Consider the following 125,000-nt stretch of genomic DNA (forward strand, 5'->3'; position numbering starts at 1 on the left):
TAAATTTCGGAAGGAAATCAAGGAACAATAAAAATTGATTTAGTCATATAAATACTGGAAGTAATAAAGGCTTCATGAGATGTTTGACCTTCTGATAAACTGTGCTGCTAAATGATTTCTAGTTTCAGAGCAGTGATAGTGGCTTGGTAACTAAGAGATTGCTTCTATAATGTTTCCATGGGTAAAATTTTTCCCTGCTGTCCAAAGTCAAACTTTTGGGAAGGAGCCAATAGATTTAGAGGGATCAGTCCCAGAATGTTCTTTCAAGCCTGCATCTATCCAAAGGATGCAGTGATTCCTCTGATGTGACTCAAGTATACAAATTGATGAATCCAGTTGACTTTACTACTTTAAAATTTAACTTTAAATCCCTATAGCTACTAGATTTTTTACAGTACTCCTCTCTTATACATAGTGTTCAAGTATAGAGGTGCTTCAGTCTCTTGCTAGACCAGTTCTATTATTTATTACAGGCCCTGCATCATCTTAACAGCATCAGAAAGAAAAATGTTGGAATTTTCTTCAGAGGAGGAAGGGATAATTATAGGAAAAGGAGAATAAAACAGAAAGAAAAAGAAACACTATCAAATACAAGTAAAGAAGCAACAGGAAAGGAGAAACTGGGAGTTCTATAAGACCTGCCCAGAAGAAATAGAGCATAGGACTTAAGGGTTTCTTTTTTTCCTTCATATTTACAGGAGCAGTAGTCTGTCTTTTAGAGGAGGTCCAAAGCATTCCTTTCAAGTATAAAATAGCCCCTCCAAAACAGAATAGTTTTAGAACAAAATGCAGTCCTACTATTGACTATAGGAACTATACCATAGGAACACAATGTGTGACCTCTGAAATGAGCTGGACCCAAATTTGTTCTCCCATGCCCAAAATCCTTTCATAATCCTGCTGTAGAACACAACTACCATAATGTACGTACTGCAACCTCCAGTCAGGATGAATTTCTGGACAGAAAATCTCCCACTAGCCAGAAGAAGCAACATTGGAACCAAACTCCCTCCCTGTTCCCAAATTATTTTGTAATCTATCTATTTCAACATTTTCTGCATATAGCTCCTATGCCACCACGTTCTTCAAGAGAGGCAAACTCCAGTGGATTTCAACAAAGACTCTGAAAAGAAAATGCATTTATCCCAAATAGAACCAGCAGAAGTGTCCTTCAAAATATCCCTTAAAGATTTCAAAATATTTTATTCTCTTCTGTAGGTCAATAAAATAAAACCAGGGGCAATAGGGTCTTCAGCCTCTTGAAACTTCTTCTAGAGTTTAACCAGATCTGCCAGTTTAATACTTTATTTATTTGAGGGCTTGTTAAATACTTTGAAACACATCATTAGTGAAAGCTCTAGAGGATATGCAAAGAAGAAAATTAGTTAATAGAGGAAAAAAAATGAAACCTGCACAGATAACCTTCAATCAAACACTGAAAAAGCTCAGCTTCATGATGCAAATTGAGGGATTACAGCACTGACATGTGCACACATCAAATTTTACTCCCAAAGTTGAATGACTAGTATTGAATTCCACAAATGTTGTGAAGACAAAGTTGTGCTATGCTTTGATGTCTCTCTTTGTTATAATAAATTCCCTGAATTCATTTAGATGACCTTGATTTCTTTCATCATAAAAAAGGGGCAAAGTTGCAGCCTTCCCTTGTCTTTTAGCCCTGGCACATCCCAGTTTAACATGATGTCATTTCAGTTGAGAATTCTCAGAATACCAAAAAAAATCTCATTTACTAATTCAAGGGTGCCCTGACCAGTCACTTTTTTATAGTAGGATTCAATTAGGCAATGCTCCACAGGAAGACCAGCCTAAGAAATATTTTAAAGCAGAGTTTCCTTCCCTCTTCAAATTGTCTTTCCCATGTGGACCCACAATTTTGATAGCTGGCAGGAAGCATCTCCTTCCTTTTCCCTTCCCTTCAGGACAAAGTTGACTTGTCAAACTCTAATGAAGCCTTCAGCACAGTTCAGGTAATTAAGGATAAAGCAAGAGCCTGGCAAAGAGAGGAGGGGGAGCTCAGCACTGACATCCTCCCTGAGCACAGGAGCAGAAACCAGAGATGTTTGCCACAGTAGGAGAAACACACCCAGAGCTCCACCAGATCTCATGGGTATGAGCTTGGCCATGTGGAGCCAGTTGATTGTGAAGGAGCATCCCCTTGTGCACTTCTGCCCAAATGCAGAGTGAGGCAATGCTCCTTGATTGTCACTGAGCTTCAAATGCCACTCCCTCCCTTCCCTTTGCTCACAGGTGGATCCTCCAGAGCCACATGTCCATGCAGAACCTCACAGTGTCACTGTGAAACCCTAAATGAATTCAGAGGGTTTTTTTTGCTCATTTGAAGAAGATGTTCACACTGCAGATCCTGATCCTGGTAAGAAGTGAAACCCCACAAACTTCTTTAGGACATGCAAGTCTGAGTACTCTTTTCCACCATACCATGGTGTCTGACCACCCTCATACTTGAGATAAAAACCTTTCCCAGCACTCTGCTGGTTTTCTAGTCAGGCTGTTTACAGTTATTGGTGAAGCCTGAGGAGTATGAGAGTGAGAGCAGGCTGCTCATAGAAGGGTCTCCCTGCCATGTCTGGGGCTGGGACTGTGCCCAGCAGCAGGGCCTGTTCCACCCTGCTGCTCTCCCAGCTGCAGATGCTGCATTGCCTCTGTCTCAGCCAGGCCAAGTCTTACAGCCACTCACTAATTACAGAAATGACCAACAACCACTTAAAATGCAATGTCCAAACCAGCACCTGGCTCAAGATGTTTGAACACTGTCACTGTCTGTACCCAGATGGCAATCTGAAAACTCTGAGAGCTGCTCCCACCAGAGTTAATCCAGCCCCCAAGGCAATACTGCATCACAGCTACCAGGAGTTACAGCTAACTGCAGTTACTAAGGTGCTTTAAAAACGAGCCTTTGGTTTTTCACACTCATTCTTTAATGTTTGTGAATCATTCTGGAGTTGACTGCAGATATCTGACCTTAGCAAGGGCACTTCAGAGCATTTATGATGTGTTAAATAACACTGTACAGACCTGCCAAGCCATAGACTGTGCTGCACTGGCAGGAAACTCCACAGCAAACAGCAAAGCCCTAACACTATTTCTTCCTCATCCAGAATTTACCTGCCTGCATTTGGTATCAAGAGGTTTTTGGAACAGAAATCAACCACCACAAAAAGAGCAAAGCAGAAACTGCTGCCTTGCAGCATTTCAAGCACATTTTACTTGGATTTTATTGTTTCATTTTAAAACAAGTTCACACAAAAGCTGTTTGCTTTCAAAGAGAAAATAAATACACAGAAAGGCTGTTTGAAGGTCACAGGAAAATTCCCCACAGAAAACAACTGTGGGCTGTACATATTTACCCAAACAAGGCTGTAGCTATATAAGGCCTTTCAGCCTGGGATTTCAAAGTTCTGGTCCCCATGGTGAGCATTGCACTCTGCAGTGTTTCTTCAGGAGCATCCCCATTTGAGCTGCCCAGTTTATGCCATGAAATACCATAAATTTAAAATGTCTTAATAGATTTTTGAAACAGAAGCACACAAGTTGCATCTACTGCTGGAAGTAATAACACAACATTCCAGCACAGAGCCCTCTAAATTTTGACTTCCATTACAATCACTATGACAAATATTTTCCTCTGTATTGCAGCAAAATATTTAAAGATGGCCTGTCTTTAAAATCAGGATACATATAAAATAATTCTGCAGATAAAAATCAATCCCTCTATCCTATACTAGTTTTACACCAGAAAAAAATCCCATCTGACTTGAATTGTCTGCTGGGCTGAAATAAACTCCAGAAGCCCAAGAACAGGTCTAAATCACAAGATTTGGACTGGACATTAAACAGAGCCAAAGTTTAGGGTGTGCATTACAGGACACCAAACCACCACACACCAACCTGAATTTCAGAAAGAAAAAAAAAATTGTGGTTTGGGTGGCCAATTACTGAAAATTCAAAGATTTTTATAAAATATCTCAATTCCTCTATCCCCTTCACACAGGAACAGCCACAGCAATGTGTCATTTAGTTTCCCTTTCCTTTTTTTGCTGCTGTCAATAACAGAAACTTTTAGCACCTCTCCACTTTGCAGGGTACCCTGCTCTGCACCTTTGGCAAGCATGGCCAGTTTATTCCACCAGACATTTGTCACACATTGCCCCAGGGCTGCTTCCCCCCAGGACATTCCTCCCCAGTGAAATCCTGTCTTGTGCCTCCCAGCACAGACTGCAGAGCAGGGCAGGGCAGGATGCTGCCCCCTCAAACTGCAGCTGGTGCCTGGCCAGGAGCTGCTCCAGAGGCTGTGGCACAGGGAGGGGCTGCAGCAACCTGAGCCCTGTCAGCACCTCAGGAGGCTTTAAATTTGACCCTGACAGTCCATGAGGAATTTAATTATGGCTTTCCCTTCCCCTGATTGTGTATGTAGGCAGCTATATCTAAAGCTTAGTTTCACTTGCTGAGAAACAGTCAGACTTCCTTAATAGATTTGGCCATTTGAGGAATTAACCTTTTTTTTTCCCACACCCCATTTTTCCTTTCTGTTTAAAAAAAGTTACAAAAAAAAAAAAATCTCCAAGACATGTCAGGGCATGTCATGGCCACTTTAACTCCTCTGACATGCAGCCAGTAATAAAATTGCAGTATAATGCACCACAACAGAGTGATTTATGTGCAAATCTAAAGGGATTCACATGGAAAAAGCAAAAACTGCTAAGGTACCATGTAGATAATAGAAATTGCACAGACTATTAGGTAAAATATGAATAAACAACCATTAGTGGCTCAGCAACAGCAATAAAAGAAGATGCAAAAAAATCCCAGAGGTCGTGTCATGGGCTCTGATGTACTAAAAGTAGGTTAAGTTTCCCAAACTGGGAAAAAGCCACAATTAACCTTCTAAACCACATTTTTAGAAGTCTAAATATAGAAAAGTGCCATAGGAGAGTTGGTTGGGGAATTTCTTGCCTTTTTTTTTATGAAGAATGATTGGAAGCATTATTTCTCATGTGATTTCAGTGGACTTTTGATTAATAGCATCAGAAAAATAAAGCAGGAATACAGTACATTTATGTTTCCAAGCTTGCCAATTTTGTTTGAGGAATTGTACTCTATTTTTGATAGGCAAAAGGAACAATGTATGCCAGAGAACCTGCACTATTTATTAACTGAAAACAAATTTGTCCACCTAACAAATCTGTAAATTAAACACAGGAGAAAAAAAAATCCCCAGGAGTTACTGAGTTTCAGATGAAGAGATCTGTAACCCCTCTGTGCTGGGGCATGCCAGGTGTGCTCAGGTATAAAACAGAGGTGAATCACATAAGCTGCTTCTAGTTCCAGGTACACTTCCAGCCCTGAATGACCTTGGAGTGTGGGGTGGGGGATGACATGGTGACAATAACACACAACTGGAAAAAGTCACCAAACCAGCAATCTCCTGGCTGACTCCACAGCTACAAGACTGGATCTTTTATTGCCTCAAGATAACAGAATTTTATTTAGACACAGAAAACTGTTTGCAACTGTTTGTTAACTTTCAGACCCTGGAAAACTCCCACTCCTGAATTCTCTCCCTCTCCACCAACTGAGTTTCATAACTTCTGGACTCAGGCAAAACAATTTTAAATGAACAAGCAGCACATCACATTCTAATCCTCTTATTGTGAATTGCATCTACTACCAAACCACACAGAGAACACCCCTGAAGTCACTGACAGCCAGACTAAGCAGGCTGAGCAGAGATAAATACTCACTCACTGTAAATTGCAAATTTAATAGCAAAAATGATTTTCAATACTATTTTTAAGATAATTCCAGAAGTACTCTCAGGACCTTCTGGTTTTCCATCTGAGCTGGCACAAAATACTAATTTCAGCTCCACAGCTATAGATATCCTGTTACTGACAGCTGTTTAGGCAAAGTTGGCTTCACAAGTGAGCATGTCTTCCCTTACCCTTTCTGTGTACACAGAAAAGCTGAAAATAGAGGCAGAAATTCTCCTTGTTTTGCTTACCCAGCAATGTCCAGTCAGTCTGGGGAAGTTAGTCCTTTAAAATTATGGACAAACACACATTACATTTATGCTTCCCAAAATCCTGAAGTAATTTATTACTTTCTCTCAACAGAAATCTGAGTTTGTAAAGTCAAACTGGCTCATAAAGGGACAACAGGCTGAAGGCAGAGGAGTCTATGTTAGGGCTTGAAGCAGTTAGAAAAATAAATTTTAAAAGCTTTTTATCATAGTATTTTTTATATTTTCCACATAAGCAGCCTATCACAGATACTCTTCATAATTAGAAGCAACCCAAATAAACCACTTAGAGGAAATTAAAATCAAAACACGTGGGCTGCTTTGACTAAAGTCTCAACTTCTTTATATTGAGATTACATCAATCCCCATTACAAGATGCCATTCTTAAACAGGAACAAAATACTCGAGACATTATATTTTATTAGGAAACATTCCATCCCACACATTTGTTTTCTTTTCAAATGTTGGGAAAGCCAGATACACTGTCTGCAGTACCTCCAGGGTCTCCTGGCAGAACTACAATACCTAAGAATAATAATCAACCCAGGCTCAATTATAAGTGCAGTTAAAAAAAAAAAAAAAAAAGCCACAATCATGATTTATCCCTACCCAGACATACACACCTCAAAAGACTCAATTAACCTAATGAAAACGCTCTGCACATTTTCAAGTTGCCATGTCAGAAGTTTGGCTTTGTTTTCTGAAGTTTGTTTAAGGTCACCAAGTGGTCAGATCAGTTTATCACCAAGACATCCCAAAAGTACATAGGCCCAGAATTGCATAGTTAATCCTCTCTTCTCACATATTCCAGCTTTATCTATGGCATATAAGGTAAGGAAATGGTACAAAATACACACAAACCTGACCCATTTGCTGCTTTTTGAGAGACAGAAAATTGCTATCAAGTTCCTTTGAGTCTCAAACATGGTTTGTTATTCAATAGCCTGAAAGTATTAACTGTATTCTTGACCCATAAAACTTATCACAACCCATTTAATAAAAGATCTCTAGTTACTTAATTTCTCTGCTTCCTACACAAGCTTAAAACTTTTAACTAATATAAACTAATACAGGGCTTTTGATTTCAGTGACAGTATGTTAGGGAACTTCATTTTCATAACAGTATTCATTAAGGGATATTGACAATAATTATTCCCAAATATAAACAAACATTTATTCAATAAGCAACTGAACAGGCCTAACTATGTATTTAAAGCAGAAAATAAGAATATTTTTATTCAAAATTAAATTTGATATTGAGAGATTTGTAAGAGTGTTTTGTTCTTTAGTGGAAGAAAGTAAAGAGAGTAAAGCCCCTCTGAAAAATTCTACATTACTTACATACTCTTTGAAACACACAGGAAGATACCCATTATTGAGTAACTCCGTAGCAGATAATTCCTTAAGCAAAGATGCAGACATACTCAAGTACTCAGAAATATTAACTTCTCCTAAGTGAAAGCAACCTTCAGGGAGCCAGGGAAAAGAAACCTTTGATCCCTTTGAAATACAGATTATCACTTAGATTTTCAGCTGTTGCAAATCTAGGTGGCACAAGTGATTTCAATTCCCATTGACTTCAGGGAGTTCATTTGAATTACACCAGCTGCAGACATTCCCGTAGCTGTATTTAAGGAATTTATTTAGGGAACATGGGCCTGCCTGAGAGGACTGCACAGCTCTAAGTCAGAAGCCTCAGCCACCACAGGGAAGGCCAGGAACAGCAGCCATTAGTGCTGCTCAGCTCCTGGCCACCTTCGCTTTGCACATGTCTTGCTTGCTTAAAATCAATGCTTTGCTGCATTGTAAAAGAATTGTTCCATTTCTCCAGAGAACTACATGACAAAAGAAAGCATGGAAATTTTAAGTACGTCTCATCCCCCACACTGAAGGCTAAGGATGCATTGCAGACACCACAACAGAATGTTCTAGGAGATATAAAGCCCCTGTATTGCCTCTGGGAGGTTTCCTGGTCTGGTTTCATGCACCTTGCCAAAATTCATTGCTAGGAATGCAGCTGCCCTAGGCTTTCTGTGATAGAAGTGACTCTAAAAGTGTTTGGTTTACTCCATCAGAAGGCCCTGCTATCCCTTACTCTGATAATAATTTTCTTTTCTTAAGTGACTTCAGTGAAGCTCAAAACAACAAGATGGTTTTAATGCTTATATGAAGGCCTACAAATCAAACTAACACAAAAGATGCTTTGTTACATTTCAATAAACAAGACATCTGAGGCTGAGTGATCCATTCTGTCTGCAATTATCCTGATGTAAGTGGAGGAGTTGGGGTATTTGTATGACACGACTGAATGTTAGCCTTGATCTGATCAGATGTAACTGAAGACAGAATTTGGCCTACAGCTACAAAGTGTTCACATTTAAAACCCTAGCTTGATCCTCCCAGGCAGCCTGCACTGCACAAATGCACTAACATGTAGATTTGGCAAACAATGTACTGCTGGAGAGGGAAACGTCCCAGAGCAGCCCACAATAACAAATTGTCACTGTTCAGGCTAATAAGAACGAGCACTTAACAAAGTTGACATGCAGAACTAGACTGATCTTTACATGGGAGCAGGTGACAGCAGCGACAGAGACATTTATGGAATTTGGAACAGTACATGGAACAAGGGGACCGCTGCTCCTCCCACTGTGAGAGTGCCTTAGGCTGTACACAGAAGCATCAGGCTTTAATCTCCTACATATTGCTCAGAACTGAGACCATAATCAGTATTAGATGAAGAGATATTTTCATATATATTTATATCCTGGATGGCAGAGAAACACATGCCCTCATTTGAAACCTTAGAAATCAGATGTACTGAGGGTTTTGTGCATGTGTCACCAAGCATTAAAGAAAAGTACCTCTCACTAATTTGCTAAAAGCTAAGCTAGGCAGTTACGAAACAACTTTATAATCATCTGGTTTTGGTGACTGCTCTCTTTACTCTTTGATGCTGCATCCCAGATAGTACCTGACAGCACAATACCTAGTAGGATCATCATTCTGCTGCATACCTAGAGCTCATCTGCTTGCTTTTCTCTCACAAACAGCAAGCCAAGCCTTTATTTCACTCATTTCTTACCCATGTTATCCATTAATTTTGCTGTCTTTTTACAGCTTAATTACCACAGAAGACCTGAAAAGACCATCACTCCCTAATGTCTGAATGAGAAGTTGAAAAAGTCTAAGGATAAGAATGAGGGATGGGGGAGGAGTGTTTTGTTCATGGTTAAATAAGCACAAATGGAATGGTTAGAGGTTATAAATGTTTGCATTTTTTAACAGGGTGCTTAAAGGCATTTGAATATAAATACAGACATAAAACACATGCTTTGAGGAACTCAAAATCCAAACATTCAGTTTTGGACAACTCCACAGAACGACGTGGGACTGTCCTTTGCATTTCCCTAGAATAAAAAGATCCTTCTTAACAACTGCTAGTGTGTCCATAAATGAGGAGTTGATCTCTTGTGTTGCCCCTCTGACCTGAGCTAGTGAATGCAGCAGAGCTGGATACAGATGTTGTGCAACACAGAGACTGGAGCTCTCAGAGTGCCCTGGGAAGGGCTGGCCCTGCAAGCCAGCCTGAAGGGGCCTGCTATGTGCAGATGCTTCTCTTGCACCAATACAGTGGGGGATACCTGTCCTTTCAGGTCTGCTTCCAATTTACTGGTTCCTACAACAGCAAACAATCTATCTTAATCTAAAAAAATGAGTGTGGTGGGCTTCTGCTAATTCTGAGAAACCAAATCTCTCTCCAGAGTGGTGTCACTCCCAACTGCGTTCTCTGGGACACACATTAAAAAGTTCTTAAATTTATGCCAACAGGCATTTCCTGTTTCTCAACCCTAGAATTCTCATTTCTTTCATTTCTTTTTGGACCAGAAGTTAAGTGTAGAGGGTGCCTTTAGCTTAAGAGCATAAAAAAGTCATAACAGTTCAAAGAAAAGCCCCCATTGGGGCAGTCCCGGCGGGTCAGGAATGCACGTCTAGAGAAGAACATGAGGCAGTAAGCCCATAGCACGGCTTTTCCATGTGTAAATTTCACAAGCTTCCAAGAGTCAGGGGTTCAGGGGCCACCAGAGAGGAAGGACACCTTTAGACCACTTTAACAGCAATGGATTTACCTCAGAACACAGTAAGTTCAGTATGAACTCAACAGGCTTAGTACTAGAGTTAGGAACAGATCTGGCATTATTCACCATGACTGTATGCGTATTAATTAACATTTTCTACCTAATCTGTGGGCTGCAAACACCAACTGCAGAGGCTGTATTTCACTGCTTATTGCAAGTGAACAACAGTTAGTTACACAGCCCACCTTGACCTTGTTATTTTGAGGTTGCCCATAATCTCTCTTTCTCAAGAGTTCACAGATCTGTAGCAGAAGAGTTTTCATCACAATATGCCCTTAACCAGCAACTCAAGCACTTGAGAAAACAGAGCCTACTTGGCTCTTCTAAAAAGCCATGACTCTCAGATCTTCTCATGGCTCAATACCATGGTATTGACATACTCAGAGGAAGCACAGAGAGCCACCACAGCACCTGGGTCACAAGAGAGCTTGCAAAACTGAGGGATAGCACTAGCTGCCCTCTAGATGGGTTTCCTTCACTGTGTACAGCATCTGGATGGATTCCCATGAGTACTTTTGCTGTCAGTTTAAGGGAGTAAAGGCCATGTTCGCCTTGGATTAATTTTAAGTTTGGAACAAGGAGAACAAATCAGTTTCCTAATTTCACACTATTTCCCTGTCTCCCAATCCCATATACACTTACCAAGTCTAACAACACTTAGCATGTCTCCTTTCTCCTGACACTTCAGCAGGGGAACTTTCCAGAAAAAAGCCTGACACAGGAACCTCCAGAGTGGAAGCATTAATGCTGTTCACTTACACACTGTCCAGGTGATGTCCTCTGCACAAATGCCTGAAAGTCACTCACAGCTGGCTGTGGCAAACTTTGATAGATACTAGTGTCCCTTCAGCCATTTGGGATGCCCTCATGAGCACTTCCAGAGAGAAAACTGCCTGGCACTGTTACAGCTGAGACAGCCATGAGCTGCAGAGTACCATCACACCACTTCAGAAGGCTGTAAGCATCTGCCCTACTTGTCCTTTAGCCCAACCTTTTATACCCTCCTGTTGATGCACTGCACCTGTATCCCCTCACTGTTAATGCCCTGCACCTGTGTGCCCCTCATTGTTCATGCCCTGCCCCTGTGTGCCCCTCACTGTTAATGTCCTGCCCCTGTGTGCCCCTCATTGTTAATGCCCTGCACCTGTGTGCCCCTCATTGTTAATGCCTTGCACCTGTGTGCCCCTCATTGTTAATGCCTTGCACCTGTGTGCCCCTCATTGTTAATGCCTTGCACCTGTGGTGTGCCCCTCATTGTTAATGCATTGCACCTGTGTGCCCCTCACTGTTCATGCCCTGCACCTGTGTGCCCCTAATGGTTAATGCCCTGCACCTGTGTGCCCCTCATTATTAATGCCCTGCCCCTGTGTGCCCCTCACTGTTAATGCCCTGCACCTGTGGTGTGCCCTGCATTATTAATGCCCTGCACCTGCGGTGTTCCCCTCATGTTAATGCCTTGTACCTGTGTGCCCCTAATGGTTCATGGCCTGCACCTGTGGTGTTCCCCTAATGGTTTATGCCCTGCCCCTGTGTGCCCCTCACTGTTCATGCCCTGCCCCTGTGTGCCCTCTGCTCCCTTTGGTGTTGCTCAGTGCCCCTGGGCACTCCATGGCTCATTGCTGTCAGTGCTGCTCACAGCTGCAGCTCATTGGGGATGAGGCTGGGCCAGCCCCATCCCAATCACCACAAACTGTGCACCTACATGGCACTTTTTGATATAGAAGACCCAAATAGATGACAATGCCAAATCTTTAGAATGTCTCTACTTCTGCCATTAGTTTAGATGATCTCTGAGTAAATACAAGCCTGGAAAATATATATTAACTCTAACTTCAGCAACTTCTGTTGTAAGATAACAGAGATAACCTTTTTTGCTTGCCAACTTCACCCACATGTTGAAAGTATTTAGATGAATTTAACATTCTTGAATTACTTGGGCTCCTTATTCTTATAAATATTTATACTCAGCATGAATTCAAGAGAATGTCTCCATCTAAAAATAGCATTCTGATTTGTGGCTTTCCAAATATGAGATGGGAAGTCAGAGCATCACAAACTAAATACAGCAAGTGTGTGTAATTATCCTCATTAAAACACTTTGAGTGGAAAATTTTCATTACCCTGGGATATAAGAGAAAGCAGGGCAGACATCCCCTGGATCCCGGTTGCAAGACACTTATGAAGGCCATGTAATCCTGTATTTCTAGTAATTTGCTCAGACTTTCAGGGACTTGCTTCCAGCACTGAAGCTACAACCTGTCCATGCAGAGCTGAGGCAGATGCATGGCTGCTTCCTGAGTAAATCCCTGGAAAATTACTCCATACATTTCTAGGAGGCTAGTGGGGAAACTCTGGGCTGAACTTCCAAGTGTCGGAGTTGGTATTTGAAAAATCCTATGTTAAAGCTCTAAGCAGGACATTTAAAGTTCTGGTGTGCCACAACTCCATTGTTCTAAAAGCAATTTGCTTGACTACAAGGTGAGTATTTGATGCTTCCATTCAGTGGATCCTGCCTACAGGTGGGAAAGGGAAGCAGAAGTACTAATGAAAACATCACTACCCCATAATTGCAATCTGTCTGATATTTGTAGCTGCCTTCAGGAGAATGGACATTTTACTCTCATTCTCCTACCATCCAGTTCAGTTTCAAAGCCCAAATCCTCAGCACACATTTTCTCTCTTTGCCATTGAGGCTTTTTCCTTTTCCCCTCCAAACACCTTCCCAATGTTTCCCAGTGAACCCAGGATGTTTCTGCCATACTGAATGAGAGGGAGCACAATCCTTTCCACTTCTGCTCTGAATGAAAGCACAGCAGGAAGAGCTCCTCTGGTAATGTTTATGCAGCTGTGCAAGTCTGCTAGAGGGAGCAGCAGAATTGCTAACACCTGAGTCATTTTATCACCAAACCCATTCTGCAGAATCCATGTCCTCCACTACCAGAGCAGAGCTGAGCCTGCATTGTAAAAAAACTCCAAACTCATGCCCCCTTCTTTGAAGAATGTAAAATAAAATACAAATTTAAAAAATAAATAGAAGTTGTGCATCAATTCTTCTTCTTACTAGGCAAAAATTGCTTTTTTAAGCTTCTGATTATTGCCCTTCTTGCATGGAAATGTACTCAGTTTGTCTTTCCTCTTGATAAGGTGACTGCAGTGGGTGGAGACTCTGGAGTACAGGTACTTCAGGAATGACTCAGGATAATTAAGTGACTGCAATTTAACAGCTTTAATCCTCCAATACACTTCCCCTCTAAGTACTTAGTTATAAACCTAATCTTCTTGGAAAACTACTCTCTCTTCCATTTTCAGCATGTCAGACCAGTGTTTAACACTTTTATTCATTTCATTGGCACATACTTGTGTCCACTGGACACAAGGCACACACAGTGGGAGCAGTGATAGTCCCAGTACACATTCACTGTAATGCTTCTGCTCTACCACAGCTCTTTGGCTTTGGCTTGGAGCAGAAGTAGAGATAAAAATGGCAGATAAGGAATAAAGTTCACATGGCTCCACAATGCCCCTTGCCTAACATTTCCTCATGTTCTCACCCATTCTCCACACATACATGACAGTAATCCAAAGGAGGGTGCACCTACTACTGCTCGACCTTTGAAAGAGTTACTGGATTGCTAACACTGCAGTGGAACACATTTTAACGACCTATACATTAAATATTTTTTATTAATTTAGTGTTGGTGCAAATGCATAAAGTTTAGGTTATCTCTATTTATTTTTTTTTAGGTTGAATCTTCAGAATAAGAAACATCACCTCATTCTGCACTTGCTGATCCAATTGAGGCTCCAAATAGTTAAATTCTTACAGGGAAAAAAAAAAAGGCATTTTTTCCTTCTGGGCTTCCTCGCTATAGTTGAAACTGAAAACAGAAGGGCCAGAATACCACAATAAAGGCTGCTCTTACTGTATTTCTGAACTGACTAGGAGAGACAGGAAGATCAAGAAATCCTGTGAGAGATAATAAAAGACAAGCACTTGAAAACTGAATTGTGATGTGGCCACCAGAAATACCACTCTGAGAAACAAAAATACTTGCAAGCATGTCCCTAGAGGATGGACTGCCAAGCCCTGGCTCAGCAGCTCTGCTGGATTTTTTAAGAACAGATTATGCAAGAATCTTCTGTGAGCACAAGGAAGGGAAAAGCAGCAGTGGATTTTGTCAAGCTATCATGAAAATCTAGGAATTACCATATTAGATTAGGCTGTGCCTCCTATCAAATTCCTCTCAGCAGTCATTAGCCCCAGATGCTCCAGAGGAAGCTGAGACAGGTCTGGTATATCATATTGGCCAGGAGACCTGGCAGCCCTGTTTCTCATAGTGTGTGGATAAAGCACTGAAGCATCAGAGAAGGGCTGCCTCTCTGTGTGCTCCAAAGAGCTCCTCCAAAGAGGAAATGCATGTAACTTGGCCCCTAGCTGGCAGGTCTCTGGATGTTTTCAGAGTAATTCAGGGTAAGCTCTAGTCCAAAGAACATTTCATTCGTAAATGTTTTCAATAAAGCAGTGGAAGCCACCCACATCCTGCTGGGACAGTATGGGTTTGTGCTTCTGAGTTCTTGAACCATTTCAGGAAAAAAATGATACACACCAGAGCCCTTTTAAATGTCATATCAGGCAGTAAGTGATATTGGCACAGTGAACTAATTAATTTTTAAATAAAAAGGAGTTATCCAACTTTTTCTATGAACACACAACAGTAGCCCCAGCTCAAATGTTTGTGCAAGATGAGTACACAGCCCAATTTTTACCCCATTACCTTTTGAGAGGCAGCAAGGTGGCCTCAGGCAAACCTCTGTCTCCCTGGGAGCATCACTAGGGAGCTGTACCACTTCAGACTCCAATAGGAGAGCATTTCAAAACCAACCACACACTTTAATTACTGGCAATTAGAAATGCCTGGGTTTGTGTGTTTACAGCTGAAAAATGTTAATGTGTGCCAGTTGTGTCAGAAAGTTTGATTAAGCTATTTAAACTGAATTTGAAAAACTTAAAACACTCCAAAGACTCTGATCAGAGTATCTTGGGGGGCTTTCCAAATTGCCATGTAGAAGTCAGAACTGCTTTAATACTCTCCTCCCTGGTCCCAGTGGACCAGAGCTGGCCTTGCAAAGACACACACCCAACACAGCTGGCAGGAGAGATTTCTGTCTGGCAGTTTCACAAAGACGAAGCAGCATCTTAATCTTATCTAGGATCATTATCTGAATGGCAAACTGCAGTTACACCTGAGGTCCCAATGACTATCCCTGGTGCCAGTGGGGTCCATAGGAGCAGCTATGAAATGAGATAAAGGTGAGTAAAACACATACACACTCCACTCTACAGGTTAGCTGCTTTTTCAGCATACAGCAGAGCTGTGATTGTCATTTTCTTAGAAATTTGAAGACTGAAAGAAACAGCAACAATAAGAGAGTGATGTTAGACCAAGTTCATGGGCAAAACACAAAAAGAGCCAAAGGTACTTTTTCCTGGCCTAACAGAGATGATATTCCCATAGACATGCAAAGCTGATGATGAATGCTTGCTACAGAGCTCTCCATGTGTCATAAAATATGAGCAATAAAATAAAGTCAAAGAATTGAAAAGACAAATGACAAGCCTCTGTGCATCATTAATGAATGATGAGGGTAGAAAGGCAGAAGATAACCCTCCATGCATATAATAATGATGTCTTTGACTGGTGGTGCTTCTCTATGCCTGCACGTTTAATAAGATGTGTTAGAATTAAAAATTTAAAAATCAAGTCCATGTGCTCCATAAAATATGAGGAAAGAAGCAACTCTAGCCTAAGTTAAGATCTTAGCATTGTACATCCTATTAAAGAAGGAGATGTGTTGATTTATGCAAATACTCATAAATGAAGCATGACACTATTCCAATTCTGATAACAAACCAAGTCAGTAATCTCATGTCTCATCAAAGGAAGAATTTTGATACTTAGCAAAGAGTTGGAAGTCCACAGGAAACCATCTGTTATTGCATCAAGTGACCTTTCTTCAGCTGCTTTATACCCAAAGCTTCAGACCCCAGGCTGACTTGTGGGGTTCTGTGATTTTTCCTGGATAATGTGAATGAGTTCCCCAATAACATTGGCATTAGTGAGAAGACACTAAGGCTTCATGTTTTGTTTTTAACGCTGTCCATTGCAAAGGAGCTGAACACACTGATTAATGAGAGCAAGACTACATTCTCCAGACCTCTCAGTAGGACAAGTACTTCCTATTGGACAAAAGAAAGCTCTACATAACAACTTTTTTTTTTCCCCCACATCTTTAGAAAGTATCTTTATGCTGTGCTATTATACTGGAATATAACCTAATGCTATCCAATCAAACATTCCTTTACCTAGAGTCAAAGCTGTATATCAAACTTTTTCCAGGATTGTTGACATAACAGGATTAATAGCTGTTGAACTCAATACTTTTAAAGGTCTTTTCCAACACAAATGATCCCATGCTTCTGTGATCCATTATGTTCCCAAAGGCATCCTCAGCCAAGCATACAGCTGAACTTGATGGCTAAATGGGACAACTGTTTTTCATTACCAAGCACAAAAAGGCAAGCAAACAAACAAACAAAACCAAAAATCCACAAAATCCCCACATCTTCCAGCTCTAACTCTGTATATTGGAGCTGTACTGAACAGCAAAGAGACAGCAGATATTTCCTGCCATAGTCAGAATACGGGAATGGCTCCCATATTCTGACTCCCTCAAAGTTCATTTGATTATGTATTTTTAGACTTAGGTATTTTGCCAAGCCTGCAGCAGTGTCTGCTTCCCACAGGTTGGAGCCTCCAAGGAATGTGTGCATTTGAGAAAGATGAGAGATATCTTTGGAAGTGTCACACCTGGATGAAACAGTGACACGTCCTTTAGAAGCCTGGGATGTGGCTGGAGGGGCACAAAGAAGAGAGGATGTGTGCAGCCACATGATGGGGTGGAGCTGAAGCCTTGGAGAAGAGGCACATCATAAAACAGGCAACAGAGGAATCGTGTAACAGCTTTTAAAAAGAAAGACCCATCATGATATCTCCCTACCTTGATGCATTTTTTTCTACAAACACCATTAACAACTTTCTTTGCTCCCCACCAACTTTGTTTGAAGTTAAAAATAAGGAAAATGTGCTTTAATGAACCATTAGTGTCTCTCAATATCTTCCAGGCTAAGTCTACTTAATTTATGAGGCAAGGGATCTTCTTTTCTCCCTTTTTTTATCCTTTCTTTTTCCATGCAAATGCAACCTGGAATCAGAAGTCTGATGCTCAGAGCTCAAATATCATCACCAATAAAAAAAATCAGTAACAGAGATTTATCTGAGAGTGATGCTGTTAATGTCCCAGACAGAGCAGAAAACCAGCTCACTTTCCCACAACTATAGTGTCTCTTAATTGCTAGCAACATTAAAAGCTCAATTCTGTTAAGTAAGCAGATATGTCAGACATATGGGAGCAGGTCTAGGGGGCAAGTGCCATTGTTTTACAGTCATTTCTCTCACTGTAATGGCATTTAAGAAGTTATTTGCAGCATCTAAACTAGAAGGCATGCATGTGGGCATTGTGTGAGAGACAGATGGACTAAGAAAAGCATCTGGCTTCTATACAATAGAAATTTTAAACCTTAAAGCAATCAAAGGTCTTTAAAGTAAGGAACCCTATCTTGTTCCCCAGCAAAGTGAATGACCAACATTCCAAGGTCTACAAGAGGAAGAATCCACCCTCACAACTTGCAGGAGTAAAAGACCAGATATTTGGGGTTTACTGCACTTGAAAAGTTCTTGGTCAAAACACATAAGTTGTAAAGAACTCATAATTTTAAGATACTTACACAATTTTCCTTAGGATCTAGAAATTCCAGTTTGCAACATAATGAGAAGAACGTTACTTTTAGTGTTACATTCTATGCAAAATGACTGTAAATGATTCATTCTCATGATTCACAACTGGCAGAGACCCCCAGGGGCTGGGAGAGAGAGAAAAAGGTGGAGTTGTGTGACAAAAAGGCTCTGCCCATGCTTCAGCAGAGCACATTACACATCTTCTAAATATACACTGCTGCCCAGCTCTCACAATGAGAAGCAAATAACAAACTTCACATCTATGATATGCCTATAGGTGGGAAACAACTTTCCCACACAGCCCTGCCTGTTCTCACTTTTATTATAGCAGTGCTCTAACACTGAACAAGGTGACTTGGCCAAAACAAACTTTTTGTATGGTGGAAGTGAAAAGCAGAATGAATGCAGTAAATTTTAAATCCAAGGCTTGGTGTCATGGGAGACAAAAAGGCAAACTTCTAATAAAAGGATCTTGGAGAATGGCGAGAAAGAGCTGTACTGAAATCATATTTTTAAATTATTTTTATCCAGTTGAATGACAGAGCTTGTCCCTTCTATGTAGTATAAATGACTGAATAGTTCATATGAGCAATAATACCATGGCAGATTGAGGCAAGCCAAGATTTGATTCTTAGCTCTGCTACCAATTCATGCAGAAAAATCATTCAAAGTCTTTGTGCTTTGACTTTCCCATCTGAGAAAGGAGATATTCAGCTTAGTTCACAGAAGTGTTAAAGTGTTGATCATTTTTATGCACATAGCAATGTGAACTCATTGGGTAAAAGGTGCTTTGGAAGTATTAAATATTCTCCTTGCTAATATGCCTGCTTTCCTCTTTGTATTGTTTATGAGTAGCACTATTCTTTTGAATGAACTTCAGCCCATTAGAATGAGACAGTATGGAATTTACATTTTTTGCAATGATAAATGCCTTTAATTTTCTTCAACCAAATACATTCCAAACCAACATTTAAGCATAAGACTAATCTCTTTTGTTTCACATGACTATTGAGTAAAAACAAGTGCTTAAGTGTTCTGTCAAATTGAGGCCATAAGAGTTTTTGCAAGAATAAGCAGCAATTGGCAGTCAAAGTCTGTGATTTGAAAAAAGTTCCCCTCCAAGTCTTGAAGAAACTATCAACAGTTTGGTTGTTATCCCACCAAAATTGATGTGGTATCTCTACACACAGGTTAAAAAAACTCAAACATTTACGAAAAAAATATATTAATTTCCCATCTTATACTTGATACTTCTCTAGAACTTCAGTGTTCCCTGTTACACCTTGTTCTGACTTTGGAGGGGAAAGAAACACTAACTGCAAGTCCAAGTTTGAGGGAAGAGGAATATTCTTCCCTTCACCTTCATCAAAGGGACCAGGTTTTCTTCTGCTGTTTCCTCAGTTGTGGTGCATTTCCTACAAGAATTGAATATACCAACAGTCTATCACTATTTCTGCTGCCTTTCTGTTTTACTCATCAGTAGTAATTGTATTTCTTATATAATCAGATTGATCTGGAATTTAAAGAGGTTTGTGCAGCCTATGAGCTGCAGCTCCTGGATTCCTCTGGAGTACACAGAGTGTATCCATATTTCACCAATTCTGACCTGAATGTTCACCTTAATAACAAACAACTGCTATAAATCAGTTCTCGTGCTCTCTGCAATGAAACTGAAAAACATAAACTGAGCTCACTTAGACTGGTTTTCCTGAGGTGGTGCATTAGGTCAGAGACTCATTGTGAGAGGGCTGCAGTTTGTAGTCTGCAACATTACAGATTATTAGGATTTCATCTGACTTCAAAGGCAGAAGATTATCTTCTCTGCTGTGTATGGTATCAGGGAGGTTCCTAGAAAGATCTTGCTAGCTTTATTGTGAAGACAGACCTGATGAACTTCAATGAAACAAATGAAAATGGAATTTTCTATGCAAAGGAGCTGATGTACCTATGAAACAGCCTGGCACATATTCAGACTGAATTCATGACTAACATACTTGTAAATATTTCTTGAAATGGTGAATTCTGAGAGGCAAATCTAGGGCTTTTCTGTCTGGAGCAGAAAGCTGGAAGAGCTAATGAATAAGAATCTCCAGTGGACATGCAATGCAAAACCTAATAAATCTGAGACACCTGAAGAGCCCTCCTTCCCTGAAACTTATTTATTAAGTATTTATTAAGTATTATTAACTTAAGCAAAAATTAAATTCTGCCAAGATGAAAGGTGTTGGATCTGTTCTTGCAGGAATTTAGTTCAGATTAACTTGCAGTTGGCAGTAGCAAATGCTGAGTGTTACTATGCTCAGAAAGGTGTGCTGGAGAAGTAGGACTGCATCTTGGACCAAGAGTGTGGAAAGGCTTCTTAATTTATGAGATCTCTGAAATAAATAAATGATAAATCACATATTTCATTCCCCAAAGAAGGTTAAATGTCCTACCTCCCCCTTGGGAACTCAGAGGGCTGGGGGTTTTAAGCTTACAGATTTCTGTTCTGAGAATTACATGAGAAAGATTTGTAGACTGCAGGTAGAAGCATCAGAGGAGTGGACAAAAGCTCAGTAAAAGCAGCATCCAGAATGAAAACACTGTTCTGGGTAAAACATCATCTCAGTAACATGTGGACTGACATTCCCAAAGCTATTAAGGAGATCAAGCAGAAAAAACAGCTACAACTGTTGAGACTGTAAAGTTCCAAAAGCTCTCACTGTGAAGAGCTGAAAGCAAGACAACTCAATGTATTTTAAAGTCTCTCTCTTCCTGGAGTAGGAAGATGACTCCATCACAGATGGTAATGCTAAAAAAAAATACAATAAGGAAACTTAGTATTACTGTACAGGTGCTGCAGCTCCACAGAAGATGCCATGTTTTCAGTAAAGCCTCTTAATCCAGAATTTTACACGGAAGTTCCCCCTGCTTATCTTACTATCATCAGAAAAACATGTATTGATCTGCTTATGATCATAATTCCCAATTCAAATCTTTGTCTATTACATCACTGCAGACTGGGAAGGGAGGGAGCCTAGGAAGCACAGTGATAAAACCAAAATAAATCTTCATTTAAATTTCAGAATAAAACCTTAAGCACTTTATTCTTTGAAACAGAGGGAAAAAATGCATGATCCAGATTTTGTGTGCAGCAGCACTCCTATTTTTTTAATATCATCTTGAAATCAGGAGTGAAACCCAGTACAAACTTGTGCAAATGGCCCTAGACTCAGTCTTCCTGACAGGAAAATGTAGACCTGCTCTAAGGTCCATCAAGCTGCCTCTGGAAGTAGTTTAGCCTTTTATTTGCCCTGCATTAATAATGGTCAAGTAGGAAAAAAATTAACGGCTCATAAAAAGCATAGGAAAAGTAATAAAAACATTGAAAGACAGAAAGATGGAATTGAATCCCTTCAGAGAAACATTCTCCCTGCCCATTAAAGTGCTGCCTTTATTCAGTCATTCCCATTAACAAGGAGCTCAGCCTGCTGGGGGACAGGCAGGTGCTGCCACTCCTCTGCCTTCCCGGCTAATGGAAGTTTCCCTTTGAACTCGACACCACCTCAGAAGCTCTGTGGGCCTGTAGGATTTCCTCCCTGCTCCCCTGTGGGATTCCCATGGAGCCCTTAGATTTCTCTCCTTTTTGGCATCCTTGAGGTTGTGATTCTGTTCCTGGGGTCGCTGTGATGAAATGATGACCTGGTTAAAGGAAGAGAATCTGACCCCCAGTGCTGCCAGCAGGGAGGTCACGAGTCTGATTCCCTGCTCAGCCCTGCTCCAGCAGCTCCTGCCCCGTGAGCACTGCCAGGAGCAGGCTTGGTATGGCCCCTGGCATCCCTCTGCACACTGCAGATGGAAAATCAGTTTCTCCAGCGTGATGCCACAAAATACTGCTCAACCAGAGAGGAGCCTGCAGTTCTGTGACATTCACTCTGGTTTAGCACTCTGAAAGCTGAGCCTCCACTGCCCTAATGGTGGTCAGCCCAGTGATACTGAGACTCATATATAAATATATCTGAAAAATAACCTTAAATAATCCAATATGAGTACTAATTTGTTGTAGCAAATTGACATTAAAAACAAAAGAAAAAATACTTCAAATAAATATCCCCCATGATTGTTCCCAGGAATTCCATTTTAACAGTTCACAGATTGTAGTTTTAGCAGATGGTTGAAGTACTACATGAAAAGTTAGTAATATAAAACAAATTAACTTTTTGCAACATTACCAAGAGCAACCACTGAGGAAATCCTTTTCTCCTTTCCAGGAAAGTTCTTTTCTATTTATAAGATATATTCCTATTGTAATAACTAAGAAATTATTGCTACAGTAAAGGTAAAGATGGTAACTATCTTTAAATGGCTGAATGATGATCAATATTTGGCAAAGACATTTTTTAATCATATTTTGCTACTGTTAAACCATTTATATAGCTACTAAATAAGACATTTCTGATTTTTTTTACCAGCTTGCAGTGACTAATTTATTCAGATGCATTTTTTTCCATTATTCATCTCCTGCTCATGGCAATGTTTTTGAAATAGCTTGATGTGATTATTGACCAATTTCCCTTAGCTCTATTAAATTGTACATTTTGTTTAATTTATTAGCTTTTGTATATGTAGCAGATAGTTATTCTTGTTGGTTGGTTTTATTTGTGTGTTTGCTGGTTTCTGATGGTGAGATCATAGAGCTGTTTCCACAAAAAAAAAAAAAAAAAAAAAAAAAAAAAAAAAAAAAAAAGCAAGCCCATTCTGTTCTGAATCTGCTGTGATGAAATGGAAAAATGGAATTTGCATTCAGTATCCACCACCAGTGGTCAGAGGGAATCACTGTCTCCTTCAAAGATTGTGCTCTTTAAATCCTCTGCTAGTTCAACTACTATATATTTGATTTTAATTAAAGTTCTGTCATAAATTATAAAAGACCACATCTTCAAAGTCATTAATTAAGGTCCCTTGGTGTCTGAATACCAACCCTATAATGACAAGTGAGGTGTACAGTGAGTAGCAACAAGCAGCTGCCCAGCAGCAGCAGCAAAGCAAGCAGAACCATTATTCTGACATGTTCAGGACTGCACTTGCCCATTGTTACAGCAAAGAGATCTCCCATGAATGCAAACAGAACAGCAGTGGGGAATAGCCAGGCTTTGGTGTGGCACTGTTTGGGAGCAAAGTGCCTCTTTCTCAGGATTTGAGAAATGTGTCACTCAGTGCAGCATTCCTTAGGGTCTGCAGTCTGGAAAGCAGAAATGCCATAGCTCTGCACTGTGGCTGAGGAGCTGACCATGCAGTCACATCCACTTAGCTCTTGCTCTTACTGTGGGGACAGAGGTGGCTACCTGGTTAGCAAAGGGCTTGGTCCCATCATCTTTACTCACATTTTGCACTGCAACATTCCTCATGGAGCTCCACAGGCCCATTCACAGCACATGGCACAAGGCAACAACAGTGTGGACAGCAGGATTTGTTCCCAGTGCTCCTGAGGATCATGCTGAGTTTGCCAAGTTTGACCAAGTACAGCATCATCAGGACTTCTTCTGAACCACCAGTATGAGGAAGCACCAGTAGGGAGCCACCTGTATGTTTGAAGACAAATTAGTTCTGCACATTGTAGCCACAAAGTCCAGTTCATTATCAAATTTTAAAAAATTCATTTCTAATTTAGTAGCAAGCTAACAAATTATATCCATGTCAGCAGAACTTCACATCCTTAGGACCTAACTTATTAAAACAGAAAGGATGAGAGAAACAAAAGGCAAATATAATTTCTACCTTAAATGCTGAAAATCACATCTGGTACCAGTGGTTGACCCTTTGTACATTGTTCCACTCTCACCCCTCCATGCACACAAACACTCACACTGATTTCCAACAGGTTAAAGACTCCCTCATGTGGTGGTCAGGTATGGTGAATCAGATCACTGAGGCCTGAGCCAGCTGCTGAGCAGACAGAGAGCACATCCAGATCATAAATGATGGGGATGTTTAAAGCTTACCTTCTGTTAGGATCAACCCTTCAACATGCAGGGCTTGCATGAGCTCACCTGCCTGCAATATAAATGAGTTCTTGCTGAAGTTATTAATCCTTCTAAACTCAGTGGGGACTGCTGTGACTAACCATTGCTTCCTAGAGACAAATTTACTAAAACAGATAAACTGCTGATATCACATCTTCCTGTGCTCCTGCACATCTCCTCCAGCCCCTGCAGCAGGCACCCCCTGTTCCTGGTACAGGCACTGAAAGGCAGCTGCCTGGAGCTCACTTGACTTGCCAGTGTCAAACCCCAGAAAGAAAGCAGACCCTTGGTGTGTCCCTGCTGTTATTTGTGTAGATGGCCCACCTCCAGGAGAGGTGCCCCTGAGAAAGAGCAGTGAGCAGATGATTCCTGCACACCTCAGGCTCTGGGAGTCTCACTCTGGCACCAGGCTTGTGGCCTTGCTACTTCTACCACAGTGCCCTACAGGGTCAGACATGTGGTACAAGACATCAAAATCCCTTTTTCAGCATAGTCCAGTCCCAGGCTTTCTTCTGTAAGCTCTTTGCTTTCTTGGTACTTACAAGCTTTTCTTCCTCAGACGAGAAGAAAGGCTCTGGAATGCTGATCCAGGAGAAATTGCAAAATGGGATTTCTGAAAAGAGAATGAGTCACAAGGCAACCCTGGAAAACCAAAAAGTAGCCAAAGGTCTGGCTAAACTGGACCTTGGCATATTTTTATTGGCATCTTTCCTGAAGTTCAGGCAAACTTTTCCATCACCTGAGCTTTGGGTTTTCCAGTTCCTTATAAGTTCTGATTGCAAAACTCTGAGAACACTACAGATCTGGCAACTTTAATGAGTTATTTCTTTTCCACAAATCCTGCTAAAATCAATGCAAGTCCATCTACTTTAATAACTTGTTTTGCTTCCTAAACTAGAAGCTATAAACTGACAGCACATGACCTAGAGAACACACGAGAAGAGGTTACATACAAATACTGCAATAGTTGCAGACACACATCCCACTGCACCCAGTTAGAACCAGCTGAGTTGGTAATCAGAGGATCAGCTGTTTTCTTAAGACCTTAATTGTCCTGATGATTATTTATTTCTTCAGCCTAGCAACAGGTTTCAATTTAAAACATGAAACCCCACCAGGAACAAATTTACCATCCTCCCATGGCCTGTGCTCACGACACTCTGCCTAACATACTCTTCTGAAACCATGAGGAAATGATCAGCTTCTGAAAAAATTCTGGAATTAGTGACAGTAGGAATTGCTACAGTGTGTTTCTGGAGAGATGTCTACTCTGTAAGCAAATTATCTAGGACACCATCTGAAGTCTAATCTTGAAACTGCTGAGTGCTTCTGAATCATTTCAAAAATCATTTTCTGAAACAGAAAAATCCTTTGATAAAAACAGCATGTTAATGCATGCTCATGTTTCTTTTTCACAGTCAGATCTAGCTAGATATGTAGCTTACAACTCAAAAGACATCATGATTCCCTTTTTACTGTTATTATTGAAGTATATCCTCAAAAGAGGTATTTGCCTTCTCAGACTGTGTCTGCCGTACAGTAACTATTCATGTACAAAAGTAGACATTTAAAAAGTACATTTGGCATCTTACTCACAAAGCAGATGGTTTAAAATTTTAATATAGAGTGGTTCTAACTTGAAACAAACTCAGTAGCTATAGAGGACCCTTTTCTGACTCAGGAGAGATACTTCAATGTGTTTATGAGATAAATACCTAATATAGAAATTATATGCAACAGAGAAATTAATTTTTTCCAGAAATACATAAAGGCAGTAGTAGGAGATACAACTCTGTTCATTTTCTGTAGCTAATCCAGAGGTAGCATCTCTCTACATAGCCAAAATATCTTCCAGAGGATTAAGGTAAGAGAAAGGAGGTCTAGACTAGTGCTTCAGCTCTTCCAAAAAGTTGGTGGATGGCCTTAGGTTCTCTTCTCAGCAGGCCTTTTTCTTCTTCCCCTGTGTTTTGTATTTAATGTATTCTTTGTATTCTTTCTTTAATGTTTAACTTCTAGGAAGTCTACCCAGAAGCCACTAATTACTGTCAGAGGGAATCTCTTCAGAGAATGGAGGGCTGAGGAATGTCTTTGCAGCAAACACTAACAGCAGTTATCCTGTCAATCCATCAATGTCAGAACACATCCCCTCAGACCCTTCAGGGCCTGTCTCCCTGACTTTGGGCTTATCTAGTCTGAGATAAGAAACCACATCATACCATGTCTTCAAATTCAGCACGAGTGGTGGGGTGATGGGGTAGTTTGGGCTGTACAGAGCTCAGGAGTCTTTAGCCCAACCTCAGACTCAAAGCAGAGGCCAGGCACTGCAGAATGTCCCCACTTCAGGACTGAGCCCCACTGCACTCCCAGCCTGTCAAAGCAGCACCTCTGTAGCACACTAAGAACAGGATGATGGCATAGAGCTAAAAGACAAATAGAAGGAGATAAGAAGCATTTTACCCTGAATATAGTCTCAATACAATAGGACTTCTACTCTAACAAAGTGTCACCAGAATTTATTTTGCTTTGCCAATCTGAAAGAGGGCAGCTCAGCCAGTATCTCTGATGTCATGTGCTAATGAAAGAGAATGTTTTCACTCACTGCTCAGAAACTCAATCTGTTGGTTCACCCAAAACCCATAAATCAAATATTCTATTATGTATTATGTTTCCTAATTGAACATAACTTGCTTAACTGCTCACACACTGAAGTAGTACCAGCAAAGCAATTTACCAGCAAAAATGCAAACAAAGGTGAGAAACAATGCTTCACTGCAGGTCTATTCTGTTGCTTTCTGTTGCCAATTTCTTTTACAAAGTGTATTTAAAAGATGACCTCAACCTACCCTCCCTGCCAGCAAGGATAAGAAACAGAATACAGTGAGATTTTCAAACTGCACAGACATCACAGTCTATTCAAAGTTTCCTCATCCATTTCTGATCCAATATTCATTAGGACAGACAGAGAACAGAGCATTCATTAGTTTTCAATGAGGCTTATGAGTGCAACTGGAATGTTCCAGGACACATTTGGCTTTAAACAGCTTCACCACAGTACCCTTCTAAATGAAAGCTGCTAAGCTGTCATAAATTACATTAAAATTCTTATGAAAATGACGTGGTTCTCATGCCTTAAGATTTACATCAGTCTTTGACCTGACATGGAGCACAGAGATAACTGCAGAATTTGCAACACGATACATAATATTTGTACTTGCTTAATTAAGGAGACCCAGGAGTAACTTGGCACATGGACTGAAGGCTTCCTTGGCCTTTGTTCTCTTGCAGTGTCACATGTCCAGATACAAATATGAGCTGTCATCACAAACAAAGCAGAAGAGTCATTCCCCACAACCAAGTACAGGCTCTGGAAAAACAGCATCGTATTTTCAGAACTGCTGTGCTTATTAAGGCAACACTTTAAATGACCATGGATTTTTGCTGATGGGGAAAAGCTAAAAAAGCATGTGTCATTTCAAAGCTGAGCCATTAGGGGAAAGTTGTTCACTGTAACTCAAGTCAGGTCAGATTCATTCCTGAAAGGATGAGTGGGGATAAATACAAAGCCACTTGCTGACAAAGACAGCTCCATTCACACACAAGTTCCTGTAACTCCTCATTCTCTCCTGAGCCTCAAGTGTCCTTTCCCATAGCTGATTCACCCAGCAGCCCTGCATACAACTGCTCTGTTGGGCTCCAGGTGGAAGAGTATGGGAGCAAATCTCCTGCAAATGCTTCCTCCCTGAGCCCCTCAGCCCTCTCCTTGAAATCCTTGCCTTTATGAAAGGCTGTTCACATCATGGATGATGGGGTGCAGTTAGCAAAATAGCTTGATATTAGCATAAATCTAACAACTGCCAATATTAACTATTTACAACCAATTATCAAATATCAGTGAACATGAAACACCTGCATATTAGCAGCCCTATCTGATAATTCCAGGTCATACCTGGAAAACTTTCATTTAGCACTGATTGGAAAGCCTTGGCAATCTCTATGGTGACATATAGGTCAGAGGAATGTTCATAGCTGGACTTGTGTTCAGTAGAAACAGTAGACCCTTGGCTGCCCAGAACACAGTTTGCAATCATGCTGAATTGCCAGCCTCCCATCTTGAAAAATCGTGAGCCAAATCGCTAGATTGGGGAAATTCAGCTAACATAATATTCCACTCATAACAGCACCTCAAAGCCAGCAATATTATGAATGACACAATAAATTTCTTTCCATGATAATGGCCATATTTACACCAAAATTTCAGATTAAGGCAGTTGCACCAGGCGCTCAAACTCCCATTACAAGCAAACACTGAATTTTGTACAGATTCCCTGACATCCTTTATTTCTGTTCATTTCTGTTGCTGAATCTGCCTAATTATATTTTACCCTATAGGGGTAAGGTGATACCTGCTGGTGACAAAGCCCAAAGCTGGTTCTGGACCCAACCAGCCACAATGATCTTCCTGAGAGCCCTGCAGGTTGTGCAGAGAGCAGGCAGGGAGCGAGGCTCACAGGGAGCACGGTGAGCCCTGAGTACAGACCCACCCTCTGTGCAGCCTCAGCTGCACTGCCCTGTGCAGGGTCTGTCTCAAAATCCATCATCAAAATGTTTGCTGTAAAGTACTGTGTGGGAGCATAATCACACATGACTAAAATATATCATTATATCTATGCCAAAAAATAGGCTAAAAAATAGTAAAAAATGCTTAGCCAGGAAAATAATGCTTAGTAATTTATTTCTCTTTTCCTTTTTTTTAAATTTAAAATATATGTGAGATACCTTGTCTTCAAGATTAAGTCAGGTTTTGTTTTTTCCTCTTCTATGGCATAAATAAATACTTTCATATATGCAAATGAGGAGAAAATGTGGCCTCTTTTAGCAATAGGAACGATCTGCCTGTTGCTACCTTAAAATCACAGCAATCACATCTGGTAACTGCCCTTTTCTCATGTTTCCACTAGTTTTCAGACTTCCTCTTGTGGTAGCTTGAGACTGCGCATCTGGATGTTTTAAACATACAAAGGAACTGCTGGAGCAAGCAAAAGGGAGCACGGTGCTCAGAGTCAAGATGTGCAGATAAGCAACTGGTGCACTTTGCAGCTAAAGTAACGGAGGGACGGTGGGGAAAAGCTTTTTTCCAAAGAGGAGAGCACAAGTTTAGGCAGAATGAAGACTCACATTGGCCGTGGCTTCGTTTTTAAAGTACTATTCGTCCAAGTTTATCTTTTTAACAGAACTTTAGCCGCGCCGTCACCAATCATTAAGTTTCCTGGAGACAGCACTCCCAAAACAGACAAAGAGCTAGCAGTGGTAAGTTGTTGGTTTCATCTTTGCTTTGGATTTCTATTGTTGTTTCATAAGCAGATGTTTCTTTCTTGATTCAGCTGAGGCTAAGGAATGACTGTGGCATTCTTTCCCTGGAGTCTCTGGAAGTGCTAGCTGGCTAGCAAAGGTATCAGCTTTCAAAAGTTAAAACTGGAGCCAAGTAATGTTTCCTCTCTTAAAATTTTTTAAGCCAGCAAAGAAAGTCGGTTTTTTGTTGTTTTTTTTCCCTTAAGTCTCAAGGTACAAAATATATTCATGAAATCATCATGACTATAATCAAAATATTGCAATGGTAAGAGGGGAGAAGGGCAAATAAGAGACATCTAATTTTTTTACTTAAATCAAGTAGAAGTGGAGGCAGTCGAGACTCCCTTAATGTATATACAGCTTTCAGAAGTGTGTTTTCCAGAATGTTTACTGTGGGTTGCATAAACACTACTTTAAGGGACACTACAACTGAAAGCTGGCTCAAATTTCAGAAGCCATTGTGACTGGTTTTGACTTTGGAAAACAATCTCACCAAGGTTTAAAGAATTTTTTTTCCCAAATCCAATCTGGAACAAAAAAAGGAGTTTGTATTTCTGTATATTAGCAAATTATAGCTCTAACTCTACAGCATTTTATTCTAACATTTTTTTAGCCCTGTGGACATTCATAAAAGTGACATTATGGGGAAGTCCATTTAAAGTGAGATTGAGATGGATTATCCTTATTTTAGCATGTAAATTATAGATAAATTATAGACTAATTATTTCTCTTCTTCAGCAGTAAATCCATTTTAAGGAGGATTGAGATAAATTATTCTTATTTTGGGACATAGAGACTGGAAAGTTGGTCACTTTTCTTTAGGAGTTTGTGTGCATCTTGGGAGAGCTTGCCAGGTTAAGAAGGTCTGGGGGAAGGTACAGAGAGAATTTCCAGTTGGGAGCTGTGTCAGAAAGTTTAGGAAAAACAGACAAACTGACCCAAATAGGGCATTCTTCAGCAGTTAACAAAACAAATGCACCCAAGGTTTTGCCTTAGCAGCACAGTAGCCAAGAGCTGGGGGCAGGGGCAGTGCATTTGGGAGAGGAGAGTGGGGTCCCACGTGTCTAAGAGCAATTTAACCTCTCTAAGAGAATCTGTTTTCTTTGACACAGCCAGGCTTTTATTTGATAACTGCGATCCACATCTCCCCTCATCTCTGTTTCTTTCAAACAACCTATTTATTATGTGTACTCAGAGGAAAATTACAAGCTGCTTTAACACTGCAGTCCTTCTTTGTCTTTCTTGGGCAATGCTAACTGGCTGCCTTTCCTCACGCCCTCCATCAGGACAGCCCCAACACTCAGCATCAGAACACAAATTGCTATGTTGCAGCTGGACCCTGTTTCATTAATGGGCTGGATCAAAATTCCAGATCACCACAGCTCCCTGCTGACTCTGAGGAAACTGCATTTCACAGCCTAGGCCAAGATGTGGTTTGCATAGACATTACATTTTCTTTAGGATTCTCTCCTCATAGAACAGCTGATCTTGGTCATTTCTCATCTTCAATAAAATCTCCATTTTAGGAAAAACTAAAAGGGGTTGGTTAGCTTTTTATTTAGAATCCTATCAAGTAAAATTCTTCACCATGGCTCAGTTTAAAGTTTTGATTGTATAGCTTGCTCCCAAACCTAAAATGGCAAGAGCAGCAGCCTGGTTCCTCAGTCAGTCCTGACGTGCAGTCTGCATCACACCAGGTACATCATTGGGGGATGCAAGCAGAAGCATAAGAAAACCCATCAAACTACATGAAATGAAAATTGGGATAGGAACCAAACTGGCTTATTTGATTATGCTCTCAATGCATTTCACATAATTTCCACCAGGCCCCATTAACTATGTGTGGAGAGCAGCTCAGTGGAAGCAAAGATGAAGCCACTGTGTGTCCTTTATTTGCCAGTCCCCACTGAAGAAATAGCACATCAGAGGTTACAAAAATCACAAAAACTAGCCACAGTCTGTGCTCAGTCGTGATGGATGGAGGACCTTCTGAAGGAAATGGTGTAACATCTTGATTAAATCCTTTTCTGAGTAATCCCTGAACCGTTTCCTATGCTGGGCAGATGAGGTTGGCCTGGACTTTGAGGAGGGTGGTGAAAGCTAGGCTTGACCAACTGCAGTTACCAAATATCCTCTGCTTTATTTTGCCGGTGTTGTGGTTTTATTCCCAGTCTCCTGGGTGAACTTAAGCAATTAATTAGACACATGAAACAAGGTTTCTCTTGGGAATACTTGGTGGCAGAAGAACTTAAATGTGCAGTCATTTCATCAGGCTTCTTGTAATCCTGAGTTTGAAATAGTTCTCCCTGATATTCCTCGTCTATTTTTGGCAAATGTACCTTTACCTCATTCAGGTGTTTTCTTCCCTTGGACTCGTAGTTAATATCTGGGCTACAATACCTGAAGGGTGTTTTTCCTCAGCTGCAGACTGTTTTTACTGGGAAGATCAGTAACTTGCAACCTTCCAGTCTCACAGCACCATTGGCCAGGGCATCCCTCAGCTCTGTGCAGTGCCAAGCACCCATGTGGGTGCACTTTGGGAATACCTGCCTTTTCACATGGCCGTAGCTTCTCTTTCATAGAGGGGCATAAAACACTGTAAACCCATCCTTAAGAGAAGGGGAGAAGACTTTTGTGGGTGTTATTTTAAGAGATGAAATTAATGTGATTTGTGCCATCTTTTGGGTCCCTTATGACCACTCTTTTTTTAATGTGAAAGAATTTTGTGAACTGCCACCACAGCTGTATCAGAAGCATCAGTCTGGCCATAATGTACTGGAGCATTCAATGGAATTTTAAGTATGCAAATATTGATTGGCTGCAGTGTCCAAGAAACTGAGATGTTACCAAATACTTTCTTCCTCAGGTCTTTGCAATGTCTGAGTCAAAAGCAAATACATCCAACACTCAAACAACTCTGTTGGTTTGAGTAAAGAATGGGGTTTTTCTTTGCAATCAGTGTGGTCTCATTTGTGGGGTTGCTTTGATTTCTTGAGAAGTTTCTCAATAATGCAGAATCTTCCAAGAAAACATTGCACAAAGTCTAAAACTGTAAGCAGATTTATATATAATAAAGAAACAAAAAAAAAGACAAACCCATTTTTACTTTGCAGTTCTACATTACAGCTCTATGCTCTAATAAGTAAAAGCAATTCATTAAGTAAAGATGATAGCTAAGAATGGAAATGATTGTTTAATTTGCAACATCATGTGATCAAGGATGCTTTGTGTCAATTAAGATTCTGCTGATCCCTCACTTACTAGTAATTGTAATTTTTAAAAGAAAACTTGCAAATTACAGAAGGAAAGCTAACATGGAATTATAGTACTTATTTATAATGATTAACTATTTATTTTATGAATTTTAAAGTCTTTGTTCTGTGCTTTTTTTTCCCAAGCAATACCTGAATAAATACTATGGCTGCCCAAAAGACAGTTGCAATTTATTTGTCCTGAAAGATACCCTGAAGAAAATGCAGAAATTTTTTGGGCTGCCTGAAACAGGAGATCTGGATCAAAATACTATTGAGACAATGAAGAAACCCCGCTGTGGTAACCCTGATGTAGCCAATTACAACTTCTTTGCAAGAAAGCCAAAATGGGAAAAGAATCATATAACATACAGGTACAGACTGGTAATGGTGGGGTCTGTTCACACATACCCATAGCACTTCCAAGAAATAAAGAAGGCACTTAGAAATGCAGTAGCTGTTCAGGGGGCTAGACAAGAGTCCTTGAGTTAGAACCCCCTGGTGTTTGGATAACCACCAAATGCTCTAACAAATACCTCTGTTGTTTCAAATTGTAATATTAACATTCCGGTTCTGGTTGAAACTGAAGAGGTTTTGGGTTTACTCTTTGCTCTGCAGAGAGCATCCAAGGGAGCTGGAGCAGGAGCATCTCACCTGCCCATCTGCTCCAGGAGGACCAAATACTCATTGATTGCAGAGGCCAAACTCCTCTTCATTTTGCAGTCCTAAAAACGAGACGATTAAATAAATTTTAAAATCAAACAACTGTATTTCAGACACATACAAACATGAGTTACATCAAGTAACAAGTTCCAACTATTGCAATAAGTTTGCCATATTCTAATTTCATCTTCTTCTGATGAGTTAGGGACCAATACAGCCCTCATTGTGGTAAAAAACTCATTACCTTAGGTGGCCCATGGGCAAACATCTACCACCAATGAGAAAAACCAGCAGATTTGTTGCAGCTGCTTGACTTAGTCTGCTGTTCCCTCACAAGTTTGGATTCAAAGCATTCCTTGGGCTGCACCTAACCTAATAATGACTGAAAAAACCCGTGGTAGCTCTCACAGCCCCTGCTTGCGGATGTGTTTCCTCCGAATCTTCCTCATCCTCCTTAGGCACAAAGTAGTTTCTCTCACTATGCACATTGCCTGTGCTGCAAAGAATGGGAAACTTGTCTTTACATGGAATATAACAGGTTATAATATAAGGCACTAAGTCCAATTAAAACATACAAAGAAGAAGAAAGCAGCACACTTAAGAGTTTGTCCCTTTCTCAGGTCGGGCCTACAGCTTTGTCTTACATGCTTTTTCCTCCTATTTCCCCATGTATTTTATTGCCATGTACCCCACATACAGATAAAGGATTAGCATTCCACGGGGATTAAACAATATATGGATAGCAGCAAAGGTGAGGGAGAAGGGCTGCTTTTCTGTTCTGATTAAAGAGCAAAACAATTCACACTTGAAACTTTCAGAATGTTACTGAGCTCCTTTCCTGGTCTCAGTGCTGATGCAAAACCCAGAATGTTTTGTGCAAGGCCCACTGCCATCCAGGCTTTACAGCCTCTGGGTTTATAATTTTCTTCTTGCTGCTGAGTCAATTCCAAAAGAAAATAAACAGTAAGTGCCACATCTAAACTCATCTCGGAATCAAAGGGAGGTGTTTGGGTCTCAGTGTTACCTCTCAGCTGGTTTCACTGCTGAGCCTCCTCAGTGTGCTGAGCAGCAAACAGCTAACAGAGGGAGGATGTTTGTGTGTTACTTCACTGTTCCTTTTACCTCCAAGGATTATAGGCTACACCCCGGATTTGGACCCTGAGACAGTAGATGATGCCTTTGCTCGAGCCTTTCAAGTCTGGAGTGATGTCACACCGCTGAGATTTAACCGGATACACGATGGAGAAGCAGACATTATGATTAATTTTGGTCGATGGGGTATATTTTTCTATTTTTACTTATGTTTTTGGTTTTATTCCTGTCATTAATCCTCAGTTTAGAATGATCCACCCTCAATAAGTAGCACCCATGAGCTTTTCTGGCAGGCCTTGTCCTAGTTCACACTTGGCTCATATAAGCTAAGATCTAATTCCACTAAGACTTTTTCTTATACATTAGAAAGAGAGAAGTATTTATACAATATACTTACACTATATTTATCTTTCCAAAAGAGAATTGCTAGGGGCAACATTTTATTTTTAAATTTACAAATCAGAAATAGAACTGAGACATATTGGTATAGATCTTCAGATGGTGTGAGCTGGCTTCCTGCCACAGAAGAGAATGGAATGCCATCATACCATTTATTTATAGCTCTGTATATCTGTAGTTATAGTTCTGTATATCTGTTTTCCAGTGACAGTGGTGAGGGTTCTAACATATTAGAGCTTAAAAAATGGATTTTTGCATTCCAATTTTGACTCTATAGCTGGTTTCCATTCTCTTATCATGGCAGAATGTAAGCTTTCAATGCATTCTTTGATCTTGAAGAACTTAAAATACTATAAGCTGAACTATGGTTTGAGTACAGCTGATGATGGGTGACATGATTCATTTTCATTGTGCATGTCTTCTCAATTAATTTTGGTTTCCCTTGAAAAAATTTTTATGGCTTTTCAGTGTAAACATGGGACATTTAACTTCTTCTGGATAGTCACAGAATTTTTAATACTAATGAAGATACTTCTGCAGCCAATTTCTTGGGAGGTAGACTTTGGAAGTTAAGTGAACAGTTCAAAGAACAACTGAGCTCTTTGTAAAAGCTTTCATTTCAAGCTGGTTTTCTTTGCTTTAGCTACTGATGAGTTGACCTCAAAAGCTGCAGAGATTCTGTACACTCAGGACTTCAGATCCTCATCCAGACTGGCTTGGTTTGCAAAAAAAAAAAAAAAAAAAAAAAGTCTACAAAAGCAGAAGTGTTTCTGCTGGTTTTAGTACTTGGCTATAGCCAGCTAAGAAACTGTGGGCAAAGAGCTCCTTCCACATTCACTCATTGCTATCACTTTATTGCAGGTCAGATTCATAGGGGCTGAGACATCCATGAGGTTTCTTCATTTTTAACCCTTCTCTTAAGTAAAGGCTCTACTTTGAAATAAATGGGAGGTGCAGCACCTAATATAGGTCAAAATCCTGTACTTCACAAGAGACACACAGGTCTCCTGAAGGGAATTAACTGAGCTAGTATTAGGAGTGACACCAGCCTGAAATCAGTGTAACAGAGGAGAGAATCAGGCCTGTGTATTTAGGGCTTCTGTTAAATGCCAAGACATCAGACCAAAAGCCCAGAAATGATGCAAGTGGAGATGCTGGCAGCCAGCTTTGATGCACAGGTCAGTGTGGTGGGAGAGCTATGAATACCAGGGCTATGCCTGTGCCAGCCTCCTTTCCCACAAGTGGTGAACTTCCAAGAAAATCCTTCAGTGTAATATCAGCAGAGCTGCTTAACCTGCTGCTGCCCTGTGAGCTGCTGAGTCCTGGAGTGCTTGGAGTGAAGGAGGAGCAGGCTCCTTCAGGGCTCAGAGCAGCAGGAGCAAGCTGGTTTTACAGAGCCCACTGCTGAGACTGCCAGCTGTGCCTTCCTGCTGGGGCACTGAGTACCCTGCACAAAGGAGAGGGCACAGCAACCTCAGCTGCAGCAGAGAAGAGCAGCCTGCAAAGTGAAATCTGCCTTCACTTTCCAATCTCTGTGTTGGAGAGTGGCAGGAACTACCTGAAAATATCCCTCATACACAATTTTTAAGTTACAACTCCTTATCAGCTCCCACCAAGAAACAGCACTGTGTGTGCAGTCATACGTCTCAGGTACTACACTTCACTGTTCTTCACAATTTTTGATTTCTTTCCACCACACTTAGGAGATATAAAACACCATCCTGTGACAGCTGCAGTGCTGACACTTCATGTTCTTTGTAAGAACTGGCTGCTTCTCTTCTGGATCAGTCTTGCTAGCACAACCCAAACCAGTAAATTCACTCACTAAAGTATTCTGCTGCTGTCTTGGATGGGAAAGGACACATGAAAGGACACATCATTCATGTATGGACTCTGCCTGAGATCATTAGAAACTGCTCTTTTTTGTCTGCTCACTCCTGCAGAGCATGGTGATGGCTATCCCTTTGATGGCAAAGATGGGCTCCTGGCTCATGCCTTTGCACCAGGACCAGGAATTGGAGGAGACTCCCATTTTGATGATGATGAGCTGTGGACTCTTGGGGAGGGACAAGGTACCAGACTTTTTCATGTTTCAGAACATATGGCCTGCTGGCTGCTCTATTTTAATGCTGCATTAAATGCTTTCTTTGACTGTCAGTAAATATTAGGAGGTGAAAATTCATTTACATAATTTAAAAATTCTGCCATTAAAAAAATGCTATCCATAAGTAACTTATCTATGCATTAGTGCATATTCCAGCACCAATACTGTATTCATAAATCTCCATGTGACACACTGAAATAAACCCCAGGATCTGGGTGTGTCTGTGTTTCCACCCTGTCCCCTCTGCTACAGCAAATGTCATGCAAGCCCCATTGGAAATACCAAAGTGGTTTATGAGGCACAAGGCATGTTCAGCTCATGTTCAGCTGCTGCCTGGAACCTTTGAAACTATACTGAACATTTTAGACCATATTACTTAAGAAACTAAATTACTAAATATATTAACAGCACCTTTTTAACTTTGCCTTGCCATAGTAACAACACATATATTTTTCTGGGCTGATTCTAACACTTCACCATGAGTAATATCCATGGAATTATTTTAAAATTACCAGTTTATATTTCAGCTATGATCATCTTGCCAATAGAGAGACCAGCAGCATATTGAATTTCAAAGTGAAAATTCAGACTGCATTTCTATATCAGTACCTTCCAGGAAAAGAAGATGCCCAGAAACTGTATTTTTTGTATCAGTGGGTGGCTAATTTCACCACTGCATTTGTTCTCCTTATAGTGGTCAGAGTGAAGTATGGAAATGCAGATGGTGAATATTGCAAATTTCCCTTCTGGTTCAATGGCAAGGAGTACAACAGCTGCACAGATGCAGGACGCAGTGATGGATTCCTCTGGTGCTCCACAACCCAAGACTTCGATGCAGATGGGAAATATGGATTTTGTCCCCATGAGTGTGAGTAGACAATGATTCTACTGGTTTTTTCCTGGTAAACTGTTCCCTTTTTCTTTGCTCATCCACTTCTTCTTGTGCTTTTCCCACTTCTTTCCCTTTCAGATAAAGGAATGAATGTCTTTCAGAATGGTTTTTTTTCAGAATGTCTTTCTAATGTTTTAGAAGTTTTCATGGACTGTACTTCATTTCTACCTTTTTGGAATTTGAACAGAACTCTCTTTCACAAGAATTTTATTTCATATTTGGAAAGATTAATTTGCAGATTAGACAAAATGCATAATGTCATCATGTAGCCATAACTTTTTAAAATTTTTTAAGTATACAAGATTATCATTATCTTTCAAATGTATTTATGACAATATGTTTCCTGTTAAAACAACAGGAACACATATTTCTGTGTTTGAAAATCTTGATGAGTCTTTACAGCTTGAGGATATAGCATTTCAGACAATTTATTGGTATGAGTGTAAATTTCAGCTCCTGTACATCACACAGGAAACCTTTAGAGAAGCAATAAAGTATAATTGGCTGTAGCCCACTGAGATAATTTATCAGCAGTGAGAAGAGCAGAGATGGTAAGGTGCTTTCAGCCACTTGTTCCACCTCCTGTTTCCTAGCTCCTAGCACATATATAACAGCCATTCCCAGTACTGCAGTTTCCACATTCATTTTTTTCCCTTTGTACATAACCAACTATTAGCCCTAGGGAGGGTTTCATCAATCTTTACCTTTCATATCAAGCCCTGGGTCACTAAAACTCCTGCCTACTACCCCTGGGTCATAACAAATAGGAGAGTCTTGGAAGAGAACAAACCAGAAAGCAATGGTGCTTTTTTCCAGATTCGTGCTAATCCTGCTTGAAACAATAGTACTAAACTTACAATATTATGGCTACATGCAGTCAGTACAAGGAAAGAGAATGCAGATGGCTGAAAGAAAATTAGTGATGCCTTAAACTAACAACACATGTTCAGGGGTTTGCCAGCCCAAGAGTGCTCAGGTAGAGCCCAACATGTCCCAGCACACAAGTTCTGTCACACATGTACCTGTATTAATATGTATATGTCTGAAAAGAAATGCATTTTTCAAAAGTTTGCAGGTATGTGTACATAGAAAAAATTCAAAACAGGGTTCTCCGGAATCCTGTTGTAGTCAAACACTAAATGTGTTCCTGCTTGACAAATTTTTGGGCTTTTTCAAGCAGGACCATACAGTTTCAAATACAAGATTATGTATTTTCTGCATCAGGATGGTGGTGGTTTCCAAAGACAATCTGTTCTAGAACATATCATTCTTCTAGCCCTAATGTGATAAAAAGTTATTCTTTAATTTCAAAACCCCTAATTACCTGTTATAAGTCACATTTAGAGCAGGGATCTACCCTGGTGACAGCTATTTATACAGCTATAGAGGATGAACAAGCAGGAGTATGAACTTTATACAGACTGCAATTAATTTTTTTAAAAGTTATTTTTAGTGGTATGACTTTCAGGATATTTACTTCAGCACGCTATAAGTGTGCACATGCACATAACTGCACAATAATTTTTTTTTTTTTTTGTGAAACTTTCATCTCCTTCATTTCCCACCTTTCCCCAAACCTCCTCTTCCTCAGGTTAATTCTTTCAGCCAGAAAAGATAAAAATTTGGCTCATTTCTTTAAAATACTGCAAGCACTCAGATGCAGTCAGAAGGAAGCCCAGATTATAGGCAGCTGAAGAAATGGAAATCCACATAGCCTGACTCATACACCTTTGTAACATCCTAAAGTCATGCAAGGCTGAAAATGTGAGCAGTGAAGCCCTGTCAGAGAGGGCTGGTTCTGAAAGTGAAGTTCCTGGAAATGCCAGTGTCAAGGTTTCTGAAATGGAACAGAAGGGTTTCAGCCTTTTGTTTCTGATGTAATTGTTTTGCAAGACCCATGAACAGTTATGCACAGATGTTTCTTGTTAAATGCAGAGTGGCATTGTTCACTCATTATTCCAAGGCACCATTTGCTAAACCCCATCTAATACATTCAGATAGGGGAGGATTTACATCAGACACTCTGTGCTGGGGGCAGCATTCCTGGTGTTGGCCTTTGTTTCTCTCATGCTTAACTCACTGAAGTTAGTTTCAATTCTTCTCATTATAGAGCCACAGTGCATCTTCACTGCTATGGTGCTGCACCAGGCTTCTCTAAAGTCAATCCCAGATCTGTACCCCAAATTTGTAAACTGATTGAACTGTAGTTTGTCAAAGCAAAAGGTAAAGCAGAAAGTTATCTACCTACTACACAAATCTTATACAGGTGTGCTGAACTTCTTTGGGATCAAGGGATCTTGATATCTCTCATTTCCAAACTCCACTGACACTGCAGGCAGTTTAGGCTCCTAACTTTGGTCCTCCAAGACCTAACAATCTGCTCTCTGCCTCACACTCACCCCAGCTCCTACAGGCTGCTGCCTGTCAGCTCTCCCTGGCAGAGCCCTCCTGGAGCTGCAGCCACCTCCACCTTGGATCAGTGCCACGGGGGTTTTAGCACCTTTCCAGCCTGAGGTTTCCTGACATCACAACGGGTTGATTTTTCTAGGAAGAGCTAAAAGTGAAGTTCACATATCAGTAATGCCCAGTCTGAATCTGCTCTCATGTCAGTGTATCTTCACCAGTTTTTAAATTGCTGAGCTTACCATGAGCAGAACAAGGCCCTTTAAGATCCCCTTACAAGTAAATTGCCCCTTTGTTTTGGGGAAACTGCCCCAGTCTCCAACTTTCATTAACATTAAAGTAATTTTATAGTAAGTAGGGGGGATTGAAAACTTAATAAACCATTGTTGTTACCATCATGATGTAGCCTCAAGCAAAATGAAAAACTGCATTCTGACTGTGACTCAGAAAGGCTGCATGCAAACTGAGACTGGCTTTCCATATGGTTTTTGCAACTTAGCCACATGTAAACCAATATAAAAAAGGCCATTAAAATGCAGAGTTTGCCAGACCTAGAGCTGGAAGCAGCTCATGGTAAATGAGTCATCTAAACAACTCAGTTTAACTTTGCTCTCCAATTCTATCATTACTTTAAAGAAATATATAAAGTCCTTCTCCAATCACAATAGCCACAGTCCTACTTAATGCACCTTTCCTATCTTAGTACAGCACCTGAGACAAAAACCAACATTTGCAGGTTGCTTTTTTGGGGAGCACAGTGTGTGCTGCAGACAGGACCCCGTCCATGCCCAGGACAAAGAAGGATAGAATCACTCTTGAAGGCAGAGCAGAAGAGTGTGAGCCAGGCCTGCAAAGCTCCAATCCTCTCATTAGTGGGACTGGAACTTCTATAACTTACTGCTTCATGTCCCTCATGCTGTGGCCAATTACTGCTTTAAGTGCAAAAGGCAAAATGCACCATCTGTGTCACAATATCCCACTGTCAGAAGCCTTTCCCAATCACCCTTAGGCCAGAAGAGGTCTGAGGGGTTTATTTGGTGTTACTCTAAAGAAGCACACACATAAACAATGCCTCTTCCCACTTATGCATCAGACTAAGCAAAAGCAAAGCCCCTCAGACCCCTCAAACACTGAGGCTGCAATGGCTGTTGAGTCATCAAAAACAGCACCAAAGTTAGAATTAACCTGCCAAGCTTCCCACATACATATTTGGATTTAAACTGGATGAGAGACAGGGGAAAAGGTGCCCTTGGACACCTTAAAAAGGCTAAATCGTGTAGTGCCCTTCTTAAAACTCCAGGGGAATTGGCATATGAATGCATGAAAGACTTTTCATCTCTGTTCAGGGCAAGGCCTGGAGCAGTTTGTTGCTTTCACAGTCTCCTCTCACCAGCACATGGCACAGCACATTGTCCTACCACAGAGGAGTCCCACTGATAGAGCAGCCAGGAGAAGACACAGTCAGATTCACAAGATGTCTGACACTCCAAGCTGCCTGCATTTTCATAGAATTCAATTTGAACACGCTTTTTTTTTTTAAACATCAGCATGTGAGATTGTATTTGTCTTCCTCTAGATATTCCAGGAAGTTTAGTAAAATCCTAAATCCAGTCCCAGAACTCAAGTTATTTTAATCTGAACCATTTTAATCCCTCATCCATGAGAAAGGTTTCTGGTTCTCAGGGTTGAGCCATGGGGCCTTGTTTGTGCATATGGACTGACAATAAACACTCTTCATCCCCTCCCCCAGAAGACCAATACAAAACCTTCAGGAGCACTGACCAAGCAAAGGACAGGAGAAGCCTCCAGTGTTCAGCTTTCTTGGACCAGTCATACTTGTCCTCTCCAGGTTCCCTATTGAGTGGCTGAGCAGGGATTCTCAGAAATGAGAAGCAAATATAGAGAAAAACTGACAGGTTATTATTCAATTTTACTGTACACCAGCATTTTGAGCAACTCTTCCCAAATCTGCCATTCCAGCCAACATCTCTGACAGAAGGCAAATGAATCAGCACAGAGCTCAGGAACATGAGTGACTTGCTCAGAACCCAGTTTCTAAGTGCTATTTTAAGAAGGAGTATCAAGTTTGTGTTATGAGTTTGTGCTGAGATCAATCAGTCATTCCCTTCTGCACACTTGTGAGGCTGTAACAGCCCTGGTCTCTCTTGCCAAGGCATTTCAGTGCTGGTGTAAAACAGAGGTTCTGAGTGTGAAGCACATCACATCTGATGGGTGTCCACTGTCTGTCCAGACCTGGGCACATTCCCACAGGCACACTGGGATTCCTTGTTGATACTGAGCTTTGTGTATTCACATTTTCCCTTCTCTTCTCCCTGCAGCACTTTTTACAATGGGTGGCAATGGTGATGGGCAGCCATGCAAGTTTCCCTTCAAATTCCAAGGCCAGTCCTACGAGCAGTGCACGACAGAAGGCAGGACAGACGGGTACCGATGGTGCGGGACCACTGAAGACTACGACAGAGATAAGAAATACGGATTCTGCCCAGAGACTGGTATGAGGAGCATTGCTTGCTTGTTCATTGTTTTAACAAGTCTCCTTTGGCACACTTTCACCAGAGCACACAAAAGTTGATGAGTTAAACAAAATTTCAGCAGAGGTGGCCAAGGATGTAACTGGAACAGGAGCAATCTGCTGGTGTATCACAGCACAGGTTTGTCAGGAACACAAATGGCAATGAACCTACAAATGCCTGGCTACCACTGCAGGATAATTACAAGCAGATTACAATTTGTTAATGGCCCTGGAAGGGACCATTCTCTTCTTCTCATGAGACAGAAGAAAGTATGAATATTATTTTAGCTTAATACTTACAATGTACACTTGTAAAAAGGAATCCTGTTTAGTACGTTAAACTTGTGTTAATAGATCTTTTCAGCAATTCAAAAAAGCCAAGTGAAATGGTTTAGCCATGAAAAGAAAGTTCAGCTTTCTTCACACTTTTTCATACTTCCTAACTTGAGTGTTACTATATAAAGGAACAAAAATTAATTTATAGTGTTGAATAGCTTGGCAGGTATTCATTTTGTGACACTAGAGCCATAAGTATAGAGATGAAGTGAACCATGGCAGCTCTAAAATCTCTGTCTTTTAACAGAGCCACTGGGAAGCTACATTCAAACCTACATGCATCCTTCTTTTTGATTTTTTGGGGTTTCTTGAAAATGGCCTTAGAAATACTTGTACCTGCACATAAAAGTATTATTTCTTATATACTACTGCCATATACTACATAGATGAGAACACAGGAAAATTTCTCAAGTTTCTGCAAACATAATGGATTAAAAAAAGTTATCCCCATTTAATACATCCTTTTCTTTAGAAAATGTTTAAAATCACATTATTTTCAACAGTATTCTGCTGTTTATTATAGTATATTAAATATTATATTTATATTATAGATTATATATATTGAATATAATATAATATAATATAATATAATATAATATAATATAATATAATATAATATAATATAATATAATATAATATAATATAATATAATATAATATAATATAATATGATGATATATAAAGCTTTTTCTTCAGTGGGACACCCTCCAGCCAGGTGGATATTCAACAGCTCTTTAACCTTTCTGACACTAACCCTACCTTCCACCTAAACACTCTAAAACACTTTAAAATAACACCAGGAATGAGCATTAAAAGATACTTGCTGCACAATCACCTTTCAAAGAAGATAAAGCAGAAAGTTATCCCACAATTCAAGCTGTACCATCACAATAACATTTGCAGAAAGTGTGTGGGAGCTGAAACTTCAGTGCAAATGTATTAGCCAGTCTCCTAAAAAATAAAGTGAATTTAAGTATTTTTATGTAGCCACATCTTTAGCATTTGTTGTTTTCTCCACAGATAGTCTTAGTAAAATGCGTAAGTTCAACTGCTGCTTTCCCAGAGCAGTGAACATGAGTCCAGGGCTCCTTCTCACCCCCACCAAAACTATTGGCAAGTCTATTGCAATCGCAACGTGTAGAATTTTTCCTTTTTAATTCTGTCAGGCAACTTTCAAATATTCCTTTTAACCTTACTCTTTTTATTTTTAGAAGGACCGCACTAGTTCTGCTTCCTTCCTGCTTTAGTGCAGTAAAGGATGTGCAAAAGGGACCCCCTTCTCACAGTGTTTTCCTGTCATTTTGCACAGCCATGTCAACAGTTGGTGGGAACTCCGAGGGCGCTCCCTGTGTGTTCCCCTTCATCTTCCTGGGGAACAAGTACGAGTCGTGCACGAGCGCGGGGCGCAGCGACGGCAAGCTCTGGTGCGCCTCCACCAGCAGCTACGACGACGACCGCAAGTGGGGCTTCTGTCCCGACCAAGGTGACACCTCCTGTCACAACACAGGGCTCGCTGGGCAGTGCCCATGGCAGCACCTCTGCAATCATGTCACGCTCATCGCTCCAGCATTTTGCTGAAATCTCAGCAAAATCCCTGGACTGAAGCGTGAGATGACAGCTAGAGTCACACCCAGAGCTTGTCTGAAATATTGAGATTTTCTAAAGCTATAGTGATTCAGGATCCTTCCAAAATACAAAACCATGAAATAAATTAATGAATAAATAGATTTTTTTCTCCACCAGTTTTTTCTTCTGAGGCTAAAAGCCACAAGTGCTATAGTATTTCACTAGTATGCAATAAATTATACACTGATACAAATTAGGAGCAAACACTAAATGTAAAAAATTAATACATTCGTGAGTGATATTGGGAAGGATGAAAAACATGTTCAAAAAGTGAGACAGTATAAAGTTTATGTGGTTAGTATCATTATTTAAAATTATTTTGGTTAATATTTGTCATAATTTAACAAGGGCAAAAGGCTTTTTACATCTTTACAAATAAATGCTAGACTTGGGGGGTTATTCTAGGAAGAAAGAAATGCGACAAATTTCAGAGACTGTTTGGGCATAATTGATAAAATCTCATTCTATGATATAAGGTTATTTCTAACCTAACAATATTTGGTACACCAGTACTGATTCAAAGTCTATTCTCAGAGGCACATATTTACAGACCTGTTTATCACTTACAAGCCATTTCATGGTGAAAAGCAAGATTTGATATCTAGATTGCAAGTACAATTCTTCTGTACCTAAAAGAGATGTCCAAAGTTATTTGCTACACTTCCTTTTCTCACACAAGTATTAAGGCTGTGCTCAGAGTCACTTGCATGGGAGACAGCAGCCAAGATCACCCACAAAGGAAGGTTTTAGAATCTCTCCAGTGAAATGTCATTATTGGCAATAGGTGTGACGTTCCCCATGGGAGGCTGTAAATATTAAGCTTTATTATTTATTGTGAATAACCTGTGTGGTGCAATTCTATTTAAATGCAAGCAGCTAACACTGTCCTCCTGTGTCATTCAGGGTACAGTCTCTTCTTGGTTGCTGCCCATGAGTTTGGCCATGCCATGGGATTAGAGCACTCCGAGGACCCGGGAGCTCTCATGGCCCCCATCTACACCTACACCAAGAACTTCCGGCTCTCTCAGGATGACATTAAAGGGATCCAGGAGCTGTATGGTAAAGTCCTCCCCCATCAGCAGAACTCTTCAGAAAATCAGCCAGCACAGGTTGAAATCTGGGACTCAGGATTTGCAGTAAATTACAAACAGCCCAATCCCACCAATGCCAGAAATATCCTCTGCTCCTTTCCCCCTGCTTTCTTCATATTACCAGGCCTCCTACTTCAATCAAATATCACAACTTCAGGATGACAGATCACTAAATTTACTGAATGAAAAGGAGCATGAAAAGAAAACACCCCATAAACAAAATTTTAGATAAAATCTTCTAGTGCCTTTACAGGGACAATGAAATGCCGTGTTTGTCTCTAGTTTGAAATACCTGAAATGGGTGGGCTTGGATGTTACTTTCTTTCAAAACTCTGAGCTTCCCAGATTGTGGCCCTCTGCAAGAGGGGAAGGACGTTGTTTCCTGTGTCCCAGCTTGGAAACAGCTCACATTGCCTTCCCACAATTCAAGCTATACCATCACAATAACATTTGCAGAAAGTGTGTGGGAGCTGAAACTTCAGTGCAAATGTATTAGGCAGACTCCTAAAGAAAAAATGAATTTAAGTATTTTTATGTAAGTATTTTTATCATTAGCATTTGTTGTTTTCTCCACAGATGGTCTTAGTAAAATGCATAAGTGGTATCATGATTAAGATTCCTTCCATGGATACATTTTCCACCTTGCAGAGGCACCAGTACACTACAGTCAATTAAGCAGTCATTGCCATATTCCATTTTTCTTTCTGTGCTTGTCACTTTTCTACTGAGAGATCTTTTTAACTGTGACTATATTCTACAGTATTCCCCACCTCAGAAATTTTAATAAGAATATGCCAAAAATATTATCACATGAGACAAAAATCTGATTTGAATCTTCATTATTCCTTGTTCTTAGCTGCTTTAATTAAGAATGGGAATTGAGACATGGTCAAGATTAAGTGAGATTTCTGAGCCCACACTGTGTATCTTTGATAAGAGTTCAGAACTTAACCCAGGTGTCTTAAAGCATGCTTCAAGATCCAAGATGAAACTATCTTTCTTCATCTTTCTAACTCATATAACCCTTTACAAACAGCTTTCCATGTAAAATAAGGATTCAAGAAAAACTTTTCTCGCTTTGTTATTATCACAAATCAACTACACTCAATTTTTTTCTCATACAGTAAATTAACCCAATGTCTGAGAAAAAGAGGCAAATGCCTCAAGCCAAATAATAATACCAAATAAAATAAACCAGATGGCAAAATGCATGCTCTGAAAAGCACACTTTGTTTCTTGGTGAGGGCAGAAAGATCATACAAATGGCTCAAAATGCAGCTTTGTAACTTGCCAAATATTGGCACTTCTTTAAAAAAGATAAATCCACTTTGACATCTTTCTCAGCTGAGCTGCACATAATTCTGAGTACAAGGACTTTGAAATCTTTATCTTTATTCTTTCCTTCTTTTTAGAAGCCAGCAAAATAAAAATTGTAATGTTCACTTCTGAACCCAGTATAGTCACTTGTAATTATCTCTCAGGTTAAACAGGCAGCTCAGCCCAGACAGACTCACACAGGTCCCACGTCTCAAATGAGGCCACAGAGAGGATAAAGGCAGGAGTGGAAGTCAAGGTTTCTTCAGCTCTGCTCAGCCACCCTTCTTCTGAAGAGTTCTCATTATCAGTTTTTCCTCCTTCAAGAACCCTCCCCAAATGATTGCCCTTTTAGAAACCATGGCAGCTCTTGTTCTCCACATAACCTGTGCAGCCCTTCATTTCCATGTGACAAAATGTCTCTGTTCACCATCACAGAGGTGTCACCTGATGTGGGGCCAGGACCAGGCCCAGGCCCAGGCCCACAGCCAACCCTTGGACCTGTCACTCCAGAGCTCTGCAAGCATGAAATTGTGTTTGATGGAGTAGCACAAATTAGAGGAGAAACGTTTTTCTTCAAAGACAGGTAAGTGAGATAAATTGCTTATCAAGAGAACCTCAAGTGAAGGAATCTGTGAGACCTATTCACCAAAATCTAGAAATTTGTTATCAGGCACAACATCCACCCTTTGTTTTGTGTGTTCAGAGATGGGTAAGTGTCCTGATCAACTCCTAAGGAAATAAAAATGGTTTCATTCAGGCTGAGTCCGAAGTCATTAAATAACAGCATTATGTGACTCATGGGTGCTGTAACAACACATCAAGGACACTGGTGATTGGGATAGGCCACATGTGTGCAAAGCCTCCAAGACAGAAGGCACCAAAGGCATTTTGGATGCAAAAGCAGGAACACTCCTCATAAAATGAGGTGGCAGCTCAGCTGCAGCTCCCCCTGCCTTTGCCAGAGCCTGTGTTGCCCAACTGCTCAGCAATGAAGAGCATCTCCTAAGGAGTATGGGACTTGGCAGCACCATTGTGAGAGACACTAAAGCTCCTTTCTCTAGCTCCTTTTTCAGCAAGATATATGAAGCATTTATTACTATGCTGCATGATTTAACTCTACTTACCAGCTTTCAGTAACAAAAAAAACAGGATTAGTTAGTTGATTTTTAAGGGTAAATACCATGATTCCATGTATTTCCCTTTAGATCAAATCTATATGATATCCAGCATAATGGTGCTTTAGGTTTGAAGTTGGACTTAATCTTTATCACAGGCTTTGTGTTTTAGCAATACAGAAATGGAATTTAAACTTTCTGCTAGTAAGAAGCCTCAATTGGTCTGTGGGGATCACCCTGATATCTTTTGTATTCTTTCTCTTGGCCCTGTCAGCAGCAGGCCATGACTCCAGTGATCCCTACTGGCAAGGAACATTCTTGCCTTGGCCACCAAATGGCCCCATAGTACCCACAGATCTGCCTCACACAAAGCCCCACAGCCCCATCCCAAGTTTGCCAAAAACAGCGCCCACTTTTGCTAATTTAGTCATCAGAGTGCTGAAGTATTCACCTGAGCTCAGAATGTTCAAAGGAAAAACATTCTCACAGCAGTAAAAGCCCTACCACGTTCCACACCATTCCCAGCTCCTGCTCGTCCTTTGCTCACTCGTGGCCCTGGGTTTTCAGCCAGACCTCCACCTTGCTTCTGCCCTTGCAAACCAGCAGTCACACACAGGAACAATGTAAAATCTATTCCTAAACCAGCAGAGCGATCCAATATTCTGTATAATCCCAACAAAATAGAAGTATTTTGCATTTAGACACAGTTGGTCTAAGAACTATGCAAATACCAAAACAATCTGTTCAGACTGGCTCAGCCTGCATGCAGCATGCAGCAAAAGCAGACAACTGTTGAATTGTTTTGCTCTGGGATGGCTTTGCCTGTCAGTCTTGCAGCTTTCCAAGTATCAGGCAAACAGCATTGTGACTCACTTTTGGAATTCAAGAAACAACTGTCTCTCATGTGTCGTGTGACTTTTATGATTCATGAAAATTACCAGAGAATCCAACTGTCACATGGCAAAGAGAGTAAATAGCAAAAAGGAGGTCAGAGATGATTAATTCTTTCCAAAAAAAAAAAAACCATTTCCCTCCCCACCTCAAATCAAGGAAAGGAAATTACCAGGAAATGGGAATTACAGGAATCATGGCTGTTAGGCATAGAGAACAGTTGAGCTTTTCTATTGGGCACAGAATGCCCAAAAACAGCATTTCCACAGAAGGTTTTATTCTGAGAGTGAACAAAAGTTCACACTTTTAAATTTATCATTTAAATTTATCTCTAAAAAAGACCCACTTTCAATAACTGCATATAAAAATCATCATCATCATCATTGCAAATACAGATTATGTTAAAATATGACGTAAATACCTAGTGTAACTAAATTATTAAATCTGTCTATAAACGTAATATTAAGATTTATTATGGATGAGTTAAAACATTTTATTATGTTCAAGCTGAAATGAGAAAGCCAAATAATAATTTCACCATTTCCTCAGTAAGATGTGTAGAAATATAAATACCTTCTACCCAATTCAAAAACAAAATAAAATTCATCTTTGACAAAGTTTCCCTTTCCAAAAGAAAATCTCACCAATTTAACAAGTCCCTTGAAATGTGTGGTTTATTAAAAACCTGGTGTTAAGTCTCTGTTGGCCCTGGAAACTTTGGAATTCATGCAGATAGCAATTACTGGAGCTGGTTCAGCCATAAATCAGATCCAAAGTGACTGAAAATTCTGTAACTTGGATTTTTAAAGGAACTGCTTTTATGAATGCTGTGCTATAAAGATTTTCTATATGAATTTTTGTTCCATATTATATTGGATCTTCTTTTCTGTCTAAAAAGAGATGCATGAAATGAACACTATTACCTATTACAGCATGCCACATGTGTTTTAACACTTTCAAGAGGAGTAATTAGCCAGATGGCTTATTCTTTGCCTCTTTTGTAAATGAAAATTAAGAGTCACGCTCAGAGATGTTTTTGTACATGTTAAAAATACACCTATGTATACAATATATGGATAGGGTAACATATTGCTACCTTCATTATTGATAAAAATACAGCAATTTGTTAAATTAATTTAGGACTGCTCCTCCAAATTTTAGACCAAAAAAATGCAGTTTAATATCCTGGGCTTCTCAAAGGTATAATTATTCTAGGGAGGAATGGCTAATACAATTTATACTCTGCAAAAAATTAAAATGCCAGTAGCACCTTGAGCTTCAGAAACATATGAATGGTAAAAGCAGTTTGACCTCAGAATTTAACGACTACAGCTTGGTGCAAGAGCAATTCCACCAACCTGCTGATTTTTCATTTTATGACCAAGTCAAAACTTTTGTTCTGTTGGGAAAAAAAGTTCTTCATTCTATGGAGGATGAAATAGCAGTGCCATTTTAAATACCAAAAGCCCTCAGCACAAAGCTTTGCCATTTAAAGATAATTAGAGCTTTTTAAAGCTTAAATCAAATTATCATCCTCCTTATACATAAAATAGCCAATAAATTACCCTTTGCATTTCTCTAATGAATGTTTTTAGTGCTAGCAGTTTCTTTTACAGCCAAACTCACTTCCAAGCACTATGATATACTGCTATTAAATTTGAACTTTTAGTCCCTACAGTAGTAATTGCAAGAGAGTTCATGGAATGCAAAACTCTGCTTTTGTTAAATGCTCATCCATCTGCTCCATCCACAGCACCAGGAGGGCTCTAACAGTTTAAATGCTGCGTAAATGAGTTTATTTGTATGCCCAAAGCACTTTATTTGTGCATTCAAAGCATAGGATAAATTTTGCCCCGATGCAAAAAAAGCAACAGGAACAATCAGCACAGCAATTTCACCTGCAGTCCAGCATGCAGCTTTTGGTGCAGCTCCTTTAGCAGCATAAACTCCAGATAAATGAGTTTGCTTTTCAGTCAGTGGAGAGAAGAGTTACGAGTGTGTGCATGTGTGTGTGCGTGCTCACGCGGCTGCGCCAGATGTGACGAGAAACAGATGTGCTGATGAATTAGTTCATTGTAAATCTTGTACAATTTTCTGTTCTGCTCAGATTCATGTGGAGGACTATAAACCCCCGAGGAAAACCCACAGGTCCTCTTCTTGTTGCTACATTCTGGCCTGATCTGCCAGAGAAAATTGATGCTGTCTATGAGGCCCCTCAGGACGAGAAGGCTGTGTTTTTCTCAGGTATTGGTTTTAAAGGCTATTTTTTTTTTACAGGTATGGGTTTTAAGTTTCAAAATGAAGTATCCATTTGTATAATGTACCTGGGACAGGGAACAGCCTGTCTAAGAGCCAGCAGAGCCAACAGGTTGGGTGACAGATCTCCCTATTTACAAGTTGAGGATTTTAGGACAAAAGCTGGATCTGAAAGACTCAAAACAGCATTCAGACTCCAGTACAACAAAAGGAGAACTATAATCACCTAAAAAGAGACATTCAACAATAAGCAAAACCAAACAAGAATCATTATTTAAAATGCAAAGCAACAACAACAGTGGGAGCTCTCTTTCCTCAGTCCCTGCTCTGTTTTTCTTGTTTCCTTCCATTTTAAGCTATTATCTCAGCACATGTTGGTTGAGAAGACTACATTTTTTTTTCCTCCTCATGCCTCTCCTTGTCTCCTGCCAAGGACTGACTTCCACTCTGGCTTCCAAGCATCTTCCTTGGTGGCTCATCAGGCAGAGGATACAGGCAAGCTGCCTCCATGGGAGAGGAGGAGGACAGGAAGCACTGCTCTGTCTGCCACATATGGCTCAGCTGCAGTGGCCAAATGAGCAGAGCTGTGAGACTGTTTTCAACATGAAGAACTGAGCCAGCAAAACCTAGGCTCCAGTATCTACTAAAAACATGACTAAACATCTCCAGTCATGTAAAAACCATATGGCAAAAGCTGCTGTACATTTTCTGTACAGGAGAGAAAAAAGTAATGATAATCTATTCCACATGGCTCAGAGGCCATTTGCTTTAGTTTACATAGATGGGGGAAAAAAACCTGAAAATTAGTCAGGCAAACCAAAACACTTCAAATATTGCATATATTATATATAATGCTATCACACCTACACCTCTCCTTTTCTTTATAAATTCCAGGAAAACTAACTTGCCTTTTTAAAGAAATAAATAAGAACTATCAAAAAACAAAGATTGGTTTGAAAATAACACAACTGTCTTAAAATACTTATAGTCCTTACTTATAATACTGGTTAGTCCCATCTTTTGCTCCTGAATAGTGAATCAATAACTTCCAAGAATCTCAAATGCTACACTTTACATTTTTCTCACATAAATACTTTACTTACTTTCCCACTACCACAAGATCAAAGAAATGTCCTTTCTTGAATAAATCTTTCCATGGCTTTCAGAGAATCCAGTGAGGCTATTTACTAAGCAAATTATAATTCCATGTAAAGAACATGGAAAATTACTACATAGTCCACTAGTACACATCTAGAGAGACATTAGATAATGTTGTGTGACAAAGGACAACAGGAACTCTGAGCAAAAACTTCTATTAACCACTCAATAAAACTGGCCAACAAAACAAATAAATGGTGAAAATGCGCTGCTGTATTTGAACATCAGGTGACCCTGCCTGGTTTCAATTTTCATCATACAAAAATTTCCCGTATAAACTACTTGTTTTAGCATATAACTCCAATGCACCAAGGCAGTGCCTGTCTCAAAGGTGCACCAGCTAAAAGGGAGGAAGGAAGAGAAATGAGGGGATGTCTTTTTCTGAGGCAAGGAGTATTTCAGTAGCAAAAGCAGTGGTAATCACAGCACACTTGGAATGCAATCATAAATGGTAAAATACAAGAAAGTCTAATGGTTCAGCTAGCACAATAAAAAGCCACATGGCAAAGCAAAAAAGAAGAAATACCCTTTTGTTACTATTAATAAATAGTTTTTGTTTGCTTTTTTTCCTCCCCTTCTTAGGAAACGAGTACTGGGTTTATTCAGCCAGCAACTTGGACAGGGGCTATCCAAAGAAGCTCAGCAGCCTGGGGCTGCCCCCTGATGTGCAGCGTGTGGATGCAGCCTTTAACTGGGGCAGGAACAAGAGGACATACATTTTTGCTGGAGACAGATACTGGAAGTAAGATGCACTGAGTGGTGGTGGGATGCTGTGAGCTGAGCTGTCTCCAGGGCTGAATGCACCCTGAGCTTCAGGAGGCAGGGACCAAACACAGGGCACATCCTCTGGGAATGCAGAACGAGGGCTGCCAGGACAGTGCTGACAGCAGGAAATGCTTCAGTACAGCAACAGGAAACTGGCATGTATTTGAGAAAATAACAGCCTCAAAAACAGCAATGGAAGAGAGTATCTGGGAGTGTCTGTCAGGCTGCCCACCACTAACAACTCATCCCTGTGCCCCCATGTACCAGCAACTGCCCCACATCAGTCCCTGGATCTTCAGAGGGGCAAGTTGTCCTTACTGTCAGCACAAAAATGCTGGGAGAAAACTCTACAAGGAATTCCTTAAAAATAAACTGAGCTCCAATCACTTGAATCCAAAGACTGACCAGATTGCCTAAGAAATTCTTTCACTAAGCCATCAGGTTTAGAGGCATTTAAAGGAAACAGCAGTGTGACTACCAAAACATGCTGGGGATGACTGTAAATCCTTTCAGCAGCTGATCTACCATCACTTACACCTTTGGTCTACTAATATAGTTGGCACTGAGGAAATCTGAACAAGCCATAAGTGTATCTGTAAGTACTTTGAGAAAAATCTTAGCTTGACTTCATTTGGACAGTCTCTCAATCCTTTTCATGTTTTCTGTGAAACTCAGGTGATCTGCTATCATGCTCTTACCTTATCATCTTAGATTAAGAAAGAATGTCCTTAAAAAGTCTCAAGGCTTTGGTAGAAATAAATATCCTACATTACACCTGAAGAGTCTACTAATTGTATGATTGTATTTAATAGAATTTCATTACCATAATTGCCAGGAAGATCTGGCACAAAAGACCATCTTAAAATCAGAGGAGAATATTTGTGAGTTACCTCTGTGGTGTCAAAATGGCATCAGAACAAAAGAGAGGCTCTGACTCCTGCAGTCACTGTCAGGGGCCTGTTCCAGGAACAGGACTTCACTTCAGGAATGCAGACATTACACAACAGGCTGAAAGTGGACCCATTCATTAACTGACAATTTAGAGGAAAGTTAAACATCAGAAATAACCACCAGAAATCTAAAAGATTCTCCAACCTTTAAGGGTTCATTCTGAGAGATGTTCTATATAACATATCAAAGGAAGTCTCAGTATAATTGAGTCCATTTTATGTGAATAATAATTTCATGTTATGATTAAACTGAATGACTTTATTTTGTCCTAATGGCTGTGGATTCCTGTAAGTAAATAAAGTACTCTTTCCATACCATTGCCACTTGATCATAATTTTCCATTACTTTGAGGACAGTAATTTTCTCCATTATCTTAAAAAAAAACAGTAAAAACTTAAAGAATGTTATTAATTCTTTAATGTCATATTGTAGAGACCATTTAAACACTTACAAGTCATTCTAATACAGCCATTTGCAACACTTCAGACTCCTACTAAAACCTACAGACTATGAGTTAAAAAGCTGCTGGTTTCCTCTGTACCAACTATTGTTTTGATTAACTGTACTGCAGGGCCTCCAAGTAATTCATCACTCCAATCACAGACAGTATTTCTATCAAAGTACCTTATCAAGTGCAGTCACTGCAGAATGCATAATTTATTGTTAAGGAAACAAAATAGGATTAAGTGATTTCTATCTGTGTAAAGAAGAAAGCAAGCAGTTGAAAAACATTTCAGAAAAAAAAATGCATCTCTGCTGAACAGACTCTATAACCCTTAAGTATGTGGCTGTTACATTTTATACAAGGATTCTGTCAGTGGAATCAAAATACTTACATACCATAGTCCTTCCTGTGTCATTATCACACTTACTTTAAATGGGGTTTTTGGAAGCCTTCTCTCTCCTTCATTCCAGCCACAAGCTATTTTAGTGTTATTATAACAAGACTGTTGAGCAGAGCAAGGTTTTGTGAGGGAGGGGAAAAGGAGCTGGCTCAGATTCCACAGCTGAAATTTTAAAGCTACCCAGCAAGGTATTAGATTTTCTTTAAATAGCCCAGGGAAAAAATAGTAAGGAATTTAAATGAATCAATTAAATTGATTTTGACCAACCTAGTGCTCATTATTACTGGTGTAATTTTGGATATATTCCAAGTATTTCCATAGAGCAATGAGGGAAAAGTAACCTGAGATACCTATGGACATGGATAAATAGAAATTGGGAACATAAGTGGTTTTCTCCCTCCAGTACTGTCAAAAGCAACCTCTCTGAAGTCTCCTGCTCCTGAGGAGGTGCTTGAGCACTTGAAGGGTCATTGAGGCCTCACATGCTGTACTTGAAGCCTGGTTCAAACTGTATTGCACATCACTGTGCTCAGGACACCTCCACACCTCCTGCTCGGCACTGATTCCCATCCAAATTACAGTTCTTGAAAGAACTTTCCTTAGAAAGTGTATTTTCAATTCAGCATTGCATTTTTGAAGGAAAGATGTAAAATTTCACAGGGTTTTAAAGGAATCAGTAATAATTATAATGAAATAGAAACCATGTTACAATCTCAGTTATTATATTTCTGTTTGTTTTATACAGTCACATTTGCTGAGGACACCCTAAAAAATTATATTACAATTTAACATTAAATGCAGATTTGTAATGTAGAGATATAATTTCCTTCAGGTACAATGAAGAAAAGAAGAAAATGGAGCTTGCATCCCCTAAATTCATTGCTGACTCTTGGAATGGTGTTCCAGATAACCTCGATGCTGTCCTGGGCCTTGGGGACAGTGGTAAGCTGTAATTCTGATTTAAATCACTAACAAACTCTCTTATTTGTTTGCTGAAAAACTTATTGGAGACTAATTTCTTGTGGTCCATGAGTAGGAGCCAAATGGAGCCACGCAATGCCTGATGCACAGGATGTCCTAACACCAGGGTGCATGACCAAGCCAGTCCTTGTGGCTTGGACGTTTCCCAGCTCCTTGACACTCCCCAGGTTCCTCCACACCAGCACACACTCCCAGCATCATTTCAGCACCATCCTGCCCTGGCACAACCAGAACTCAAGGATGATCATCTCCCTGATCACAGGCATGAATGGGTTCTAGGTTGCAATTTTTCTTAATTTCCTATGCACTCCAGCTGAGATCCTGGCCTGTGGTTTTAAGGGGCCTTAAATTTTGCACAGATATGCACTAAAGGCTGAGAGCAACACTGGTGTCACATGAGTCCTGACTCAGTCACATTTTCAACATCTATTTTGCCAGCAAATATTTCATCCCAGAAAACTCTGGCTCACAAAGTTCACAAAGTAAACCTTAATAAGGCTCCATTTGACAAGAGCTCTCTTCTACAGGATGGGAATTTCAATATATTTTTAAAATATATCTTTTCAATAATACAAATACACAAGAATATTTTGGGAAATAAGTCATTCAATTCATTAAGCTTCATGAGATCACAAAGACAAAAAATCTTTGATCAAGAATTATGTGCTCCATAATCTGAGCATATTTATTTATTTATTTTAACAGGATATACCTACTTTTTCAAAGATCAATACTATCTACAAATGGAAGACAAGAGTTTGAAGATTGTTAAAATTGGCAAGATAAGCTCTGACTGGTTGGGTTGCTGAACCATATGAGATATCAATAACCAAATATTTACTTTTTTGTTATATGCCTTATCTGTAATTAGAAATAGATCTGAATGCTAATTACTGGACCAGTCTGGTACTGGCACCAAGACACTAAGTACCAGTACTGTACACATCAGATAATTTAAGAGTGTTTGCCTCCTCAGTATACAAAAGATGTTTACTATATATTCTGGTACAATTTTTCCGTTGTCATGCTAGTCATAGTGCTATGAACAGAACAGCCATCGTTCTTCATTGCCTTGGTGCTTAAACAAAGCCTTGGAACCTTTGGAGACTGGATCATGCCCCTCTGTTATTCACATACCAGATAGGCTCAAATGAGATGTACCAGCAGTGCACTTTGATTTTTATTTTTTTTAAATACAACTCTGTTATAAATGGATGGTTTGTCTTGATGTTTTTCACCCTCCTACGAGTTTGATCATTACTTCCATTTATTTACATAATAATACAGAAAGACTGTCAAAGGCACAGGTTGCCTCAGGATCTGCTTTGTGTTGATGCATGATAGAATCATGGCAAAAAACTGTGTTAAAGTATTGTTTTAAAGTACTTTTTATTTTAATACCTTAGTTAAATTTAGCAATTTGCTTCATGCACTTTGTTACTACTATATAACGTGTTTATATGGATGGAAACGACTCAGATTTTTGAAGACAATGAGTTATACATAAAAGTCAAGTATTGTTTAACGTGTTTTATTTTTCTGTTCTTTATAATATTGGGGGGGGGGTTTCAATAAGGCTTTGTTCTTTTCACAATCTCATAGAATGTTTCTCATTAAAAAATAAACCAGAAAAGAATGTCCCACACATGAAGTGCCAACAATACCAATAAAATCAAATTACACTGTCAACACTACTCATGGGCAGGCTCCCTTGTATCACTTGACATTATAAATCCAGTAGCATGTTTCAGTGCATTACCAGTCAAAGACAAAAACATTACCCCAGTATATAAGCACACAGGGGGGTTATTTAGAAACCCAGGTTATTTTCCCTGTTGGTTCCAAGGTGCAACTGCAGCAATTTAATTAAAGAAAGAATTTGGCCCCATGTCTGTGCAAAGCCTGCTACCCTCCCTGAACAGTTTCCACTCCTGTCTGTCATCCACACTCCATCACAGGCTACCTCTCCACAGCCCAGGCAGGAAGAGAGGGTGCATGTATACTATGGGGATGTAAGCTTGAGAAACAGGGACGTAAACCCTTATCCTGCCCATGAGATCAGACACCATCTGGCCAAGGATCTTATCCTGCTCCATGCACATGAAACACTTCATAATCCTCTATGGATCAGGCAAGGGGTCAACCTAGGTCCTTCTAAAAACATCTTTAGGTCCATGATCCACAGAACTGATCAGTTACTAATACCTGAGCCCATGATCTGGTTTCTTCTCATGTCCTCTACAACTTCATGTTTGTTTACACTCTGCTTTCCTGTTCTAAGCAGAGTTTTTTTACTATGATATTCTGAAAAGATACTTTTTCTAAAATGGCATTTGCCAAATCATCTTTTAATTGCACTCATCCAAATATAACTCCCCTTTAGGAAGCTGTCAATTACTATAGACAGTCCTCACCTGAATGAGCCAGCACTATTTTTACTTATGCCAAAAAGAAAGATGCCTTATCGCCTCCTCAGAATACTCATTCTCATTAGAAATCATTAATTCCCTTCACAATTAGTCTTGCACCAGAGCCAACAAAAGAAAACACAAAACAAAGCGGCTCTAATTGCAAAATGTTAGTGTTTCACTTTTTGCAAACACCTGGCAACCCTCTCATGATAGCAGGATCTATTTCAGGGATGTATGATCTGTCCTGATCATAAAGATCTTCCTGCACTAGTGCTGAAAATATTCTCTAGCTTTAATGACTGCCAGGCATTCCTTTTGAGCACTGCAATAATTTAAACTCTATTTTAAGAATCCTCAATAACCATCCCCTGAAGATTTTTGTGTTCTTATGTCAATACTGCCCCAACATGCCTACTCTAGCATCTGTACTTAATATGGAAGGGGTTTCAAACATAGATATAGTAGAACATTTGCAACAGGCCTTCCAGCTCTGAACTTGCTAAATCACTTTTCTATTGATTACTGAAATAGTTTCCTTTTTGTCTGCAACTCATACATGTTTTCCAATATTGGCAAACCTACCATCTTATGTTCTGTAGTAATAGCACCATAATCCTACAAAACTCTGCACATCTGGTGGGTGTAAGGAGTTCTGCTCAGCGTCTCCTTTTGTTCCTGCCTGTGTAAACCCATTCTCCAGTGACTAAATCACTGGCAGAAAACCAGAAATAAATTTTCTGTCCTTAACCCAATGCACACTTCTTTGGGTTCGGTTTCAGACTGGCGACTTTAAGATTAACACAGGTCATTTATAAACACATCTGTTTCTGTTCATCAGCTGTAACATTTGCCAGGTTATCGCTCACATGCGCCAGACAAGCTGGGGGAGCACACTGACCTTCTCATTAGCCTTTCACATCTGACCTGGGAAACACTAAGTCACAAAATGTGTCCTGAAAAAGTCTTTGGGTCTAATTCCACTTATTGAGAGCCACTTCTAAAATCTCCCTTTCCTTTCCTGTTGGTAATGAGTTAACCATGAGGTGGAAAGTCCTTACCTGAGAAGCACTGCAGCTCAGCCTGTACCCAACATGTCCCATGCAAACCCATCCCACTCATTTGCTTCCCTGTTTAACTCCAGGTCTGTCCCAACACTATGGACTTTCTTGATGATCCCTAGACCCTTGGCTGAACCAGATTATCTTTCCCAAGTCTCTTTTTTCACCCCTCTTGTGCACTTTGAGACTGTGCCCTTGTCAAGGAGGACACGGCCCTTGCCTTTCCTGCCCTCAACACACTTCTCCCAAGACATTTTCAGAACAGAACCAAGAGTTTTTACCTACCTTCTTCAAAAAGAAACAAAGGGAAAAAGCATAAGTGTTTACCTCAAAGCCATACAAAATCCAGCACAAACATTTATTGAACTTGTTCTACCTCTAGAGTTTTATTAAATTGAAGTTGGGTTCACTCAGGACTTTTTGGTGTCAGGGTAGAATTGCACACACGTTGCACCAAAGTTTGTTGCAGCATGGGGAGAGTTCAGATACTCTTGCTCCTTGGGCTGAAGGAAATCTCTCCCAGTTATGAGCAGGATGGGCTGCAGGCCCCCAGCAAGGCAGCTCCAGTCCAGTAGGGTAAAGGGCAGTGGTTTAGCAACTGCTCCATCACAATACATAAAAAGCAGCCAAGGCTATAATGAAATGCCACAGTTTAAACACTCAACAGACAGAGCAGCCTGAACTGTGAATCATGCTTAACACTTTGTGTCTCACTAATACTTTGTATTTGCTAAAAACACAATTTCTTCCTGCTGCTCTGTCTTGATTTTACAAAGCAGCAGTTACTCATAAATTTTAGGAATTGACTGTAACTGTGTTGTTCTTAAAATCAGGAGGAAGTAAGCCCTTTAGGTCTGTTTTGGACACATTATTTCTATTTACAAACTCAGACATGTATGGTTTTAGCAGCAAAGACTAAGTGAATGAACATGCTTCTGCTTTTGGAAGAGCTGAAATCAGCAAACAAGCAGCATTGAGCTCTCTGGAATCACAGAGATTGGTTCATGCAAAGAGAAACACTTGATCCAGACTGGTTATGTAAAACAATCAGAAGTATTAGGTGTTTCCAGGTAGGAAATGTAGTAAGAACAAAAACAAAATTGGGAAAAAACCTCAAAACAACAACCAATTCAACAACTATGTCTTCAGATCAAGACTCCTTGCCTTTTATGAGAATATTCTTCACCAGACATATCATTTCTCGTGGTTTTCGGAAAAACAAATTCCTGGCCTGGACCAAGAAGGGAATGGATTAAGTGAACCAACAGTCTCTTCTAGTCTTGAACTGCCTTAGGCCATAAATTAATTTCTATAATTTAAGAAGCATATATAACAGCTTTTTCTAAATTGCATATTAAATTTATGCCTGCATATGCATACACAAATAAATAGCTCATGGCTATATTAGAATATTTTATTTCCTATAGATGTCAGAATAGAATATTTGTTTTGAAGAGACCTATGACAATCATCTAGGCCAACTGTGTGAAGGTTAATTGACCTAAACCTGCTCAGCACATAACACCAGCTTTTCCCTTCTCCAGAAAATAAATCACAGTCTGAGCAAAGAACAACACAGTGAGGTAAAGTAAAAGTGTTCAGCCTGCACAGGAGACCTTCCCTGGTAGCACTGCTGGAGATAACAGCCAAGAAATCCAAGATAATAATTTGTTTTATTGCTCAAACACTTTCTGCAAAAGCTCCATGAGAGGCCACACCAGCCTTGCAGGTTGGTCAGCCTAAGTAGCACTGGGAAGGCTGCATCCACACTGCCTGCTTATATCATCACTGGATCATTCTTTCACCTAATTTTGCAAATCCCCAAACTCCCAGGAGGCTTCTAAAGTTCAGCTTCAGCCAGATTCACCATACTCATGTTCAGAATCTTTCAGACAACCAGCAAGCCAGCCTGGAAGAGGGATACAAGAATAAAAGGCCTCATGACACTACAGGTCTGCATTTGCCTTGCAAACCCTGCCACAGATGCTCTGCACAATGAGCTGGAGGGTGAAAAACAGAATCTGTTGAACTTTCAGATGTCTTTTACTGCCCAGTCCTCTCCTCTGGGGCTTCTCAGAATTACTCACAAATGACTGACTTGCTTTGCTGTTAAGAATTTGTTAGCATTGCCAAAATAAACTAAAAATGTAAGAGGATAATTGTTTTAATTTAGATTAGCCAGGAGTTTGGCAGTCTGTCTCTGGAATTAGGTGGAGGTGGTCTCCACTTTCTAAAAGACAGGAATTCACAATATTAAGCTATCCAAGTGGGCTTTTTTTCCACGTCTCTTACCACTGCTTCAACCTTGGACTGCTTCACAGCTACATTCTGCCTTGCCTATGCCTCTTACAGCACAATACTGCTGCCAAAAGGGCTAAAGCCTGAAAGCAGCTTCACACTCTGCAGCTGAGTGCCAGGCAATGATGCAGACCCAGCACCTCAACTTCATAGAGCTCCTAATCACCACAAGCCAAGGAATTGGGAAATTCAACCCCAGGTCTCCCACCCAGTGCCACATCACAGTCACTTCAGCCATGGAGAGATTATTTCTGCTGTGGCTGCTCCTAAACAATTCTGGCCACGGCCACTCTCCACTGCTCTCCTTTCCAGCTCCCTGAACCTGACCCCATGGAACCCCCACAGCAGAGTTCAGTGCCTCAGGACAGCAGCAGAGGAGTGAACAAGGCAAACCAAGGCACAGGACTTTACCAGAGAGGCAAGTCCTGCGTGCAGAAGGAAGACAAGGGCTCTGCTTCCTCTCTGTGGTCAATGCATTGACTGTTGAACCCAGGCTTCACAAGGGAGACATTCATTTCTCACTAGCTGAAGACATGGCAAGGCTCATTAAATTCTAGCATTTTCATGCTTTTCCATTAAGTAAATGTATTTTTCAAGGCCACTTACAACTCTATTCATCAGCAGCTCAAAAAATGAAGTAGAAGGACCTACAATGAAAATCCTTTTTCTGTTGTTTCCAATGTCAAAGGGGCTTCTAAACCCCTCATTTGTAGGATTTTCATCCATTCTCACATTTACATGCACAGCATTGTATTTCCATGTATGATTATTTGCCAATGCTAAAGTTCTTAGGAATTCAAGTAATGGAGTATGATCTGAATAACTGTGACATGAACTAGGCTGCTGTAGACACCGCACGCACAGTGTGAAAAGGCAAAAGGAGGCTCTGCAAACATTAAGGTGGAAAAAATACAACCAAAGTTCATGAGCCTTACTTTCTCCTAAATTTGGAATAATCTGCATCCTCACTAGCCCTCCACACAGTCCCAAAGTAGGCTAATTCAGAAGAACATTTATGAAATGTGGATGTAAACTAGAACAATTCCTGGAGTTCAAGGGGAGAAAAGCCTCTGCAGAGCCAAGAAGTGGCTTTACAATAGTTGACAGCTTTAAAACAAACCGAGGGAGAGCTATTGCAGTTGACGCAGCATTGCTTCCAGTTTGATTTTCCTTCCAGAGCCAGCAGAGGAGCTGTCACAGGCAAACATGTGGGAAGGGGAGTTGTGCTGAAATTCGCGCTGCGGGCGCGTTCCGCGCTCCGGGCTCGGAGCGGCCCCTGCGGGAGAGCGGCCGCACCGCACCCGCACCGCGGAGCGCCGGCACCGGGACGGGGCTGCTGGAGCTCTGACACCGCTCCTCCTCCAGCAGGGCATGGGGACAGGGCTGCTGGAGGTCTGACACCGCTCCTCCTCCAGCAGGGCATGGGGACAGGGCTGCTGGAGCTCTGACACCCATTCCTCCTCCAGCAGGGCATGGGGACGGGGCTGCTGGAGCTCTGACACCCATTCCTCCTCCAGCAGGGCATGGGTACAAGGCTGCTGGAGCTCTGACACCCATTCCTCCTCCAGCAGGGCATGGGGACGGGGCTGCTGGAGCTCTGACACCCATTCCTCCTCCAGCAGGGCATGGGTACAAGGCTCCTGGAGCTCTGACACCCATTCCTCCTCCAGCAGGGCATGGGGACGGGGCTGCTGGAGCTCTGACACCCATTCCTCCTCCAGCAGGGCATGGGGACAGGGCTGCTGGAGCTCTGACACCCATTCCTCCTCCAGCAGGACATGGGGACGGGGCTGCTGGAACCCTGACACCCATTCCTCCTCCAGCAGGGCATGGGGACGGGGCTGCTGGAGCTCTGACACCCATTTCTCCTCCAGCAGGGCATGGGGACAAGGCTCCTGGAGCACTGATACTGCTCCTCCTCCAGCAGGGCATGGGGACAAGGCTCCTGGAGCCCTGACACCCATTCCTCCTCCAGCAGGGCATGGGTACAAGGCTGCTGGAGCTCTGACACCCATTCCTCCTCCAGCAGGGCATGGGGACGGGGCTGCTGGAGCTCTGACACCGCTCCTCCTCCAGCAGGGCATGGGGACAGGGCTGCTGGAGCCCTGACACCGCTCCTCCTCCAGCAGGGCATGGGGACAGGGCTGCTGGAGCTCTGACACCCATTCCTCCTCCAGCAGGGCATGGGGACGGGGCTGCTGGAGCTCTGACACCCATTCCTCCTCCAGCAGGGCATGGGGACGGGGCTGCTGGAGCTCTGACACCCATTCCTCCTCCAGCAGGGCATGGGGACGGGGCTCCTGGAGCACTGATACCGCTCCTCCTCCAGTATAGCACCGGGACAGGGCTGCTGGAACCCTGACACCCATTCCTCCTCCAGCAGGGTACCAGGACAAGGCTCCTGGAGCCCTGACACCGCTCCTCCTACAGCACCAGGACAGGGCTCCCCAGCACTGACACCCACTCCTCCTCTCCTCCTCCAGCAGGGCCCCACAAAAGCCCCTGCAGCAAAGGCAGACACAGAACAGCTGCATCCCTCGGAGTCCTCGCTGTGAAACGCTGCCGAGCAGGAGGCTTGAAGGGCCAGTTATTTTGGGGTAGTACCAAGCTATTTAAAAAGATAAAGAGTGCTTAAACATCAAAAGGAAAGCACATTTTGTTAGGAATAAGTGTGAAAATTCTTTTACAGAATCAATTCTGTAAAGAGAGGGAGAACTGTTGAATCCCATTCCACAGCTCCCATATACACTCTGCCATATGTACACTCCATACTCATTGAGGGGAAGATTTTTCCCTGAGTTTGTCTCTCCTTCCTCATGTCCCTCAGTCATTTCAGCCACCATCCCTTCAAGCCAAACCAGGAAAGTCATCCAAAGCCGCACAGCCTTCAGCCAGGACAGGCTGGGAAATGACTGGGCCAGGCTCAAGGAATTTCCTCTCTGTAGGAGGTAAGTCCCCCACAGCAACTCCTGCCAGTCCAAAGAGCAAATATTGTCTTTATAGCAGCACAGTGTGCTGCCAGTAGACCTCTGGCCACATCTCAGCCCTATCTCCACCACACACTATGGGTATTCCAACCTATTATCTATATTTTTTCCAGAGTTGTTAAAGTCTTTGTTCTTTAAACTGATACTACCTGAATGTAATTTTAACAGGTCACCTTGGTGCAATTCTCTGGTATAATTCAACATTCTTATGGAAAACATAAATGCTTTCTACTGAGGAGTGATAAGCGCTCAGAAATAAATCCTGTGCCATACCATCCCGTTTGAGAGTGAAGCTATAGAATCTGAGGCAAGTCATAAAACAACAAAGAGGCAAAATGAGCTTATTAGCACCCTTTCATGCATTTTGGATTCCTCTCTTCTCTCTTATTTTCAAAACTTGAACGTACATGAGAACATTGAGAAAATCAGTTCTCTAAGGCATTCTTGCCCTATGGCCACAACTGGCACCCCAACAAGCATAGAGAGAGGTTTCAAAGATTTTATTCCATATCTCATGGCCTAAACTGTGCCTTAGTTTGCTTGTAGGATTTATTACATCAGTGGAATACAGTTTTTTTAAAAAGTCAAACACTGCTATTTACATAGAAAACACATCTCCTTGCCTACTGAAGCACAAGCTCTTAAGAAAAGTGTTTATTAAAATTTAAGTATAATAAAAGCAGTGGTTCGGTAAATTTCAGATATTCATGGCAGTACATTTTCTTTGAGAGGTTCTTGGGTTTGCTTTATCATTTCTGACATTTCATATAGCACGTTATAAGCTTTTGCAGGGGAACAGCACTTTTACTAGAGCAGCAAATTGCTCAGGTGGGAGAGGTTGATGCTAAACATTATTAAAAGATCTTCCTTCCCAAAACAAGAAATGAATGCAAAAGCATAAAATCATCTGGGAGCACAAATTCTCTAGAAAAACATTAGAAATAAATAAGGAATAGTCTGTTTTTTAATAAGAAAGTCACCTGTGCATCTGTCTGTTAACTCTGCTTACTATACACATCTTCAATAGCCAGATGAAACACTGCACTGTGATTTAACAAGACAGTACAGGTAGTTTAGAATACTTTCCAGATTTCTGTCATTTATATGTCAAAAGACTCCAGCTGACATGGCTACAGCACAATTTTCCAAGACCATTTCCAAGGAGTTCTAAGGCCCCATAACAAAATCAAAATCAGATTTTATTTAAAATACAGACATTAATATTCACTTTTGTAACAACACTGAGATTACCACTACTTATAAATTCTGATAATGGCAGCTTCTGGAAACGATTTGTTGCTCTGCCTCTCCAGCCCATTTGGTGACTGCTTTGATATATAAATTGTTTGCAGATCTATACACTCTGAAATTCTTCAGAGAAATATCCATCCTTCTTGTTTAAGTTCATAACTGTCAGAGGCATCTCCCAAACATCAATACATTTTCAACTTGATTTAAATTGGGGTAAAATTTCACAAGGCCTTTTTTATTTTGTGTTTGTGGAGATTTTCCTGTTCCTTTTTCTGTTGTTGTCTCTCCATCTACTGTCACTTTTCAGTTTCCACAACAGTGGTGGAAACACTGTGTTTATTTCCAAGTTCTTTCATGGATTGTATGATCCATTTTAATGGCACACATCCTTTTGAAATTACTGTCCTCTGTTCAATTAACACATTTTATGTTCACTTTCTGCCAAAATGCCTAGGGTATGTGAACCTTCTTCACTCTGCATGTTTTGCTTGCAGACAGAAATGAAGCAAGCAGTTTTCTTAAAATTTCAAGTTAATAAATCCCTGAGTAATTAATTGACATAAAATGTCTATACTATACCATTGGGCTACCAAGGCAAGGACTGGCACTGCACAATTTAGCCTTCCAAAAGCCCCAGATCCTTAGTCTTGGAAAGTCTTGTGTTTACCTAAGGCCTCTTGATAAAGCTGCCTGATCCTCTTCCTGCTGAAATCAGTGGTGGAATTGCCAGTGACCTCAATAAGAACAAGGTTCCAACACCACTACCCCAAGGCTTTATTATTTCCAATTGTCTCGGTACACATCACAGGCATTAAGAAATGTGTCTCCACCTCAAAAGTAAATCCTGTGGGTGTGCAGCAGTAGATAAAACCACTTTGCACTGAGATAGCACTTTCTGTTTCAATACATTTTACAACTGATTATGCCTTTCAATCCCTCCAGTAAGATAACCACTCCATACTACAGGCTGGAAAACCAGCACAGAGTTACTGTCATTTGCCCAGTGAAGCAGGGGGGAAATTCCAACATCCAGCCCCTTTGAGTCCATGCCCCTCTGCTGCTGGGAAGGAAGCAGAGAGCCTCTGTAACTAATCACCATTTCTCTTTAGGAGAACTGAGCTACAGCTTCATAATCCTTTGTTAACATCCACATCTGTGATCTGATTCCACAGAAGAAAAAGAGGTTATTTTACTGTTCAAGGCCCAGTCTCAGTTTTTTGAACCTGTCTTACATATCAGTATCCAAAAGCTTCTCCAAGCCAGCTGGGTAGAGTTTAGACAGTGTTTCTAATCCCACAGCCCATTTCCAGACTCAAACCTTCTTTGAAATAAAGAATGAAAAGCTTGGGCAAAGCACCTGTAATCAGCATCTGAAATGTCCTGTTAGGACACACACTCTCCTCAGAGCTTCCCCTGCCTTTTTGCTGGCCACAAACTTTGGCTAAAGTCAGCAGAAAAGCAGAATGTTTATTCTTCAGGCACAGCTAGCAGCACATCTCTGAAAACTGCCAAGTAATAGCAAGCCTGTTTCCTAGCATTCACTCCCTTTTTTGCAAGACTCATTGTTTCCAGCCTTCCTGCCCTTTTCCTCTAGAATTTTTTTTTTTAACCTGTATTCCAAAGCTTATAAGAGATCACTGCTTTGGGCTTCACAGCATGTGTCTAGGCTGGTCCCTATGTCAGATCAACCTTATCTATGAGTACCTGTGCAGAAGAGACACTGCTGTAGTCTTCAAGGATCCCAACTGCTAGACAGCAGAAATACTTGGTCTTGTTTTAAATTACCCAATATCCTCCCCTTCAGTATTTGAAGATGCACTGTGGCTCAGGGAAGATTATGTTAGCATTAACTGATCTCACACACCTGAATTTTGCTATTGTCCTTACAATCTTGCATCCTCACCTGTCAAATTAATATCATTAGAATGGCTTCAGTGATAGCACTTAAAAAAGCAGAAAGTGGTTTGAGCAAAGCAGATACCTGTTAACAGGTACTACAGAAGGAATAAGTAGGAGAATCTTCCTCCAGTTGCTAAATAAAAAAAGAATTACTGCATGCCTTCCACTCCCCCCTTAATTCTAGTTACCAAGTTCTTGCTCTCATTAGATACTTCAGCTGAGTCACACTTGGTGGGTCAGTTGGAAATGCCTCATTTACTCTTGCTTGTTCACTCTCAACTCCTCTTTATTTCTTGGAATGGTATAAAAAAAATTGGCCCATTTGCATACTTACTCTCCTACTATCATGGTGTACTTAAAACTCCAAATAATATGACAAAAATATCACTTAAGTATCCTTCTGACATACTGATGGAGTTCTGCAGGGTGAGTTTCTGTGGTAAGAAAAGTTTGTTTTCCTTGGCTGGAAACACATGAGTTATACATTACAGTGAGGCAGATCATATTTACAATTGAATGTGCCTATTAAGATTTTCATACCCCAGACACACAGCAGAGCTGGGGCTGCATCTGCCAAGGCAGTCAGGAGATATTAATGAAGCACACAGAACTCTGCTGCTGTCCAGAGGAAAGCTGATAGTAAACCAACAGACACAGTCACATGGGTTTGTTACATAATTTTGGTCTTTGCTAAAATAGCCAAAATGCCTGGCTGTACTGAGAGAATCTCTGTGGAGGAGTTTGTGTTTACAGTGGTTCTCCCAGCCTGGAACTACTGACTGTAAAACACCATTAAAGCACTCCAGTTTTAGAGTTGACAAAAAACAGTGAAGAGGCCACAGGCCTCATCTGGTGATTAGGAAAGGCACAGGGCAGACTCTAATTTCCCTCCAACAGGGTAAATTTTTCTCCCCAGAGCTGCAATCTGCACCTCTCCCCAGCTGTGCCTGTTGCCCAGTCCTGCTCCCGTTGGCATCCCAGCTGCCAGAGCACACACCCAGCCCTGCACTCCAGGACAGCTCTGCCCCTGCACTGGTGCAGCCCCTCAGGCACCACTGCAGGAGGGCTGCAGGGCAATTGTGAAGGTTACAGGCAAGATAACACCAAAATAAATAAGCTGTTGGTAGCCCTGATTTCTAAGAGCTCCCTCGTACTGCAGGCCTGCGGTAACCAACAGCTGGGCAAGGGGCCAGGCAAGGCTGAGTCTCTGCAAGCACACACAGCTGAAGCTGTTGAAAGACAATATAAAGGTGGTTTTGTCTCAGCTGCCTGAGACAGCCCCAGAACTCCACTGAGACTGTGGAAGGGACCTCAAGAGTCATGGACTTGTCTTATCATTTAAGGAAGTCACATCAGCTGAGGCCCTTAAACTCAGTTGGACACTGTGCTAACACATTGAGCAAATACTTCAGTGCATTGCTAGAGACTCTCAGCATTTATTTATTTTTCATATTAAGATACAAAGTGAAAACATTCTTCAGAGGCCATACTAACTGTAAATTATTAAGAATTTGTTCTAATACTGACAGTTTAAAAACTGCATGGGCTGGGTCATGGAGCTTTAGAACTGGAAGAAAACCAGCTCCTTCAAACACAGGAGCTGGAATGAACTCAGATAACACCAACAGAGACATAAAATTTAGCACACTGAACAAGTTGTTCTTTTTTCTTTTCCTTATTCCATGTAAGACTCCTGAAACCATTCTTATTATACAATGTGAAATAGAAACTATTAAAAAGAGATAGTGAATGTGAATAAATATAAATATTGGAAATGTAATAGCATGTTAATAGATTACAAAACTGTCAACAAAAATAGAGAAATCACAGTTCTTATGACAGCTGTCCATACTGATACTGTCACCACAGAAGGCTTGGTTTTAGATGAAATAACATTATACTTAAAGGGAAAGTTCAAAGCAAAATATACTTTAATTCAAGAAGAAACAGAAGGTTCTGATTCCCAAAGAAAATTTCAATATGAAATTTTCAATTTCAAATAAACATACACAAAAACGTTTAGGTTATGGGAAATTCTCCTGAATGCTCTGCTCAAAACCACTTCTTTATTATGTGCTTGACATTTGTCTGAATTTAATACCTGTATGTGTACCAGGAAGAAAACATTTGCAGTGTGTGGTGGATGGATATTATAAATAACTTTTCCACATCTAGTTTTTACTCATAGTAGGATCTGCAGTGGGATGAAATAAACAGAGCATAGCTTAAGCTCCCCATAAACCAAAACAAAAGGCATCACAATATTTCATACAGGTCATATACCTATATATCCGTTTTCTGACAGCAAGCTGGTCCTTATGGCGTTTTGCAGTGAGGTACTGAACACTGCATAAAGATGACTGGGGATTTATCGCCCTCTTGTGAACAAGGGAACAGTTACAATCATCCTGAAAGTGAACGTGCAGTTGTTGCTGCTGCTAAAGAATCCTATAGTAAAAACACATCTGTACAATTAGTAAACAGAAATTCAGGTTAATAAAAAGGCAGGTCTGCTGGTTAATTTAATAAACTATAATAATTTTATCAGAAAATGATAAATTTCAAAATTAAAAATAATTCTAATTCAAATCAGAACAAGCAAGATATTTTTCTATGCGAGCAGGAAGACAGTAATCTAAATTCCACAAAATCACTGCCTAAAGCACTGATGTCAAATGCACAGACTAGCTCAAAGGTGTGTTAATCCCTGACTGCAGCCCCAAAACATCCTTCAAATTCAAACAGAGCAGGAGGATGAAAACACCTATTTTTGCCGTGCAGAAGATGTGGCCTTTTAACTGCAAAGACCAATCATGGGTGTAAATCCAAATTTGTTTGCAGATGCCAGTGAAGTTTGCAGACAGGAGCAGGGGGTCTTGGTCCAGCACTCCACAGCAGCTCCAGAGGAAACAGGCTAGCTCAGCACTGGGAAGCCATCCCACTGCTACTGAGTTATTTTTACAGAGCTTCCTCTTTGTGGTACTCCTTTCTTCCCTGAGGCTCTGCACCCACTCAGGGTGTCACTGCTGCTTTCCTTCTCCATCTCTGTCTGCTGTCCCTCTCCTTTACCAAGAGAGCACTGAAATCAGGGCAAAAGCCATAAAATGTTCAGGCAAAGTCACCACCCCTCATCAGACAAAACTCCAAGGCCAAGGAGCTGCTGGACACCAGGGTTTCCATTTCACACCCTGCCCTAAGGATGGGCAGCTACATCAATCCTTCCTTCTATCCTTCTCTTCTTCATGCACCCCTCACTAACTAAATGCTCCAAAGGGAACCCTTCAACCTAAACAACCCTGCTGTCGCAGACATCTTTTATGAAAAATCCGTTCCTGAGGATTTTTCCTCCTGAGAAGTTGAGAGGCCTCAGGAACAAAATGTAAACATTGATTATCTGCTGCTGTAGAATGCAACAGGTGCATCTGTGATTGGCCCATGTTGGTTGTTTCTAATTAATGGCCAATCACAGCCCAGCTGGCTCAGACTCTCTGTCCGAGCCACAAGCCTTTGTTATCATTCTTTTCTATTCTATTCTTAGCTAGCCTTCTGAGGAAATCCTTTCTTCTATTCTTTTACTATAGTTTTAATGTAATATATATCATAAAATAATAAATCAAGCCTTCTGAAACATGGAGTCAAATCCTCATCTCTTCCCTCAACCTGAGACTCCTGTGAACACGGTCACACCCTGCAACTGCTCACTGCACACACTTCCCTTTGTCCCTCACCAGCCAGAGTGCCCATGGGGACCATGGTTCCCTCTCAGGCTCAGCCTGGGATGTCCCCACATAAGCACAGCCTTCCCTGGGCAGCCATGGGCCCTTCCTGGGTGCGTGCACAGCACACCCTGTGTGTTTATACAAACGCCTTCTGGTCTTCTGTCACCACACCTACTAACAAGATGGCTCTCTACTGCACATCTGCAACAAAGAAACCTCACCAAAACTCTCTCCTGAGAGTATTATCAAGGTATGATATCAAGAAGCCAAGTGTTATTTGTAACAAGTAACAGAGGACCCTCGTCCTGAGAAGCAATAATAACACTGCCTTAGAGGAAGCTGGGAGCTTCTGTTTGTTTGTGCTGCCTTCCCTAATTTAAAGTAAATAAAGCATAAATCCTATCCAAATGAAGGCATCATCGAGCCCTACTAGCACAACATAATAACCATTTCCCTGAAAAACTATGTATTAATACCACTTAGCATAATGAATATTTAAAATGATACTGCAGTAAAGAATAAAAATTCACCTATGTCTTTCCTCTTCTTAGTAGTGACTGTTAATAAACAGCTTTATAGCTACTATATTTAAATGCAATTAGTTCCATACGTTTCCAGCTTAATAAGAAATAATACATATTCATTTCTGCTCATTAACAGTCAGTATATAACTCTTAGCTAATGAACATTCAATTATGTTCTCTGAATACATTGTGGGATAAATTCTCTTTTTGTTGCTCATATCAGTTCACTTCAATTCAGTTGCTGCTAATTAAAATTCTTTTGCCTCATGCAGTCAAACCTGGGTTTTTTGGAGTCCCTGGAGACTTTTTTAGGAGTTCTGTTTTATCTTTATGTACAGTCAGCTCCCTAATTAATGCTTTAAATAGGGTAAACTTTACTGAGGCTCCTGGGTTCAGTTCAAAGGAAAAAAAACCCAACCAGTAATTTTATATCTCATTCTCACACAAATCACTAGAGTCTCTATTTTCTTGTAAATCAACTTTTTCCCTTTTGTTTTCAGGTGAGTTCAATAATCAGGGAAGGTGCCAGTTTGAGAGCACTGGGAGCTGGAGATGCCCTATCATCAGTTGAGAGCTTTCCTTTCCCAGAGGAACAGAAGAGAAATTCTTGTCAAGTTGTCTAGATCTGCAGCCAGCTCAGGTGAGGAAGGAGCAATCTCCAAGGGTACGTACCCAATGGACTCCTTGAGACAATACCACCTCCATTTTCACCCAGCATCAGCAAGAGTCAATGCTATTTTTCCCTAAATTGTTATCAGAGCTGGCTCAGCAATCTACCTGCCTGTCTAGGACCAAAAATCCAACCAAGTCCTGCCTACTCCACTGAGACTAACACCACACAAGCTGAGCACTACTGAAGTGTCTCCCTTTGCAGAGGTCATTATCAGGTATGACTTGCTAAATGAAGTGATTAGGTTCTTGTCTCTGATTTATTTGCCTTAGTAAGCACTGAAAAGAGAAGGGAATTCAGCAGAAGAAGCTTCAGGGAACTTTCAGTATAAAGTTCTCCTCTTTGGTGCAGCATGCTAGGTGCAGCATGCAGCATCCTTTACCTGCACTTCTGGGCTGGCATGGATAACGTACTGGGGACAGCAAGCTCCCTGGGACAAAGACAGCTAAAAAAAATCTCTCAAATTGAACAAAGCATTTGAAAACTTACCAAGCAAACACTGTGAACCTTATGTGTATCAATATAAGGAATATAACACAAACACAGAAAGTCTAACTTTTAGGGAAGAAGGGACAGAGGCAGAGAAACAAATGTCTGTAAGAGAAAACATCTAGGAATACCCAAGAGAAATATTAGCTTAATGGGTGTTTCAATTCTATTTAACATTTAATGAAAACTCCAAGATACATCTATCTCAGCACCTGCCTTAGAAGAAGAGAAAAGGTATGTCTGGGTTTGTGTATACATGCATGCCCCATGTGTGCCTGCTTGGATGGGTAGATGCAAGCAAGTCAGCACCTCATCCACTCCCCAGGTGCCTGAGCACTGTGAAATGAACAGTCCAGAACTGCTTTCCTCGCTTGAAGTCTCACTAAACCAGTGAATTCTACTGAGAGACAAGCAGAGCTGGATTCCCAGGAGACTGAAGTTTATTGACAGAACCCTAAGGACTTTCACACCCTGTGTTATCCAGGCTGCCACAGTGCCATTTATGTGGCATGAGCCTGTATAATGCACAGGCAGGGCATAAAGGCCTTACCAGGATAACCCTGGAAGAGCATCCCAGGTGGAGAAAGACAAACTCCAAAACTTTTGTCCCACTTTTTGGCTGCCCTGAGTGCTGCAGAGACCATGCTGTCAGCTGGGCACAGATGGGCACATAGAAGGTGCATTCTGTGTGAGCATTCTTCCAGGAGGGGGGCACAGGCTCAACCAGCATTAGGGCTCCGTGGCCTAGGCAGCAAGCAAGAAAGCAGGAGAGATGGAAAGCCAGAAAGCAAGCCAGAAAACGAGAAAGAAAGCGAGAAAGCAATCAAGCAAGAAGTTGTTGAATTGAGAACAGAAACACATGGCCATCTACTGCTGTCCTCATACACATTTCTCACAAGTAGTTCACATTTGGTACCACAGAAAGAAACTGTAAAATCAGAATGGCACTTTGCATGATGAAGTTTTCTAGCTAGTCCTTGAGAGGAGTTGTTTTTCTCACAAGCAGTGAACAGATGCTCCCCAACTGCTGTGTGCAGCAGTGTTACACGGCCAGGCCAGGAGATGGCAGATTTTTGTCAGACAACAGCAGGGAGCAGGTCAAACACGAGCAGGTTTTCAATTTCTGTATCAAAAATATCTTTGTACCCGTGTTTTTTCAAGGTAAAACAACAGCCCTGATCAAAAGAATTAAACAGACAATTGTTAAAAAGGGAACCTCCTTTTAGCATATGCTTTTGCCTATCACACATTTTATGATAAGAACACAGGGTATATTTTTACAAAAATTAAGAAGAGAGTAAACTGTCCCAAAAGCAGCTACACTAAGGCAGATATCTTAGTCCATTTTAGACTGCATATATACAATTTATATTAAAAACTATAAAGCTGCATACACTTAAGAAAAAGAGCTGTATCTGTTTATGAGAGAGAAAAATTCCTGTCTTACACTAGGGAAATGTGTACTGGGTTTTCATGTATCACTAATATGATTCATTTGGATTGTATACAGAAGCTACACCTGCTCCAGAGCCACTTTTCTACAGTTTCTAGACAGAATCAAGGTATAGGGTAAGCTTCTCAGGAAAAACATACACTGTCCTAGTGACCTGCAGAACTAAAGCTGTAGTTTCAACTCAGAAAATTAATGACTAGCAAGCTAATGCTACTTATTCCACTGATGTCCATGTTTAGCACCATATAAAGCTTTTGGTGAAAGATTCCACATATCAGCTTTGCACAAACTTGGTGGTGTTTTATGTTAGCAGTCCAATTGATCAAGATTCAATTTACCACAGATTCATAGACAAAAAAGGAATTATTATTCAAAAGAGATGCTGACCCTAGTTTAGCCAAAGAATTAAATATAATCTCACTGTATTATGTGTTCTGAACATTAAAGGTTTTTCTGCACTGTGCTTGTATTTTGGTACTTGTGATGTTAAGCCTTTCAAATGGTGCTATAGCTAATCAGCCTTAGAAGAGTAGAAATTTTATAATCAATATTATTGTTTTTCATAAATGTACAAGTCCCCAGAAGCACTAATCTAGATATGAATAGCATCATGTCTGCAAGGCCACAGTGTGAGTCACAGTATCAGGCTAGTGGTAAAAAAAAATCTAAAAATAAAAGCAGACACTATTATATAGTGATATAATAATATAATTTGTCAGACACAAATTAATCCTGCCCACCCAGTTGCACTGGTCAGGCCTCCTAGCAGTAGCATTTCCTGTTTGGGTACCTCAAGAAAGATGTGGATTTATTGGAGAAAAGCCAGAGGAAAGCTTTAAGAATGCTCAGATATGTAGAAACGAGCACCTGGGAGGGAAAATCTGAAAACATTAGTCTGGTGAAAGCATAAGAGAATCATAACATTACACGAGTGTACAAAAACTAGCTGCAGAGAGGAAAGGGACCAGTTCTTGCATCCACTGAGGGTGGATAGCATCTGCAATGAGAGAGATTCTTCTCAGATACAGAAAAAAATCATTTCAAGACATTACCAGAGAAGTGCTGGAATGGATCCACTAGGGAAGTCATGAGCTTTTAAAAAGAGTTTATAAAATCATCTGCCAAGAGTGATGGAGGTGGAATTGATCTTTCTCCTCTGGTGTTCCCCCCAGCGTTACTTTCTGTGACAATTGTGCTGATCCAGTTCGTTCACAGCTCTCAGCTTTTTCAGAAGACAATGCTGGTTTCAAGGACTGGCAACCACAGGGAAAGCCTGGAAACCAGCCAAGGGAAATCCTACACTCATCAAGCTTCCATTATAGGCAGGCTTCAGTTAGCCCAAATATATCATTATGACTACTCTTTAAGCACCTGCAGTTGCAAAACACAAATAATTATTCTATAATAATAAAGTTTTGTGAATGCTGATGGTATCTTTGTGGAAGCAGAGACGTCAACGTGGGAACAGAACCATGAGATGTTTATAATTAGTTTCATTACAGCAACATGAACAATCTGGCAACATAAAGACAACTGTTGTGCCAGGAAGTACCAATATATTCATGGGAAGGGCAAATTGGAAAAGCACCATAGCAAAATGAAGTGTTTGAACCAATGTCACGCAAGAGGCCAGCGGGCTGAGCACAGTGTGCACTGCACAGACAGACTGGCGGCTCAGCCCCACCACTGGACCGGATTCCTGTGAGAACCAAGAAAAGCCTGCTTCCTAAATGTGGTCAGCGTGGAACTTCCTCTGGGGTGAAACCGGCAGCAGCCAGGCAGGCGAGCAGAAGGTGCCGGAGGACGCTGTGGTACCGCACGGCCGCTCCTGGCGCATCGCTCAGGGCACAGCCGCGGGAAGGGACCCCACGGGCATCCGGCACGCCGCGAAAGGCTGCAGCGGATCTGCGGACCTCACGTGCTCCAGACCCAGAATGACTGTACCAGCCTCAGCAGCGGTGAAAATGCACCTAGAATTGCACCTAGAATTGCCCTAGAAACGACCTCTGCCGTGCGCCACGACCGCGCCGGCCCCTCTGCTCACCTCTCCCAGCTAACGGCCCGCGTTACTCCCAATGCTTACGAACATCGCCCTGCGATCGCACCCGGCCAACGCGGCTCAGCTGCGGAGCCTGCAGCGCGCACGGCGCGGGGCAGGGCACGGCAGGGCAGGGCACGGCAGGGCAGGGCTGCGGGGACACGACCCCTGCGCGGGGCCGGGCACGGGCAGGGCACGGGCAGCGCTGCGGGCACACGGACCCCGGCGCGGGGCCGGGCACGGGCAGGGCACGGGCAGCGCTGTGGGGACACGGAACCCGGCGCGGGGCAGGGCACGGGTAGCGCTGCGGGCACATGGAACCCGGCGCTGTCACCGCCCGTCCTCGGCCGCGGCCCAGCGGCGGCCGCCCGCCCTCACCTGCCCGAGGCGGGGCTCCCGCGGTGGGCAGGGCCGGCCGGAGCCGCTGGCCCCGGGCTCCGCCGCCGGCTCATGCGCAGCCGCCGGGGGTGGCGGTGGCGATGGCGCCGCGGGTGTTGCCGCTGCCCAGGCAGCAGTCCTTCAACCCGCCCATCGTCCTGAACCCCTTCGTGCACCCGGGCTCCCTCAGCACCGGCGACAAGCTGCGGGTAAGGCTGGGGGGCGGGCGGGAGAGGCCGCCGGGGCCGGGCCGCGCTGCCCGGGCTGGGATGCGCACGGCAGCGCGGCGGGCACGGCGCCCCGGGTCACGGCTCAGCCCGGGCGCGGCTCCGAACCAGCGCTCCGTGCCGCGCCCGGGCCTCCGCGGGGCTGTCAGCGCTCAGGGCTGGGGGCACCGGCCGCTTTCGAGCCCCCTTGCCAGGGCAGAGCGCGGTGTGAGCGATCGAGGTTTGAAAGTGCCGCCGGCAGCCGGGGCTGCGGGGCCCGGCCTGCCCTGCACCGGCTGTGCCCAGCGCCGCCCGTGCCCCGCGCCCGCAGCGGAGCGGAGCAGCCCCGGCTCTGGGCACATCCACAGCTCCCGGCTTGGCCGGGAACAGGCTGCTAGTGACAGCATTTCCTTCCCTGTACGGCACAGTTTGCTTCCTGCTCTAACCTAGAGAGCGGATACACGGGGAAGTTATGTAAACGGTCAAAGATGCAATGGGTAATCAGCATAAAAAAGTCACTGTTTTTGAAATTAAGTTCTTCAACCTTTCAGAGTCCTCAAGCTGCATGCTTGCTCAGTGCATACACAGGGGCTTCACACTGCATGCACACTGACTTCAAACTTAAAACTTTAAACACAAGATTCAAAACAAGCTTTTGGAGATATTTGTGCAATCATTGCTGTTAACACATCATGCCTAGAGAAAACAGCGGTCCTGTTTCGATAATAAGTATTACCCATCAGTCAGTCATGTCAGATGCCTCAGCTTTAGAGTTGAGATGTCAATTCCTCTCTGATATGAAAAGCTAAAACAGAAGATAACTTTTTTAGTCATGCTGTTTCAGACGCTTAACTGGCCTTAAGCTGATTTTAAGCCTGGGATGGGGTGGGGGGAGTCAATCTCTTGGTTCCATATTGCAGGGTGTACAAGAGGAAATGGTACCCCATATTCCACTGGGTCACTGACTGGTGTCACTGGGGGAATTGGATCAGGCCTCTGAGCTGAGTGCTTTCCTAGTATGACTTGTGTACAAGCACACACTAGACTTAGAAGATTCTCATACAACTAAAAAAGCTTTGATTCTTAAAAACATTCTTTAAAAATTAGCTTATGAACCTAACATGAATATACAATTGAGGACAATGAGGACATCAGTGTGTAGGTGAAATTACACCTACAGTGTGTAGGTGAATTTTCTGCTGATGTTTATAAATATATGAAACTGACATACAACTAAATATTTTATGTTTCATATAAATAGTGTTATAGTGTTATATCTTTGTCAAGTTATAAACAATGTTTGCCCTGAAGATAGCTGGGTAGAAGAAATGTGAGAAAGCTGGAAAACAATTTCAAGTCCTTTTATCCCCTATGTTTTACTAGAAGCCTGGAACACATTTCAAGTGCATCTGGATCAGTAGCTTTAGGCATGAACCCTGAAGAAACCAGTTTCTTAATGAGGTTCCAGAAATGCACAGCTTTCTGTGCTGCCTGTCCTTTTTGGAGGGTGCACACACTACTTTCAAAAGCTTGCATTTTTAAGTTACTCCATACAGCACCTGGAAGGAAAAGCAATCATCTGGGTTAGGGCCTGGTGCTAGTGAGCTGAGGATCAAAACAGCCACAGAATTGTAAAGCAGAAAAACACACAAGAGAGAACTTTTTGTATTGTGGTTTGCTCCCCTCTGTTCTTTTCCCCTTTGGTCATAAGGACTGGAATACTTCCTGCTGATTGCTTTGTGCTGTGAACCTCTGCTCCTCTCTTGCTCAGCACTGCCAGTCAGACCTGCTGGGAACCAAGGCCTTACCAGACAGTGTTACTATAAACTTCAGAAAAGGGAAGTCTCCCTTCCTGTTCACATCAAGTGTAGTGTTTCTCCATTCTTGCATGTTAAAGATAGTCTTGTTATGTCTCCCCATTCTGTACTATTCCTTTAACATACACTAATACAGACATACAATTTCAAAACCCTCTTTCTTTAGGAGTCCACAGCAGGATTTCCATGTGCTGGTGACCTTGCAAGTAAAGGCTGCTGTGTGCCTGATGAATGGAACTTGAAATGAGACAGGGTAGCTGTTTGCATTTCATTCAGCTTCAAATATAAAAACAGCCAGACTGAAAAGTGAGTGAGAAGATTTTACAATTTCTTGCCAGTCCTTTTTAATAGTTTACAAGCCACCCTTTATTTGTCATTCTTTAGAATGTGCAAAGCAAGGATCAGTTGGGCTGTGCTAAACATCTTCTTGTGCCAAACGATTTTAAGCAGTTGTCAAATACTTCTGGTTTCCATCCTCTGACTGAAGTTGGCTGCAATTCCTTGTTGAGATTTTTACTGGGTTTTAGTTCTTTTGCTCCTGATTGCTCCCTTGCTGTCCTAACTTCTGAACTGCGAATCTAAAGCAGAAATTCTAGTTAAGTCATTACTGGATTCCAGTTTATTCAGAAGTGATGCTCAGTGGACTTTGCAGTGGTGAACATGCTAAAAGCAGTATTTTTGGAAGCAAGCAGCTGGGCTGCCTGGCAGAGCTGTGACATCCTCTGGATGCTCTTGGAGCACTGTCTTGTCCTGTGTGTACTGCTGGGGGACAGTCCATCTGATCACAGCTTCAGATGTCAGAGTATTGCAGTGGGAGCTGGGCTTCACTCTGCTCCCCAGCCTGCTCTGCTGCTGCTTCTGAGATAACTTGACAGCAGCTACAGTTGAACAAAATTGTATATGGAATTGTGTGGCTTTCTGATACCCCTGCTTTTCCACTTTTAAGGTTCCTGCTTTCAGTGGAGGTATAATCCCATGTATTGATCAAAGATCAATCAGCTATGGGAGCGGGACCTGGACTGCCAGCACTGCTGCAGTGACAGGATGTGCAGTTATTGCAGACACAGTAAACAGAAAGTACATGGGTGATTCAGTATGTGGGAAAAGGTTCTTTGGATGACTCAGAATAATTCTATCTTGGTGATTACTGCAGAGAAGCTGGAGTGGCTTTGATCCTACCGAGTAGTAACTACACTTTGTATTTTTCTCTGTATGTTTTTATCCTATGCTTTCCCTTTTTTAGTCTAGCTTGACCTTCCTTTTTTCTGTCCTTTTCTTACCCTGCTCTGCAGCTGATGGAGCAGAAACCAACTCTGCCTCATTACACAGTGACCTAGAAAGCCAATAGCTTGCATCAGCAAATCAGTACCACCTGTGCCTAAAATAGATTAATGAATTTATTAAAGTTTTGAAGAAGGGTTTGTTTTGCTTTTGCTATTGCATCCTTTATCTTTCATTTTAGGTCAGTACATATATTCTTTTTTTCATTAAGAAAAACATTAAGTTTTACCCCAGCACATTAGGTTAATCTAAAAACATTAGATTAATCTGCCTAAAATAGATTAATGAATTTATTAAAGTTTTGAAGAAAGGATTGTTTTGCTTTTGCTATTGCATCCTTTATCTTTCATTTTAGGTCAGTACATATATATTCTTTTTTTCATTAAGAAAAACATTAAGTCAAACCACACTGACTTATGCTCATGCTGTCCATTTTGGATAACTGGATGCAGCTGAGATGTTGAACTGGACTATAGATCATAGTAAAAGAGGATGCATATAGAGAAAAAAACCCCAAATCTAATTTCGGGAGACAAGCAAGGAGTCCTTGTTGATTTATCTTCCTAGCTGACTTTTTCAGATTTGCCACAACTGGCACCAGAGTGAGTGAGAGCAATAGGGTCAAACCTGTCATGGTCATTTTTGTGATCCAGAGCAGTCCTTTGCCCATAAAGTTATGGTTAAAATCCCATAGCTACTTACACAGAAATGTTAAATAAAAGAAAGAAGTAATCAGACCTAAATGTTCAGATCTCTCCTGGAAACACATTGTGTGGCAGTGCTTGCAGAACATAAACATCAACACAGTGTACCTGCTTATCATGCTCATCTTAATTTACTCTGTGTATCCACTGTCATGTTTGGACTGTTGCCACTGTGCCTGTGGTAACACAGAAGCGAGTCCTGAAGGCCCCAAATTCATCTTAATCCTCATCAGTGTCAGAGGGTTTAGAGCCAGATGGCAGAGCCTCTCCTGAACAGTGACAAGGGGAGGGTAAGAGGACATTACATGAAGATGGAAGGGATTTGGTGGGAGGGAAAGGACTGTGTTGGTGGAAGGAAAATTAGAAACAACTGACTATCAAAAAATTGGATAAAGTATACACTAAGGTGCTTATTTTCAAATATACCACAGTTGTTCCTTTTTAAAGAAAAGAGGTAAATTAAAATCCACTGTGATGTTAATAATCACAGCTCTAGGAGGTTGCAAACTATTTTGTAAAGCTGTCTTACAAAAAGCCTTGCTTTTTCTGTACAGTAAGAGGCCATTGTTAGAGCTGACTAGAAAGGTTGATTTTGAGAGAGGAACACTGTTGTTCCATTGTAGATTTTCTTAAAAACCAGTAAAGCATAAAACGTAGTAAGCTCACAAGAATAAGTTAAACTCTCTTAACTCTCCTTCAGTAACTTATGTCCTTATCTCCTTCAGTAACTTAACTTATTCAGTAACTTATGGTGGAGCTGTTGGTGTGTGACACACTCTCAGATAAGTTTTGGGGGACTTGAAGAAACAGCCCAAATAAATTTTTAAAAATCACTATTACAGTTTTTTTGGGTGTGTTTTGTTTTGTGCGTAGGTTTGCACACAAACTGGTCCTCATCAGTGAGTGCCAGCAGAGCTGGATTAGTGCCAAAGGGAGTTGAACCCCTTAGTGGTTTCCCAGGAGTGCTGGGCTCTGACCTGCTCACACAGCTCACCTGCCTCCCTGCCCCAGCCTTGCTCAGTGCTCTGCACAGTGTTTGTTGCACCATAAGCCAACCTTCAGGATACAGTTTCCAACCTAATGTGCTGGGGTAAAACAATTACGAATTTCTTCTGCCCTGCCCTGTATCAGAGCTGCCTGTGGTACAACATGGTGCCAACACACCTGTTTCCCGGAGCTATGCATGAAAATAAGCAAGCTAAATATTCCTGTGGGAGGGCTGGGGATGATGTTTGAGGATTATTTGCAATCAGGACATCTAAAACCTGGGTTTTGTTAAAGTCCCAACTGGGTGAAATGATGTTGTGCTGCGTGTGCACAGCTCCCTGGAGCAGCAGTGAGGACCACTTGCAGCAATATTGTGACTCAACACAGGATTTGTCATTTGAAAGGGCAAGACTACAGTTAGTCATTTTAAGGATCCTACTTGACTTCTAGATAGGCAGCTAGTGATAGAAGGCTCTGGAGTGGAGATATGTGTCAGCTGGGAAAACTCATCTGAGCTAGTTGTGTGCTGCAGACCAGGACCAAATATAAACTGGAGCCAGCAAACTTAGTTTACCTTCTGTGTCTAGCTACATCCAAGCCAAAAACATAAATACTCAGATACTCCAGTTCTTCCTGAAATGGGAACTCAGAAGTGAAAATGAAATACCATTAATTACTTCCCATAAGAGCACTGGAATCATTAAATCTTTCCTTAAATCACAAAGCAATAATGGTAGTACTTTAAAATCGTTGTAAAGTAACTATACAGATAGTGGAGTCCTTTCTTTGTTGATACCATTTCTTAAGATTTTTCACCTCTTTTTTTCCAGATTGCTCTCCAGGGGATTATTTTGCTTCCCCTCCGTCTCATTTCCATCACATTCCTTTTACTGCTAGCTTGGCTGTCTGCGTCAATTGCAACTTTCTGTCAGCCTGGAAGAGGATTTCTGCCACTGGAAGGATGGAGAAGGTGAAAAACTGACCAATATTTGTGAAAACTAAGCTTTTTTTTTTTTTCTAATAACACAAAGCCAGGGTCAAAAGCTTTTTTTTCTTTCACTCCTTTTGATTAAAGAGGATTCCTCAGTTTTACCCATTTATATGAAGCAAATTTTTAATAAGTGTATTTTACAAGAATAGTGGACCTTTTTAAATAGGTATATTTTCAGTTGTCTTGAGGCTAAAAAAAAATTTATAAAAACATTTATAGACTATCTGTAAGCCAGGACTTATTTCAGTAATAATCCTTACAGGAATATTTGAGAAAATAAATTCATTTAGCAAGTATTTTGTAACATGTCATAAGCTGAGCTCCTGTGTAGCCTTTGTCATTTCTGTTATGCTATGATTCTATGACAAAATTAGCTTTGACAGCTCCTCTCAGCTGCAATGCCCTTGAAGTGGTATTTCACAGCTGCTTCTGTGGGTTCTGGGTTTCAGTCCCTCACTTCTGACCTCAAAGTACTGAAGTTCCCTTCTAGCCACAATGCACTGCAGCTGCAGGAGGAGGAGGAGACACAGGAGGTGAATTCTAGCAAGACCAGAAGTTTAGGGAGAGTCCCTTTAAAGGAATGTGTCCTCTCTCATGGGATCATGTTCCAGTAAGGAAACATTGTTATTTAATCTTATTTAAAACTGACATTAAAAAAACAGTATCAGTTGCATCAATTCTTATAGAAAGACACTAAATCTGCTAATTACCCCACTCAAAATAGTGTTATGGTACAATGCCATGAAATATGCCATGAAAAATAGTGTACCTGGGAAGAGGCTGTACCCTGCCTTATCTTCCATCAGGAAAGGTGATGTCCCCTTCCCCACTTCCCTTTAGCCCTGCATTCTGCTGGTGAGTAGCATTGCTACCCTATGTGGGGCCCCACTGCTGGTTACAACTAGGAAATCTGTTAGGGGCTTTTCTTTTGAAGTACAAAATCAAAACTGACTGTAAGCTGAACAAGATTTTTGTGTTTCTGTTTCCAAGGAGGATGGTCCAGACCACCCTGTCCGGGCTGACTCGCACGGCGTACTTCGTGATGGGATTCCAGGTTAAAGTCAAAGGCAAGGTGGCAAGTCTACCAGAAGCACCAATCTTTGTGGCAGCTCCTCATTCAAGCTTTTTTGATGGCATTGTTTGTGCCCTGACTGGAATGCCATCAATAGTGTCTAGAGCGGAGAATTTGTCAACTCCGGTATTTGGCAGTAAGTATTTATGGAAAAAACCTGAAAGTTACAAGTTAACAACTCGACATTGGGCCAAAAATTTTATCTCCTAAAGTGATTTAAGGGCAGACTTTTAAGCTCTATCTTGCAAAGATACTGACAAATTATTTTCCAGCGAAATTCCTATGACACATTATCTTTTTGAATTGGTAAAAATGCCTAGAAATTAATGCTGTTTCTTTTCAGGTATGAAATATGATATCATTTTGAACTTCTTTTATACTGAAAGCATGTTTTGCAGCTGCTCAGACTGGAAACTTTCTCTTTCATTCTCGCAGTAGTAGCTCAAAAAATCTGTTCCACTGCTGTCTTTTAAGAGTGTAGCCCACAAATCTGAGTGAAGGTTATTTCAAAACAGACCCAAACTACAGTAGTCTGGAAAATACCATATTGATAAGATTAAACTTGCAGGCAATGTTATGGATTTTTTTAATAGGAGCAAGACCAGGAAGGAATAAAAGAGGAGTTACTCAAAAAGGAAATGCAGGGAATGGAAAAGATCAGATGAGTCATGCTTCTATTATTTTCTCCTCCTTCTGGCACAAAAAGAATCTCCATTTGCATTATTGCTAGAATCAGCTGTAGACTTTTTGCTGGCTATACAGTAACCCAAAACTAAACACAGCAGGCAATATAGCAAAGTGTTTTTGTAGAAAAGAAATGGACAGGCAATATATTGATTTTAGCTTAAAAGCACAGGATTGGGACAGAGAAGATAATTCTTCACCAGGTTTCTCATCACAAAGGTCCACATATTCTGATGTAGACTTCTGATTAAATAAGGGGTTTTTTTTCTGTAATATACATCAAAGCTGTGCATCCTTTGTAACAGAAAAGGGAAGGCTAAAACTACATTTTGGGTGCAGTCTGCCTAAGTTAGGCCTGAGCGTGGCCTGTGAGCAGACCCAGTCAGGTCACTCTTTGGAATTGCGTGGAAATGCTTAGTGAAAAATAACAGCAATATTATTAGAATGTGTTTGGGTAAATTTTGCATGTTTATATCTACTGTAAAGCTCCTCAGCTGGCAGGCTGGGTATGTCTTCTGTGTCTTATTTCCCATTTTGCAGAAAGAGAATAACAATGCTCTTATCAATTTAGTCTGGAAGTTGTTTGTGTGGAGTCTGTCTCCTAGTATATAAATAACATATTTTTTGCTAAAAGGAAGCCTTGAACCCATGTGTTTTCTAAGCACTGGTATAAGGCATTTTTTTCAATCTGTTTCACAGCCATTTTGAGATCCCTTCAGCCTGTAGTAGTTTCTCGTCAGGACCATGACTCACGGAAGAACACGGTTGCTGAGATAACCAGGCGGGCACTGTCGAGAGGCCAGTGGCCACAGGTAATAAATGCACCACTAACTTCTCTTCTGTCATGTGTTCCTGTTCCCTGTTCATTGTGCATCACAATGGCACAAGTGACCAGCTGGGTAGGATTCTTAAAGTGTACAGAAATGGAGTCAGCCCTCAGGTATATGACTGGGTAAAGAAGGGAAAAATCTGCTGTCAGGAAGGAGTTTTGTTGTGACAAATGGATCAGTTAAATCCAACCAGTACCAACTGCTGTTGCAAATGCAGATGCTCTTGCCTTTCTCTTTTCCCTTTTCAAGTCTTAACATGCTGCCTTCAGTGTAGCAGGTGAATTGCATTGGTGTGTGTGGATCAGTATTCTGAGGTCAGACCACAGAGCTGAGCTCACACCAGGTAGAGGATGAGCAGTTGATGAGATGGGTAACCCAGACTGTCCAAGATTAGTACAAACAGTACTTTAGCCCAAAACTTCAGTTTCTCACATAGACTATAGACAAAGTGGAAGAATTTCCTTCACTTTTGTTCCACTGAGTAAATTTTGAGTAAAATTAAGAGGAAGTGAAGATAATAGACTTCAGTAGGAGGTATCTGTGACAGCTAGACCTGCTGTTTACTGCTCCACTTTCTGAACAGTCTCTAGAAACAGAGACCATTTAAGCAGGAAAGACCAACACTTTTTTTTTTGGAAGGCATAATAGAAAAATGTAGGAAGACCTACATTTTTTTTGTAATGGCATTATTTACACATTTCATACATTTTTATTTCATAAGTACCTTTCTAAAAGCTTTCTTAACATTTAAGGTACTTTGACTCATAAATGTATTTTTCTAATACAATTGCTCTAAATAATTTTAGAGCCTCCATTCTTTTTTGAAATTTGTCAGTTAAACATGCACATGCCAATTTTTTTTAATACTGGGCATACAGACTACCCTGGTGCTTGTGATTTGCTAAACTGTGTTAGGTGAATGCCCTGGGAGACCTGATCTCTGCTGGAAGCAGCATGGGGAGGAAAGGGAAATGGGCTCCTGCAGCAGTGCTGCACTAGATACGTATTGTGGAATAAATAGATTATGTGTCAAGTAATCTGGGAATCTCCAAGACTGAGTCAGTAGTACAACTGAAGGTATCACTGGGTGATTCCTATCCTGAGCCTGGCCACACTTTCTGATTACAGGATGTGTCATGGAGGACTGGCTGGAACTTGCTGTGTGCAGCTGCCTCTGTCATACCCTTGAACAGTGTGTGTCCCTTGGGTGTGACCTGCTGAGGCCTCTCTCACAGCTGGCCTTGATCTGTTCATTCAGACTGAAGTGGGAGCACACCTTGGTCCAGACCATTTTGTGCTGGGGTGTTTTTAGAATGCTGGTTATGATTCTGTAGTGTTACAAGAAAATGCAAAGCTTGTGTTCCATAGGGGGCCAGATTCAGTGTGTCACTGCAGTTCCCAGTGCACTTCATGTACTATCTCAGACACTGCTCCAGAAGCTTTCTGGGTGCTGGTGTGTCTGAGTCACTGGGGTTCAGAGCTGCTGTGGTGTGTAGTGCTTTCAGAGCTCTGCCTCACAGCAAATGCCTTCTCTGCCTTTTGCTCTGCTGCTCAAGCTGTGTTCTCATCACAGCTGGCATCTCACTGATAGCATCTTCACTGTAAATGCCCAAGTACCTCATGTACTTCCTTTCAGCCCAAACTCCTCTATTTATACACCCAGCAACTCGGTAAGAAACTGCTGTCAGAGGAACAATTTATTATTACCAGCACTAAAATGACAAGTGAAACACTTAAAGCCTTTTGTACCATAATTTTGAACTGATAAAGGCCTTTCCCCAGAACACCTTTCTTGGAGAGCATTGGTTTCCAAGTCAAGAGGGACTGGGTTAATAATATTGTAAGCATCCTTCATTAATATGTTTGTTTCCTTTGGAAACAGTAGTGATATTCTTGTAATACAGTACAACAGAGCTTGCATAAGGTCAGCCTGTGCCTAACAGATACTAAGGTATAATCCTTTTATGAAATATATGTGTGTGTATATACTTTTCATTCTCTTTAAATCCAAGATGCTGATTTTCCCAGAAGGCACCTGCACAAACCGATCCTGCCTGATCACATTTAAACAAGGTGAGAGATTTTATCCTGCTGTTGTTGGAAAAAAAGATGTGATACTAATTTGATAGTTGTAGTAAGGACTGAACTTGTGAAGATATATCATCCACAACAGCACTGTTGTAATCCCTTACATTATTAAAGTTTCAGAGGTACTAAACCCACTCTTTTATACTAGCCAGCTTACTTCTCTGGTTTGTGCTGTTGTGTAGGATTCAAAATGTCTGTGACATATATGAGTAGTTAGTTGGGGGATTTTTCTGGGTACAGTTTTCATCTAGTATATTTACTAAGAAACTCAACTGTGATTGTTATGAGATGAATGTATGAACTTAGATGTTGTGCTTTTATCTCATCTAACAGGTGGGTTATCTTACATTCCTGTGAATTTTGCCATGCAAGACTTAGCAGCCAAGTTACAAAATGTCTTTGCATAGCACTTAGCAAGCCTGGACAACAAATCATTTTTAACAGAGAAACATTTTTCATTGCACCACTGATCATTAGATTGTTGTGCTGCCCTTCAGTTAAGAAAGGAGAGCAACATGACTTTAACTGTTTTACAGTGTCTTGGGTAGAAGTGTTAAAAACCATTATTCTGTGGCCTGATCCGAATCACTTGTGATGATCAGACCACAGAGTGATTTAGGAAATGCTTAGAAGCCTTGTGAGCATCTCATCCTTTGAAATTAATGCCCATCAGTGGGGAAATAATGCACAGAAAATGAGTTTGAACAGCCCAGGGATCTTAGGCAGCTTTCTCCTTGAGATGGAGCCAAACCCTTTTCTGTCCCGACATCTTGCTGGTTGTGCTGCTGATTTAAAATAAATAAAAAACCAAAAACCCAAGCTACAATACACATAAAACCCAAATCAAACAACAAACAAAAAACTGAAGTAGAACACTTCTCATTTTCCTTGTGTTTTAAAAAATGTCTCCTTCCAGGTACTGTTGTCTGAAATAAATCACTTAAAGCTCCCAGTTGCTGTATTAAGCTTAGTTGTAACAATTAGTTCTGATTTGTTGCTGCAGGTGCCTTTATTCCACGAGTCCCTGTCCAACCTGTGTTACTCCGATACCCCAACAAGCTGGTGAGCAGAACACTCCTCTCTTACTAACTAATAATACAGAAGGCAAAAGTCTGACTTAAGTGGTACCTACAATAAATACTTTGCATTGTCATTGAAGAATATTTTGTCCTGAGCTTTGGCATTGCTAAAGCTAAGCTAAGCAGCCAGGCTTTCCCAAGTGTGACCATGGTGTAGTTGCTATTCTGACTTTGAAAAATTACTGCAGGGCTTCTTAGCTAAAGGGGGAGACAGGAAAGTGTTGTGGCAGAAGTTGGAAACTTCCTGCAGTGCCACAGAGCCTGTACTTTGAAATCTAAAATGGACACAACTTCCCCATTAGTCATCATTTTCTGGTTAACCTCAAGATAGCCTTACTGCAAAAGGACATGTAAAGTTTCTGAACAGAAGCAAAGCTGAGCCATGCAGTACATCCAGCACCCCACCTCAGGAGAACAGCTTTGCAGATGTTCTTTTTGTGCAGCATTCCTTGTGCAGCTTCACTGTACTCTGCCTGTAAGGCTGGGACCTTTTCAACTTATTTTAAATTACCTGGTCATCCAACAAATCCAGGAAAGACCAAACTTCCACTTCCTAACGTTTTGTTAGGATTGGTTAATATGGTTGTTATTGTTATTTGCAAAGACTCCTTTGTGTAATCCTTTTACAAATGAATGTCAAAAGTGAATCACTCAAGGGGATTGGTGTTGCATTTCACTGATAAGATTTAAGGATCTGCCAGTACACACTGTAAAAACAATGTATAAGAAGTAATAAACACAGAGAGAAGGGAAAAAAAGAAAAACAAAATATCAAAGAAAAAGTATGGTAAATTATGCAGAAATGTCGTTAACTAAATGAGACATGTTTATGAGAATGCCTCTCTAAAGGGACTGCTAAGGCCCACTGACTAAGTCTTACCCATTTTTCTTTTCCCTGCTTCTGTTGTTTAGATCAAAGTGAATGATTTACAATACCTAACTAACTATAAATGTTATTCCCAATTGTTTATAAAAGTCTGCCATGCTTATTTCCAAATTTTTAAGGCAGGGAATCCTATTTGCCTTAACACCTTTATTTATTCTTACTATAGGCCTATAAAAACATCATCCAGTTTTACTAAACTTGGGCCTGTTTTAAATTGTAACTTACTTGCTCGCTAACTTTCATCTGGTTTTGTCATACATTTCTGTGTTTTGTTTTTTCCTTAGGATACTGTGACCTGGACATGGCAGGGCTATTCGTTGTAAGTTTCTTAATCCTGCTGAAAATTACATACAGAAATTTTTCCCCTGTTGCTAAACAGTCTGCCAAACAGATTCCACTAAGCCAAGACACATGTTCTTCTAGATCTGTTTTTATGAGGGGGAAATACCAGGGATAATGCTGTCATGCAGTAGATTTCGTATCTGAATGGCTAGAGAAAGGGTTAGCAAAGGAAAGTATTATCTCCAGTTCCACCACTCTTTTTTTTGTTTTTTAATTTTCTCCTGTTTCGCACATTAAATTAGAACAAAGGAAAGAAAAGTATTAAAGAACCTTCACAACTGCACTGAAAATATGTCTAGAAAATACTTTTCACTTTACAAACATTCATTAAAATGTGCATTTTCAGAATCCATATAGCACATTTTCATATGGAATATGTAGTGTGTCTAGGTACAGTAGTCCTGATTTGTAAAGATCAAGTGTGCATTTCTGCTTTAAAATCACAGTGAAAAGAGTAATTCAGAAGTAGAAGTGACTATGCTTATTCTCTTTAGCAGTTTCTTCCTCCCCCAAGTTTATCTGTTCATCCTAAAATTTGTGACTTTTTAAAAAAGCCCTGATGATCCTGACCCTACTGGCACTTCATTAACACTTCTGTGTAAATGTTACTGTAATTTGAAAAGTGACTAGCAAATACTAACAAATCCAATTCTGCATAATGAAGTTACTGGTCCTATTTTGCAGCTGAGAGAATAAAAGATAAAGTAAAGCTTCTTCTCAAAATCAAAGCTCTTAAGGTTTAAAATCCAATGTCCATGGACCTCCTTAAAGAGAGGGAGATGTTTTACTGGCCAAAGAGCTGTGCAGAATTGTTAATGAGCATGAGAGCAGACAATAAGTTGCCTGCCCTGTGAGCAAGCAGCAGCTGTATACAGAGGCCCTGTTAGAAAAAATGTGAAAAGTAACTTTTTGGGAAACTTCACTGCAAGGTACTTAAAAACCTTGCCTAGTACTAGCTTTGGTTTTTTGTGCTTTGAAATGTTTAATCTACTGACATGCAAATTCTTTTGTTTTAAATAAGTAAAATTTATTTTTCTTTGTCTTTGCCTGCAGTAAAGAGCTGTGCATAATGACAATGTGTCAGATCTTCACGAGAATAGAAGTTGAGGTAAGAATTGGAAATATTTTTGTATTAAGATTTAGCAACCAGGGAATTTCTGCTTTAATATAAATGCATTCTTCATATTATTAGTTATTTTTAGTGAAAAATAAATGTCTCAGAAACAAGAACAAGCATCATAGTAAATAATAGATTTAATTGGTTGTCCATATGTATGTATCATACTGATGAGTTTCTAAGACAGCTGCCAGAAATGACTTTATTTTTAGAGCATTATAAAATCACTGCTAATTATCACCACATGAAATGGTGATAATGTAAAAATGTTCTACAAATGTTAAAACCAAAAATTAACATACATTCTTTCAAAGGCAACAGCTTCTTTTTCCCACCTCCCCATTTCTCTGATCCCTTCAAAGTAACCTTCTCTTCCTCACCATCTCCCCAGACTGGACTCTCATAGATTTCTACAACTAAGAGCTCATTCAAGTACTTATGCTGAGCCTCATATAAGGAACCAGTTCCCTTGATCATTAAATCCACTGCACAGCACAGGGACAGGTGAATGACAACTGAAACAACAGCCACACTTCTTCATGTGAGCACCCACACTCTGACTGCTCCCTGCCAAAGAGGCAACTTTCAAAATACATTCCTTACCAGACCACAAAGGACTGTCAGTGTGGACTGAGGTGGTTTAGGAACCTGAGGAAGGGGAGAAAATGACATGTTTTGCTGTTTATTTGCAAAACACAGAATTTAGCAGAATCCAAAGCTTTATGAATATAAGCAGTGTTATTAATGCTAACAATTGGCAATCTAGTCTGTGTTGTGGAACAGTGAAATTAATTTTAAGGGAGCATCTTATTACTGTATAGTGCATGCATTAGACACATTTTTAGAGGGTGTAATCAAGAGACAATTCTCCTAATAATTTTGTTCAGTTGGGCATAACTATGTGATTTATATACATGGGAGCAAGGAACAATTAATGCAGCCCTTCCAATAGAAGGAAGAGCATTGTTTTCCCTACTTCAGAACAGAACTCAAACTTGTTTTTAAAAAAATAAATTTCATGTTCCAAGAGATGAAACTGAAACATGAAAAAATTTGCAGCCCAGCAGCGTGTGTCCCTAAAATGAAACTAATTTCTTAGCAGCAGTGCAAAAGCCTTTCAGTTTCTAAAAGGAGAAGGGACACATTCTCCTGTGGAAGGAGGGACTCCAGCTACTCTTTTTAGAAGTGGACATTTCTGTTGCTGTCCCATCCTGTGTGTAAGTAGCCTCCCCACTCCCACCAGTCCTGGAGTGCCTGTACCTGCTGTGCAGGAGCAGTGATGGGCTCCAGGGCTGTGTGTCCATGTCCAGTCCAGCTCTAACACACTGGGATATTGCACATGGAACTGAGCCTGGCAGGAAGTTTTAGGGCTGCAAAAAATACAGCAATTGGCAAGTTCTGTAAGAAGAGAGACTAAGTCACAAGGAGATCAGAGAAATATTTTTGCTGCTGAAAGAGGTGTGAGGAATTTTTTTACAGGACTGAATTTGACTGGGAAGATGTACTTGCCACTCTCCAGCAGAGCTGTGAGATCATGCAGCCACTGCAGGAGGTCAAGAAACCAAATTCTTGCTCCTCAACTGTTGTTTCTGGCAAACAGGTTTTATGAATAATTGTAGGGGGGGTTTTTGAAGGGGATGAAGGTGGTGTTTAAGCTGCCAGGAATTTACCTCAGCCTCAAGTGAAGTCATGACCACTGTCAAAGCCATGGCCATGTTTGCGTAGATAAACCCAGAGTTATGACTTCATCTCACCCAGGGGTGTCTGTCAGAGATTCCTGTGTGCTGTGTGCCTGTGCTTTCTCAGTTTAAGAGTTATGTGACTTCTGAATGGAGTTATAATAACCAGGGACCTATTCCAGACCTTGAACAAAGCTTGCAACTGCTTACAAAAGGAATGAAATCTCAAATATTCCTGTCAACAGCTGGACCTCTACTTTCCTTACAGGGGAGACAACTTTTAATTATAAACAGAAAATTTTTATGGTTATTTGACAGATAACCAATTCTATAAACTCACTGGTTTTAATCATAAAGAGAAAGCATTCCTTAAAAACAAACTTTAAATGTCTGCTCAGGAAAAACTGTGTTTATATGGGACAGTTAGCACTGTAATAATGCATCACCAGCACCTGCAGTATAACTAAAGCAACACACTGGCACATAATTAACAACTTTCCTCCAATGAACCATGAGCAGCACTGTATTTTGGAATCTTTATATTCTAGGAATTAAGGGCAGGGTGCAGAGCAGCAGAACTCAGATTAATGACAACCATAGCTGGGAAAAGGCACAGTAAACAGAGCTGTGAGCAAACACTGTAGACTGAAGTAGGAAGAGCAAAGCACTCCTACACACACACCACTTTGCAAACAGCTGCTGGTTCATGCCACAATAGATAATAGTTCATGCTGAGGCTGTTTTGGTGAAAAGGTGCTTCCAAGTTCTTACATAATAATACTGAATCCTCAATAGTAAGCAAGTTTCCATTTAGATAACTGGGGTGTTTCCTAGGTGTGGTGGGAGAGGGTTTGTTGGGATTTTTACCTTCTACTTAGAGTTCCAAAATTGTATCCAGTTAGTGTGCTACTTACAACACAGAACTATGATTCCTTAATGTTTTTGTCAGGGGGGAAAAATGTACAGAAAACGTATCAGTCACATGCTGACAGATAAAAGGTATGAGTTGGGACTACAGTGTGTATTTAAAAACACTAAAACTCTCTCACACACTAGTCTAATATATATCACTTAAAAAGGATCTCTGAAAAGAAGTATTCAGTATTTCAAGCTCACATTCTTACCAGTACAGCATTTAATCTTCTAAGTGTGTATTTATTATACTTTCCTTCTTTGGAGGGTTGATTGTACATCTTAAAGAAGCTTCTACCAATCCTTGAGAGTTTTGCAGTAAATCTCATTTGTGTGGGGAGGGCAGAAGAGCCTGAGCAGTTTCTGAGGTGGCTGAGACCTCTAGTGCCCAGTCCTTTCATTGCATGGCTGATGCTTTTCTCCTGTTCTCCCGCACTCAAAACACAAAGAAGAAATTGCTCATGTTCCTAATGAAGTGGTAACTATTGAATTGATTGGATAACTCATCCCTTTCAGTTTCTGCCTGTTCATGTTCCTACTGAGGAAGAAAAGAGTGATCCAATTCTTTTTGCCAACAGAGTCCGACAAACCATGGCAAAGTAAGTAACTGATCATCAGTAAAACCTCTGGGAACTGTTCTTTTATATCCAGCAATTCTATATACAGCCTAACCATAAAGTACAATTTAATCAAGTTCTGGGTATTACACATAGGAATTGCTCTAGATTTCCACTAAGAGGTGTCAAAATCCTATACTAAATTACCCCGATTATTTTTACATGGAACACAAAAAAGATATACATTGGAACATAGTATGTTCAATTCATAGAAAACTGGAATAAAATGATCTCTCCTTGCTTGGAAAGGACAAGTGGGTAGTGGTTTGTTCTCCAGCATTACTGGGCTGCATTTGCAAGACTGTAAATCTTAAAAGCTCATGGTGCTGCCATAAAGTAGTTTCACGGTGTGGTTTCACAGTTTCATGAAATGGTGTATATTGCTTTGGCCTACTTGCAGCAGTGCAAGAGTGAATTAACATTTGTTTTGCATATCAGAGAAGGGGAACTGCCTACAATAAGTTACTTTCATATATAAGAAATTGATCTTGATTTTCCTCAATTTTATTTCAGTGCTTTGAATTTGCCAATCACTGATCACACTTTTGAAGATTGCAGACTGATGATTTCAGCAGGACAGTTGACTTTACCCATGGAAGCTGGGCTGGTGGAGTTCACCAAAATTAGCAAGAAACTCAAGTAAGGAAGTTTTATTGTTTGGTAGCATAAATACTAAAGTGCTGCAGGTGTTAATGGCCATCTGCCAAAGGTTAAATAACCAGACTACAGACTTGGCCATGTGTAACATAGTGTATTTAAGCATACAACTTACATAAACTACAAGGAAATCAGAGATGAGGAAAATCCCAGTAAGGACTAATCCCAAGTAATTTTTGTTACCAGTGTTGCCAGAGAAAAGATTGTTCTCACCAAAGGGTGAGTAAAGCAGAGCAGTACCTATCTGAAGCCCTCAATAGTAATCTTGGTGGAAATTTAAATTGCTTTAGTGGTGAGGCACTGACAGCTTGTGGCAGGAAGTAAAAAGCCTTCTTTCCAGCCTGAAACTTCAGCTTACTGTTCTTAGTTTTACTGTGCAGCCATGTGTCACTAGTGATGTCAGTTTTTTCTGTCTGGATACAGTGGAATTTGAGGACTGAGCCATGTAACCATACTCCATCAAATAACCTGGCATGGCTGTGGTGAAATCTGAGTGTGTCCAATAAATCTTGACTTATTATTAAGTGCTATATATCAATTTATAGAATTCTATCTGGAATAGTTACATGGCAATCCTAATTATTCTTACCGAGGTGCAGTGGTGTTTTTTGCAGAGATCTGACATTCTGAGGCTCTAGCAATACTGCTGTTTGGGTAGAGAGCTTGCTAATAGAGCTGAGACCTGCTCCCTCTGTCAAGGAAATACTTACCCTAGAGCATGATGCAGAAAAATACTATTAGACCTGAAAATATGGTAATGAAAAGCTCTCTGCTGGAGCAGCCTAGTAATTGAACAGACAATTCCAGGTTTGGGAAGTTATTCTGTAGAAGTCAGATGTACCCAAGCATAGAACTGACTGCTTTTAATATTAATAACCAGACGGGAGCAGTCCTTAATTACTGATTTAAAGTAAAATATCTGGTCTGAAGTACAGCATTAGAAATGCTGTACACACATGCCCTGTTTGGCAGTTTTTCATCTTTGAACACTGTAATAACTCCTACTGAAATTCCATCTGTCCGAGAACTGCTGTATAGAAATATCTCCTCTCTCTCGTGTTTCCATAGCCTAAAATGGAATCATGTCAGAGAGCAGCTGGATACTTTTGCTGCTATTGCAAGTGCTTCCAAAGGGGGAAGAATTGGAATTGAGGAGTTTGCTGAGTACTTGAAGCTGCCTATTTCAGATGTCCTCAAAGAGCTGTTTCTACTTTTTGACAGGGTGAGTAATTGGTTAACTGACTTGTTGACAATATTTTGTTAGACATCACGTACCAAAACTATATTTATTATAATTCATTATGTCCAGCTTAGTAAATGCTTCTTGGTTAACAGTTTCTGTAAGCAAGGTAGGTGACTTATGGTTTTTTTCATAAGTTTCAGTGGAGAAAATATTCATTATTTTCTGCCTTGTGAGATGGCAGCCATCTGGCAGTATCAGACAATAATCTTCATGCTGGTAATAGCTGAATATTTTCCTTGGCCAACTGCAGATTTTGATCTTATGTACATTTTGATAGCTTAGTTAGCTGTTGTAATTAATTAGTTAATTTAAGGCAGAGTGAAGCTAACTGGAGTGTTCAGGAACACTGGAGTGTTCCTGCTGTGCTTGTGAATGCTGCTGTTAGACTCCTGTACAGGGACTCCTCTTGCTTCTCTCCATCAGTAAAGGGAGTTGTGTGTTAACATGATCATTTAGGCTTTACCCCTAGTCAGTGCTAATCTCTCCAATTTTCTTCTTCTCTCTGAGGATGACAAAAATGGCTCCATTTCTCTCTATACCAGAAGCATCAACGACTAGAGCAGAGATAGATTAATCTTAATTCTAGTCCTCAACTTGTGCTGCAGTGCACACAGCCTGTTGTCCTGCAGGTGCCTGTGGACTGGAGGTTTTCTGTTACCATCAAAGCTTTCCCAGCTCACCATCACTCTTGCTGATCAGTTAGCCTTAGCAGTACACCTGTCCTTGGGAGGCCATGGTATATGCTCATTAAAACTCTTTCAGGATCTTTCCACATAAAAAGCTTGTACAAGCTCTAAACTAGGAAAGAGTGAAATGTATTTCTTGAACTGCTGAATGCCTTGAAGCTCCTAGGTACTCATCCTTTTGTCATTCCTGCCTCCCCATCTTGGACCATTGGCTCCTGAGGCATGTAGTCTGAGTCCTGATGCACAGTACCTACATCAGAAATGTGCAGTGGCAACCAGAGAAATTAAAGGCTATCATACTCCTTTCACTTTCTGTATATGGTGCAACATCAATGACTAGAACTAGTAAAGTAATGCTCAATTCACTAAAATTTTGAGGCACTAAAAGATTGTGAAAACAAAGAAGTGCAAGGCTGCATTCGCCTTTAAGGACATCAGCACAACTGGGGAACAGTCAGGCTCATCTAACAGGGATGGTTTCAAATTGCTTCAGGTATGAGCACAAGCCTTCGGAGTCTTCTGCTTTGTGGGTTTCAACCTCATTATGTTTTTTCTCTAAAATGGTTTCTTCCTCAAATCACATAAACATAACAATGCAAAGAAGAAAAGAAATAGGGGTGTATTTCTGCCTGACAGAAACTAATGAGGCGTAACTGGCAGCCAGAAACATGCACAGACATGGTGAAGTCTAAGCATGCAGATAAGCTGTGTTTTACCCACGCCCAAGTCAGACACAAAACAGCTTCAGAGAGCTACAGAACACTGGATCTCTGAGTAACTCATTTCAGAAAATCTTCACGATGTTCCTTGCTAAAGCTTTGCTGAGTGGAGGAAGTGGAGGAAGTGGTAGCAGTCGTGGAGGAAACCTTGTACGTGGCCTTGGAGGGCTCCTGACAGGAGGTGGAGGTGCAGGGAATATTGGAGGACTTGTTGGAGGTCTCGTCAACCTTATAAGTGAAGCAGCAGCTCAGTATAATCCAGAGCCACCTCCACCTCCTCGCAGTCATTTTACAAATGTGGAAGCTCAGGAGAGTGATGAGATCAGACAATTTCGTCGCCTGTTTGCCCAGCTGGCTGGAGATGATATGGAAGTGTGTGCCACCGAGCTAAGGGACATCCTGAACAAAGTCCTCTCCAGACACCAAGACCTGAGGGCGGATGGCTTCAGCCTGGACACCTGCCGCAGCATGGTCGCCGTCATGGACAGCGACGCGAGCGGGAAGCTGGGCTTTGAGGAGTTCAAGTACCTGTGGAACAACGTCAAGAAGTGGCAAGGTGTGTACAAGCAGTATGACACTGATCAGTCAGGCACTATTGGGAGAGCCCAGCTGCCCAGCGCCTTGAGGGCTGCGGGGTTCCAGCTGAACGAGCAGCTGTGCCAGGTGATCGTGCGCAGGTACGGCGCCGAGGACGGCAGCATGGACTTCAACAGCTTCATCAGCTGCCTGGTGCGCCTGGACAGCATGTTCAGGGCCTTCAAGTCCCTGGACCAGGATGGAAGTGGCCACGTCAGAGTGACCATTGAAGACTGGCTGCAGCTGACCATGTATTCATGAAGGCGTGCAAAGAAGAGGCTTCGTGTGGAAGATACGCCTGGATGACTACACTGCTCTGCTACACTGCTCTGGTCTTTGCCTGTAGTCTGTAGCAGTGGACGGCTCAGCTTAGAGTGTAGTGATTCCTCTTGTGCTTGCAGTAGTCTGCTTTTCTGAGGGGTTTCTGTAGGTTGTTGATTGGGCAGTTGCATAAGTTAAGAAAATTCTAAACTCTAAGGTTAGGGAGTATATTGGAAGGATCGAAGCTTAGTTACTGTTTCATGTAAAGTAGCTTGTATACTAGTATAGCTATTTTGTTAAAAAGCTCCTAAGTTCAGTGTTGATGTTGATGTTGCTGTTCTGATTTGTCAGCAGTCACTAAGCTGGAATAAAGGCTGTTTGCCTGAAGGCAGTCACTGGTAGAGTCTTGTGCAGTTATTTCTAACAAGGGGAACAACATTAGAGTTGCAATAACTGTAATGATCAGTGAACTTACATAATCATTCAATTTCCTTTCTACTTCTGCTTTTTCATGCTTGGCTGCTGAAGCAAAGCCTCAGTTTTACTGCCAGTTCTATCTGGTGGCCAGGACAAAATTGAAGACTTGTATGAGGCTACTTCTGCAATGATCTCCTTCCTACAGTTCCATGAACTAGTCTTTTCTCTCCTTCCTTCAAGCCTAAACATAGTTATAAAGCAAACAACTTAAAATACTACATTTATATTTAGAGAAACTTGAAATAATTATGCAGTCACATAGCAGAGAGAGAGCCAAAGTCAACCTTTGGCTATCTGAGTGAAATTTTATCAGAGTGCAGCATCCCACTCAAGGTAGTTATGCAGTTCTGGCTAAGATGTCAACTTCTGAGTAAAAAAATAAAAGGAATAACATGAACTGTCAAAAGTGCATTTCTTTGAATTAAGGATTACATTGTTGATCAAAGCTCTTGCACAAGGCAGATTTCTTGGCAAGGCTCTGCTGCTTTAAACGAAAATTGTCTTGGGTGTGTGTGAGCTGGCTGGAATGTGAAAGGAGGAGTTAAATCGGCAGCCTGGCACTAGAGGCAGTATCCAGATGTGAGAGAGAGCCTCTCTCGAATGTCCCTGCCCTTCCCCAGGGGCACAGCAGTGATTCATTGAGAAATACCACACAGTACCTGCAGGCTATCTGCATATTAATGGGATGCTATGGTTTGGTTTGATTTGGTCTGTTAATTTCCATAGGTTTGATTTCTAAATCTTGCACTTAGCAAATAGTGTTTTTCAAATTGATGAGGTATCCTCCCTGGTAAACTTGCAGAAACCTTTTACTTGAAACTAACTTAAAATTTGTGCCCAGATTTTTTTCCTCCTGCGCTTTGTCTAATAGCAAACAGAAAAATATTCATACTATCCCAGAGAAAGGAGGCCAGTTCCTTCCTAATGGCATTCAGCCTCCTCCCAGGTCTTCAGTGGAAAAGCACTCAGTTATCCATTGTGCCATGTAGTGCCATTTGGGCTCTGAGTAATAGAAAAGTGAAGAGGAGGTAAAGTGTGATATCCTCCTCTAAAGTATTGGTGCAGTAATACTTTATACTGCATCTGGCTTGCAGTCCATGTGCAAATCTAAATATACTTATGACAGTGCAACTTTCTTGTTTTCCAAAGTCTAAGATTTACTGGATTATATAAAAAACCAACAACAAAACCCCAGTTACCACAGCATGCTATAGAGAAAATAGTAGCAAAAAATTGGCTTCCTTAAAGAAAACAAGAGTTCTTAATTATGTTTTGATTGCTTTGTGTAGCATAACTACAAATACCCACGTTCTGATGTTCTACTTTACCATGTAGAGAACTGAAGCTTAGCTCACACATTGCTTCCTTAAAATATTCTTGGGTGCATAGGCTGCAAACACAGTTAAATATGCATAGAAAGACAATTGCAGTGATGTTACACAAGCACCTAAAGTTTTCCTGTATTTTCAGTTTAACTTCCATTTCTTTTCCCAGGCAGCAACCCCATCATTTCTCCTTAACCAGAATGCCAGAGCATTTGGAAGTTAGCCAGCATCCTAGAGTTTAGTAGAACTAGTTGCAACATGATCTTGCAAGCATAGTAACTTTATTTCCTACTAAAATGGCTGGAGTTCTGTCTATCAGACTGCACTCAGTTTTGATTACTGAGTTTTCACATTCTAATGAAAGTAATGTAACTTTTTTTTGTCTTTTTTCTTGTCATATTTCCATGTGCAGCCACAACTGTGTTAACTTCTTTCAGAAGTTGTTCGTAATTAAATTATTTTAAATTATTTTACTTCCCAGTTCTTTTACTGTGATGCATATTCTTAGCTTTGAAAATAAATTTTAAAAATATTCTAATCCCATCAAACAATCCTTTGCTAAGAATACAGTCTGCAAAACTGTCCAAAAATAATATTCTATGGAGCTTTGAACAGTTATTATCTGCACTGTCGCTTCAGTTGTTTTAAGACTTTATGTTTGTAATGTTACACTTTAAATTTAGATCTCTTACCTCTGAGAACCACAGTGTGAAGAAAATACTGAAAGTCAAACTCTGCACCACAATGAGAGCACAGATTTGTAAATAAAACAACGTGTATGGGACAGCATTGTCCTTTTCTAATGATTAAAAACTGTCAAAGTTATAACCCTTAGACACCCATGAAAGTAACTTGAAAGTTCATATCCTTCTCATATCTTTGCTCAAAAGTTTACCTGAAAGTCACAGGTTTATGAAGTACAAGATGTTCAAAATCAATCAAAAGATCAATCAAAAAGATTGGTTAGACCATCAATATAAAGAAAATAGCAGTTATCTATGCAAAAGAGTCCTGCATTGGTTTTGAAGGCTCAATAAAATTATATCTTAGGGGTTTTAAAATTTGTGAAATAGCTTGATGATGACAGGTTAGTAATACTGATTTCATTATATTATTACACATATTTTGTTAGTCAAGAACTATCTGAAAATCTAAATTCAATTACTAAAATCCCTCTTTCATAGCACCAAAAATTTTCAAAGCAGTCTACAGGGCAGCCTTAGCTCCCCTGGCATAATGTACTGTTCAGCAGCAGAAAACCAAGAGTAGAAAGGTTTAAGGTTGGTATTAATGTCCACTCAAGTGGACATTAGAAGCTGGTAGGAGAGCCAGAAATAGAATCCTGGTCTGGCTCTTTGCTGCAGATTTACCCAGCTGACCACCCCTCACTCACTTGGCTGGAAAAGTTTTGTGTTGTTCTCATACATAGGGATTCCGCTTCTTAAGAAAATGTTTCTCTTGTTGAAATGCAAAACATATTATCCACAAAGGGAACTCTGCTTTACACTTCAGTTTGCTTTCAAAACATTTTTGATGAATGCCCTTATTGTGAATATTCAAAACAATGTCTACTTGTCAACTCTATTATGCTGTCATTACCTGCTCTGTGTCCCACCATGTAAGTTTTGCAGGTGGCTTTTGCCCAGACAGATGTTTCCCAAAACACTCAAGAAACTTCCGGTGTGGTGACAGAAACACCACTGACATAAGCATAGATTTCATCAGGCATCTGTCATTCTCCTTAATGTAGTGCAGCTTACACAGAATTAATCACAAATCCCATCAAAGCAAGCTTCAAATGTTTTGTTGATGTAACTTTGTAGTTAACACATTGAAATGTTTGTTCAGATCAAAACTGGAATTATTACAGAGGCTGTTTCAATTAATTCCTTGCCTTTCTGGCTTAAAAGGTAGGACAGTGCATTGGCTTCCAAATAGCATGTAGGGCAGTGCATAGGCTTCAGAGGAAAGCTTAAGATGAACCAGGTAGATGTGGTTGTCCTTTCACTGACATATATTTTATTGCTGAAGGTTCAAACTCAAAACAACGTCCTCACTCTCATCCTGTTGATTCTGCTTTGTCTTTCATTGGTCTCTGAATTTCAGCAAGTGCCAGCGCTGCATGCTCTGCTACAGTTACCTCAAACATGTGGATTCCAGTTATTTTTAGAGCCTTCCTGAAGGCCATGTATTAAAGAAAAAACTTTAGGTTGTTTTAAATCTTTGTGTTTTGTTTGTTCATAAAATAGAAATCCATACCCAGATTGTAGCTATTGAAAGCATGTATGTTGCTACTCCAGCCTCAGTATGGCAGATCTAGTGAGCTCTTAGGTTTTTTTCCCGGGAAGAACAAAAACCTCCCTCGAGTACTGTAAACTGTCTTAGTGCATGTGTTGTGTTTGATTCCCAGAAGAGCTTTTAAAGTGATTTGCAGTATTAACTCTAACTGCTGCCATGCATGTTTGGGTTACAGAATGGAGATGGCACCATTGACTTCAGAGAGTATGTAATTGGTCTGTCTATCCTTTGTAACCCAGCCAACACAGAGGAGACTATTCGGATGGCATTTGAGGTAAGTTCAATTTAGTGTAAATCTACAAACCTGACAAATCAACACTGACTGTAAGTCTGTTAGCTTTCAAATCATAAGTTTATTGCTTCAATCTGTTATGCAAATGTGAGTAATTCTCTTAAATCAATTGACATTTAGAGTGTGAAAGGGAGGGGAAGAATTGCAGGCATCATAGAGAAGAGTTTCAAAAGCCATCTAAAGGCACTAATGAATATGTAACTTGGCAGGCTAACTCCAAAAATGATTCAGCAGCACTTGTAGTTTTTTTTGCCTGAGGTTTTTTCTGCTGTGATTCTTCAATGTCACAATAGATGGAGTAATATCCTCTTGTGGGTCAAGCTTCACTAGAGTCATTGTTCTTAACAAAGAGGAGGAATAAAAAAATCCAGGGCTGTTCAGGACTGGCACATTGAAAACTGGGCTGCATCTAAGAGCTGCTAGCTTGTCCTCTGGTGCCCTGATAGTACAAGCAGTAAAGGAGCAGTAGCTCCTTTCACATCTCAGGTACATGCAGACAATACATGACCAGGCATGCCCATGTTGTGAATCCTTGGCTCTTTTTTTAGTAGCTCTTTGACACAGATCCAGTTGTTTTACCCGTTAATCTGGTTTTATGAACTGTACTGAACAACATATTGAGATACCACTCATGTTCATTGTAAGCTGGATGCTTCCTAGTATTGATGAATACTTGGGAAGTACCAGAGATTTTTTGGCAATCCATTATATCCAATGGCTTCTTTTCAGATAAGCACTAGAGCTTTTCAAGGTGATTTGTTAATTTTTGGGGATGTTTTATCAGTACAGGTTCCAATGAAGAAGAAAGACTAGCAGGTATTGTTGCTGTTCTATTGTGTTGCTTCCTAGACTATACTGTTCAGTATGTTAACAGGTGTGCTGATTATAAAATCAGTAATTTGTTTTAATTTCCAGTTTCAGCACAAAACAACTCATTTAGCTGGTTAAAGCCTGCTTCAGTCTAAAATGGAACTGTGGGTTCCTTTTGCTACTTGTTTTCTGTGCTACTAAATGTCTTTTCTTTCACAATGGCAAAGTTTGCCTGTAGCAAGTATTTAAGAATTACAGCCATCCATCCCTTGTATTTCTCCAGGGGTGATTCATAGCAGATGGTTACTGTCACTGCACTGGGCAGGATGGGATGATCAGTGTACATCAACTGCCTGCATTCCAGGAACCAAAATTCCTTGTTAATTACAATAACATTAATTATTAATTCCTTAGTGAGTGATCAATCACATACACTAAAATTTAGGTATGTCAGAGCATAAACTATGATAGCAAGTTTAATCTGTCAGCAGATATGCTATAACCTAACAAAAATGGAGACTAAAACCGAAGATGTTCCAGTATTAACTGGCTGAATCCAGTAGACTCTTAGCATAGCTCATGGTGGCAATAAACATACATCTTTGTTTATGTTTTATCAGTGAACCAACGCTGTGAGGTTTGTTTGTTTGTTTTGGCAGAATGTTCTATTCCAAGCTATATCATGGGCATTGCTCTGCAGTGTCTGCTTAGTCTTATTCCAGGCTCTTCAAATCCCAGGCATTGTTCACAGAGCTGCTGAGTGCTAGAAAGCCACGATGAGTGGCTAATGTGCACAGAGGGTTCATAGCAAAGTGATGCCAAAGTATTTCTGCCCATTTTGTCTCTTCCAGCTCTTTGACATGGATGAGGATGGCACTATAACAGAAGATGAGTTTGCTTCTATCATTCAGTCAGCACTGAGGCTGCCTGAGCTTGATGTTTCTGTGCTCTTTAAAGAAATAGATGCAGATGAAACCGGGAAGCTCTCGTATGGTAAGTTACATCCTTTTGTTAGAAAGAATTCTCTGATTGTCATATTGACAGGGGGTTTCATTTTTTAATTCCCTCAACGTCCCTGATGGTTCTCATACTTTGTTTCTGGGGAGAGCTGTTGAAGCACAGACTTAGATACTTCATGTGATATTCCTGTGTTTTCTTAGAGGGAACTAACTTGAGATCAGCTTCAGTAAAAGAAGCAGGCATTGAAATTTTCTTTGATTCTATTGCTGCATTATAGTATCTGTGTTTTTTAATGTTTTTCAGAGGAGTTCAAGAACTTTGCACTCAAGCATCCAGAATATGCTTCATTGTTTACTACATACATAGATCTACAGAGACACCAGTTAGGTATGTTTGAGGAGCATAGCACTGAGCCACCAGCCCTGATCTCAGAAACAACACCACTTGCAAGAAATAAAGTCTGTCCAGAAGGCAGTGAAGATAGCTCAACTACCTCTGACAAAAAAGATGACTGAGAAGAGTTAAATAATTCAGCTCTTGAATTCTACAGAATTTTTTTCCCCAGCTGTTCATAAGCACAACTGATGTAGAGATGGAAGTTACAACTTAAAAAAAGCTTGGTTTTTTTGTTTGTTTGTTTTCATATCAGAATGAGTTATTCCTGTTTGATTTTAAGGGAAAAACCACTGTTCAATCCTTGATGTCAGTATCACAGTACTGGGAATGTTGTTCAGTGTCTTCCAAGTTCATGCTTCCACAAAAGTAACAGGTGTGCTAAGAGGGGTACGAGGCTCCAGCACTGCAGTGACCTCTCAGAATGGAGACTGAGGAGTCCACTTGTCTCAAAACAAGTGGTATTTTTGGTGCTGCTCAATTCCTCTACATCCCCAACATCACTTAAGGGAAAAAAATTATGCTAGAGTGTTATAATTTGCAATATCACTTAGCTATTCTCAAGTTTCTGAAACACACAAATGAGTAACAGGAAGCTGAGAATTTAAGATTTTGTTTTTTGGCTGTCCTTGGATTGCCCTTAACTCCTTAGGAACCAGAAAGCTTAAGCTTCTGAACAAGACATGCTGGTTCACTGTCGTCAACAAAAACCACTTTAGGCCTAAAAGCTGGTGGCAGATGGAAATGGCTGCACTTCTAGCAACAAAAAACAAATTGCAATTCCAAGATAGCAGCTTACAGTCTAGAGGAAAATGCAGACAGTAAGACCTAAGAATTAATTGACTATTTCAAAATAAATACCATGTTGTTTACTGTAAAAACTGTTCAGAATCACATTGGGAGGAGCATTTCAAACTTCAGCATATTTTTTTTATTCTCGCAATTATCAACAGAGGAATGTGACCTTGTTCTGCAAAGCTCAAAAGGCAAATATGCTGTCCAACCTTAGTTCTAGTACTTAGTATCTATCTAAAGCTGTCTCCTAGAAACCATATTTGCATTACTGTGCCATTACTCAGTGTTCTTGGGGCTTGGTTCAAAACCAAGCTCTTTCTAGTCAATTATTTGAATATATTTTGCCTCCGTCCTCTCTAGTGCACTGGAAATTGGGCCTTTACCTTTTTCCATCCTTTATCAGAATGCACTTTATGCAGTATTTAAAATATATAGCTATTTAGGCAAATACTTCTCAATAAAAACTTAGAAGGGATGAAATGAGAAGATATTTTCAAATTATAACTGAGATGAGCAAAGCCTAGACTGTCTAGTACCAATAATAACCAACTTTCAGCAGGTTTTCATATATGAACCTCTGCCTCTAAGTTATTGCTTGCAGTCTGGCCACAAGTTCATTGCCATGTTTTACTTTCTCTGTTTATAATTGTGCCTCTCCTGATGTTTCATGTGCTTAAAATAAATCTATATTTTTTAAAAGACTTTACTTGAGCAGCTGAGTCTTTTTATTTTTAGTACAGTGGGAAGAGTACTTTGTCTACCATGAGGGGCTGGGGGGAGTTTCCAGGAAACCATGCTTAAGATGTCTTACCTAGGTAAACTCAGTGCAGCCTGAAATTGTCATTTTCAGTTCTTTGTATGGTGGCACTTTGCTTTATGGTAGCACTGGAAGAGCAGGACAGGACCAATACTCTTCCAAAGATTTATTTCTGGTGGCTACCTTGACAAGAGGGATTGTGATATAAAGGTCTGCAAATCCATGGAGAGAGAGTGCCATTTTTTGATGGAAAATAAGGTGTCACCATTTACATGTAAAATGGATGATCTCAACCACAGTTGAGATGGAACAATTATGGCTTTGAGTATTGTGAACATTAGGAGAGTATTTTCTCCCAGTTAGAGAAGGAGAAGCAGGAATACAGTTAACTGGAATTCATGTTAATTCTTAGCAAGGATGCTTTTACCTAGCATGTTAACCAAAGTCTCAGCTTTTCAACCAGCACTAATCTCTTCAAAGATGACTTCTATTCCAACCAGCAAGAAAAAGATGGGTGGGCAAAGATGACAAAGGAAAGCACTTAAAGGTCTTGGGATGCAAAGGCTTCCCTACACACACTCCTGCTGAATCCAGCCACATTTAGCACCAGGAGCTGTGCTGTCCAATAGCACAGCAGGTTTAGAGATTTTATAAAAATCTGCAAGTCACACAAGCCCTTTGCACTTACAGCTAAAAATATTATGCATATAAATCTACCTATTCCTGTAGTTAGAGGAAAGGCCACAAATGGGTTTGGTATGTAGCAGTGATTCAACCATGCTCTGAAGAGAAATTAGCTAAACACTAGAGACACTAACTCAATATACACACATCTGCTGGGTGTGCAGGAAGGGAATACATTAATTTCTAGGCATCATCGTGCCTCAGGGAGCTTTTAAAAGGACCAAACTAAAAGCAGTCTGCAATAAACAGGCATTACATTAAGTGGTAGAGCAGGAACTAAACAGAAGGAGAAGGTTAAAAATACTAAAGAGAAAAGGGCTCTCAATCAGGCATTGAGGGATGACACTTTCTGCCTCTGACTTCCCAAGGTGTAAATTCATAAGTCTACAGGCTGCTTTAGGATCATTGTGAGTCCTGCACTGCAGAAAGGATATTTGGCCCATGTCACCATAGAAAGCATCATTTATTGAACCAGGACCTCTCTGTCTTGCTTTGACATGGATTTGATGATAAGTTCTTCATGGATACAAAAATAAGACACTTTAAAGTGTGCAGAAACTCCAGCAATCTTTAACAGCAACAAGACTCAAACAAGGACAAGTCTATTACAAGAGGGAAACACAACTTATTCACAAGAATACAGACTCATGGGATGCTGTTATTCATGAGGTTTGATAACTATGTACACTATGAATAAATATCATTTACAATTTTAAATCTAGGCTCTTGTTTCTGAACACATGAAAGGCAATGGTGGGTCACCTAGAAACGTGAACCTTTTTTGTACACCCTGGAACAAAAAAGACACAAATACTATAAGTTTAAGAAGGTGAATTAATAGTGTCCTCTGGCCACACCAGAGGTTGATTTCTGAGACAAAGATCTTTCAATCCAAGAAAATTAAAACTATTTGTACTTCCTTTGCTACATCAGTGTTACTGCCTAAATAAGTGGAAACAGAGATGACACATCCAGGTTTCATGTCAGGTTATACCTCTATAAGATCTGGCACTAAACTGCCAAAATCACATAATTCCTGGCTGGTTGCTGTCCATCAGAACTATGAGGAGTAGTAACACTTTGATAGAAAGCATCTGAAAATGGCTCTCCTCACAGTCAGTAACTGGGCAGCACTAATCAGGCTCATCAGCATCAGAACAAGTGAGGTGCCAAATCATATTGCACAATATTCCTGTGAGAGTTACATCCTCTTCCCCCACCAGCTTGCTCCATGGGGATGCAGAGGAGGCAAAGCTCTGTGATTCCTGAATGGTTTAAAGGGAAACTCTGCACAGCAGCTGTGTGCTCTGCCCATTCTTCCCCTGTCAAGACCCCAGCAGGACTAAGAGCCCCAGGAGTCCAGCCAAGGGCTGTGTTGTGGGACAGCTCTACTGACCATTCATGGAAGAGCTGCACAGGGCAAGGGCTGCTTGGCCATATCTGCCATCTCCCTTGCAATTCCATCTAAAACAAAGTATTCCCTGGCTATCACAAGTCTGAGAACCATTTGTCAAGACCTTGCTTCTATGGTGGTCAGCCCACCAGGGCCCTGTTCCTGGGTAATTCCTCAGGCATCATGCCAGTGCAAATAAATACACCATTCTGCCTGAGCAGGCTCCTCTTGCACAGGTGCCAAGAGCTACTCAGAGCCTGTGGATGTGAAAAATCAGGGCCTGAAGCTTAGAAACTAAATGTAAAAAATGTCCCTACATATACAAACACACCCACACAGACAGTGCTGTGAACTGTTTGACCACAGCCTTCAGCAAGGAATGCAGCCTGAGATTTCATGCTGAGAATTACACAACTCTCACTTTGAGAATGCCACAGGAGAAATTCTAAGGAAAGGTTTGGGAGGTTGGTAGCTACACTCTGTGTGATTTGCTGGAAGGTTGGACTCTGGTCAGTGCCCTTAGGCTTACCTGTTTCCCCTCTGTTTCATATCTCTTGAAACAGCCTATCTTTCTTTCCACTTTCTCCCTCCACATTTCCACCTCAAACATAGCTACCTCCATAAAAAGTTATATTCCAAAATGATTAAAGTTAAATTTTGAAATTAAAACATAAAAATTACCAAATCTGGTAGGATTCAGGGGCACATGCAGTATTCAGGTAGCTACTTTTACTGGTCTGCAGTAAGAGCAAACTTGTCAAAGGTTGCAAGGGATTTTAATGACATTGAATTAATTAATTTTAAATCTTTACTCAATGAAATAACATTTATTAGACTGACTAGCAGTAGGGAGACGTTTGTCAGCAGTGCTTAAGTTTGCAGACTCTCTGTTACTATACATAGCCAGAGAGGCAGAAAGTAAACATCTTATAGGATTAGCAGCTATGTTCATAGCTGAGATGAAATTTGAACATTTCATTAGTATAAGATTAATTCTGACATTTCATAAAGCCAAAATGCAAACAATAAAATGTGTCTGATATAAATACAGTATGCAGCACTTACTCAGATAAAGTTCAAGAAGCACAGCAGGTTTAGTGCCATGACAAAGGAAATACAGGAGGGTCATTTAAGGACCCAGCTTCTGCAAGCACTTCAGTGAATGCTTAATCCTGTAGGTATCAACCAGATACTTTGTACTTATCAAAAACAGAAAATAATACTAATAATAAGAAAACAAGAAAACTTTCCATGGCCAGTTATTGTAAGGATGCTGAGAATTGCATCACCATCATCAAGAACTCAATACCACAACTGATTAAATTTTATTTATTATGCCATCCTCTTAGTTTGGGATATTCTGTAACAACTACAGCTTTACTGGTGAGACTTCAGAGACACATGACAATGTTATAATAGAAAATACTTCATTACCTTGGTAAAGCACTACTTTTAAAGCCCCTTCTTGCTACATTTCATGATTTTCTTGGTTTTTATGCTCTTACATGTTTTACCATGCTGATAATAAATCAATATTAACTTTTTCTCATGTGTTAACTTTTATTACAATTTTTATTCCTGGAAATAGTCAGTTGAGAATTTTCCTTTTAAGATTGAAAATTATATGTTAAAAAGAGTTCAAGCAAGGCTCACCTCCAAAGCTGCAGCTGCATGTGCATTGCTTTGTTCTATACTGGGCATGGGTAAGAGCATTCATCTGAAGGAGTGAGCATCCACTAGGTTAAACTTGCCATTAAAGGCCTCCACAAAGCAACAGTGCACAGCCTTGCCCATCTAATCCATTGCTCAACAATTTCTGCTATTAGAAAAGTTTTCCTTCTGGTCTAGCCTGAATACTTTTGCAGCTGAAGTCTTGTGTTCACCTTGCTCAAGGAGAATTGATGAATTTCTATTTTTCTGCTGGGTAACTATTTATAACTGCACATACCTATATCCAGATCCTATCATCATGCCTGTTTCACTCTTGCCTCTCCCATCCTTTCTTAAGTCAAAAAGAAAATCTCTTTCTTTGTTTTCTTCACAAGTTGCACTTTCTAGACTACTGACTATTTTCATTTAGGTTCTCCAGAGAGAGAAGCTCTCAGCTTCAGCTCCAGACCTACCATCCTCAGTAGACAAGAAGACTTTCTGTAGTTTGAGGTCAATGCTCCTGTTCATACCCACCCAGTGCAAAGCTTGGCTTTTTAAAAACAGCACAGCATTGCCCACTGTAGAACTGCTCCCCCTTTCTCTCTACCTACAGCTGCTCATTCCTGCCTACTGCTGTATCTTAGTTTTATCCTTATGGAATTTAAAAGAGAGGTTTATCAACAACATTTTGATCAGCTCAAGTTATTGTTAAAAATAGCTTTCTTATTTTAAAAAAACCCTTTATTTCCCTTTTGTTAAGGACATAATCTTCCTAAAACTTCACTAAGCATCTGACAGTGCACTAGAAGCAAAGCTTCTACAGATTAGAGAGACATGATGAAAGCTTAGAGGCTATAATTGTTCAAAAAGAATAATTTCCTTTTCAAAGGTAAACATCAGCCTTGCAGACAAAGATAAGGCCAAGTGCACAATTAGATACACAAGTCTGTGTTTCTGCTCATATCTCCTGATATCAAAGATTGCAGGAAAATTCAAAGTGTTTTCTTAAAATGTAAAAAAAGAAAAGAACAGGAAAAAGTGTAGGAGACTAGAAGGAGTCATAGCAGAGCTGCAGCAGCTTTAGAAGAGCTGTTTTCCTCAATGCAGGAAGTCTTTGAAACAGGAGATAACCAGCCATGAGCTGCAGCAGCCATTCAAAGCAGAAATCATTTCAAATGTTTACATTTTGTCCACTGGCCTTTCAAATGAAAGCATGCCAAATTCCATCATGTTATTTAATCACGTCCTTAACAGCCCATCTCTTGTAAGCAGAGAAGAATATTGTCAATACACACAGTGGGGATGGAAACAGTGTCATTGTCACCTGGGTGGTTTAAGTTCAGGTTTGAACTATTATTAACTCAAAGCTGCACTAAACCTAAAACAACCTTTGAAATAAACACAGGCAGGAGCCATTCTTTCTACCTTTGGTATTATCAAATTTAAGACAAAAGTCTATGCTTTGTATAGTGTAAACTTCTCTTTTAGTAGAAAAGGTACTTAGTGGACCAAAGAGAACCAGCCCTTTGGGCAGCAAGTACTAGGAGACACCTTTGACAATACTCCCCATTTATTATTCATTTTATTAAAGTGGACGTTGCAGCTTAAGCAGAAGAAACAGCCATTGGAGTATTGTATAAAGCACATAAGAACAGCTTCCACCTTTCCTGGCTATTTAACAGTTTATAAATAGACAAAGCAAAAAGAAAGGACCTACCCTGCCAAAAATTGCAAAGGAGAGCACTGGTGTAGCAAACATAGAAACTCAAGAGTTCTGACTCATTAATTACCTATAGGCACTCATGGTGTTCCAAACCCTGTAGTCCAATTTGACAGTTTTTGTTTTAACACTCCCACTTATTATTTTTTTCAGATGCAAGAAGGTGAATTCAGCATCAGAAAATGAAAAGCACAGATAAAACAGACTTCACAGTTATGACATTATGATGCATTTAGACTCTTAGCATCTTTTAATCTATCAAAATACTTGTACCTCTAACCTACAGCTCTCTCTGACTTGCTTGCTGTCTCTAGGTATTTTTGTGATACCAAGCCTGATTCTTCCCACCATGACTCAGGGCACACCAAGGTGCAAGGGAAAGAAATCTCAGGTCTCTGTACAGTCACAGGGGTACAGCAGAAGCTCTGGCCTAGCAGCCAGGTCAGTGGCTGACCTTCTGGTGGAGCCTGTCTGTCTCCATTTACTCTTCTTCCAGCCTAATGTGAACAATTTCACAGCAGACAAAAAACCCCTCCCCTCCATCTAATCTCTTATTATTTTCCCTAGTGGAGTCCATCTAGCTTACATCAAAGAACCGGTCTCGTTAAGCCATTGTTTTATAAATCTGCTAATATTTTTCCTATCCATAATACAGAAGACACTGCTGATAGAAATATGTCAACAGGAAGACAAACAGGCAGCATTTGACATGCTATTAGTCTAAGTCTGGGTGGATAAATAAATCATGGGTCACATATTCACAAGGGGGAAAGCACTGTTTATTTCCACTGGATTTATTACGCACACATCTCCCATACAGCCCGGTGACAAAACACACCCCACACAAAAGGATGTCACAATGTACCCAAGAAAGGACTGTTGATGCAACCAGGACAAAGTATTCTCTCCTTAGGAAGGGCTTCAGTCTCTTGGGAGTATATCACACTGGTCACACAAAATAAAGACAGCTGGAAGTGTCCTTCAGCTATATCACTGTATATGGCAGGGTAATTCATCAAGGCTGAATCATTCCTAAACACTGGATGTTTCTCTGGAAGTAATTTGTTCTATAAGTGCAATAATTATTAAGTATTTCACCCCTTTCCTTAAAATATTGCAAATTCCCACACTATTCTTAGATGAAAAATATATGCTAATCCAGTCTGATTCTGAATCAGGTCCACCCAAAACGTATCCCACCATCTCCTAAATGAGAAAATACAAAACAACTTAATGATGCTTTTGGAACATGGTACCTACATTTCAGCTCACCCTGCTCTCCATAACAAATGATACTGGTACTGCAAAACTGAACCCAATTTGTTTTGATGACACTTCCTAATTAAGAACAGCAGTAAAGAAACCACCTTGGCAATTGTTTCAGATGCAACCTTAGCTATAAAAAAAAAGCCAGGATTATAAGGTTAGCATCTCTTCTCTCTTAAAAAGGGCACTTTGCAATCAGGTCACCCAAAATCTAAGGAATAAAATACATACAGATGTGGAGTCTTCAGTTAAAAGAACTTCATAGCTGTAGTCTTTAGTGGTGTAATAGACCATCAAAAGAAAATATTTACTTTGGCTTAGCAGTTTGTCATTACACAGGTGCCTGTGACCCACTGGTGCTGTCCACTTTCAGACAGTGGGAAATTATTTAAAAAAATCAAGAGCTCTTTATTTTTTTCAGAAGCAGCTACTTCAGAGGAAGTGTCTCAGGTAAAAATTTACCTTGATCTCTAGATAAATGCTGTATGGAAGTATTCAGAGACAGAAGATCATTTTGTTTAAAGGGCAAAGGCGCCCCTGTGCCTAATGTACCATGTTCTAAAAGCTACCTACAGCTCAGAGGACCAAGTATCAATAAAATACATTTTCAGTCTGTTTCTTCAGAAAACACAGCCCAGGGCACAAGGATGGTATGATAGAAGAGAAGAAAATCCCTATTAAATCCATTTTAATTGTGAAAATAAACACTCTGGGGGACCAAAGCACAGGACTGGTAAGAAAGCACAAACCTCTCTTCCTCCACTGCTTTCTTAGGGCAAACAAAGACTGATGAGAAGCCAGGCATCCTTCACGGTCCTGGTGGAAGAACAACTTCCATCCTGGTAATCAGGCAAGCAGAATCACAGCAGAGCAGCACAACACAGACCTGCAGGCTCACAGGAGCAAGGCAGGGAGTTTCCAGGCAGCCCTACAGTGGGTGCAGTGCAAGGGGTTTGCACCCAGTGCCACCAGCCCTGAGCCCCTTCTGTGCTGAGAGCCCCAGCTGTGCTCGTCTCATTTGTGTGGCACAGTCCCACTCTGAGCTGGGTTTTGCTGCTGAGGCCCAGGGCAGGCTCACAGGACAGCTCTGTGTGTGTTGGCTCTTTTCCATCAATGGCAACTTCTGCTCAATCCTTTCCTTATTCTGGCCTGGGTGAGGGAGCGCTGCCACTGTGCCATATTCTGCTGTGAGCTCCTCTTGCTTTCACTGTAACTAACCAGTGTTCATCACCACACTCATCTTTGGGCTCTCATTTATTGATAAATGGCTCAAAAGCCAGGGCTGCTGATCCCTGAATCCACTCATCACAAAAGAACATCTAATGGAGATCTTCAATGGAGCACATTCAGCCCTGGGTTACACCACAGCTCAAGCCTTACTCACCCAGCTGCAATCACATATTGTTTCCCCTACTCTTTGAATGAATAAAAATATTTTTAAAGATCCCACACCACCAAAAAAAAAAAGAGGAAATAAAAGTCACTAACCTAAACCACAGCCTTCCAGGAAATATTAATGCTAAAATCATGGTAACTTTAGTTGCATGATTATTTCGCTCAGGGTGTGACCACCAGCAATCTGAGGCTTTCTCAGAAGCAGGTGAAATGAGATCTCCTCACTACAGGGAAAGGTATCCCTCATTGATTTGTTTTAGATATCATTAAACAACCCTGAAACTCAGCTGCATCCCTCTAGGGAAAAGTTAAAGGTGATTTTTTATACACATTACAGGAAAATGTTCACCATTACAAACATGTGGGTTTTTCCTAAGAAACTCTAAATAAAATCATACATTAGTTATGTTATCAGGATCCTTCCCTTACAGCAATTCAATAAAGATAACATAGAAAATTTTAACAAATTCAGCAAACTTCAAGGAAGATTCAAAGAATGGCTGCTTCATTCCTGCAAAAGGAACCAATTAAAAACCCAGCACTAAAAGGAATTTTGAATGTATTGCTCTTGAATGAAACAATGTTTGAAGAAGGAAATGAATTTGTTTATGAGACACATTGTTGGCTTTGCTGAGTTTTACTACCATGGTTTTCCTCCAAGAGGAAATACATTATTAAACAAGAAAGAAGAAAGACTATCAATCCCTGTAAAGCAGCCTAGTGCTAATGTCAGCAGTGACAAGGTTCTACCAGAGTTTCATTTGGTATTCTTAATTATAAATACTCCAGAGCTTCCAAGATCCAATTTACATCCAAATTTCTTCCAAAAGGTTGGGATTTTGCTGTGAGCTTATTACATGTTCTTATATGATTATTTTTTTACCTTGAATTTTCTTTAGGGTTTGGTCTGGCCTTTATTTTGGGCATTTTACAGAGCCTGTTAACAACAGGAGTCAAACCCCAACAAAATACAAATAATAATTTATTCAGCACAGAAACCTGACCTTTTCACGTACATTTTTGGAAGCTGCAGGTACACATTATCAGGTAGATCTGCCAAGAAACAGAACCCAGAAAATAGGTCCTACAAACTGTATACCAGAATCAGAAAATTACATTGTATGATAATGAAGCAGCGCAGTTAAGGAAGCATCAGTCCTGCTTTAGTGGTTCCTAAAAGTAAAAAAACTGAATTAGTGTGCCATCAGAGCTGTGCTGTTATACCACAGAAACACAGCACAAAGCTTCCAGCACTTCTCTGTTCCTGGCCTCAGACTTGTTCCAGTAAGAAGACTGTGCCCTGCTGCTGCCTCTGTAGCTCTGACCCATTTTCTCCTTCTCCCTGCAGGGTCTGCAACAAAGTTTTGCTGAGATCAACACAGAAGATGGAAGAAAGAATGAGGATAAGAGAAAACAGGGAAAAGTATAAGATGAATAATGTGAGAGTCATCGGTGGTCAGTGTTAATTATTAATTGATTGAGAAAGAGAACACTGAAGTGCTGTCACTGCATTAAACCCTGTTTGTGCCTCCTTACAGACACACAGATCAAGAGCTGCAGGGATGAAGCCCACAGGAAAGGGGAATGCTGAAGACAACTGCAGCAATTCTGTACCAAAAGAAAAGAAGACAACCTAATCTCTGACCTAGATGTTGTAAAAGATGGGTAGTTCTGCTTTCAGTAGCCCTCTCCCTGATGAAGTTATTGACCACACTGACTTCCTTTGGTTCTTTCTTATTTTTTCTCTTCAAGTCTTGCTAAATCAGCATATACTGATGTATGTATTCCTTCAGTATTCCTTCAATGTAGAGTTTTCCTTCCAAGTTTGACCTAGGGACTCCTAGAGCACAGCCCTGATGAAGGAAATAAAAGACGTAGGAAGAATCTTCCCACTCTCAAACAACTCATCCTCCCAACCTCAAACTACACCATTATTTCCTCCCTACTTGTTAAGTTATTGGAAGGACTCCTGTGCTAACTGGAGCTCAGAGTCTAGCAAATACACTCACCTATTCCTTCTTCCAGCCTAAATAAACAAGCCAGCTCTTAGCTGCCAGCACACAGTCCTAACCAAGCAGTACCTACCCCTATCTTCTTTTTTTCCATTTTTTATTCTCTGTAAAGAAAGACAAGACAAGACAAAAGAAAACAAGACAAGAAAACAGGAGAAGCCATGTTTCTCAACTTCCTCTGAAAGTTTTGAGTTTAGCTCTGCTCACTTGCATCAGACTGCCTCAGTTCAGAGGCCTTCCTACTGCAGTGTGTGGAAGGCTGATCTTTGCCCAAACTAATATTTAACAGTAGCCTGCCATTAATCTAAAAGCTTCTTTGAAGAATTAGTGAGTGAGGATGTACAACTCACTGTTCTGTGGTAAGTTTGGACCTTGACCACAAGGAGTTATACACTTGGACACCAAGAGATTGCAGCATGAAATCTTCAGAAAGTGAGAGATATTTTTCTATGTTGAGGATACATCTGAATATTCCATTTTTCCTTCAGAATATGTCTCACAAAGAATATCTCACGGTGATTAATCTTCTGGTACCACTGCTATTTCAAAACATAAACAAAAACTTAAGGTCTAGCTGGCCAAAGCAACATCATCTTTTTAATTACATAATTTTATGTTTAGACATTTCTGTAGTTATGTTTGCTGAGATGAAAGAAAATTACTTTGATTAAGAGCAGCTTGAAAACTAAATAATCACAGCAAGGAAGGATGACTGCATGTTTACCTGCTGGTTACCTCTCAGCTCATTTGTTTGAAAGAAAGTAAGAAAACAACTGATTCTTCCAATCTATGTCTAGCTTCAAAATCAGAATTTTCATTCCCTTTTCTTTTGCATCAAAGATTCCTCCCTGCAGAGGACAAGACACAACCAGACAAAATTTCTTACTGGCTTCAGCAGATCTGCATGGAATTAATAGGTCACAAAAGTTTTACTTCCTGGAGATGGCAGAGACAGAAGATATCTGGTGTGCAAGAGAGTGGCTGTCAGAGGAAGGTCAGGCAGAGGCATGTTGTAATATCACTTCTTCTATTAATTTGTGCCACAGCAAAATCTTAACTGAAACATTATCTTAACAACATTTCCTAAACTTTGATTGCCTGGTTTTGCATCCAGAACAGACCTTTAAGCATAGCTATTCACAGGTCTCAAGTATATGCTTTAAATCAGCATCTTTGCTGCAGCATTAAGGAAGTTGGCCCTTCCTCATTTTCAAAGCTGGTGTCTCTAATTTCTGCGGGAAGCCCCTGAGCCCTGCCGGAGCTCTGCGCAGCCCGGCTGGAAGCAGAGCCCAGTCCCGGCTCCGCTGGGGGCGGCGGGGCTGCAGGAGCCGCTGGGGCCGGGTTGCTCCGCTCCGTGCCGGGCTGCAGGGAGCGCATCCAGCAGATGGAGCTTCAGGGCAGCCCAAGGGCCGCTCGCTCTGCGCCTCTCAGCACCGAGCGCTGCTCCCGCCCGCAGCCCCGCAGGAGCCGGGCGCGATTTTCCCTTCGAGCAGCGCAGCAAAGCCGGTCTGGACAGAGCCGAGCCCTCCCCAGGGCACCTGCGGCTCCTGCTCGGGGGACTCCGGGAACACACCCGGCTCCAGCTGCCCCTGCCGGCTCCGGGAGCCTGCGAGCGCCCGGCCAGTTTCATACATCCACACCCAAAGCACCGTCATGCGAGTTTGAGTTCGCTTTGCTAGAGGTGCACCTAAAGCAATAATTCAATTTTTTTTTTTTAATGTATCTTTTCACTCTTTGCAAAACAAGGTAAGTTCCTAATGAAACTATTTGTGCTTAGCCTGGAAATGGAGAAATGGAATTAGGAGTTAAGGGAGTAACAACAGGGAGATCTTGTCTTCTACTACCCTGCAGTATTTCCAGCTACATTAAATACTAGTTTATTTGAAGTTGCTCGCACCTTGTAAAGTTTTCCTCTGACTTTTAAAAAAACACTTTTAGCTACAAAAGTACATTGTGCTTCATTTTACAGACTCCTCCTCCAGTACCTCTACTCTTGCTAATGTTCAGGCACTGGGTGTCTCCAGAAGGAATTTACTGTCTCCTACGTTACTGGCCAACATTTTGGGCTTGCCTGCTTCTTTGAACACACATGCACACACACACACTGCACTCTAAAACCCTCATCTGCTCGGTGAAATGTCGTTTTTACAGTGCAGCCTTCCCTTTGAATCCTTGAGCTGAGCAGCAGAGACAGATACAGGTATATGTGAGAGCCCTGTGTGTAACATGTGGTTTTCAGTGATAAATGGCTGTAGATGCACAAATTAACACAGAGGTGGCTAATTATAATTTTCTGCTTCTCACATAGAAAATGCAATCCTTCCTTCACATCCCTCAACACTCCCTAGGGCTCTGCTGATTTGGAAATTCATAGCCACTGTACCTAGAGAAATCATGTGTCCATAGTCCCTACCATATTTAGGACATAAAAGTTAACTTGCTTTACTTAGAGTTCCTTTTTTTCCAAGTCCACCTTCCTTCAATTCAGCTTCTTGCTTCTAACCTTTCAGCTTATCAGCATTGATTTATTTAATATAAAGTAGTGAGGTTACCTTAGATCAATTATACCTTTTTTTCTGTGCAATTTCCAATGCCTAATACATCTGTTACTGCTCAGCCGCAGGGACAACTTGTCCAGCTGGATCCTAAATTATTTCAATCCTTAATTCAATTGTATTTTTGCCACAGCCCAGCCAATGAGCATAATTCTTTTATGGCTAAGAAGCCTCTTTAGAAATAATCCAATAGCCCATATTAAAATATAGGTCATTGTGGAAACTGCCAAGTGCCTGACTTGTCATAACTTTGAGGATAGGCTCTGAGTCTCCTTTGGCATTGCTGATTCTTTCAGTGCTTGGAGGCTTAATTTTAAAACAATCAGCTCAACAAAAACAATTTACTTAGAACTGTCCAAACTACTCAATGTTAGTTGGAAAGCTAAATTGCTACTTGGTGTTGCACTTGGATTAATGCTACAACTAAGGGCAACTGGAGGTTTCCAAGTACTAAATCAGTTCACAACTTGATGTGGCTGTTGCTATAGAACTGCAAAGGTTTTGGACAGTAAAAGCAGGTAAAACCCACTCAAACCTATACATGAGTGAAGACACCTGTAAGATGAATGTGTAAACTTTCATAAGGCAAAACATACAAAAAGTTCTTAAGCTTTGGGGAGAAACTATTTTTTGCTCTTCAACTAATACCCATTATGGAACTTGAATCCTCAAAAGTTTATATTTTTATATAAGAGATATTTACTTTCTTCTTAAGAGAAATAAATAATTCATCTTTTTCAGTGTTTTAGAGGAGACTACTTTTGATTAGCTACTGGATTTTTGTGTTTCTGTCTCAAAGGCATGGAATCCCAGTATCAAAAGCTTAAGGAAATGAGTTGCCTTAGGACCACTGACAGCCACAATGATCTTTCTCTCAAGTAACAGCAATGGAAAGCTCACTGCTTCTAGGTAGATTAGGTGACTCTAACTTTTTTCTGTCCTTGTGGATGTCCAGCACCTAGCACAACAGAATTCTGATTTGGATATAGCCATAGTGTAAACCTTGGGCAACTGTAGTGTGAACCTCTGCTTACATGCATTCTCTTGGTGAAAAAGCAACTTTATTTAGCATAATTTGATTGTTTCTGAGTACTCTTAGAAAATGAGAAACAGAACTTTGTTAAGTGAGGTTTTTATTTCCACATATTCATTCTCACTGGCCACAGAGAATTCTGGTTCTGTACCAAAGGAAGAAATTTGATCCCAAATATTTGGCCCAGTAGAAAGCGTCAACCATGATTAATTTAAATATTTTCACTCTTTGTTTGGACTATATTGTAATCAGTGAAATCACCTGCTTTGCATTTGGAAAAATAATTTATCCTATTGTGCCTTCAGATACAGGAGCATGATCCCTCTTAAACTGAATGAGGTTACATAAAGATTGGCTTTGAAGGTCAATGATCATAGATAAACTTAAGATCAGTAGCCTGTATTAAAGTACTTATTTTTAGTTAAGCAAGATAAAGCTCAATCTCAGTCTTTTTTTGCAGCCTTCACAATTGGACATATTTTATTTGCTGTACAAGCAGCGATATCAGCAAGAGACTGGCAGCAAAAGTAAGGACAGGTCCTCCCAGCAAGAAAGAACAGATTGCTTCTGGCTTTTTGTTTAGTCTTTTCAACAGGAGGAAAATAATACCCAGCACCTGGCCATCAGCAGTGCAGTTAAAAATCACCTTAGGATCATATGAAATTCAGCAAATTTTTATATCACTGGGTATTTTGGGTCATATCCCAGTCTAGCTTTGGACATCAAGCAAGGTGTCTTGGTCAGAGTCTGCAGATGACAGAAATGATGAAGTACCTTACAAAAACCTTGATTTAGGCAGATGAAAATAATGCTATGACCACATGGAGCTCCCAAATTAAAACGCTTTTCACGAATTCTACCCACAGGTATATAAGCACAGAAAACTCCTACATGCAAAACCAGCTTCCCAAAGGAAGACAGATTAATCTGGTACCTTTTTCTCATAACTGCCTTTTATAAAAGCAAGGAAAATGAGGTAGATATTAATCTATCACGACTTTACAAAAGTAGCTGTTACAATGACATTTGTAATTGTTAGTCTGAGCAGAAGACATGGAGATAAATAGAATTGTTAAGACAGGAAAGGAACTGACTAAAGAGGATATAATACTATGTTGTGCTGTAAGGATAATTACAGGCTTGGAGTGAGATTACCCATCTTGAAAGATCTGTTAGTGGGAATGATTTTATTAAATATTTGCATTAATAATATGCACCCAAAAGTTTGTGTTTGCTAATGAAATTTGGAGATGATGAAGTTGGCAGGCAACATTTAATCAGTGAAGAATGGGACTCACACAGGGAAAAAAGGAAACCTAGCATAACAGAGATGGGATGGAAGCAAATAGAATAAAATTATAAACCTGGTCTTGAAGAATTTGAGAAGTGACAGAGAAGAATGACTTGGGTGTTTATAGCCTGTCTGTGGACAGACATTTAGTACAGATGTGAAAAAGGCAAGTGAGATCTTCTCATTAGAATCTTGGCTGGTAGTCCTGGGAATTATTACTATTTCACTAAATCTTGGTAAGACTTCATCTAAAATCTAGGCCATTTTTGCTCAAGAAAGGTTTATTCCAACCAGAAGAGAGAAAGATTACACGGATATACAACCTGGTGAACCCAGAGGAAGGAACTACAGCACAGCCAACTGTACTGGGTTCTCCTACTGTTCAAAGCTGAGATGAGGTCAGTGGGTGCTCTTGCTCCCTTTTGGACCCTGAACCCTGATAAGGGAGGAGTGCACCCCAAGCCAAGATAAGGGAGGAGTGCACCTCATGCACAGTCAGACTGAAACTGGGAGTGCCCCCAGTTCCACCCCACTTAGATGCAGCTCTGCAAATCAGCCTCACGCAGCTATCTCTGAGGCAGAATGAGCCTGGTGCTAAAGCAGCACCAGGAGGTGGTGATCCAAAACAGGTATATAGAAGGAATATGCTGAAGTTGAAACCTAACTACTGTGTGAAATGTTCCACAGGAGATTTAAATCTTTAAAAGACACTAAGTGCTAGTAAACTGGAAAGAGGTCAAAGGGAAGTGAAAAAGTTATGCCTATAGAGAAGGGGCAGTGGTGTAATTATGAGGGGTAAAAACTGCTGGACTTTAACGTCATCCTCTCCACACATACATATTCTATACTTAGAATATACTTATTCTATAATTAGAAAATTATGAAGATGCCATGGGACAGCTTGCTAGGGTGATACTGATGCTCTTGTCATCTGGTGCCAGGTCATCTGATCCCAGGTAAAAGGTGCTTTGATGGTGTGTATTTGTGACAATTTCAGGCAATTTGATAAGGAAATTACAAAAGCTACTATAACAAGAAACAGGGAGAAGCCTTCTCTTCCCCTAGTGCTTGGCATTCTTGCATGAACAGAATACTAAAATACTGTGAAGTGTTTCTGTAATATTTATTTTCAGTCTGAAGACAGTTTGTAACATGACAGACACTGTCAAAACGCAGGGTAGGACCAACCCAAACAAACCCTTCTCAGTGAAAGAGATGCATTTCTTTAGCTCTAGGGAAGAGATACTATGACAGCAGCCTGCAAACAATAAAACACGGAAGCTTTAAATACTAAATAAACATTGCATTTGGAATGGCATTGTGATTTTAGAGACACTGCGGAGCAAACCTGCCCAAGCCTCTCTTAAAAGTCCAAGAAGCTGAGGCTGATATATCTCCTGTCATTAAAAGATACCCAGCATAGTGCATGGCATCCTTTACCTGCTAACCTAGAAAGATGGGCACCCCTGCCAATGCCATGTTCCTACCACTGTGAAATCCTTTTACCATTGATTTACTCAGAAGGCTTTGTTCCCTGTTCCTGCAGCAACTGGCTATTCCTCAAGTTTCTTCTATTACAGAATAGCCAAACCTAACTTCATTCAACTTATGCACTTTGTTTGAAAAATGTTTAGTTTTTTTAGTGCTGGTGAGCCTCAAGGCCAGATTGAGTTTCTGTGGATTTACCAGGACATGAAATTAAATACTTGATGTATATATCCATTGCCCCTTTTACTTTTTTCACTGTATCTTGGATTATAATAAGAAACTGATGCCCCAAGTCTTCAAATCTGAACCAACTTTGTCATACAAACCTACTCATAAAAAAAATCCCAAACCCCAAGTCTTTAGTTCCCATTGCATTCACTGCTCTGATAGCTAGAACTCTTTTCATTTTCCTACTAAACTTATTGTGATTCCTTTGGTTTAAACAGTGTTGGGTTTTTTTTTCTCAGTGACGTTTACCTCAATTACTTACAAAACAATTATATCCTCTCTCAGTTACTGTTTTGCTTGGCTTAACTGCCAAGCTCTTGCACCAAGTGTATCAGACACTTCATGAGATAAGACTCTTAGAGATGCACCAACAGTAAAGTGCAAGTTCCAGCATATTGGAACACTGTTTGGTACCACCCTTCTCAGGAGATGTTCATGGGAAGGACTGTAGGCAGCTCCTGTAGTTCTGTAGGGTCAGTGGAAAAGGGCTGTGCTGCCACCACTGGAGAATTCAAACCCTGCTGCCAGCAAGCACAGTGAGCCTTCACACCACCAGCAAATGGAGCTCTGAAAACACCCACAGAATTGTTGTTCTTTGGGGTTTTTTTTCTTCCTAGACACTAATATGTGAGTGACAGCCTCAGTTTACTGTTACAGCACACAGTATATTCTCCCATACATGGCAAGGAGTGACAGACAAGAATTTGAGTAATTGATGACTAACCTAGCAATACCTGACTGTTTTCTGAAGTAAATTACAACCTGTTTCCCAGCCAACAGTGGCATATCACTAACACCCTGCCATCTTGCCTGGCCCCACTGAGGCTTCTAAATACAATATTCTCTTCTCTGACTTCAACTCTACCCACTGTCAGGCTACATTAGGCATAACAAGATCCAGACAGATTCAAGATTAAGCAACTTTTTCATAAAATCCAATTGAGGACTTTCTTACCTTGAGGGTGCAGTGGATATTACATTAACCAGATTGTGCACACTTTCCATGCAAGAACTAAAGGCATATATAGATATATGTATATGTATATATAGATGTGTGTGTGTGTGTGTATACATACATATATACAGATAGATATATATATATAGGCAGAGTGACTTAATTCTCTTAGGAAATAAGCGGGGGCTTTCTAGATTCCTCCCACCACAGACATCATGATCAAGCTCAGCTAATTGAGACCTTGTGGGGAAAAGGGTGTTCCTTAGCAAGGCCCTGTTTTTCCAGAAGCAATACAGGAGTGCCTCCGTCTAGCGTAGGAAGTCTGTGCAGATCATTAAGGCAGTAATAGTCACGTGGAGAGAGGGGAACCAGGTTTAAAAAGCTCCTTACTGGCTAGGATACATCTTCAGCTCCCAGAGAGACTGCAGTCCCTGAGTGGTGGAACCAAGAAGGAACAATCCCCTTCAGTCCTCTTCCCCCTCCCCATAGGTACCAGGGAATGGGACAGAGACACCCCCAGTGCTGCCTGGTGAGTTTGTCAG

The 125,000-nt window shown here is 40.7% G+C and overlaps 3 protein-coding genes across 3 annotated transcripts; all 3 read left to right on the forward strand.

Annotated features, from left to right (window-relative positions):
* The first annotated feature begins 29,033 nt into the window (after positions 1 to 29,033).
* MMP2 (matrix metallopeptidase 2) lies at positions 29,034 to 57,586 on the forward strand. Its single transcript, XM_054640814.2, has 13 exons — positions 29,034 to 29,362; positions 32,803 to 33,029; positions 34,448 to 34,596; positions 36,753 to 36,881; positions 37,608 to 37,781; positions 42,548 to 42,721; positions 44,386 to 44,559; positions 45,606 to 45,761; positions 47,546 to 47,693; positions 51,224 to 51,360; positions 53,113 to 53,272; positions 55,924 to 56,033; positions 56,778 to 57,586. The coding sequence occupies exons 1-13, from the start codon at positions 29,219 to 29,221 to the stop codon at positions 56,879 to 56,881; spliced, it is 1,986 nt and encodes a 661-aa protein (XP_054496789.2). The 5' UTR covers positions 29,034 to 29,218; the 3' UTR covers positions 56,882 to 57,586.
* A 19,582-nt stretch (positions 57,587 to 77,168) lies between these two features.
* Positions 77,169 to 106,732, forward strand: LPCAT2 (lysophosphatidylcholine acyltransferase 2). The gene is made up of 14 exons (XM_054640668.2): positions 77,169 to 77,456; positions 83,073 to 83,212; positions 84,224 to 84,441; positions 85,689 to 85,801; positions 87,832 to 87,892; positions 88,911 to 88,969; positions 90,157 to 90,191; positions 91,268 to 91,322; positions 94,439 to 94,521; positions 95,053 to 95,178; positions 96,265 to 96,418; positions 102,957 to 103,055; positions 104,735 to 104,876; positions 105,147 to 106,732. The coding sequence occupies exons 1-14, from the start codon at positions 77,184 to 77,186 to the stop codon at positions 105,356 to 105,358; spliced, it is 1,770 nt and encodes a 589-aa protein (XP_054496643.2). The 5' UTR covers positions 77,169 to 77,183; the 3' UTR covers positions 105,359 to 106,732.
* On the forward strand, positions 96,431 to 100,453 carry CAPNS2 (calpain small subunit 2). Its single transcript, XM_077185055.1, has one exon. It carries the CDS (start codon positions 97,926 to 97,928, stop codon positions 98,679 to 98,681), a length of 756 nt encoding a protein of 251 aa, XP_077041170.1. The 5' UTR covers positions 96,431 to 97,925; the 3' UTR covers positions 98,682 to 100,453.
* Positions 106,733 to 125,000: the final 18,268 nt, after the last annotated feature.

This window comes from Agelaius phoeniceus, chromosome 12 (assembly GCF_051311805.1).
Source record: "Agelaius phoeniceus isolate bAgePho1 chromosome 12, bAgePho1.hap1, whole genome shotgun sequence".
In the NCBI taxonomy this organism is placed as follows: Eukaryota; Metazoa; Chordata; class Aves; order Passeriformes; family Icteridae; genus Agelaius; species Agelaius phoeniceus.

Bases quoted from the DNA above. Each gene is read 5' to 3' on its own strand.
- MMP2 (XM_054640814.2), top strand. From the start codon at position 29,219: ATGAAGACTCACATTGGCCGTGGCTTCGTTTTTAAAGTACTATTCGTC. The intron at 37,782-42,547 runs GTGAGTAGACAA...TTCTCCCTGCAG, and splicing joins TGGATTTTGTCCCCATGAGT to CACTTTTTACAATGGGTGGC. The intron at 51,361-53,112 runs GTATTGGTTTTA...TCCCCTTCTTAG, and splicing joins GAAGGCTGTGTTTTTCTCAG to GAAACGAGTACTGGGTTTAT.
- LPCAT2 (XM_054640668.2), top strand. From the start codon at position 77,184: ATGGAACCCGGCGCTGTCACCGCCCGTCCTCGGCCGCGGCCCAGCGGC. The intron at 90,192-91,267 runs GTAAGTTTCTTA...CTTTGCCTGCAG, and splicing joins ACATGGCAGGGCTATTCGTT to TAAAGAGCTGTGCATAATGA. The intron at 95,179-96,264 runs GTAAGGAAGTTT...GTGTTTCCATAG, and splicing joins AAAATTAGCAAGAAACTCAA to CCTAAAATGGAATCATGTCA.
- CAPNS2 (XM_077185055.1), top strand. From the start codon at position 97,926: ATGTTCCTTGCTAAAGCTTTGCTGAGTGGAGGAAGTGGAGGAAGTGGT.